Source organism: Dipteris shenzhenensis, chromosome 27 (assembly GCF_047967505.1).
Source record: "Dipteris shenzhenensis isolate YYH24624 ecotype China chromosome 27, Dip_SZ_1.0, whole genome shotgun sequence".
NCBI classification, from domain to species: domain Eukaryota; kingdom Viridiplantae; phylum Streptophyta; class Polypodiopsida; order Gleicheniales; family Dipteridaceae; genus Dipteris; species Dipteris shenzhenensis.
Window position 1 is genome coordinate 14195095 of NC_141622.1, and position 144179 is coordinate 14339273.

Here is a 144179-nt window from a genome sequence, read left to right on the forward strand (position 1 = left end):
ACCCCATCAAGTAGTCCACTATACTTTCTCCCTTCCATGTGGGAAACAAGTGAGCCCTCTGGATAACGGCTATATTTGAAGAATGTTATATATGATCAAGTAGTGTATTGCTCCCATTCCAGTAAGTTGCCCATACCCTGTCACATGTGGTGCATCCTTTTGAGTGCCTCACTATCCCAAGGTTTGTTGGGTCCATCAGTGGTACTCGGAGGGGTCCCGATCCAAAATCTAGTAGGCCCACCTGTCTGTCCCCTATATGCGGTGTTTTTGTAAAGGCGAATTTTAGAAAATGAGGCACTCATTTGGTTTAGGACAAAAAGTTCGGTGACAAAGGCATTCAATTTTTTGATGAAAAATCTATGTTGATTGCCAAAAACTGCCAACTTTGACAACCTATATTTTTCATCATTGCTGTCTGCTACTTCCTACTTCCCCTCAGATACATCATCTTATGCGAATAAAGTCACCACAAAGGGTCACAGACCATATGAGACGATATATGATGATATCATTAAAATTCTCCAAGCAGGGAGAGATCCTCCATCTAGGTGGCAATGTTTTTATTTTCAAAGACCCCCTTTCAAAAAGAAGCGCCGTCCCTTCCCCTCCTCACCCCCTCCCCATTCCTCTTAGCCCTGGTCCTAGATTCATTGTGGTGGCTGGTGTACGGGTTTCTCTTTCCCATTCGGGCAAGCCATTGGTCCTCTTGGTTGCCGCTTTCCATGTTGGTCGACCTATTTAGTCGGGCATTGCTCTTGGTCCTCTTGATCGTCGTCACTCTTTCAGCAGGTCGGCCTGCTTAATCTTCAGATCTGGACGTGGCTGAGATCATTTGTTGAAGTGTTTTGTTTTGTTTGGGCAGCAGATTCCTCTACTTGTGCTGTTCTTTGCTTCTTCCTTGCTTCCCTTTCCCGTCAACAGTCTTCGGGAAGGGCACGAAGTGTCTTCTTTCCCCTTTCCCAATTGGCCCCGGCTACGACATTGAAGGGCTTCCGCCGCTCTTGTTAACACATTGGAAAGGGATAGGTAGGTTCTTTATTTGAAGGTGTTCACGGCATGCTTCAGCCTCTTCTACAGCAGGTTGTAGGGGTTTTTGTTGTTCTTGATAGGCTTGGGATTAATTGTTTCTCCCCGCCTATTCCCGTTTTCTGGTTTCTTTGTGAAGTTTGTGGGATGAAGATTACTCCCCCACCTCTGCTGTAATCGCATTTTGGCCGTTTTGAATGAAATATATTACTGTTTTATGGTAAAAGGAGCACCTAATTGCGCTATCCTACCATCCTCACCTTGAGAAACAATAGTCTAAAATGGGCAATTGTGCTCTAAACATGGTGGAGAAAATTAGCCATAACTCATAAAATGCATTTAATAATGTAACTTTATTGAATGGTGCAACAAACATCATGAATAGAAATCAGCAATGAAAATTGGCAGTGCATCAAGTGACTGAACTCGTGTCCACATGTGCCATGTGTGTTCCTCCTTTCGCATCACAAATATGAGTGGTCTGAAATGCGATATGAAAAGAATAGTTACACTCCTAGAACCTCGTATCTCACTTTCTCTCCTCATCTCCTTCCTTTGAGCCCACTCCTAAGTGTGTCGTGTCACCATGGCGAGTCCTCTCTATGGACAGACATGTGTCTCAGTGTAGCAGATGACATCTCTATCCGTGTTGGTCTTTGAGACCCCCCCTGGGTTAGACCAAAGGGTGCCAATGGAGCTCCATACAATCATACTCAATCTGTTTGTGCCCCCATCCCCATAAGCCCGACACCATCATGTGCTGTCCACATCCCTCTCTTTCCTTTCCGCTCTCTCTCGAATAATCACTTTGCCATCTCTGTAGGCAGCCCACATCACTTCTTGTTTTGCTGGCATCAGACGTACCTTCCTTCGATGCTCTTGTTGCATGAGTGTGAGATCATCATCCAAATATGTCCTGGTTCCCTGCAACGTTGCCCTCATACTCATGAAGGTGGACCTGTAGGTTGCTGTAGAGAATCTCATGGCAATTGGCCTTGTCGGTGCATCGACCTTACCCACTCGCCAATCTGCCTCACAAGTGAGGTTGACACCCATCTTGGTGAACAATGCTTTGGCATTTACCATTGGGGTATCACCTAATGCTAGGCCTGTGACCAGGACATTTAAGGCCTTGCTGTTTTGTCTCTTATCTTCCTCCAGGGCATTGGATATGAACTCCTTGAGAGCGGATGTGCCTTTTTTGACCACCTCTTTCCTATCCGGCATCTCCACGTTCCCTTTGGTAATCTTCCGCGTGAATTCAGCACTTCATTCGTTCGTCTTGTATCCGTCCCTTTTTTTACTTCAGCCAGTGTTCGTCTACATGTGTTTTCTCATTCACTAGTGCCACATTGATTGCTTCCAGGCTGTCAATCTTCTCAATCAAAACCATACAAAGATTATTGAGGTGAGCAATAACATCAGAGGTAGCCTTGAGTGGTACTTCTGCCATGTAAGGCACCATATCAATTTCTGGGGCCTGCTTCCCGCATGTATCACCCACACATCCCCGAGTAGGTGTAATGCAAAACAATTCTGCACTTCCCTACTATCATTTTGACAGTTTGACATTTTGACAAGTTTTCCTTTACGTACCAGATTTGTAGGCTGTTTCCTTGCTCTCCTTACATATTTGTATTGTTTACATTGGCGTGGAACCTTCCTAACGAGCTGGGAGCTTGATGAAGGGCAGTACGCTGCTTGCAGTGTTACTGTGCCAGTCATTGGTGTGTGTTGTTGTGTCACGTACATGATGACTGCCTTTGCCTCAGAGTTCACTACATGGGGAAAAGGGAATCAGAGAAACGAGGAAGCAAAGGTACCAGGGTCGGAGCTCTGATACCAATGTAGCAAAGGTAGACATATTTGGGGAAAAGGGAGCCAAAGATGACAGAAAGGGGGAGAGGAAGGAGAGAGTGAGAGAGAGTGAGAGAGAGAGAAAAGATGACAGGAGAAAAGAGGGAGGAGAGGATAAGGCAGGGGAAGAGAAGGTAGGCACGTAGGCCCTAGGGAACAAGGAGCAGGGAGCAGGAAACAGAGAGGAGTAGGATTAGATGTCAAATCAAAACATACCACAATCAGTCACAGGGGTTGACTAATACAGCCTCCCTTAGATCCCACTAGTACCCCTATTTTCCCCTCATTTTCCCACCTTCATTACAGTCAAAAGTCAACGCCGACCAAATAGTCAACTGTGTGTGTACCCAATCTCTTCTCAGGGAACCGTACGTGATACTTTTCGACCTGCATTGTCTTTTTGGTGTCCAAAAAAGTGCGAATCTGCTGCTAATTGATGATGGGAAATGATGATTGTGTAGCCAGGTGTCACTGCCACTTGGGCTTGACCCTAATGCATGTGACAGTAGTCCACTGAGAATGCAATGTCAGGGATTTGCATGGCTTTATGATAGGAGGTCAATTTTTTGTGAGGAGTAAGCTTCCAGTTCAGATGTGTCTTCTATGTTGAGTTTGTTCCCAACTTCCATAGGCGTCAACCTCCTTGCATTCCTCCATCCACATATATCTCAGTCCCCAAAAATTAATGCAAAAGACCAAGGTCAGTTATGCCGACTCTTTATGCAACATAGTTTTTACCTATCTTTTTGTTGCGATCCTCGGTCCAGATGAGATAATCCACAGAGAATCATAGTCATTCTATTACCCCTCTTTGAATTGAGGTTCAAGTCTTGCATTAGACAGCCTATGAGAAAGACCAATCTCTGTAAAGTAGTCATCAAGCGTTGTTTCCAGGCTGGGGGACCTTTTCAGCTCATAGAGAGCCTCCTTGAGTCTGCACACCATAGTCCTCTTGGTCTGAAAGCCTGTGGCTTCTCCATAGACTTCCTTCTCGAAGTCACCTTTTAGAAAGACAGACTTTACATCCATTTGATAGATGGGCCACTTATAGTGGGCAGCCAATGCTATCACTGTCCAAATAGTCTCCATGCAAGCTGTCAGTGTAAGAGTCTCATCATAATTCAGATCTTCTGCTTGTGAATAACGTTTGGCCAGCAATCTTGCTTTGTATTTGTTGAGAGTATCATTTGATTTGTAATGTAAGTGCCATGCTTATGCAGAAGCATGTTTCCGAGGATTTATTTAATTAGAACGAGAAATTTATAACCATGAGCTGAAAATTAATACCACCAGATTACAGTCATAAAGATGAAAATAATTGGAACTGTGGAACACAGAAGCGGTGAGGCCACGTGGGGTGCAAACAAGGATCACGCCCTGCCTGATTTCTGTATTCCACTAATGCTGAAGCTTAATACAATAGTATTTTAGAATTTGGGACGGAACATCTAAAAATTCTAGGAGAACATAGATAAAAAAACCACTCCTTTATAAATGTAAGAGCATGAGTTTGAGGACGTGCATCAAAAGCACAAAGAGTTTTGATGAAGCCCTGAAGATTGTGGAAGAGTTAGAAAACAAAAAATGCACGAGTAAAGGGAATGGGTTTGATCTTCATGTGAAGACATGTGATTTTGAAGAGGTAAAAATTGTAATATTCACAAATGTGTGTGAGCATGATGCTAAGGGTGGCTTTGGCATCGATTGGCTAGCTGTGGAAATTGCTAGCAGGAATGGTGTTAGATGTGGCATTGGAGGGATGATATGGTCTCATCCATCACATAATATCTAGGTGGTGGCTCTATGGACATTCCGGAGGCAGTGAGCTCTCTAAAACATGCTCTGGTTGACAGCTGGTTTTTCTCGTTTTGTTTTCTGGATTGCTGATTTGTATGGTTGGTTTTTTTCAAGCATTAATAGAAAGTTATTTTCTCTGGGGAAAAAAAAGTAAGCTATTGTATTGTTTGCCGTTGCAGTCTTAGCCTCTCTCTCTCTCGCTCTCTCTCTGTGCCTGTGCAAGTGCCAGAGCCTGTGGTGGTTGTCCAAAAACTCCCCAATTCTATAGCAAATTTTTAAATTATAAAAAGCTGCAATCTTTGTGTGTTTTTGGGTTATTGAAGTTCAAGTGAAAATAGCTTATCTGAGCTTGTTTGATGTCTGAATTCTGCAGGACAATGTATTTGTTCAACTACTTTGTTCCATCCAGTATCGTATTATTCGCCAAAATGCTGATGATGCTTTCTATGAGCTTCAGAATCCAAAAGAACAAATTCAGGCATATGTGTTTGATGGTGGGGACCTACTTGGTTTTGACACGATTTTCCTCTCTGGATAGTTTTTGATGTTCCTGGTTGGAAAGCTAATGTTTAGGTCTGGCCATTACAAATGCAGTTGTCAGAGCCTGTGTACCAAAAATGAATTTAGATGATCTCTTTGAGCAAAAGGGTGAAGTTGCTAAAGCTGTCTCAGAAGAGCTTGAGAAGGTATGTCTTGCTAGTGCAGAAAAATTCTTCTTTGAAGAATCTACAAGACAATGGATGCTTTTTTTCCCCTCCCCCCCCCCTTCTGTCTCTGCTTTTCACACAATATGTTTCCTTGTCGGTAATTGCAGGTGATGGGTGCATACGGTTACAGCATAGAACAGACTTTGATAGTTGATATCATACCAGATGCTGCAGTCAGGCGGGCTATGAATGAAATCAATGCCGGTTTGTTTTTCCTGTCCTCTCTGTGCAAAGTTTGTGTACTTAGGGTATTTCATTTTGTTCCCTCAGTTGCGCTGCACTGAAATATAATGATTTTTCCCAGCTCAAAGGTTACGAGTGGCATCTGAGTATAAAGGAGACTCTGAGAAGATCCTCCAAGTAAAACGGGCAGAAGGTGAAGCAGAGTCCAAGTATCTAGCTGGTATGGGTGTCGCACGGCAGCGCCAAGCTATAACGGATGGTCTTCGAGAAAGTGTTCTTACTTTTTCTAGTGGTGTCTATGGTACAACTGCCAAAGACGTAATGGACATGGTGATGCTCACACAGTATTTTGATACCATGAAGGACATTGGAAGTAGTTCAAAGAATACGACCCTTTTTATACCCCATGGACCTGGCCACGTAAGTGACATTTCAGAGCAAGTTCGGAATGGAATGTTACAAGCAAGCAATGCAAGTATTACTTAACAAGCAGCTATTGCAAACTTATATAATGTAACCAATTTGCTGTGAGAAGTACACAATGGAAGAGCTGCTGCATAATTTTTTGGCGGTGGTGGCTCTTTTGGTACATTCCCATTCTTGGTTATCCAAGTTTGGTAGTCTCACCAAAACTAGATCTCATCAGCTTATGGATGGCAGTCCTCCGTATACCTCATCTTCTGGGTTCTATATATGGCATGGGAGTGCAATATAATATCTATCTTTTGGTAGGGCTTGAATAGTTTACATAGGTTTTCTTATTAATTTGCTTTAAACAACTAGCAAGATGAAGCAGGTAGCCAAGGATAGTTGCCAAACAATTAGGAGCTTTAAAGGAATGAGTGTAGTTGTAATACTCTTTAAAAAGAACCGTTTACCCCCCTTGAAAAGTGAATAAAAGAACTGGGTGACATTGGTTGGAAATGCAACCTAATGAATTGAATAGTTTTGAGAGGTTTTTTCATGAATTTTCTTTAAAGAGGAAGTTATGTTTTGACGCTTGATAAATGATTTTAGCTTACTTGTTATTGCCTCTTTTGTAATCAAAATTGTTTCTTTCTATTTGATTGGCTTGCCAAGTTTTTCCATGCTCCCCATTGTCCTTTTATTATTACTCCAATTTTGCACCACCTTTGGAGCTCATACATAGTCTTGGATTGTGAGGAAGGCCTTAGTTGTTTTGTGGATTTCTATCATATAGAATGTTAACTTGAATTGTAGATCACATTGAAACTCGGAGTTTATTTTAGCATGCCTATTGAAAGGAGAGGTATTGCCATTTTCAAGAAAGTATCATTATAGTGGTCAGCAATGGGATTTAGAGGAACATCCAAAAATGTGAGTGTAAGGTTGGTTGTAGATTCCACATATTTAAGGCTTAAAAATGAGTTGTCTCCCTTTAATTGATTTTCATTAAAATGTAGTGGAGGGGGTTATCTCAAAAGCATAATGCATCTCTTGATTGCTTTTGAAGCATTTGAATTGACCTTGATACTAATTAGGGTGGTATAAGTTCGAGCCATTAATGAGGTTGAGAATGCATGTTATGTTGAGGGGAACTACATGCACAAAGTGAGACAAAATTGGTGTAGATAGTAGTAGCTATGAAGAGAGCCTTAACATGCAAAAAGGTTGTTCTCTAGAGATGACTTTTCCCATGAAAGAACTAAGAGAGGCAATTGACAAATTGCCATGTGGGATTCCTCGGCTTCATGAAATGGGTGCCAGATTTCATAAGAGAGGTGAGGTTGGGGTCAAATCGTAATAGAGCTAGAATAGATGCGGATAAGAGCATCCTTGAATTATGTCATTTGTACGTTATATATGTAGCAACATGTGTTTCTGTCCTTAAGCTTGCATACGAAGGAGGATTTTAGCTTCTCAAAGGATGTCCAATACAAACAGTTGCATGTGCTAACTTTGAGCCTCATAAAGAAATTTGTCTGCATAAACAAACAAACATGAAAATATTACATGAAAAAACTATAAAGCACACACATCACAAGATCACAACATCTATATAACATACACAGTACAAGATCACAATATTTATGTAGCACACATAGCACAATAAATATATAACACATGATCACATTCCCAACAAGTATGTCGTATATATTTGACATGGGTTATTTTCTTGTATGGTAGATGGTGTGTGCAATGCACTACATTGTAATTTTGTATTCATGCTATCCAAATTGCACATGCACTATGTGCACCCTCGAGGCCATCACACAACACCCATGCATAAATTTATTTTTACACATTCATACTTAAAGTGCTTGGAATTCAGAAATGACTCTTATACATTCTCCAAAAGTCAAACTGAATGTAGAAAATTTGACCATTTTCATTTTTTGTGTTATTTTAAAATGAAGTCTCTACAATAAGATGTAAGGTATCTACAATAAAAACGTAAGCATTTGAATCCTAACTAGGTTATAACACTGAGTTGATATGAAATTGCTTATAAAGCTTTATGTGTAAGAACACACACACGCACGCACGCACGCACATTTTTTTGAATGAAATCTTATATTTCTTTGTGGGAAACCTCAAAAGAGGTGAAAACCCACCATGAAGTACAAAAGTTAAAAGATTACAAGTAGGCCCCTGGGAAAAACCAGAAGGCTAAGCAAAAATTAGAGAAAGGAAATTGATCACAAGCCACCAGGGGGAGTATTCAAAAGGATATCCTCCATAGTGAGATTGTTCACGTGCAAAAACTGTTGCAAAGGAACTACATCACCATCAATAAAGTGAAGATGTTTTCTACCCTCGTGCTTCTTCTTGAGATAAGCAGGTAGCCGAAACTTTTGAATCATAGCAACCAGGGAACTTATGAACACACACACACACACACGCACACGCACGCACGCACGCACGCACATGCACCCAGACACACATGCACGTGCACGCACACGCTTTCTAGCCCTTAAAAATTTTTTCCCTTACGTCCCCCCCCCCCCCCCTTAATTCTTTTCCCTAATTATTCCCAATTTTTTCATTTTTCCCTCATTATTCTCACTTTTTCTTCCTCTTTCTATGATTTCTAAATTCTTATTTCTTTCCTTATTTTTCTTTACTAATGTCCTAAATATTTTCTTACCTTCTTGTCTCTAATTTATTACTATTAAATCCCTTTTACTTTCCTTTCAAATTTTCCTTTTCGTTTCCTTTCAGTTTCCCTTTTAGTTCCCCTTTAGTTTGCTTTCTATTTTTTCCTAATTAACCCCCCCCCGGCCCCCCCCTCTCTCTTCTCTCTAATTTTCCCTTTTTCCATAATTTTTCATAATTTCTTCCCCATTCTTTTTTCTATTTCTCCCTACCTATTTTTTCCTTGTTTCCCCCTAATTTTTTGCATTATTTTTTCGTAATTTTACAATTTCTACTTTTAAATTATATTTTCATAATTAAACCTTTTTAAATTATAAACTACTCTCCCTAACCCACCCCTCCAAAACCCACCTAACCTACCGCCCCATCCCCCGACTACCTCTCTCCCTCATCTCTCCATCTTTCGACTAATATCGCTTACCTTACTCCCCCCATCCACGACCGTCTCTCTCCCCTGGCTGCCCATTTCCTATTTGAATGCCTTGCCTCTGACCATTCCCTCCCACCTCCAAACTTTCTACCTCATTCCACTCCTTCATTCGGTTGTGCTACCCCTGCCTTATTCGCCTCCTCAGTTCAGTTACTTGCTCATCTACTCATCCAATCTGGTTCCTCTGCCTCCCAACTCGTCTCATTGCTCGGATTGTCCCTGCCACCTTGCCAAACTATATTGCCATCCCAGTACTTCATAGCGCCTTTTCCAAGTCTCGGTCCTTGCGCCTCCCGTGCTCTCGCCCTTGATTGCTCCAGTCAGCTCTTCACCCTTCACACTTCTAGCATGTCTCCCCTCCATCCCATACTCAGTTTGTGCGAACTGTGTGCCCCCTTATTCACTCCCTTAGGGGCCCTCTCTTTGACTACCATGCTTGTGAGGATGGTTCTATTACAAACTTGCTCTTCCCAATTGTGCATTGACTACGATGCCTTACTAACTCCTAGCGTACTACCTGGTTGTTGGCATCACCACGTATCATGGACTCTCAGGTCCTTTTTTCTTTCTGTGTATGTAGTATTACCCCTTTAATTTACTTGTGGTTCCCCCTCCCCCGCCCCTTACATTTAACCCCCCTTACATTTAATTAATTGTTTCTTACATTTTATCGTTTCTATGTCCTTTTTTACATCTTACTTTTAATTTCTTATTTATTTATTAGTCAACCCCCCTTCCACACCCCCCTCTTATTTTTATTTTGAAACCCCTCTCCCCTTCCTTTTATTTCCATTGTTTTTCCCTCCCTCTATGACCCTTCTATTTGTATATATTTTTTATTTTTTCTTTATTTTTATATCTTTATTCTTTATTTGTCTTTCATTAATCTGCTCTAACATTAATGTAATCCCTCACTTAATTTATTTACATTTTCCCTCTCCTTTTCTTCTTTATTAAATCCTTTTTTTCTTTTTCTCTTTATTTCTTCTAGTTCTCACTTATGTTATCTCTCACATTATTCATTATCTTTTTCATTACTATTACTTTAATTTAAGCTCTCACTCAAGTATTTACCTTCTTTCCTTTTTATTTTAGTTCTCACTTATGTTTTTTTCACATTATTTCTTTTCTTTTTTTTTCTTTTTTTACTAGTGCTTTTATCAAAGCTCTCACTTAGGTTATTTTTTACATAGGTGGGAGAAGGAGTTGGGAGCAGACTGTTGAGAGATTTAGACTGGAGTGTAGCATCCCAAGACTACTTCTAAAGGCACAAGAAAAGGATTAGAAAAACTTTTTATGAAAAAAATAAGAGTTTAATGAAAGGAGTCAAAAAGCTAGAAAGGATTTAAGGACTTAAGTGTACTATGTGCAACCATCCAGAGTTGTAAGGGAAAGGACATGCATGTGGAAGACAAGACAAAACCCCTTTGCATAGTGAAATTAAAAAAGAGGGAGGAAAATGGAATAGAAAAGAGAAACTCGTAGAATTAAGGGAAGGTTTGAACAAGTAGGTAAACACCTACTAATATTTATAAAAAGTTAACAAGAGTTTGGCAATAATGTCAAAATAATTTTGCAAAAAGTTGAGCTTGAAAAAGTCCTCGCAAGCGTCACTTTTATTGCAAAGGAGAGTGTACATACCTACCATCATCCAACAAGAAAAACATGATGAGAACCCACTTAAACCTTAGTTGGGAAGATAGGTGTCATAAGCACTCCTCCCTTGTTATCGAGGTCACAATAAAAATTAACACTTAACCACAAACCTATCAAGCTAGATTTAAACTTTTAGTAGTGTGACTTAGAATGGAGTAACAATAAGTGAATATGAGCTTTTGAGATTATAGAGGGTGGTTTTGGGAATTTGTAAAAGGAAAAATAGATAAGAGGGTGAGTTTTACGTCATGAAAAAAGAAGGCGGAAATTAAGAAGAGATTAATAGGCATGAGATTTCAAAGTTAAATAATGAGATAAAATTTATAGAAAGGACACATACTATGAAAGTATAAGGGTTAGAATAAAGAAGGGAGAGAATAAGCATAACAAAGAGTAAAAATATAAGTTAATAAAGTACACTAGAAAAAGTAAAGAAAAAATATAGAAAAAAGCGAGAACGACGTAAAAAATAACCTAAGTGAGAGCTTTGATAAAAGCCCTAGTAAAAAAAGAAAAAAGAAAATGAAAATGAATAATGTGAAAAAGTACACTAGAAAAAGTAAAGAAAAAGAAAAGCTAGATTTAAACTTTATTAGTGTCATGTAGAATAGAGTAACAATAAGTGAATGTGAGCTTTTGAGATTATAGAGGGTGATTTTGGGAATTTGTAGAAGGAAAAATAGATAAGAGGGTGAGTTTTTCGTTATGAAAAAAGAAGGGGGAAATTAAGAAGAGATCCATGAGATTTCAAAGTTAAATAATGAGATGAAATTTATAGAAACGACACATACTACGAAAGGATAAGGGAGAGAATAAGCATAACAAAGAGTAAAAATAGAAGTCAATAAAGTACACTAGAAAAAAAAAAAATTTAAAGAAAGAAGCGGGAAGGTACTTTCTTGTTTTGGCAACTTGATTCTTTGCCTTTATTAGAATTCATGACCTCGAATCTCTTTCTAAAAACTCTTCGCTATCATCAAAACTCTCTCCCTCAATGACTGGATTATACTGCTACTAAATATCTTTTCAGAGATACACTTCTTTTACACTTTAGCATTGACTTTGACATTATCCACACTTTTGACTCTTTCTCCTTTAGTTGGAAGTACACTCCACCTCTTAGATCCATGGATTATTTTTCATTTTAGTTTTCTTAAGAGAAACTTTAAAATTGGTGTCAAAAGTTTATACGCCCTAATAAAAATAAAAGTTTGAAATATTTGCCAATATTTGAAACTTTTATACAAAAAAATTTAAAGTTTCGCCAAGATTTACATCTTTTACCTAAAAATTCGAAAGAAAATATGTAAAAGTGTTCTATGTTCTATCAATATTGTGAAACTAAACAATCTAGCTCAATAAACTCATGCACTAGTATTTTATTTTAATATATAAGTATAGACTTGATAAAAACATCCATGCTTAGATCCTTACTCTACAAGATCAAACTCACTTTCTTAGCTAATTCCTTTACCTCCACTTGTCATTGTAACTCATTTAAGAGAGTTAAACCTTTTCTCAAAGTTTTTGATGATCAATAATTTCACGTTTTCACCTCTGACTGTAATTTCTTTCATCATCCTTTTCTCCGTTCTCACATACTTTTCGGCCTCAATCACATTCCCATTACCCCCTTAGATCCTCAGGATGCACTTCAAGCTCTTACTCTTGATTTCCAAGATGTTTGTCTTACTCTATACTTGGATCACAACTATCCCATCTTTTTTGGAAAAGATTTTTCTTTCATTTCCCCAACCTTAAAATCCAATAATCCATTCTAGTAAAAAAAACTCTTCTCGATAAAGTAAAGTGGCTTTCAAACCATGTGTTTATCACAATCTTGGATAAAGTTTCCATAACTCCTTTTGTCCTTTATCGAGTACAAAAGCTCACCTTGGTGAGAATAAACTCACCCAAATTTTCACCCCTACCCCATTCGTCACACTAAAATCCATTTCGAACACGCTTGATTCCCTTAGTCATCCTTAGATTTCCAGTAACCTTCCCTATCTCATGTGTGCTTATAAGACAGACAAACATAATTTTGGCTGGCTTAACAATGCACAAAACTGTACCTTCTCCTCTCTCATTGACCTCATTGCTTCAGGACATAAAGAACTTAAAGACATTATCTCTATTTAGGGAGATAAACTCCATGCCGCCTACAAAAATTTCCTCAATATAAACACTAATATGTTATGGGGCATCGATTTAAACTTACAATTCCTTGTCAACCTACCTCAAGAGATCCACTCCCTTTATTTTACCAACATAGAAAACTGCTATGAAGCCATCCCCCAACATGGCACCTTCAGTCTCATGGAATCTCTCTCTTACTTTTGCAAACTTGATGCCAAACTACATTTTTCTAGTTTTTCCTAATTACACCCCGCCCTCTCCCTCGCCCCCTCCCATTCTCTAGTTTTTCCTTTTTTCATATGTTTTTCTTTAATTTCTTCCCCCCTCTTACCTATTTTAACCTATTTTTTCCTTAAATTTTAAATTAAAGTTTCCCAATTTCACCATTTCTAATTTTAAATTTTTGTTTCCGTAAATTTTCATAATTAAAAGTTTTTTAATTATAAACTACTCCCCCTAACCCACCCCTCCCAAACCCACCTAACCTACCCCTCCCAAAACACCCACTACTTTAGCTCACTCACACACACACACACACACATCTCCTAGGACATAGACACAAACATTGACACACACACACACATAGAAATCTTTCTTAATAAGTTGTGCTCACAGGCTCACAATGTCCTCCTCAGTTATCAAAATAACCCACCGTTTATTTTGTCGTACCTAGGTTTTCTACCATCATCTCCTTTTTTAATGTGCTGAACAAGGTTCCTTCTTCTTTCCTCTAATTTAACTCACATTCCTTTTCCCCTGTCCCTTTTTATTCACTACTAATAGTTCATTTCCCCCCTTTCTGTAATGCATATTTTTGTACTATTTCCCCCCCTTTTTTTGTGTTAAGTTCCCTATAAGTTGTTGTATTGGCCCTATAAGTATTGTTGTGTGATTGAATTTGCCTTTTTTCCCCCCTCTCATCTTCTACACTTTAAACCCTTTATATATTAATTAAAATGTTCCTAATTAATATGTATTTATGTACTTAACCATTGAAGATTTATTTTTGTGCGTTATGATTTCTCCCCCTAATCGTTATCTCATGGCATGCTTTTATACTTAGGATCAATCTTCAATACTTCCTTGAACTCTCGCTCTCTCTCTCACACACACGCACACACATATATAAGGACTATTATTCTAATCCTATAATCATAAAATGCTTGTAATAATTAAATTGTTCCTAGTTAATACGTAATTATCTACTTAATTACAATTAACCCGTCTATCTTGTCTAAACCTACCGACCCCCAAACAAACCTTAACACAACCCTTCCCTTATTCAACCTAATCTTATCCTTTCGTACCCATGGTCACATGCTTGCTCAACGCTCTCTTCTCAACTAGCCGCTCCATCCCTCTACCCTCACCCTTGGCTGCACGTCCCTCGCCCTTGAGCTCTCTGCCATCATCAGCTTGTAGACCCTCTCCTTCTAGGCGTTGGTTACCAACTTAGGTAATTCTTTACTTTGCCGCCTTCGTCTCGCAGGCTCTCCCTTCTTTTCCCTTGCTTCCCAGTCCTTGTAAGTAACGTTATTGCGTACTCCTTCCTAGCTTTTTGGTCGGCTGGCTGCCTCCGCAACAGCAGCGTGCTGGCTTTAGCTCCCCTACTTGGCAACCTACGCTCTTCTAACTTTGTCTTCCACTTTCTCTCAATCGGGCTCTCTCGCGCGCTCTTCTATTATGTGTCGCTGACGACGTATACCTCCTCGTCCAACAAAGCTTATTACTCAGGTTTCTTGCTTACCTTTACAAGACTCTACGCGCGCATGCATGTTTCTCAGCTCCCTCGTATCCGTCCCGTTACTGGCCTCCTCATCCCTCTTGCTCTAAGAAAACTTCAAGTTCTACGTGCTTGCTGGTTTGCGACTCCTTCTCAGTTTCCTCACGGCCCCTCTACACTCTTCACCTCTCCTTCTTGTGCACCTTCTCGTGAACGGGTAAGCTCCGGGCAGTGTTCACCGTAATGCTGAACCTTGCTCTTAACGACGTTGTTAAGTACAACTCTTTCACCGTAGGCCCTGCTTTTTATACCGCCTCACTCAGGTCTCATTTTTCTTTTCTGGAGTCGGAGGCCTCCTACAAACTCTTCTCCGCTCACAGTTATGACAACTTTGCCCTTGTACCTTTCTGTTTCGCTCTACAAGTCGCTTAGTGGCTTGGCCATTTAGAAAGTGCGAGCTGCCTTTTGACGTTCCTCTTCGCCCCCAAGTGTTTTCCGCCTTCCATTCAAGCTGTTGGAAACCGTCTCTCCCCGTAGTGTTGCTTTTGAAGAGGTATCTGCACAAAGCTAAAAGAGGGCTTTCTGAAGCAAAAGAAAGCTCATATATCAAAGAGGGTCCAGCACAGAGGTTGGACGAAATGGTGCGCACTTTTGCCCGGGAGAGTTGCTACAGTCTGAAACTGAGTTTTGACGATTTCTCCCTCGTTACTGAACCAAATGACCTTAAAAATGGCTCAAAATCTTTGTCTTGAGGTCGCCCATCTACTCCTAAGAGGGCTCAGGCAATGGCGGAGCAGGCAGGGAGTATTGAGCAATAGAAGAAATTCGCTGTTTGGAGAATGACAGCCACCACAGACGTTTTTTCTTCAATTGCTTGCAGCTAGCTGGCTGCTCACTTCGGTTGGTGGTGCATGGAGGCTTACCTTTGCGCACCTCCTCCATTACCTCATTGTGTTGACTTTCTCACTGTCATACGTTACTACGTGGTTGTTTACGTAGAAGTAGTCGCCTACTCCTTCTTACTCATTTACTCCTCTGTAGTTAGCTCCGGATGTCCCGCTTGCTTGCAACGCACTCACCCTTTGATTTACGGAAAGTTTGGAAAGTGGTTCGGACAACCAGAGTGATGACCTTAACTGTCAAGAACTTCGTAAACTTTACCTTGCTTATTGTCCCTCTCCTGAGACCGGTTGCTTAAAAAATCCCAGTCTTACTTGATTAGAACGCTAGCATACAATTTTTTCCGCATATATGTATTGATTATTGAATAATTATATATATATATATATAGAGAGAGAGAGAGAGAGCGCGCGCGCGCCTAATGAGCTCTATTTTCATCCTAATCTAAAATTTTCTCTAGTCTACGGGTTATATTCAACAATCAAGCCATTTTTAAGTTGCAAACACTTGGTCTGCATAGCTGCGCACATAACCGGAATCTTATAAAAGACAACACAAAGCTCTTATAAAAGACATCACACAAAGCTCCTAAGCTTATAGCAGGGGCGTTCCGGCTCCGTAGTGTGGAAAGGAACTTATTTGCAAATAATTTATTGTTTATCTTTTCGTTGCTAGGTGATTGCTTTATTCAAATTACTTTAACATTTGATTACTCAAGGTTTTTAATCAAGGACACATTTATATATTTGTTGCCTTTACGTGTGTTCTTATGAGGATATGTATTTCATTTTTCCATTTTTCACGTAGTGTGTATGGTAGTTGGCTTCACATTAGCCTAGTTACTTTTTCATCTAGTTTTAATTGTAGTCTCTACCTTTTATTCCTACTAAAGTTAGAATTCTTTTAGTTTCCGTTTTATTCATTTGCATGGAACTCTCTCTCTCCTTATTATATATATGTATGTATATATATATATATATATATATATATAATTTATTTATCATTGTAACTTAAATTGTCATTGACTTAATGGTTTTCTTGGTTATTTTTGCTTCATTTAACTACTTAAGTTTCCTTAATAGCTAGGCTTATTTAATTGCCTTACATAATTGATCCCTTATCTTTTTTTGTTCTAGTAATTCCCCTTTCTATATATCTATCCTTCTCTTTTCTATGTGCTTTAAGGAATTTTCTTAGGAATTTCTTTTTTCTTCCTATTCTAAAGGCTTTGTTGTCCTTCAGATAATGTGCTTATAGCTTTTTTTTATTCATTTAGGTTTATTTCCATTATTAAGTCAATGACTCTATTCTAAGTTATTCTTAGGATTGTTGTTAATGTATTTGCTTTAAGAATGGTATTTGCATGTGGACTACCCCCAAGAGGATTTTATAACTTATGTCATAGCTGGGTGTGGACTACACCCCATTTGTCAGTGGTCACAATTGGGTGTGGACTATCCCATGACTTGTTTCAATTTTGCTCTTTGTTCTCTACCATTTTTGAAAATTTTCCTTCAGTTGTAGGAGATATTCGTTTATTTATGAGAATTTGAAAGGTCTATCAATTATGGATATGGAATATCCCTCATGTGACATGTGAAGCTACTTTTGCATTTTGCTCTTATAATATTTGCAAAAATTTACTTGTGAATCTAGACAGTTGTCTATGTTCCTTGGTAAAGCAATAACACGTCAAGGGATACAGGCATTATTTGTCTACCCATTTGTTGTTGTTAATGTATTTGCTTTAAGAATGGTATTTGCATGTGGACTACCCCCAAGAGGATTTTATAACTTATGTCACAGCTGGGTGTGGACTACCCCTTATTTGTCAGTGGTCACAGCTCGGTGTGGACTAAACCATGACTTGCTTCAATTTTGCTCTTTTATTTCTACCATTTTTGAAAATTTTCATTTAGTTGTAGAAGATATTCATTTATTTACGAGAATTTGAAAGGTCTATCAATTATGGATATGGAATATCCCTCATGTTACATGTGATGTTACTTTTGCATTTTGCTCTTATGATATTTGCAAAAATTTACTTGTGAATCTAGATGGTTGTCTATGTTCCTTGGTAAAGCAATAACACGCCAAGGGATATAGGCATTACCTATCTACCCATTTGAAATGATGATATGTTATTCTTATGTATTTGCTTTAAGTATGATATTTGCATGTGGACACAATAAGACAAAGCACCCACAGACGTGCACACAGACGCGTTTACTGCACTAAAAAAAAACTTATAGGCGCGTCTATTTGCACGTCTATTTGTGCGTCTAGAGATCCACATCTAACATCACATCTATATAGCAGACAGACGTGCGTATAGACGTGCATCTAGACCCGTAAATAGACACTCTACTAAAAGATTTAAAAGATAGATAGAGGCATCGTTAAACGCGTGTCTAGACACATTTATAAACGGTCTTATAGACGCATTTATAGACATGCAAATAGACGCTTCTCAAACAGACAGACGTGTATATAGATGCGTTTATATACGCACTGATAGACGCGCTATATAATATTTTTTTTTAAATTTACAAAATGCTGTGTATGTTGTATGCTATATAGTTACAAGAATCCCATTTCCACATTGTGTAATTCAATTCTTATAGCCAACCACATTTTAATTACAATTCCAAATAAAACATTACAACTCCAAAATGCAATAAAATTGAAAGCTCAAAAAGTGCTTGTATGTACATATAGCACGAAGCTAAGCCACGTCATGTGGCTTCAAGTACCAAAAATAAGAGGAGTGTATATACAAGAGGCACAAAGTCAAAAGCCAGTGGCTTTAAGTACAAAAAGAGTAGCTAGCACTACTTCTACGACTAATCTATGTTCTCCATGTCCTCGCTCCCTTCCACGCTCCCTTCTGCACTCCCTTCTCTGCCTCCTTCCTCGTCTTCTTCCTTGTCTTCTTGTGTAGGGACCTGTAAACAAGGGACAACATATATCAATGTATGAAAAATCAAATCTTTACTTATAATATTGACACTATTTAATTACTTTTAAATACCTCGAGGGCCGCTCTAGTAGCCTGGATATATTGCTCCTCAGTAATCAACCCATCATGATAGGAGTGCTTCCATATATCTCCTCTGCGATGGTGGCGGTGGTAGGCTATCTCGACAGGAGTAGGGTATCTGCCCATGATATCAAGCTGCAAGATGACACAATTTGTGGACACTACAAGGCATAGGCCATTTTCCGACGGAAATACCGACGCTTTTTACATAAATTTTTTTTTTTCACAAGCGCAAAGGTCGCTAAAAGCGTCGGAAAAGGAGCGTCACTATAAAGCGTTGCTATGTAGCGACACTGAAAAACGTCGCTATATAGCGACGATGCAAACGTCGCTATATAGCGACACTATTAATCGTCGCTATATAGCGACACTGGTAAACGTCGCTATATAGTGACGATTAACAGAAGTTAAAAAAAAGGGTTAGTGGGGCTAAACAGGGCTTCCTTTTGGCCCTGTTTAGCCCCACTAATCCTTTTTTTTTTTTGTAATTACAAAAGAAAATTTTTTATAACAAAATTTCCCTTGCTTGCAGGGTGATACAAAATTGTTCTTGTGAAATGATGAGTAAAAAATGCAACAGTGTTTGTAACAAAATTACCCTGTGAAAGAGCGATACAAAATTGCTCAAACGAGCGGATATACAAAACGCTACTACCACTACTCATCCGAATCTGAATCATCTTCCTCTTGTTGGCCTGTTCCTTGGTCCTCGACACCTGCATCTTCTCCCTCGTCCTCGGCACCTGCGTCCGATCCTTGCCCCTGTTGATAGCTCGCCTCCGATGATGGGACGCTTGAGCTTTGACCCTAAGAGTGAACCATATAAATCAAAAATTAGATTGGAACTTAAATTAAAAAGTGAGATTACAAGTAGGAGTAAACTTATACCGTGCGAGTAGCCACCTCAGCCCAATCGACTGTCGCTCCCATTACCTCTTGCTCAATGAACCACGGCTTTGTTCCTATCCGAAATGCGTGCCGCGTCTCTGCATCCGTAGGAAGATGAACCATCGCAGCTTGCTGTGGATCCAATTTACGAGAGTTAGAGTTACCTAAAGTGCATGTAATATGTAAGTAAAACAAATAGAACAATACATTAAATGGGAAGAAGTAGACTTACCACGGTTGCCTCGAACGCATACCATCCGCCTGCACCAAAGTGCGAAGTACCTACAATGTCCAACCATCTCTTCGCAGCCCTCCTCTGACCCTCGAACATTTCGGGATGGTCCCTATGTTGCTTCTTGAAGTACTTCCAATCAGCTTTGTCTGCCCAGCTGGGTTTAGCCAACCCCTTGGTAATGGAAGTACGCAAGGTTGATCTACGATGCTTTAGGACCAAACCCATGCGCTCGAGCATATAATTGTCATTAAACTCCACATTTGGCGGATTAGGGTATCTTTGTTTTAACTCATCGATCACTGCCTGCTTCTTTTGGGCATCTTGATACCGCCAATCGGTATTTATGCCGCTCCTGAAGTGATGACTCATCAACCTCCTCATGGCAGCCATGACTGCTTTGCCCTTTTTATCTTCTATTATCTCTCTAGCAGATGTGATTTGATAGGAGAGATCCCCTGATGAGTAAGGGGGACTGAGGGTAGCAAAGTTTGAAGGAGTGGAAGCTGTGCGACCACTTCCGGAGCGAGGAGTAGCAGTGGGAGTAGGAGAGGGAAAGGGACCTGACTGATACTGTGTCTCCGGACCAAGTGGAGACCTAAAGGAGCGTGAGTGTGCTGACTCGTCTACATCTCCCGAGTCAGCACAACATGAGCCGCCCATCCTACTCTTCCTTCCCTTGTGGAAGGCATGCGCAGGTGATGATCCCGCAGTCGAAGGGGCGCGAGGGGATGGCTAGGCAGTACGTCCACCCATCGGTGTAGGGGAAGGAATTGCAGAGGTCCTCTGAGAGAGCAGAGAGAAGAATCTCGCTACCTCCTCATCGCTCATCTGCACTACAAACTCGTCGGGACTCCCGACAAAGCCACGCGCAGCTAGCAAAGGAGTTCCTCGAGGGGTAGTCGCAGTGCTACGTGGAAGAGGGAAATAGAGAATAAGAGAAGGAGCTTATGCGGAAAAAGAGAAGGAGCTTATGCAGAAATAGAGAATGAGAGAAGCATAAGCTTCTCTCATTCTCTATTTCTGCATAAGCTCACGCATAAGCATAAGCTTATGCATAAACTTGAGCATAAGCTCATGCTCATGCATGAGCATAAGCATGAGCTTAAGCTCATGCAAAAAAAGAGAAGGAGCTTATGCATAAAAAGAGAAGGAGCTTATGCGAAAATAGAGAATGAGAGAAGCGTAAGCTTCTCTCATTCTCTATTTCCGCACAAGCTCATGCATAAGCATAGCTTATGCGGAAACTTAAGCATAAGCTCATGCTTATGCGGAAAAAAAAGAAGGAGCTTATGCGAAAAAAGAGAAGGAGCTTATGCGGAAATAGAGAGAATGAGCTTATGCGGAAATAGAGAATGAGAGAAGCATAAGCTTCTCTCATTCTCTAATTCGGCATAAGCTCACGCATAAGATAAGCTTATGCGTAAACTTAAGAATAAGCTCATGCTCATGCATGAGCATAAGCATGAGCTTATGCTTATGCTTATGCTTAAGCATAAGCATAAGCATTAGCTCATGCTTATGCTCATGCGAAAAAAGAGAAGGAGCTTATGCATAAAAAGAGAAGGAGCTTATGCGGAAATAGAGAATGAGAGAAGCATAAGCTTCTCTCATTCTCTATTTCCGCATAAGCTCATGCATAATCATAGCTTATGCAGAAACTTAAGCATAAGCTCATGCTCATGCATGAGCATAAGCATGAGCTTATGCTTATGCTTATGCATAAGCATAAGCATAAGCATAAGCTCATGCTTATGCTCATGCGGAAAAAAAAGAAGGAGCTTATGCGGAAAAAGAGAAGGAGCTTATGCGGAAATAGAGAATGAGAGAAGCATAAGCTTCTCTCATTCTCTATTTCCGCATAAGCTCACGCATAAGCATAAGCTTATGCCTTAAGCATAAGCTTATGCATAAACTTAAGCATAAGCTCATGCTCATGCATGAGCATAAGCATGAGCTTAAGCTTATGCTTATGCATAAGCATAAGCATAAGCATAAGCTCATGCTTATGCTCATGCAGAAAAAGAGAAGGAGCTTATGCATAAAAAGAGAAGGAGCTTATGCGGAAATAGAGAATGAGAGAAGCATAAGCTTCTCTCATTCTCTATTTCCGCATAAGCTCATGCATAAGCATAGCTTATGCGGAAACTTAAGCATAAGCTCATGCTCATGCATGAGCATAAGCATGAGCTTATGCTTAAGCATAAGCATAAGCATAAGCTCATGCTTATGCTCATGCGGAAAAAGAGAAGGAGCTGATGCGGAAAAAGAGAAGGAGCTTATGCGGAAATAGAGAATGAGAGAAGCATAAGCTTCTCTCATTCTCTATTTCCGCATAAGCTCATGCATAAGCATAAGCTTATGCGAAAACTTAAGCATAAGCTCATGCTCATGCATGAGCATAAGCTTCTCTCATTCTCTATTTCCGCATAAGCTCATGCATAAACATAGCTTATGCGGAAACTTAAGCATAAGCTCATGCTCATGCATGAGCATAAGCATGAGCTTATGCTTAAGCATAAGCATAAGCATAAGCTCATGCTTATGCTCATGCGGAAAAAGAGAAGGAGCTTATGCGGAAAAAGAGAAGGAGCTTATGCGGAAATAGAGAATGAGAGAAGCATAAGCTTCTCTCATTCTCTATTTCCGCATAAGCTCATGCATAAGCATAGCTTACGTGGAAACTTAAGCATAAGCTCATGCTCATGCATGAGCATAAGCATGAGCTTATGCTTAAGCATAAGCATAAGCATAAGCTCATGCTTATGCTCATGCGGAAAAAGAGAAGGAGCTGATGCAGAAAAAGAGAAGGAGCTTATGCAGAAATAGAGAATGAGAGAAGCATAAGCTTCTCTCATTCTCTATTTCCGCATAAGCTCATCCATAAGGATAAGCTTATGCGAAAACTTAAGCATAAGCTCATGCTCATGCATGAGCATAAGCTTCTCTCATTCTCTATTTCCGCATAAGCTCATGCATAAACATAGCTTATGTGGGAACTTAAGCATAAGCTCATGCTCATGCATGAGCTTATGCTTAAGCATAAGCATAAGCATAAGCTCATGCTTATGCTCATGTGGAAAAAGAAGGAGCTTAGGCGGAAAAAGAGAAGGAGCTTATGCGGAAATAGAGAATAAGCTTCTCTCATTCTCTATTTCCGCATAAGCTCATGCATAAGCATAAGCTTATGCGAAAACTTAAGCATAAGCTCATGCTCATGCATGAGCATAAGCATGAGCTTATGCTTATGCTTATGCATAAGCATAAGCGTAAGCTCATGCTTATGCTCATGCGGAAAAAAAGAAGGAGCTTATGCGGAAAAAGAGAAGGAGCTTATGCGGAAATAGAGAATGCATGAGCATAAGCTTCTCTCATTCTCTATTTCCGCATAAGCTCACGCATAAGCATAAGCTTATGCGTAAACTTAAGCATAAGCTCATGCTCATGTATGAGCATAAGCTCATGCTTATGCTCATGCGAAAAAAGAGAAGGAGCTTATGCGGAAATAGAGAATGAGAGAAGCATAAGCTTCTCTCATTCTCTATTTCCGCATAAGCTCATGTATAAGCATAAGCTTATGCAGAACCTTAAGCATAAGTTCATGCTCATGCATGAGCATAAGCATGAGCTTATGCGAATGAGAGAAGGGGGAATGAGAGAAGCATAAGCATAAGAGAATAAGAGGGAAAGGAAATAGAGAATAAGAGGGAAAGGAAAGGGAGAAGGGAAAAGAGATGAGGGGGAAAGAGAGAATAAGAGAAGAGGGAAAAAAGAGAAGGGGGAAAAAGGAGAATAAGAGAAGGGGGAAGAAGGAAAGAGTGAGAGGGGAAGAGAGGGTTCCTATGCCCATCACTGCAGCTAGCGCTTAAGGCGCTAGCTGCAGGCCAATACAAATAACAAAAATAATAAATGGAAAAAAGAGAAAGCACTTACCTGAAAAAGTATGTCCCGCTCGGTGTAGTGGACTGGCCCTACAAAAGAGAGAGTATGTCCCGCTCGGTGTAGTGGGCTGGCCCTACAAAAGAGAGAAAACAACCCATTTTTTCAAATAAGATGTTAGTGGAAAGAGGAGATTACAAAAGCAACTTCTTGAAGGGAGGAGATTGAGGAGACAAGGAAAGGAGGAGATTAAGGAGACAAGGAGAAAGAGAAGGAAGAGAAATACAGAAAAAAGAGATGAGTTTTCTTTCTTTCTTGAAATCTCGTTTTTTGTTTCAATCCTTTCAAATAAGCATGAAAACTAGTTTACAGGTTTAGCAATACAAGAAGAAACACTCACAAAACTAAAGCTAACAAACAAACAACCTACATTGTAGAAACAAACTCACCTCTTGAAGAACTTTCTTTCAAGAAACCAAAGAGGGAAAAGGATAGAGAGGGAGTACAAGAGGTAGGAGAAGGGTGAGGAGTGGAAAATAGAGTGGGAGGTTGCTTGGAATAGATGGGAGGTCGTCAAAAATAGGTGGGAGGAGATTTTGGGTTGCTTACTTGAGAGATTAGGGAATGGATTGAGCAAAACACCGCGCGTTTCGGCGTTTCGGGTCGCTATATAGTGACGAATAAGCGTCGCTATATAGTGATGCTTACTGTCACTTTTTTTATATGGCCTCAAGAGAAGCTCAAACATGCTATTTTATAATTGTCAATATCTCCTCTTCATGCTTATGTTGTGATTTTATAAGTGTAGATGGAACGGACGAGTGGAAGCTCATCCGATGATGCGCCAACACCCGGGAGCACGAAGTGGCTTAGGGAGAGGTTATACTGTCATTGCACTCATTGCAAGCGAGAAGTACGACATCAACGTCGTATTATCATGCGCCACTTGCGGATGTATGGGGAGAAGCCGAAACCAGTACCCCTCGTTAGTGTGGCACATGTTGATGGATCATCGGTAAGTCAAAGCTATTTAAGTTCACAATCTTATTGTATACCAGGAAATAGAAGATCTTATATTTACACCAATGAGCTTATGACAGGATGAGGAGGGTGACGAGGGTACACATATACCTTCTCACTTTCAACAAGACCATAGTCTCCCGGATGACAACGAGGGTATGGTCGACATGATGGATTCCATTTTTAGGGGCACTACATCCCACGTACACGTGATGTCAGAGTCTGAGGTCAAAATGCGAGAGTTGCAATCAACACAATTGTACGAGGGTGCTAGGATGTCTAAACTACGTGCTTGTCTCTCAATCTTGAATCTACAAGTACAGTATGGGTGGTCGGATACAAGTGTCTCGGCCTTAATGAGGTTAGCCCTTGCATTAATTTGACTCATTATTTGGATATTGTTTGTTTTGAGAATCATCATTTGGATAGTGTCTTTGTCATAGGTTGCTCCAGAAGATGTTGCCTGCACCAAATACCATGCCCGCATCAAGAGATGAAGCGAAAAAGATGCTAACAATGGTGGGTATGGATTATGATACCATCCATGCTTGCCGTAATGATTGTATTCTCTTTCGTTGTGAGCATGGAGATTTGGCTAGTTGTCCAAAGTGTGGGGAACAACGATATAGAGATGACTTGTAGGGTGAGCAGATACCGGTAAAGGTCTTAAGACTCTTTCCCATCATTGCAAGAATACAACACATGTTTCGATGCAAATCCATAGCAGAGTTGATGACATGGCATGCATCTCATCGGTCCACTGATCACACATTGAGGATTCCCGTAGATTGTGCAGCTTGGAAGCACATAGATAATCAGTGGCCGGACTTTGCGAGGGAGCCATGCAACTTACATCTTGGGCTAGCCATGGATGGCGTGAATCCTTTCGGGTTACGCTCGACATCTTGGTCGACATGGCCCATAGTCATGGTGAATTACAATATCCCACCATGGCTAACAATAAAAAAGGGACACCTCATGCTTGCACTACTTGTGCCAGGAAAGTACAAGGCAAAAAACATGGACGTGTACATGGCACCTTTGATAGAGGAGTTAAAGATATTATGGAGAGGAGTGCACATCTTTGATATTTCCAGAGCTCCTAGGCATACCAATGATATTTTTGTCGGGGGTATCTTGATGTGGACCATGCATGACTACCCAGGATATGGAGAGTGCGCAGGTATGTGGTTATGTCTTTACATGTACAATGAGGGATTATGCTTTTTTTACTCTCTTTTGCACGCATGTCTTGTACTAACATATTCATGCACGCGTGCAGGACTTGTTACAAGTGGGTACCATGCTTGTCCTGTTTGTGGACCCGCTCTGAAATCGCTTGCATGCTACTCCAAACATATGAGGAAAAATGTTTATGAAGGTCATGCTCGATACCTTCCGCTCGACCATCTCGCACATGGAGGTCAGCTTGATCCACCACCATCATATTTGAAGGCAAGTGATTGGATTCAAGCTTGGAGGGCGAATGGAGAGGAACCTCCTCCTGGTATGAAGAGGCTGTCAATCTTTCACGAGCTTCCTTATTGGGGTCAGTTACAAATCAATCATCTCTTGGATCCCATGCATATCTTTAAGAATGTGGGGCCTATCATTTGGGCACACTTGGTTGGTTCCAAGGACTCGAGAGGAGTGTGAGAAGACTTGCGTGCTATGAATAAAATGTCTCGTTTGTGGCCCCAAGTGCATGCTTCGGGAAAAGTTGTCCTCCCGAAAGCAACATGGATCCTCTCTACGAGGGAGGAGGCAGCGATCAAGGCAGACATTGCCTCTTTTCAAACACCGATAGGGTACATGCGTTGCTTGAAAGGAGCATTTTCAAAGGACAATAAGCTTAGTGGCCTCAAGTCCCATGATTGGCACAAGGTCTTACAAGTATTCTAAGTAGAATTAGTGTACCGATAATAGTGATGCGTTAGCGTAATTATTATTATGTTATATTGTTGACATGACTTCATTGTTGCTTTGATAGTTCATCCTTCCAATTACAATAAAAGGGTGCTTACAAGAAGATGTTAGAAATGCTATATTCAAGATCTGTGGTATTGTGAGGTATGCTTACTATCAAATCGCATTATGTATTTTCTTAATGGACATGTGAAATAGGTGGATATCTCAAATATCTTACATATGCATGGACATGTGAAATAGGTGGATATCTCAAAAAGAGATATCTATATCGAGCATCGAGAAGGCTAGGGTGGAATCCATCGAAGCCGTATGCTTGCTTGAGAAGCACTTTCCCTCAAGCATTATGACAACTCAAGTCCACTTGCTTGTGCACATAGTTGATGAGGTGGCTATAGCAGGTACCGTTCATAATCGATGGATGTTTTTTCTCGAGCGGCTTATGAAAACTTTAAAGGGGTTTGTAAGACAAAGAGCAAGACCGGAAGCAAGCATGGCAGAGGGATGGCTTGTGCAAGAGTCATTAGTATATATCACAGAGTTTCTTGCATCCACGGATCCTGATATGCCGCAAGCTTGGCACAACAAGGATGATGATCACATCATTGGTGAGGTCCCCCAAGGAAAAGGGATTGAAAGAAAGATGAGCGAAGAGCAAATGGAGAAATTCAATAAGTTTTGTATCCTCAATAGCCCTGAGATGTAGAAGTGGATTGAGAGATATGAAGTGGCCAAAGCAGAAAGAATAAATGCAAGGACGAGATTCAGAGTAATGTACAGGCGATCACAACCATATCCACGAGATCTGGCTCTCCTCCCTACTCATGTCACTTGATTGCCTACAATTGGCTCTACGTAAAGCCGAACGTGATGGAGAGACAATAAACGAGCGCGAGTGAGAGTTATCATCTGGATGTATGGTGCATGTAAGTTTCTTATCTCTTGACGTAATTAAGTAATTATTTGTGGCAATATATGCTATAAAATAGGTGCATCTTCATTGTTTTAATGATGCTCTTTTACAGTACAAAAAGTACAGTGCATTATGGTCATATGGATGACATTTTCACGTGGAACGCATCGATTCAAAGAGAGTCACGTATGATTGTGGAGTCATGGCTAACTTCACACAAGATAGCCGAGCAAGTGCTTCGGATAGCAATCTTCTCTCCTCACAGTTGGATTATTGTGGAACCATACGCGACATCTATGAAATTGATTTCAGACGATTTATTATTTTCATTCTTGATGTAAAATGGTTTAGAACTACTTACAACGGTCCCCATGCGACAGTGAGAAAAGATAGTAGCGGTCTCTTTGCAATAGACTCCACCAAACATTGGACCGATGAAAGTGATACTTTTGTTCTTCCCGAGCACTGTGAGCAGGTGCATAATAATGATTTAATTAGTCAAAGCTTTCGTTTTTAAAGTCCATTGATATATATATAATGGATGACATTTGGCACCCATCTTCAATATAGGTGGTTTTTCATCCGGATCGTTCTGATCCAAGATGGTCGTACGTGATCCAAGTTGCACCACGAAGTAAGCAAATTTTTGAAGATCGAGATGTGGATATGGAGATGCCACTACCAATGCCAGATCCAATTGATGAATCTAGCGAAGAAGATGTAGATCACCATATGAGGCAAGAGGAAGATGCTCATAATGACATCGCACGGGAGGAGGATGGAGATCACGATATTGACGAAGAAGACAACAATCATCAAGATCAATCACCACACTTAATCTTTATTGAAGAAGATGATCAAATACTTTTAGGTGAACGTACGATACTAGAGTACGATGATGATATAGGAGATCAACTCGGTATAGAGTTGGAGATAGACTTGCTTGGCACCTTAGACTTGGCTCAAGATGAAACAGTTGATGTAAATGCTCTTATTTGAATTTTTCTCATCTCAAACTTGGACATGAATATATGAGCTTCAAAGGCTTGATGTACATGCTCTCATTTTTTTATTCTCTATGAGCTCAAACATGTATGAAAATTTAAAAAATTTTGTCATTGGAAAAAAATAACTTTTAAGGCCTTAAAAAAAAAAAAAACCTCTCTGTAAAAACGTCGCTATAATATTTTGTCTCAATGTCGCTATATAGCGACTTTTAGCAAAAGTCGCTATATAGCGACGATTTATGAAACCCGATTTTCATACTAACGATTAATGTTAAGCGGGCGCTAAACGTTGGTACATAAACGTCGCAATAGGATCCGTGTGTAGTAGTGGGAGGGGTTAGTACAAAGAAACAATCTCCTAATAAACTACATAAGCAATATAATTTGAGATCGATACTTACAAATTGGGCCTCCCATGATTCAACACCCCCTGCTCCAAAATGCATGCTTCCATATTGCTCCATCTGGATCCTTCGTGCCTCCACGTGCTGTAGCTTGGGGTCCTCCCTCGCTGATTTCATTGCTTTCTTTCACTCACGCTTGTGAGTGGTGTGGGATGGCCCCCTTGGTGGTTGACCTCCCTCGAGCCTGGCAAGCTCTGCTAGTGCCTGCCTCTTAAGCGAAGATCTTTTATTGCCAAGTATCGTAACAATCTTTGACTTGGCCCATTTATCTGTGAACTGACGATTGGGGGGGTTAGGATACCTAGAGCGAACAGCAGCGAGGGTCTCATTAGCCAACCTCTTTGGCTGGTCCTTGTAGTGGATAAAGCAATCTCTATAATTGTTAGCAATTATAGAGCGCAGGAGAAGGGCCTCGGCTGTGTAGCCGGCTGGGTTATGCTGACTCCGCTAGGGTAATCTCAGCTGGTGTGGGGTGGTTTGGAGTCTATAGTGCCGACTCCTGGGGGGTGTTTAGAGTACCTGTCATATACCTGTATAACTCTGCAGGACTAGGAGGGTGTCCTAAAAGGTTATATAAGTCCCAAAAAATAGACTCCCAGAGATCAGGTGAGCCCGAAGAGCTTCCTGGCCACATGATGAATTGGAAAAAAGAAAAAAAGACGATTACTGATGAGCTAAGAAGAAAGAGGAAGGGAAGAAAAGATTACTATTAGAGTGCCTCTATAGACGCGTTTGAGGAGCGCGTCTGTTTTCGTGTATAATAGCCCGTCTATAGATGTGGCTATCTGTGTCTGCAAACAGGCTAGACACGCGTCTAGACGCGCCTGTAGACACGATTTTAGATGCGCTCTGAGACACGCCTATAGATGCACTCTAACAGACAGACTTTTCTAAAAAGTAGAAAAGGACATGTGCCCAACACAAAAACATAACATTAATACCAAAATCATGCGTTTCTTGGATACGAGAAAGTATAAATCCAAAGAGAGCAAACTTCCAAAAAAGATCAACTGTAAAAAGACTTACCTTGGATAGAGGTATGGAAGCTTCTTCTTCTTTTTCAAAGTTGCTTCTCTTCCTTGTTCACCCTCTTCTCCTTTAAGCTTAGAAGTAATTGTGGGTGCCTTCCTCTTAAGTGTAAGCTTGGAAGTAAGTATGGGTGCCTTCTTCTTAAGTGTCGAAACTGTGGATTTGCTAATAGCAAAGCAAGCAAGCTGCATGAAGTATAAGTAATGTGAAGAAAAGCAAAGCGAGCGCGCTTAAAGCAGATTTAAAAACTGCATCTATAGGCGCATCTAATAGCGCGTCTATACATGCATCTAAATACACAGAGCAGACACGATTTTAGATGTGCTTGTAGACGCACACCACGGAATAGACAGATGCAGTTTTAGACACGCTTCTAGATGCGCACCACAGAATAGACAGACACAGTTTTAGATGTGCCTTTAGACGCGCCATAGAGTTTAAATTTAAATATTTGAAAAAAAGCAAAATTTTTTGGGTTGTTTGTTTGTAGGATGTCTTCATCTTCAATAAGTAGCTCCAGTGAGGATGAATCCCTCCGTATCCACCATCGCGAAATGTGGTTGGAGCAAAAAAACAAATGTATGTGTGATCGATGTCGAGGAAACATGTATCATGCATGCAGGATTACACTCAATCACATCTCAAAGTATGGAGAATGGGATGCGACCGTAAACATGGTAAGTGTTAAAGAGTTAAGGTTGATTGAGATACCTATGGGTGTTCATATGTTTGAGTTATGATCCCATTTTAATTTGATACAGGATGCAGTGCCACACTCGCATATGTTGCCCTATGCTCGTCGTGAGGAGACGAAGCGTCGGCGATATGAGGTGGGATCTTCAGGAGGGACCGTTACGGATGCATGGAGTGATGGTGATAGTAGCCCTCCACCATTACCTCATGAAACTATGGAGGAGGAGGTGTTTGATGATATGGTGTGGAATTTATATGTCCATCAAGGGAGGGATGATAGCATGGAGCAGGATGATCTTTTTACTGCAGCATCGACTCCACTGTTTGAGGGGTGCACATTCTCTGTTCTACGTGCCTCCCTTGAGTTACTAAACTTGCAAACCATCTATGGATGGAGCAATGCAAGTTTGAATGCATTACTTAAGTAAGCTTTAAAGTCTATTTTGCAAACATGGTGAATTATGCTAGTGGGTCAATTACTCGAATGCTTTTCCTCATTTATGGTCTTCACGTGCAGGCTATTGTGTAAAATGCTTCCAAGGGAGAATAAATTACCGACCTCAAGAGATATGGCAAGGCAACATGTGACCTCTCTTGGAGGATTAGATTACAAGTGCATCCATGCATGTGTCAATGATTGCGTTTTGTTTCGTGGACTACATAAGGATGCAAGAGAGTGCCCTACTTGTGGAGAGGCAAGATATAGAGCAGATCTCAAAACTTTGGATGTGCCTCGTAAGGTTTTGTGACATTTTCCCATGATCCCTCGCATCCAACATATGTTCAAGTGCAAATCCATTGCAGAGCTCATGTCATAGCATTCCTCCCATCGATCACGATGGCAAGTGGAGAACTCTCACAGACTCTCCTGTGTGGAAGCATATTGAAGACACATGGACAAGCTTCAAAGAAGAACCTAGGAGCTTGATACTTGGATTGGGTATGGACGGTGTGAACCCATTTGGTCTCAAAAGCACCTCTTATAGTGTATGGCCAGTGATATTGGTGAATTATAATCTTCCACCCTCTATGGCTATTAAGAAAGGACATGTTATGCTGTCCCTTCTAATTCCAGGGAAACATAAAGTCAAAAATCCTGATGTTTATTTGGAGCCTTTGATTGACGAGCTAGAGATACTTTGGAGAGGTATTGAGGTGCATGATCTGAGCAGGCCTCCCTCATCACAAGACTTCAACTACAAAGCAGTCTTGATGTGGACGATGCATGACTTCCCAGGCTATGGCGAGTGTTCAGTAAGCATTGCACTTCTAATTATGAATAGGAAAAGGATGTGGCACCCTAAACCCACCTTCAACTCTTAATTGCGTCTATTGTTTAGGTCTCAGTACATCGAGTTGCCATGCATGTCCTATTTATGGTCCTTCGCTAGTTGCCTCACAAGCAGATGCATTGAATAAGGTCATCTATGAGAATCACCATCGATTTCTCCCACCTGATCATCCTAGATATGTTGCCCCTTGAAATGAAGTCCTCCCACAATCACTCACCGCGGGAGATTGGATGAGAATTTGGGACAGTTCCACGACGACTCCACCACTTGGCATGAGCCGGTAAGGGTTTGTAACTATTGTGTGCTATATTGGCTGGAAATAAAGATTTCCCGCTAACACTTTATTTTGTTTAGATACTCCATCTTTTATCGTTTACCATATTGGTCCCACCTCAAGATCAATCACCTGCTTGATCCCATGCATATCTTCAAGAATGTGGCATTTACCATGTGGGAGCATTTGAATGGGACACGAGATTTCGTAGGCATAAGGGAGGATCTACGTACCACAGGGAGGATGCGTGAAGCTTGGCCACAAGAGAGACCCAATGGGCGTGTTTTTTTACCTCGTGCACCGTGGAGGTTATCAAAGCTAGAAATGGTGGCGGTGAAGCGCACTATTACTACAATTCGTACTCCCACTCGATGCATGAGGTGTTTGAGGGGAGCCTTTACAAAGAGCAAGAAAAGAGGTGTAGAGCAATTATATGGCTTGAAATCTCATGATTGGCACAAGATGCTCCAAGTAAGTATTTTATGTACATAATATCTTTTTCCTTTCAAATTTGTGAGTGAATAATTATAAGCAACTAATCAACCACCTCCTCATGGGTTCAGTTCATACTACCTACTAGCATTTCACGTAGTGCATCGAAGGATGTGAAAGATTGTATTTACAAGACGGGTGAGCTTGTGAGGTACTTTACATGATACAAAATATGATGCGTATCAATGCTCCATGCAAGATGTTCATATTACTAATATGGTGTACTTTTTCATTTCAAAGGAAATAGATCCCACCATGCTTGAGAATGCTCGAGTTATGTCAGTGGAGGTGGTTTGTTTAGTGGAGGAGACATTTCCACGTTCTATTCTCACAAGCCAATTACATCTTATAGTGCATTTGGTGGATGAGATTGCTATATGCGGTACTATACATGCATGATGGTTGTTCTTCCTCGAGCGCTTCATGAAGACCTTGAAGGGCTTCGTGAGACAAAATGCAAGACCCGAAGGTAGCATGGCCGAGGGTTGGTTGGTACAAGAGTCACTTGTATATATTTCTGAGTTTCTTGTTGATGTGGATAGCTCTCTCCCACGACTATGGAGAGATGATGAAGACCTAAGGATGACCTCTATTGTGCCTCAAGGGAAAGGATGCAACAAAGTAATAGACACGGAGTTGCATAATAGTATCAACCTCTATTGCGTGCTTAATAGTGATGTGATGAAAAGATGGGTGACAAGATACGAGGATGCAAAGGCAAGAAGACAAGAAGAAAGGGTCCTCTTTCGTACACACCACGGATCTCTGTGCCATACCCTCAGTATCTAAGAGCACTTCCAAAGGATATTCATGTGGATTGGCTACTTGATGAAATGGAGAAAGCAGAGAAAGATGAGGGGATGCATATCACAATGGAAGAATGGGAGTATGCTAGGGGATGCATGAGCAAGGTCGGTATATAGAATGTTATGCATAAGTTAGGAGCTTTCTATAATTTAGATTGCTTATTAAATTGATTTTTTCTTGGTGTAGTGCACTATGTTCAATGCTATATGGTGTGAGGGCAAGCATTTTCGGACACAACGGATTGATGATAAGAGAAACACACAAGATTGCGGCGTCATTGCTAGCTTTGAGGGAGCCAATGGAGCCATGGATGATTATTGTGGCATAATCCAAGATATTATTAAGCTTGACTTTCGATGATTCTTTGTGTATGTTTTGGATGTAAAGTGGTTTAAGGATATGGTGGAAAGAGGCCCTCATGCAACAATCAAACGCCATGCAAGTGGCTTTGTAACTATTGACTCCACAAAGTTTTGGCAAAGTAGGAAGGACACACTAGTACTACTGCAACAATGTGAACAGGTACTGTGCACACATATAAAAATACTCGCTTTTAAATATTTGATGCAAGGAAAATAACATGATTGTATTTGTGTTTGAATTAGGTTGTCTATCAGCCAATGGTGGATAATAATAGATAGTGGCATGTCATACCTATTATGCCATGTTCCAAAGTGATGTATAGTACATTTACTAATATGGAGCATATGGAAGATGATCATGGCCATGGACGTGATGTTGACCATGATACGAGAGAGGAGGATGATCATGAGATAGCAGATACAGATATTGAGGCCATTACCCATGAGGACGAGCCTACCATTGGTGATGCTGATTTGGATGGGCACATGAGTAGCACAAGTAGTAGTGGGTTTCTTATTTATAATTTAGATTGCTTATTTAATTGATTTTTTCTTGGTGTAGTGCACTATGTTCAATGCTATATGGTGTGAGGGCAAGCATTTTCAAACACAACGGATTAATGATAAGAGAAACACACAAGATTGCGGCGTCATTGCTAGCTTTGAGGGAGCCAATGGAGCCATGGATGATTATTGTGGCATAATCCAAGATATCATTATGCTTGACTTTCGACGCTTCTTTGTGTATGTTTTGGATGTAAAGTGGTTTAAGAACGTGGTGGAAAGAGGCCCTAATGCAACAATCAAACGCCATGCAAGTGGCTTTGTAACTATTGACTCCACAAAGTTTTGGCAAAGTAGGAAGGACACACTAGTACTACCACAACAATGTGAACAGGTACTGTGCACACACATAAAAATATTCGCTTTTAAATATTTGATGCAAGAAAAGTAACATGATTGTATTTGTGTTTGAATTAGGTTGTCTATCAACCAATGGTGGATAATAATAGATGGTGGCATGTCATACCTATTATGCCACGTTCCAAAGTGATGTATAGTACATTTACTAATATGGAGCGTATGGAGGATGATCATGGCCATGGACGTGATGATGATCGTGATACAAGAGAGGAGGATGATCATGAGAAAGGAGATATAGATATTGAGGCCAGCATTACCCGTGAGGACGAGCCTACCATTGGAGATGCTGATTTCGATGAGCACATGAGTGGCACAAGTAGTAGTGGGTTGAATGTATTTGTAGATCTAAACACTTGTTTGGATTTTGAAGTAGATAGTTTGGCAAGGGTTGATCTCATTGAGGATGAGATTGAATTGTAGCCCATCATTGATATTGGCAAAACTATTTTACATATTGTCTCATTCTCCTCACCTCACTTAATTCTTGTATATGTGGGCTTGCAAAAAAGCATTGATGTTTTTGTTAAAATTATGTGCTTTGGTAATCATTTGCAATGTTTGGAAAGCAATGATGTACACCAAAATCTCACTTTCTGTATTCTCTGTTTTGCATCTAAATACACGTCTAAATACGTGTCTAATTCCCAGTGTAAACGCGCTAATAGACACGCTAATACACATGCAAATAGACGCGCTGATAAAGGCAATGTTAGACGGGCCCGTATTTTCTCAGTGTAGAGGTGCAAATAGACGTGTTAATACACGCACAAATAGACGAGCTGTTAGATGCGCTATTAAACATGCCCGTAATTTCTCTAGTCAAGCAATGCCTATAGATGCACCCGCTATTTTGTGCATCTATCAAGCGCGTCTATAGTTGCTTTATGTTGTTGTGGGACTATCCCTAAGAGGATTTTATAGCTTATGTCACAGCTGGGTGTAAACTACTCCCCATTTGTGAGTGGTCACAGCTAGGTGTGGACTAAATCATGACTTGTTTCAATTTTGCTCTTTTATCCCTACCATTTTAAAAAATTTTCCTTTAGTTGTAGGAGATATTGATTTATTTACGAGAATTTAAAAGGTCTATCAATTATGGGTATGGAATATCCCTCATGTGACATGTGATGCTACTTTTGCATTTTGCTCTTATAATGTTTGCAAAAATTTACTTATGAATCTAGTCTATGTTTCTTGGTAAAGCAATAACATGCCAAGGGATACAGGCATTACCTGTCTACCCATTTGTAATGATGATATTCTAATATCTCATTTTTCTTAGATGGTGGCAAGTAAGTGAACACTGATCTTGGAGCCTAGACTATCAGATGGATTCTACACTTTTGTAAACCTACCTTGTTTGGTTGTAATACCTTCGAAATAAAATTATATCTCATTTGTTTTAAATGTTTAAATCTCCATAATTGAATTATTTTTAAATTTTAATTGTTTAGTTTAAGGTCAATCTATGACTGAATCGATTGTATGGTTCAATTATTAAGGGAATAATGAATTTTATTATAAAAAGAGATATGACATTATGTAGGCCCTTTTCATGGTAACTTTTCATGATACTTAGTATAAGCATTATTTTAATGGTATATATTTTACTCATACTAGCAACTTGATCATGGAATGATATTATTTATTGAAACTCCCTTATCACTTACTTGATCCTAATTAAAGGACAGTTGATAATAAAGTGGAGGAAGAGGATGCCTCCATATTTGCATACTATTTCTTCTCCTTAGAAGCATGATTTTGTAAAAAAATATCTTTACTAGCTCTAGAAGTTACACTATGGTGTTAATATTTCTAAAATCTTCGTTGTTACACTATTCCAAAATCTCTTTTTATTCTTCGTTTACGATTAAATCTTTGGGGGGTGATAGTCACTAGCTTGGATCACACATTATGTCTTTGTGGGTTGGCTTGACAAAGTTTCTGGCATCTTTGTCGACTCGCTTTGAGATTGCTACATGGAGTAGCATGACCAAGAATGTAGAGCCTTGGTGGATTTGATAGAGAGAAACATGTGACTCCTATGATGAGGATCACCACAACCTCATCATTTATGAAACACATGTCAGGATCACCTAAGACTTGTTGAAAAGAGACTTTCAGTTGAAGTGACACACAACTCCTACAAAGATGGTGGGTGCGAAGTGGTACGATGCTTACTTCGAAGATGGAAGCCCTACATCTCAGCTCTCAGATCAATGAAAATGTTGATGTGATCTCCTTATTAATTGAGCTTCTAGATTATTGGTTGATTTAGTTAGATGTGAGAGATAAATAGCAATGATTGCATAATCTTAGTCATTGATCCGCACATGATTGGAGTAATATATTGTAATAAGAAAGAGGTTAAATATGTCAACAATTTCTTCTAGGTAAAATTATGGTTTAACCATGTAGTCGGCTATGATCGGTCATTGGTTGGACAAGGGGAATGTCTTTTCTTTCTTTTTGCTTGTAGATGGACCAAGTTTAGCATCTTTTATGAGGGACCAAGTTTGGTTTCTAAGTGCCCTCCCTATTATTTGTGGACTATGGTAACAAGTGCTTTAATTTCTATTCTTAAGTGGAGCTTGATATGGATTTAAAGGAATAATTAGACATTTTGAGTGGATTTTTACATACTTGGAATTTCTTTAATCTTTCCTTATTGGAATGACCACAGTTTTCATGTTGTAGCATAGATACTTGTTAATTTTACATAGAGGGATGGAGATTGGAACCCCTTGTAATCCTTCATCTAATGGAGTATGCTTTCCAAACCGTTTATAACAAGAAATTTGATACACTTTATACTTTGAATGCCAACATTTTTTGAAAAGTTAATAATGCCAAGGTTTAGATATTGCTAGCCTAGATTGAGTGACATGGATAACAACTGTGTCCCACATTGAAGCCTAGCTTCCACAACACAAATAGAATGTTCTAACTTTATTCGGCATATCTCTCCATTGGATTGGCATTATAAAATCTTTGGCATGATTTGATGGACATGAAATACAACGTTGGAAACTTTGAGTACTTTATGGCATATTATCTCCATCTATTGTAATATGGGAATGAATTATTTGTTGGAGGTTACTTTTGACTCTTTTTGTATTTTAGACATTTTACTAATATGATTGTGAGTATTTATCATGACTTCCACTTTGACACTAGGTCTGAAGGGGTTGAATATTAATGTATTGTCTCACTTCTTGTTTGAAAAGGGCAATGGCATGTGTTTGCATTTGGTTTACTCTAACATTGAAAAGTGGTCCAGTATTATAGTAGGCTAGATTGTTTGATAGGAAACACACACACACTTACATTGTATCTAGACTTTCTGCCCCCCCCCTCTCACGTTGTTGCCTACTTCCCCTTATCCTTCCTCTCATTGACACTCATGTCTTTTATAATTATATTTGTAGTTAGTTTTATACCTCTCAGTGACACTCATTTCTTTTATACTTATATTTGTACTTAGCTTTATGTATATATTTACAATCCTTTTTTAAGTGCTTATTTAATCCTTTCTCTTTTTCCAAGTTGTAATCCCTTTTTTCAAGTAATTTATATTTTATGTTCTTAGTTATAGTTTTAGGTTCTCAAATTTTTATTTCTATTCCTTTTCTACCACACACACAATCTCTTTTTGAGCACACTATCTATTAAGAATTTTCACACACACACACACACACATGTGCAAACTACACACTTATAAGCATAAACCCTCCCTCCAAAGTTGAATTTTTGCTACTTGTAATCCTAAATGAATTCACTTGTACTTTAGTTAAACAAAAAAAAGCTCGGATAGAGAAATACAAAATTGAAGCTTTGCTAATTATAGGCTCAAGTAAATAAATGAGGATGTATTCATCTATACTTTAGGAATCTATTATGTGCTTTCTTAGTCCACAACTAAACCATCTTGTATATGGATGGATTAAAAAAAAATACCACATTAGTATAGGCAACTTGCACTCAAAGTCATCTACTTTGAATCTACTACTGGGAATATGTCAAAGAATTGGCTAGAATGAGACCAACAAATTAAAATATAATACCCCAACCCCTAACCCCCCTTAACTAATCCCCCTGCAACTAACCCTCCCTTATTAAAACGCCCCCTCGACTCACCCTACCCAAAAAAAGCCCCTCGCTACCACCTTTTTTCTTGCTGGCCTTAATGTTCATCTAGTTGCAGTGATCGTGCTAAATTGTCTATTCTTGCAAGGTGCTTAATGGAATATGGTGCTCTGCTTACTGCAATCTTATCCTCCCTCAACTCCCTCAGCTCCCTCACCTTCTCCTCTTGCTTAGGAACACTTCATTCTATCAGCTTCATCTCTCCCATAGGCCCTTCTTATAAGGAAGCTCTTCCTTCCTCATAGAAGGATGCTATTTGTGTGCTTTCTTGCTCATTGACTTGCTTCATTGATCTACTGTCTATTGTTTTGACTCCTTCTTCCTTTAACTTTGACACCCTACAAGTCATTGCTATGGCCAGCCCCATCACTCAGGTGCACGTCACTTTACAAGTGCAACTTCTAACCTCCTCTCTTGACACTTGTAACTTGCATTGCCTTCCTTGCTCATGTGTTCTCCTCTTCTCTTGATCAAGTGGGCATACAATGTGCGCACTTCTTATCACAACCTTGTATCTTGTTACATTTGTCACACCACCTTTGCTTTAGCTTCTTGACCTCTTCTTACTTAGGTGCTTCTTCTCCCACCCACAACTTAGTTGGATCTCCACACTCGATGCTTCTTACTCAAGACGTGTCTTACTCTACTCCTTGCTTTTCCCTCCTTGCAAATTCTTCTCTCATCCCTTGCAAGGATCACTGCATGGCCCCTCCTTGTAGGTCTCACCCCCCTCCTCTTTTATGTTGAGATCCCTTCTACTCCCTCCTATGCTACCATTAGGAAAAAAGGGAGCTCATTTTGGGGCCTTTCATCCTAGAAGGAAAATAGACCTCCACCAATCAAAGGAGGGCCAACGTAACGTTGAAAAAATCAAAAAAAGAGAAAAAAAAAGAAATAGAAATACCGTCAAGTTTGCATTCAATGAGGACACTTGAGCTACTTTATTTTATCTAATGTATGGTGCAAATTTTGTTATTTCTGACATCATCGATGCATTCGGAGTGGGCCAAAACCCTCGGAAAGACTTTTGAAACACCAAAAATGGGCACCCGGAGTCCCGAAAAGCAACTTGTACAAATGAAAGAAAAATGAAGAAATTGTGAACTTCTCTCAGCGCTGCAAAATGAGCTCCCTTTTTTCCTAATATATTGTTGTGACCTTCCTCACCTTTGGTTCTCTACTAGGCTCACATGGCTATCTCTTAAACATAATTTGGGTTTGAGGTGGGAGAGAGAGAGAGAGAGAGATGTGATCATGTGATCAAAAGTTTTTTCACGAAAACCTCTAAGGTTGAAAATTTCAATAACAACAATTGCTGAAAGTTTAGGCCATGAGGTCAAAATATTTATGTTGGAACACTTTGAGTGTTACAACAACATGACAATTCTATACAAGATTAAAGATAGCTAAGAATACTAGACAACACCATAAAAGTTTGTCCTTTTTATATAATTTACAAATATTCCAACATCTTTGTTATGTGTGTAGAGTATGTCTTCACTTCTTTCCCATCTTAAGGATTTGGCCAAATGGTCAAATCTTATCTAGACTTTGTGATTTTGTAGCCACAATTGTGCAAGGGATTGGGGGGAGGGGGGAAGAGAGAGAGAGAGAGAGAGAGAGAGGGATGTTTCATACCGAATTTTGTAGAAAGTTTTGGCCGTGGTTGAGTTTTATTGTAGAACTATAAAATATAACTAAGAACACAAGAAAACACAAATATTAATTTGTTGTATAGAAAGTATAGATCTTCAAACACCTTTATCCCTCTCTGGCATAATAAGCTCATCAAATGTGTCTTCGGCTTCCTTTTCATCTACTAGTGTCAAATTTGAATTTTGAGGAGGATCATCAGGACAAGCCATAGGCACAAACTTTGGACCCTGCAACTTCATGTCCATCCAACAAGTTTATACACTCCTCTTATCTCTTTCATCGCAATGTACAACTGCAATAGTTTTTCTATTATTCACCACTGCAACAATTGAAGCTTCAACATTAGTAAATATGTGAAACACAACTTCATACTTCTCCATGTATGCCTCTATTGTGTTGGTGATCACTCGTCTTTTCTTCTTTATGAAGATCCTTGCAACCCTTGATTCCTCATCTTGACCTTCATCATCCTCACCTTCCTCATCATTAGAAATATTTGGCTTGTTAGTGTGGTTCACGTAATGCTAAGGTGACTGAAACTCTTATCCTTGCTAACAAGTGTCAATGCAACTTATGAATCATATGCACTACTAGCAAAATTGTTAGAGCTCGGTATAACATTGATACTACCTCTTAACATCTTGTACTTTCTAGAGACTTCCTCAAGAGTGTCTTCAAATGCCACAATTTTCATGTGACTCACAAATGGCAAGCACATAAATTGCTTTGGATCACTTGTCCTCTCAAGCAATGACTTCAACACCATCTTAAACTTTCAAGAGTCATCCCATCCACACCATGTGTTGCATCCAACATAGCTACACCAATGGCAATAGGTTCTTTATAGACATTGTGAATCAAGTTAAATGCTTCTAGTTTTTCCCCAACCACATAAAATTGCCATTTAAAATCCAAAAAATCATCCCGATGGTTGCTCTTTCTACCAGGCACCACAAAATTCACAATATCCATGGCACCGCTAGGCAATGCACTTGCATCACTGTGGGAGAACTTCTTCCATACCCACTCACTACAAATGGCTTCAAACTTTGAATAAATCTTGCTATCAATGTCATAACCCTTTACAATTGATCCCAAGGCTTTAGTGTAGCTCTAGTCTGTGGTATTATGCTATTGAAGAGGACAACAAGCTCATCTTGAATGAGTCTTGAATTCACTGGTCTTATTTCATCACCCTGGCCTTTGTATCCATGTCAAGCTTATCCTCATTGTCCAACTTGTTTCTCAAAAGTAAGGTAGTTCCTTGTCTGATCTCATCCTACACACTAATGTTATCTCATCTTTTGCAAGGCCCATTAGACAATGAAATATTGATGGCAATGGTTGTCTCCCTTTCTTTCCTAAGTCATCATCTTGTGATGGGAGCTCAAGTCTGGCATACTTTTTCATAATATCAACCCAGCCACCATCAAATATGTCCTTAGGGCTACCATGTGGCTATCTTTTTATGCAAATCTCTCTCCCACATATTGCACAAATATCTACAAAATAAAAACTTAGTGTTAAGAAAAGCAACATACAAGAAGATTTGACCAAGCAACAAAACCTATATTTTCGATTGGGATTCAAATAAGATGGAAGAATATTACCTCCCACAGCTACCGCAATGGATTGTTGTTTAGAAGGCCTTGCTATGGTTTTGATGGAGATATGAATGCTATCCATTAATCTCTCAATTGTTGGATCTGCTCAAGGTAAGGGGCATTCTTCATCACTTAGTGTGATTCCATATTTGTCATCTGCCACGATAACTCAATGCAATTGTGTTGGAACATGAAGCCAAAGTGAGTGTTTTCTAGTGTTCTAGAGTAGTACTAGACTACTTTATATCCTAGAGTGCCATGTGTCACTATGGGACTTATCCCATATACATGTGACACCTAGAGTGTGTGTGCCTATTCTATAAAGGCATTGTACTTTCTAGTTTTGTCAAGTCAACATCAAGCTATCTACATGTGAGTATTTTGGTTCAATACTATTGTCTACTTCCATTTCATTTTTATTTCCATTGTCTTGCATTCTTTCCTTTCCATTCATAGAGATAGCTTGCCACATGTTCGTTCATGTGGTATCACAGCCACATTGCTCTTAGAGATTGAGGAGAGGGAGGCCGGAAAAGGAAGCCACGCCCTCTCTCTCTTTCTCTAAGTGCAAGAGAGGTGCTCCCCTTCCTTAACCTCATCATCGTCTTCATTCTTGCTACATCTCCCAAGTTCATGTGGAGCTGCCGGCGTTCATGAAGAAGCTACCCACGCTATGGTTCCTTGAGCAATGACGTCTTCATTCTTGCTACATCTCCTTGCTAGAAACAGGCTGCCACTTTCTGATGCCCGTATCTTTGGACAGAAGCTGAATTTTGACTGAAATCTGAAGCAAAGTTGTAGAGACTTTGAGAACTTCATTTTTTGTTTTCACATCTTTGCAATCCGAGGTTCTGGTGAAAAGTTATGGCTCCTGCAAGAAAGTGACGAAATTTTTCCTGCGTGAATTTTTCTGCTTGCCCACGAGTTCTGTTGCCCGTCATTTCTTGGAAGCTGCCTGCCACCACTCTTCCTGAAGCTGCTGCTCACTTCTCTACATTCGTGGAGATGATTCATGGAGCTGATTCGGCTTGATCTGCAGCAAGACAGTGTTGATTCGTGGAGTTGATTCGACCTGATCTACAGCAGCAAGACATTGTTGATTCTTATTTCTCCTGTTGCCTCCCTCTTCCACGTGTTCACATCTCTCATGTTGACTCCCTCTTTCCTCTTCTTCACCAAATCAACATTGATGACAAATGTGATGTTGCTCCTATTGCTCATAATGCTTCTCTCATGATGCCCTCTCCCGTGATGACTTCTTCCATGTCCTAATCAAGAATCATTTACATCCATGGAGTCTTCAAGATCGAGTACCTTTATTGAGAAGTTCACTGGTAAGAACTTTCCGACATGGCAAACAAAGTTGCGTCTTATCCTTATGAAAGACGGGGTGTGGAATGTTGTTTGTGGCAAGGATAAAAAGCCACAATCGGATGAGAAGAAAATTCTACACTGGGAGAATTTAAACGACAAAGCCCTTTCTCTCATTGGTTTGGGTTTGGGTGATGAAGTTATTCATCATCTCGACTTTGATTCCACTGCTCAAGAATTATGGGAGAAGTTTAAAGGTCTCTTCGGCAATAAGGTAATCAATTCTAAGGTCTTTCTCCGCCAAGAATTCTTCAAACTCCAGATGAAGCATGAGGACTCTCTTCTCGCCCATCTGAATCAAATGGAGTCTCTCATCACCCAACTTGCTGCGTTGAAGGCCCAGTTGGGGATGATGACCAGGTCGCGGTGCTCCTCACGAGCATTGAAGAAATTCCTAAGTATCGGGAGACCATACCAGCATTAAGAGTTGCCAGCATGAGCTACCATGACATGGTTGCTATGCTTCTTGATCATGAAAGAAGGCATATTGATACTCTTGATGCCAATGCACTATTTTCTAAAGGGAGGTTTCCTAAAGGGAAAGGTAACATCAAACCTTTCAAGTGCACTTACTGTGGAAAGCTTGGTCACACCGAAGATCGTTGCTTCCAGAAGCTGGCCAAACAACAATCTAAAGACCATGCCAACTTGGTTGGGAAGTTATATCCAATGAAGACGAAGACGATGCAGACACCTCTACTCCAATTCATGCTCTCACTGCTCACATTTAAGATCTCTCTCTTGATGAAGAGGTTTATGCACCGGATGATCTTGACTTTGTTTTTTGAGTGTGTCGAAGGTACTCTACCTTGGGAGTCCCCCTAAAATGAATGCAAAGAAATCATGTGTGTTGAGTCAATAAAGGTTCTCAGCCTTGGATAGTCCTCCTAAAATGATGTTATTCTCTTTATTTGTATGTGGCTTCCTACCACTTCATGTTATGAAGCCAGGGGGGGATGTACTATGGGAGTCCTATTATTGGCATTGATGGATTTTGTTATCAGGCCTGGCCGAGTTCCAGGATGTTGGTGCACTCCCTAGACCGTTTTGTTGGGTCAGGTAGCCATGCTTCTCTTTTGAGCCTCTGAGCTATTTGGGATGTACAGATTAGTAGATTCATCATGTCATGTCTTGTTCTTGGCTCTATTCTAGTAATCTCTCACCTTGCCTTCATGGGGGGGTGTTGGAACATGAAGCCAAAGTGAGTGTTTTCTAGTGTTCTAGAGTAGTACTAGACTACTTTATATCCTAGAGTGCCATGTGTCACTATGGGACTTATCCCATATACATGTGACACCTAGAGTGTGTGTGCCTATTCTATAAAGGCATTGTACTTTCTAGTTTTGTCATATCAGTCAACATCAAGCTGTCTACATGTGAGTATTTTGGTTCAATACTATTGTCTACTTCCATTTCATTTTTATTTCCATTGTCTTGCATTCTTTCCTTTCCATTCATAGAGATAGCTTGCCACATGTTCCTTCAAATTGTCCGTAGAGCAAATCAACCAGAATTCTTGAATTTTTTAATGCATACAGGTGCTTTGTTACAAGAAAACATGCAGATCATGTCCCCTTGCTATACAACTTTGTAGCTGTGATAGAATGCAATCCTGATATAATCCAATAGTTTTATGTATCCAACTTGTCAAATTGCACTTCTTCCTTCTTTAAGTGTCGGGTTACATTGCCTTTCTTTACAAATGGCATGACATATGCTGCAATTCTTGCTAGGCTCATTGGAATCCTATGAAAAGCCATGCCCAACTTCTTTATGTATTCCCAACAAAGTGTTCGGTATGCATATAGTGGTGGTACTTCTGAACACCAATCAATTGAGATGTGGAACTCGATGCAAGATCCAAATGGGAAGTATTGTTCATAAATATGTAGTGCACCCTCCATCATTACTACTTTCTTTAATTTTTCTAATGACTCAATCTACATATTGTCTAGACTTCTCTTTGCATGGATTGAGAATTCAGGGGGCATCGAATCAAGGGACTTTTCAAAGTGTATAACATGTTTCTTTGCAACACCACCACCACCAATGCTATCATTTCCTAACTTTTTAGATGTTTTTAATAATCTCCATTATCAACTTTTGAAGAATTGCTCTCATCTATCTTTTGCCTCTTTGCTTGTCTACCATCCTTCTATGGGACAAGAAACAAGTAACTCATTGGTTTTTACAAATTGAAATGCCAAGGAAATGGTTTTGGGACACACAGTTGTTCTACCACATTCTACCCCATCTTCATAGAGTACTCAACCTTATCATTAATATGTGTGAAATCAAAGGCCAATGGATCAAGTTTGTATATTATACTGTTGCCTTTCATCTTCACCACATTACAAGCTACCTATTTTCCTGCAATTCCATCAAAGACATCATCCATGATATGCGCTTGCTCAAAGATCATTCCAAGATCCTTGAGTACGAGCAAGTTAACATTTTCTATCATATTCCCATGATTCTCATAGACATCCAAATACCATTCATAAACAATGTCACCATTGAAACCATCAACCACCTGGCTGTCCTTATTTGATGAAACTTTGGGTGCCATGGATACAAACTTGTGAGATAGATGCAACTTTCCATGATACTAGGACAAAAAAATATGTGACTCTCTCACACTCTCTCTCTCTCTCTCTCTCTCTCTCTCTCTCTATGAACAAGGTGTGGATAAGTTTTGACCTAGTGGCAAGATCTTCATGAGCTTGTTTATCTTGAATTTTTGAACTTGCAGTGGTGAAACCTTTTGTAAGCCCCATCCTTTGATAGGATGTGACCAAGTTTTGACCCTGTGGCCAAAATTTTTGTGGGAAATATAATGATTGGGATTTCAGTTCTATCAAAATAAAGTTCTAATCTTATTGTGAAACCTTTTTCAGGTTCTTGCCTAAGTGGATGGACATCCAACAAGATTTGGCTACAAGTCCAAAACTTTGTATCCCAATCTCAACAAAATCAAGAATATTTTGGCTATAGGGCCAAATCAAGAAGATTTGGCCATATGGTCAAACCTTCTTGAGGTTCTTGCCTCTCTGAGGATGCCCACCCAATGAAGTTTTTGCCTCTCTCAGGATGCCCACCCACTTTTGAGGGAAATATACTCAATATCAAAGTAAATTCTAAACTAGTGATGAAACCTTCTTCAGGTAGTGGTCCCTTTGCCTAAGTGCTGCCTTCTTATACCAAAAGGCCCACGAAAGAAATCCTTACATACGCCACATGACGTTCATTGCGTGAGTGGACAAATTTACAAGGAACGCATAGTTTCGTCGATGCTGCTTTGATGAATGAGCACGGAAGGAAGAGGAATCTATTTTTCACTCTTTGAGGCATTATTGCTCAAGCTCTCAGTTTCTCTATGTCACTCGGCAGGAGGCAGCTGGGTGTATAAGCCTTCACAATGGACTCCATGGAGGGAACCTCGACGTCTTTGGTTGCATACACAAGAGGGGAGACAGCGAAGGACGGATAATAGATTTTTCTGCATATATAAGCGAATATTATTGTTGCAATCGGAAGTGGGATCAAAAGCGTCGAATAGGGGAATCTTTTGACGCTGGAGTAGCCCAACATTGTGATTTGCGAAAGGAGAAGAGCTGACAGAATTCGCGAGTGCATATGTGGCCACATGGAGCCACCGCTTTCAAAGCTGGGCACTATAACATTGAGAGCCTGCGCACAGATAATTCACTTGTTATGCTTTCCTCGACGAATGAAAGTTAGGGGAGATCCAGGATTTAGAAAGCATAAAGGAAGCTCTAAAATATTGAGAGATATGCATGCACCTGATTCCGCGTGATCAGCCAGCCAAGGCCGAAGTATAGGACAGCAAAAGGCAAGATCATTGGCGCGATGATAGCATAGCATAGCGTAATGGTGATAATAAGCATATCACCAGGAACGCGTCTGGCATATTTAAAGCCTCCGGGAGCCCAGGCCGCTCGCACAGCATCCTGTGTCTTGCAGAGATATCTACACTTCAGCTTATAGATAATGAGAGGGAATAAGCGGCACAACTGCAAACCGTAACCCACGAAGAACCTGGAAACAAAGCGCCGTAAGAGAATCATGAAATGAGCTGAATGTCTACGTCGGCATAAGGAAGAACAACGTGACTTTAAAGGCAGAGATTTCGCTTACTTGAGAGCCACGAAGGAGATAAAGAAAGTCGCTTGAGGAGGAAGCGATCTGCCGAGAAGAGAAACGATGGACTGTGGATTGCCTACGAGGCTGTTGAGGGAATTGAACAGCGTGCCTCCAATCGTGACTCCCAGGAACACGTTGAATACAATGAAGTAGAAATATTTTCCGGCTGCTGCTCGCACTATGTGACTTCGGGCAGGGATACCTTCCGCCTGCGAGAGTTTAAACAAAAGCTTTGGCAAGAGAAACAAAAAGACTATGAGCGCGAGCTGAGGCATGTAAGCTTGAAGGATGCTGTTGATCTCTCGCTGAGAGACAACGGGTGCGAGAAAAGGTAACCTCTTCACGAGGTTGTCGATGGAGATAATCGCAGAGATGAAGGCAATAGGGATCATATAGAAAAGCACCATAGCGAACACAATGCTGTATACAACGACTCGTCGCACCAATCTCTGCGTCAAGGGCATCGCTAAGTTCTCCCAGATCACCTCGCGAGGCTCTGGAGCAGGCGTAATCGTCCAGCGATTAGCATACTCGCCATGCATCACTTGTGCAGCACACGTAGCTGCGGAGCGGGTGTTGAAGAAAACAAAGGCTGCTCCTTTCTGGGAATGGGACGATTTGAGCGTCTGACGTTCCTTCTCCAGTTTGGGAGCCAATTTTTCAATCCGCTTGTTGTAGTAATCTATGGAGTCGACCGTCGGCCGAATGAGGCCTAGAGGACTAGTTTTATGCAGAGGTCGAGACTTAGACTCCTCCAATAGGGCTTCGGCTTGGGCAAGCTTCCCTCTGCAGGACTCAAGCTCCGTCCATACCTTCGAAACCTACATTGAGATGGATAAACGGCATCAATATACTAGGTACACACAATCAAGGCTTTCCTCTGCCATTGGAATCAACTCCCAACACGATTTTCGCACAGCTCTCCTTTACCTTCCTGATGTCGGTGACAATCAAGCACGTTTCGTATGTGGCAGGATGTAGCTTCCTGAAGAATTCGTCCACTTCTTCTGCCAGAGTCCGACCTCTTGTCGAGAGAGGGATATCCCGGACGAGAACTGTGAATTGCTGCGGCTTCGCTTTTGGAGATGAGTACTGATCTTGAGCCCTTAGAGTTGCCACATAGCGGTACTCTTTCCAGAGAACGAAGATTGTAACCATTGTTAACCAGTAGCCTCCAACCACAAAGCCCCACAAGCGCAGGCTTCCGGGCTGCATGGGCACAATTTCCACGGTTGTGAGTCTGCGCTAGATGTAGTTACATCATTCATTACGGCAAGACAAATTGGGATCATCTTACCCGGATGTTGCCGACAGAAACCTCATCGAAGCGTGTGAACACGAAAGACGGATTATGCTGCTGTTGAATTTTATAGTAATCGTCTGTCGCGCTGATGAGTAGTAGCACAGGCATGCAGAAAACAGCTACGTAGAAGCAAATGGACAAAACTAGACACAGAGAATGCATTATTAGACCTAAGCGCAAATCTCGAACAGCTGATAAATTTACAGCTAAAGCGTCTGCAGAACGATGCTCTGTATAAGCCAATGGAGAACACATGGGTTATACAGAATACTTATGAGGTATCACAGAGCGGAGAACCCACAATGACTCACAGGAAGAAAAATTTGGACAAAGGGTAGATTGGGCAAGGAAAGCCAATGCACTCGGGCTGCGACGCCAAATTTTACTTTAATTACTTTGAACTGCCTTAAATAAAGAGATTCTCACAGCGAACAGACAAGCAATGCAAGGGACGGCAACAAACCCACAAAGTGGTTGTGATGAGAATAAAGAGTGAATACCGCAGCGCAAGAAGATGGTATAAACGGTTGCATCGAGGCCGGCATGGAGGAGGATGTCGTGTTGAGAGGCAAAAAAAGCTTCGGAGATCCAAGAGAAGAGGCCGCGGGAGGAAGGGTCGACGGGGGCGTTCCTGAGGATCTTGCTGGGGTAGTAGATGACAGCATTAGACGGCTTCCGAGAGAGCCATGCATGGAGGAGCAGGAGCACTACGAAGATGAGGAAAGAAGTGCTAAGCGAGGTGACAAACGCAGACAGGTCCATGGCTCTGCTATGGCAACGATATTGAGAATGAAGAGGCCCAACAATATATATTGTGAAGCAAGAAGAAAGAGCACAAGATAAAACTTTAGATAAATACACTCAACGGCCGTTGTTCCTTGCATTGGATGGTAAAACTTTAGATAAAGTAGACTCAACGGCCGTTGTTCCTTGCATTGGATGGTCACGTGAAGTTGTTCCTTCCATTGGATGGTCACGTGCAGAAAAATCAAGATTTTATTGAAATATGAGTCATGGTGATTGTCGGGTGACTCGTGGTAGTCTTCACGGACCCTCACCGCCATTTCCATCACAAAAGTCGCATCCGGATTTCACATGCGCCAGTAGTCACAATCAGTTTTCTAGGACACACGAGTTGCCACCATTAGGCTTGGCAGATAGCCCGAGATTCACATGTTTGTGAGGTGGCAAGCGGAAGATGAGCTACAAATCTCAATCAATGTCAGCTGCCCAAGGACCTCGACATCCTGAAAATGACCACGGTTGGAAATTCTATTGGCTTGTGGCTCTCGTCGCTTGCCTTTTTTTTACAAAATTCCCTCTTGCTTTTGCTTCCCTAAGGGCGTCAATCTCTCCCCTCTGTGAGCTTCCAACCTTTTTTAATAAACAAATTGGTGCATTTAATAGTTACCAAAAATTCTACCAACAATAAGCGTAGCACCCCTTAATTAGGGAAAGAAGTCATATTCAAGTTAAGCTAAGACTATGCAAATTCACAATCTAAGAGTAAAAGAGTAATTCAATGGTTTGAGAAAGATAGAGAAATTGTGGAAGCTAAGTTAGCTCTACTTCCACAACTACTAAAATTTAATTTCACAAGTTCATAAAACAAAATAAAACTTCTACCTGCGGTTTTTGGCGTGCCCTAGGCTATAGTGACAATGATTCATTTTAATAAGGGAAAAATATGTATTTTTGAAAATTTCAATCGATTTATTTGATTGGGTCTCCCGATTTGGATAGCCCCTTTCTCTCTCTCTCTCTCTCTCTCTCTTCTTCTTCTTCTTCTTCTCCCCCTTTCTCTCTCTCTCTCTCTCTTCTTCTTATTCTTCTTCTTCTTCTTCTTCTTCTCTCTCAGCTTCAGGGCAGGCCCTTCTGAATGTATTCAACTTGTTAATGTATTAATGTGAGTTGAGTTGCAAAAGTGTAGTGTTAGATGTCGACCACTTTTACATCAACTTTGAATGTGGATCATTTCTATCAACTTATATATAAACTAAGGAATTTCATTTAAGGAAGCATTGCTTGGTGTTGTGTGGACATGTTCATTGTAATGATGATGAAGCATATTGAAGCATGTATCTTGTTTAATCGATGGTTTGTCAACTGGTTCGATCTTTAGAAGTATATCTAGTGCTTTGGAATGTCATAATTAGAAGGATCCGTGCTCAATTTGTGTATAAATATTACACAATCAACTTGTAGGCTTAGCAGCAAGAGAGACTATGAAACCCAGAGAGGTAGTTCAAGTCATCCTCAATGGACTAAGAGAGGGATACAAGAATCTAGCCTAGAGTATTGCCATTCAAAGGTAAGTTTCAACACTTGAAGAAATATAGTCAATGTTCCTTGGTCAAAAACTCAAAACATAGGCCATCCAAGCAAGAAAAGGTCATTCCAATGATCAAGCATTCACAGTCTTAGATAGAGGTAGAGGAAGAGCATCTCAGAGAAGTGGACATTAGCATCAAAATCAATGACAGCATCTGCATCACATCCAAGAGGAATTATTCTAATAGAGGGATATTTCAAGGGAGAGGGAATGCAATATCCACCAACATGCTAGGCATTCAGTGCAACTATTGTCACAAGTTGGGACGTTATGCACGAGATTGCTGCAAGAAGCAAGAAAATTTTCGTGGAAGAGGAAATCATCGTGGTGGACATCAAAGTCATAGTCATTATGCCAACGAACCCAACACAATGTATTTTGTGAGTGATGACATGTAGAAGGCTGACATAGTGTAGATTAACATTGATTATGGTTCCAAGGGGGAATGCAGTTACCAAGTTAACCTTGTAGATCAGGATCCTTGGTACATTCATCATCTCACATGACAAAGAATCAATAATGGTTTACAAAGATGAAACCATTAGAAGGACCCAAGAATGTTATCTACCCTCTGGATAACACACCAAATCTAGTTTAAGGGAAAGGCACTGTCCCTACATGAACAATTTACTGGTACAAAAGGATTGGTGAAAGATTTCCTTTATGTTTCGAAGCTCTATAAGAACCTTTTGTTAGTTGAACAAATGACGAAACATACTATAGAGTCATCTTTGATGGAGCAATGCACAATCATAGACAAATCTGGAGGATATCCAGCTAGTGGGGAAAGTAGTCAAAGAAGGATGCTTATTTAGGATGCTAGCTTCAGTACCAGACTTGCATGCCATGTCAGTTCAACATCAGATGATGCCACCTCCTACAATATGGCACAAAAGATATGGACAATGTCAATTTCAAAAGTGTAATGCAATTCAGAAATTAGGATATGACACTTGGCATTCCTAAACTTTAGTTTCTTGGAAAAAAATTCATAGCATGTTGCTTTGGAAAATAGAAAAGAGCCAATTTTGGGAGAAAAACCTCTCAAGCAAGAGTTATTCTTGATTTGATACATAAAAATGTATGGGGTTATGCACATACTTGTAGCATTAATGGTTCACTTTACTTCTTGAATTTCATCAGTGACTATAGCAATGCCTCGTACAGACGACTTACCTGCTATAAATCTACATGATCACTGAACTCTTACTGAGTATCTGCATCTGTGGCAAAAGATGGAGTCGGATCCATGCATAAGGGTGATGACTGTACATCACTAGGATTAGTCTGTGCTGATGTAGATGAGACTACTGAGGACTTACTGTCAAATATGCCTTGTGCTGAGGGCTTACTGTTGCTGAATATTCCTCGTGTTGAGGGCTTACCGAGAAGTGTGCCTCATGCTAAGGGCTTACCAAGGAATGTGCATGATCAAAAACTGTCGATTGATCCATGCTAACATCCGACGCACCTACATCTGATGTGTCAAGGCCAATGAGGCTTGAGTCGGCATCATAGCGTGGTACATACCTTGTGGCAATAAAGGGTTGAAGAAGGTTCTCTTTCCACTCACGGATCTCGTCCGGAGTCATGATTGGTGTATTATCAACTGTGTGATGCAAATAACTCCATGCTGGTGGCGGTCTGGTGCTCTATGCAAGAGGCTTACCCATGTACCGAAGAGAGTGTCTACCCATGAGAACACTATGTAAGAGCTCCCACAGTGAGGGGCTTACACCAAACGTTCAAAACCAAGTCATGTGGGAACAATTGTGTGCCAAGGATCGAGCAAGGATCAAGCCTGTAACATGATGGTGACAATTAAGTGTGGGACGTAGCCAAAAGGCTGTATAAGGCAGATGTATGTGTGCAAGAACCAATGCCAAAAATAGTCAACAAATGTGACTACACATGGGTGGCATGTGTGTGCGCAAATGTGCAACAATCCTAAATCCGAGAGAGGGATAACTCTGCCAAGTGTCACCAATTGTGAGATGAGCTCCCAAATGCCAAGAGAACTGAACTGGTGTTAATGTTTGAATGTGTATATTGATGATAGATTCGATGGGACTGACATCGATGGGAACTAATTGGGTTATGTGGCAATGGCTTGCTTGGCTTGGTGGAGTTGGATCTCCTATATGGCTGAGCTAGTTTATATCTAGACTACACGTCGAAGTGTCAAAGGCAGCAAATGAATTTTATCTTGTTCATTTTTATGTGTTGGGTGCGCTGCAATGAATCAGGAGGCGGTTCCCATGATGAGGATGCAATGGTATTGATTTGTGAAAATGTCAAAACGTATATCTAAGGTCCTCAACGCGTAGAGCACGATCTTGTGAGCATTTTTGCTTTTTGGATCACCTCCGAATTCCCCCTGGATCAAAAGTTATGGCTCTCGCAAGGATGGCCAAATTTTGATCCAAGGAGGGGGTCCAAAAGGGTGATGTAGCAGACTGGTGGTCACATACCAAATGCATTGTGTGCCTGTGAAGGGGCTGTGTGCTTGGCTAGCACTGCTGCCACAGCCTCTGTGTTCACATGCAGGCCTGTGTGGCACTATGCTTACATGGCACTGACAGAGGCTGACAGTGATGACATGGCACAAGCTATTAACTAGACTTGCCTATGTGGTAGGTGATGATGTGGACTCGCCTACTAGTAGTCCACATGGATTTTGACATGGCAAAGTTTGCCACACTGATGATGTGGCAAGATCAAATGATGTGGCACTACGTGGCATGTTGATGTGGCTTCATAGGTGGCAACTGATGTGGCATTGTGATGACGGGGCTGCGTACCTGGCAGATTGAGCTACCATGTGGCAACTTTTGGACCAAGTCCTTAAGATAATTGCACCAGTCACCGAAATCTAAAGAGATTCCGATAGAATCTCTGTGAGGTTCCGTTGATGGAGTTCACTCAAGGCGTAAACCATCAAGCAAATTAGATGGAGAAACATCTTCAAATTCAACCATTAAAACATCAAAAGAAGATTTATACTTTCTAACAACATCAAGGGAAATTTTATTATTTTTAGACGTAGCAAACAACATCCGTTCTGTCGAGATGCATAATTTGGAAATCCAAGGCATCCAATAATCCGTCGCCCTGCGAGTCGTGTAGATGGCATTGGCGCCAGGCTGAGAGTTGCGGGCATTGTGTTGCTTCTGCTGGATATGGCACTCATGTGGAGGAGGCCGGGTGTACTAAAGTTGTGGCTGTGTGAAAGTGGCTACTGCATTGAAGATATTGGAGCTGGCAATGGCGAGGTCGTTGGAGACGATGTGGAAGGAGACTTCTACGCATGGAGGAGCGTGTTTGGCTGCCCGCTGTAGGTGGAGCCACTGGAGCTGATGGATAAGCATTGCATGGGCATCGTTTTGACGTTGTGTTGATTGCTAATGAGGCGTACCTGTTGGCCGGGCGATGGAGGCCTTAGGCCGGTACTGGCCTGTGGTCATCAATGGAGTAGAGCAAGGAGGTCGCCTTTGGTGGAGGCTTCAATCGTAGGGAGGCACTGAGAGCCTGTTGAAGAAATGGCTAACGTGCTGTGAGGCAAAGAGGAGCTTGCGGGGCTGTGTGGGAGCTGATGTCCCTCCCGAAGAAGTCATTAAGGAGCTGGCGCTTTGGAGTTGGAGTCTCGTTGAAGATGGTAGACGCATGCGAAGGCGCATGGCCGTTGGAGACGTTGATGGCAGAGCTGCTAGTGAAGCATTGTGTTGTCCGCATTGTGATGAAGCTTGAAGCTCCTGCAGGTGCTATAGTTGGAGGGTATGGGATCCACTGAAGAGGCTATTTTGAGCCGCCTTGGCTGAGCTTTTCAACTGGTCGAGGAGAACTTTTGAGCTGCATGTTGCTGGCGCTTGCCATGTTGGCGGAGGAGATGCTTATTGTTGCAGCCTGTGAGTTGTAAGCTGTTGAGGAGTGCTTATGGGCTTTGTTGTAGAAGCAACCTTTGTAGACACGTCTCCTTTCGATTGGAAGCGAGTACTCATGCAACAGCAGCAGCTCTCTCTGGACGAATCTACTGAGGTTGAAGGTTGAACCTTTAGTCTCTCAGATACAAGAAATCTTGAGCTGAATTGAACCTCGCAATCACTCAAGAAAGTGTATCTCAAGCTCTGGATTCCTGAGCTTTCTGAAGCAAATCGAAGCTGGAGAAGAGCTCTACGATGAGAGCTAGAGAACCAATGAAGGTGCCTCACGGAGATGGCTTGTGCCTTGATGGAGCAAGGGCTTACGCCTTGATGACGCAAGGGCTTTCACTCTCTTTGTCGAAAATCTCTCTCTCACGGAGGATGCCTCGCAAGGAGGGCTTAACACTCATGAAGGGAGTGGGAGAACTCGGTGCTCTGATACCATGATAAAGCAAGTGAGAGAGGGGGACAGAGAGGAGTGACTACCTATACACTAAGTGTATTGACAATGAACATGAAGATATACATGTAAACCCCTTAGGGTTAGGGTTTTCCCCTATGCCCTATGTAGATAGTGCAATTTACACTATCTTTAACACCCCCCCCCCTCTCTCTCTCTCTCTCTCTCTCTCATTCAAATTTAAATTTCAATTTTGAAATTTACATTTTTAACTTTCAATTTGAATTCTAAATATCTATAAACTTATAATTTAACTTTTTAACATTTTTGAATTCTAAATTCAAATATTCCACCTAATTTTGAAAAAAAAAATTCAAAATTCTCCCCTAAAGCTTGACTTGAAATTTTCATGAGTGTGTCTTCTTGTATGTTTACATCAAAAATTTTGGCCACAATGCCAAAACTTGAAGTTTTTATTCGGATACTCTTCACAAGTTATCATCAAATGGCCAAAGTTTTGACCATATGGCATAAACTTTGGCCATATGGCCTAATATTTTGACCATATGGCCAAAACTTTAGCCATGTCCCAAAGATTTCTCTTTATGGCTTAATCTTTTGACCATATGCAAATGATTTTGACCATGTGCAAATGATTTCAACCATATGCAAATGATTTGGCCCTATGGCAAAAAATTTGGCCAGTTGGGATAATCTCTTAACCATATGCAAAATATTTGTCCAGGAAACTCTTCACAAGTTATGACCATATGGCCAAAGTTTTGACCATATAGCATTAACTAAAATCCTAATGAGTATATTTCCCTCAAAACTTCGGCACATCCTCTTTCCAAAGGATGCGGATGCAAAGTTTTTTCCTTGTGGAAAAAATTTTGTTGGATGTGCATCCACATAGTCAAGAACTTGGAGAAGTTTGGACCATATGGCGCTATGGCCAAATCTTCTCGATTTTGTCAAAATCTTCACAAAGCAACCTGAAGAAGGTTTCACCCCACGAGTCCTTTTGATAGAACCAAAATCCTAATGAGTATATTTCCCTGAAATTTTTTGGCCACAAGGTCAAAAATTTGGCACATCCTATTTCTAAAGGATTGGGATACAAAGTTTTGTCCTTGTGGCAAAAACTTTGTTGGGGCACATCTTGTTTCCAAAGGATTGGGATACAAAGTTTTGGCCTTATGGCAAGAACTTATTGGATGTGCATCCACTTAGGCAAGAACCTAAACAAGTTTTGACCAAATCTTCTTAATTTTTTCAAGATCTTGCCAAGGAACCTAAAGAAGGTTTCACCACAAAGCTCAAAGTTTTATTTTGATAGAACCAAAATCCCAATCAATATATTTTCCCTTAAAATTTTTGGCCACAAGGTCAAAACTTTTGCACATCTTGTTTCCATAATATGGGGCTACAAAGTTTTAACAAAGCAATGTAAAGAAGCATGCAAAAGGGGGGAAATGCTTATGTGTCAAGCTTTTATTAAAAGTTGATATCATTTACATGTGGCATAGTATTGGCCCACCAATGCCTTTGGTACTATGTATTTAAGTTTTTCATCAAGCTTACTTTTTTTCTCTCTTTTTTTGAAAAAGTATATTCCCCCTCTATGGTTATCCATGCAATGAGTTTAGATTTGAAAAAACTTCAAAAAATGAATAGGGGTAAGCCCTTCAACTAGCAAAACCTTAGGGGTGCATAGTACTAGCCTCTTTACCCTAGTCACTAAATCGCATGATCTAATTAGAAAGATATCCCAAAATGCAACGTAAAGAAGTAGCAAGGAAATATCCTACTTCTAAATGCTATGGCCCCGAGTTACCCCATATAACAAACTAGGGTGGGTAGATAGCCTAAAGACGAAGATAACAATAGAGCACTTGAAATGTTTTTGTATCTATTGCTAGAATAAATGTGATCAAGATTGTCCTTGAGTACTTCTTGTTCAAGAGAAATAAAAATACATTAAAGAATTACTACTCCTATTTGAATGATGGGCTCCAAGTGGGGATATGAAGGGACTGTGGAACGTGCTAAATCTTTTCTCATAAATAGGTCTGCATATGCACATTTTTATTATGCTCCTAGGGGCATCCACCTAGACACATGTGGGTCCACTAATGTTCCGATTGCATACTGACGTGGGGCATTGGCGATCAAAATGGGACCAAAATTAATAGCATCAATCTTTCTCAATTGCAACCAAATAGATTGATGCTAGGTTTGGTTGCATTTGGAGTAGCATGAGGACTTGCTTTAGGGTGGACATGCTTTTTTTTTACTATAGTCACTATGATGGGATCTTCATTAGGGCAAGGCAAAATCTGTGGCTTTGTCTTGTAATGGGACAAGATTTGATGTGTTGTTACACCATGATGGATCTAAGCACTATAAAAAATATGCATCAGTGTGCTTCCTCGAGTGTGCTTCTAGGCTATATGTGTGCCTTTGATGGGTATGACACTTTGCAAATCTTACTCACATTAAGGCCCATGCAAAGTATCATATCCATTAGATATCATTTGTAAGGGAATGTATATTTTCCTTGTTTCTTACTACAATCACGCATGAGTGTTAAAAAATATGGATCGGTGTGCTTCTAGCCTATATATGTATCTTTGATGAGTATAACACTTTCCACTAGCCTTATCTTTACTCACAGTAAGTCGCATGCAAAGTATCATACTCATCAGATATCATATTTATGGTCGAGCATGTATATTTTCTTGTTGCTTACCATGCATTATGGTGTTAAAAACTATGCATCTATATGCTTCTAACCGATGTCTGTGTCTCCAATGGATATAATGCTTTACATAAGCCTTACTCTTAATCATATTGCAGATGTGCAAAGTATCATACCTATCAGATATTGTTGGCATAGTTGGGCATGTATATTTCCTTATTTCTTACCACACATCATGTAATTGTGCAAATGATATTCAGTGGGTATTATACTTTGCACAGCCTTAATGCGAACAAGATTAAGTCCCTGTAAAGTATCATACCTATTGGAGATACACACATAGTCTAGAAGCTCATGCATCATAAGAAACAAGGAAACATGTATGCCCAACCATGAAAATGATATCCAAAGGGATGATCATTTGTGTGAGCCTACCCTTGAAATGTATCACATCCATTGAAGCTACAATGTACTCAGATAGGCTAGAAGAACACTGATGCAAAATTTTTAACACTCATGCATGATAAGAAACAATAAAATATGCAAGCCCAACCATGAAAATGATATCTGATGGCTACAATACTTTTCATGAGCCTTAATGTGAGTAAGATTAAGGCATCGATACCCATAAAAGACACACACATAGGCTAGAAGCACACCGATGCATAACATTCATGCATAATGCATGGCAAATAAGGAAATATGCATGCATGACCATGCAAATGATATCTGATGGGCATGATACTTTGTACCATCCTTATTGTGAGTAATATGAAGGCTTGTGTAAAATATCATACCCATGAGAGATACACACATATACTAGAAGCACACCGATTCTCACTTTTTAACACACGTTCATGATACGTGGTTATAAATAAGGAAATATGCATGCCCACCAATGTAAGTAATATCAAATGTGTGTGATAGTTTGCAAGGTTCTTAATGTGAGTATGGTTATAACCTATGCAAAGTATGATTCATACACATTGGAGATACACACATAGGCTAAAACACACTAATTTACATTTTTTAACACTCATGCATGACGTATGGTAAGAAACAAGAAAATATGGATGCCTTTTCATGCAAATGATGTGCGATGGGCATGATACTTTGCATGGGCTTTAAAACATACTTTTTGGTTAATACTAATGTTACTCTAAAAATAGTTAGAATTAGTAGAAATAATAGTTACATAAGTACAAACAATGTATTCTGTACTAATAGTACTCCAAATAGTATTGTATATACAGTACTACATCTTGCTAGATCTCGTGAGAGTGATGGTACATTTTATGTGCACACTGGGCCCAATACATACTATTAATTTAGTACTAATAGTACTATAAATATTGTTAGATTTGTTGGAATTAATAGTTAAATAAGTACAAACTAAGTATGTAGTAGTAATAGTCCTCTAGACAATACTACATACATAGCTAGATTGGACAAGTCCATATCTCGTCCATATTGTATGCATGACACTTTATATTTGGTATCAGTAGTGCCATGTATAGTAGTATATATACAATTAGATCTTCTAAGTGCATACTATGCAGTTGATACATATTGTGTATTCAGTACTAGTAAGACTATCATATTAAGTGCTTAATACATAGTTAGATTTGGTAGAATTGATAGTTAGATTAGTACATACTAGGTATTATGCACAATGCATACTATTCAGTACTAATATTACTCTACATTGACATTAGTTAGTACAAATGTTACTCTAAATTATACCATATAAATAATTAGAACAAGTTAGTGACCCACGCGGTGTTGCGGCATTTTTTAGGAAGGCTTAAGCATAGGTTTGGACAACCCACAAAGATTTGGCCATAAGGCCAAAACTTTCTTAGGGTTTCCAAACCGTCCTCAAGGGATGGTCTCATGGACAAGATGTGGAAAGGTTTGGACAACACACACACACACACACACATGTTGGAAATGCATGGTCACAAGGTAGAGGCAACAAGATGAACAATGAAGCTTGTTTATTCATTGAGGGAGTGTCATTATATAGACACTGGGTACATCCATAGATTACATCATATGTGAGCTCAATAGTGAGCATCTAGATCCACAATCATCTCCATGAATCTCTCAATCACACACCACACTCCTATATTCACTCAATCACACCTACTAACTGAGACATCATTAGTCACATCTGACTCAGGCACACACACACTTGTTCACACAGTCACTCATAGCCATAGACCTTGTAATCCTTGGTATTGAACCCAGTACATCACCTTGTCCCAACATAGCCCCCCACAAAGTCATGACCTCACCCTAACAGTAGTACATGGGAAGCTTCATGGCTTGTTCACACTTAGTAAATAACAACAATCATGACCCCAACTTGGGACTCGCTCTGGTTATGGATCTTGGTTTCCAACTAGGAGAATGGAGAATGACTATGTATGGGAAGCATGGCCCCCATAGGTCTGACAAGGACAAAACTCACATACCACTAACAATCATTTGAGGAGGACATCCTAGGGAAGAGAACCTTATTGAGTACACATAAAAATTCCAATATTTTGGAGATGTGGGTAAGATTCCCCCCTTGATAGCAATCCTTTTCCAGTGTCGTTTCCAAGCCACCATTGTATCAAAATCATAAACTTGCCTTTCCATTTCATTATGCTTGGTGTCAATGAAGCAAATATTCCCTTCTTTGTGTATCTTCTTGGTATACTATAGCATAATCTTTTTGTCAATGTGAAGTAAAGTATCCAATTCTAGGCTTACCACATGGGCAATGTCTAATGCCATATAAGGTTTGACAAATAGACTCAAGTAAGTGGAACTTTTGAACATATTTTTTGAGAGCACAAGCATCAAATCATGCACATAGAAAAGCAAGAGTATAATGATGAATATAAGCTTCACGAAGACTGATTTCTTTTGGTGAAACACAGTAAACATATTCAAAACTTTCAGTCAAGTATAAAAGCCCCAAATTTTGACTGCTTGGTCAATTGTCTTTGACCAAAATATGAAGAAGCCGACAGAGATAGAGATCGGATGGAGGGTGGAATTCAACCTGATAATTCAACCTGATTATAGAGGCTATGAAGGGGATTTTAGTGGCAAAATAAGACCTAATTAATAGCAAAGAAGATCCTCCAACAAGGGGCGAAATGGTCGCTCAAGTCGCCTAGGAGAACTACTGCAAGCTAAACTGACAAACCGTTGATATCTCCTCAACCGCTTTTTGGTTTGAGCTCAAATTTCATGAGCAACAAGCTCTCAACATTGCCTAAGTTATGCTAAGAGGGCATGCTAGATTTGTGACTATACTGGTGGATGAATTTTGAATAATTTTGTGCGGCAATAATGTTGGCACCATGAGCAACAAATGCAAAATTTTGTAGATCCTTCTGGTGAGGATGTGCGCCTACGTAAGGGAAAGGTCCATCTAAAAGGAGTTTGGAACTGAATGGTCGGATCTTGAGAATGGCAGCCTCTAGTGATTATGTAGAAAGGGAGCAAAAGAGGAAGAAGGTGGAGGACGAAGAAGAAGGTGGCTAGAAGTGCCTCATGGAGGCTGGAATGGCTCTGATACCACATGTTGGAAATGCATGGTGACAAGGTAGAGGCAACAAGATGAACAATGAAGCTTGTTTATTCATTGAGAGAGTGTCATTATATAGACACTAGGGACATCCATAGATTACATCATATGTGAGCTCAATAGTGAGCATCTAGATCCATAATCATCTCCATGAATCTCACTCCTAGATTCACTCAATCATACCTACTAACTAACACATCATCAGCCATACCTAACTCAGACACACTTGCATGTGTTCACACACTCATGTGATCACACTCATAACCATAGACCTTGTAATCCTTGGTATTGACCCCAATACATCAATTTGTCCCAACAAAATGAACAAACACACACACACATAGATATTTTTTATTGGGTAATTCCACAATCATAATATTACAATTTTAATATTTTACAAAGAGATTCTCGAAAGAGTAGAATCTCTTGCACATCAAAAACACAAGAAAACAATCTCTAAGCAAGAGCTATGAAGATCACTCGAAAGAGTAGAATCTCTTGCACATCAAAAACACAAGAAAACAATCTCTAAGCAAGAGCTATGAAGATCACTCTCCTGATAGGAATCATAAACAGATTGCCTCAAGGAGGCTCTGAAAATTTGATATGGCTGAGTAAACTGTACGTGCAGATATGCGATGTTATGTTCAGTCCACACACACACGCGCGCACGTGCATGCACACACACACACACATAAAGAGAGAAACTCGTGCATGCACATGCACACACATGCGCATGCATGCTTGCGCGCACACACACACACGCACACACACACAAACACAAACACAAACACTCAGAAAAGATGTGACCACCAGGTCAAAATTTCTATAGGATTTTCAATTGTGTTGGGAAAGCTCTTGTTCATGAGCTTATCATGCAAGCATAGGTTAGGACGACACACAAAGATTTGGCCACAAGGTCTAAACCATCTTGGAGGGATAACCTCATGGAAAACATCTAGAAAAGTTTGGACAACACACACACACACACACACACACACACACACATTTTGATTGGACAACACACACACACACACATTTTTGTTTTTGTGAAAACCCCACACACACACACACACACACACACACATGTGCACGTGCGTGCACACACATAAATGCAAATGCTCACGCGCACACACACACACACACACAAATATTTGACCACCTAGTCAAAATATCTATAGGCTTTCTACTTGTGTAATCAAGATCTATATTATGAAAGTAACACTCAAGCATAGGTTTGGATGAACCACAAAGATTTGGCCATAAGATCAAAACTTTCTTAGGGTTTCCAAACTGTCCTCAAGGTATGGTCTCATGGACAAGATGTGGAAAGATTTGGACAACACACACACACACACACACACACACACACACACACACGAAGATTTGACCACCTAGTCAAAATTCTATAGGTTTTCTTATTGTGTGGACAAGCTCTTCTTAGAAAGCTCAAAACTTCTTGATGCTTTGTGAATGTATAATCACGTCGGAAGGATTTTGCCACAAATTATTCTTAGGCACACGGTCAAACCTTCTTTAGGCTTCCTGTAGGTGGAGACACTTTTGCTCTACATCATCACAGAACATTTTTGGGCTTTCTATCGGGTGAGGCACTCTCCTTGATGTTTTATTTAAAGATTTTTCTCCCCTCATAAGGATTCGATCACACGATCAAATAATCTCCAGGATGCCTACTTTCGCTTAGTCATCACTTCAAGGTTTTGATTGGACACCATCGTAACCTTGTGCAGATTTGGCCACAAGGTCAAAACGTCCCCTTATTCCGAGAGAGAGAGAGAGAGAGAGAGAGAGAGAGGGGGGGGGGGGGAGGGAGGGAGAAGGGAGGGAGGGAAGGAGAGAGAGAGAGAGAGCGAGCGAGAGAGAGAGAGAGAGAGAGAGAGAGAGAGAGAGAGAGAGAGAGAGAGAGAGAGAGATTTGGATATTTGGTCAAATGTTTTTGAGAAGATAACCTGTAAAAAAAATTTAGCTAGATGGTTGAATTTGTTATTTCAAAATTGTTTGACTAACTAATAGCTGTGCTTTTACTTTTTGGGTGTCATGGGTGAAGCAATCTGTTGTGAAGATATGGTCAATTGGATGGTTAACCACAATATTGTGACCATGGGGAAGGTACATTAAATAATTACATTTAACACATGCCATGGGAAAATTTTTGGTGTAGGATGTTTAGCGGTGTCGATGGAGAAATGTCTCAATAGGAGAGCACTTTTTCCATTTCCAATTGATGGTGCATGGAAATTTTGTGATGTTGTTATTAGTTTTGTCAAGTGGAATAGGGAAAATATAACGAAGGTACTACAAAACCATGATGGTATACAACGCAATGCTTTTGACCATTAAAATGCACAACTGACATATGCAATGGTGAGGGAGAAACAATACAATGTGATGAGATGCTTGAAGATTATGATTGCATTAGTGTACATGATAGTTAGAGAGAAAGGAGAGTGGTACTATGGTCAGTGTTGAAAAAACGTTGCCTTGGCACAAGTCATCCTTCTGGCTTACCCATATGAGATTATTGATCTTGAAATATTAGGAGACCTTGATGTGGGTGTAGCGGTGGATATAACATAGAATGCCAATGCATCATCAAATCTAAGTGATGAACTAGATTGTGTCCGTCTAGTGAGGTGACCTATCAAGAGACTCACATTTGAGGATGGAAGATGATTTCTAGAGGATAAACACATGGATGGTACCACATATGAAGTAGATAGAGTTGATGAAATAGGGGGTTCTAGTGGGGATTTCATTCCGAGCAAGAATTCAATCTACGTTGTTAAATAGGAAGCCCAGGGTTGTTCCACGTTAAGGTTATGTATGGATGATATTTTGCAAGTGGCTACAACTGATTGTGCTATGACAAAAAATATTGTTAGCTCACTAGTCGAGAAGCAATTAAAGAGATTCACTAATACGTTTGGCGCTTAAACTTGGAAGCACGCACAAACTATGAGTCAAGCATGTAAGTCTTGCAAAGACTAGTGAGTTCTCCAAGCGTAACATTTGTTCAAAGATCAAAGAACAATTGGGCCGGGGCAACAAAATGTATGCAAGAACATGATAAACTCTTGAGGAGATGCCAATTTCACATGCTACAACAACAAAGTTATAGAAAATGGTATTATGCATGGTGTTTGGCATCACCATTGAATCTAGATAAAAAATTATGCATCAGACATGACAAGATGGATCAACAAAAGCATTAGGGGAAATTTGGACTCAAAAAGGGCCTCGTGCATTCGGCCCTTAACAAAATGAGATAAGGGGTTGGCCAATAGGAAGACAAGAATGGTTGTTTTTGAACGTCTTGTCATTGTTGGGAGGACTAACAACCGGTCACTTTACCTTTGTTTACTTTTATAAAGATCTTCAAAAGGAACCATGGCCATTGGATCATCATAAGACATCAATGGTGGTTGATCTACCATAGCTCAAGTTGATCCTCACCCTTGAATGTGCATGTGGCAATGATCCAATGGCTCGACATGAAAGAAGAGTCCAAAGAAGTGAAGATTTAGCCCAAAGAAATCAAGAGAACTGTCATCATTTTAAAAATGCATGGACTGACATTATATATGGTATGTGGATTTAGCCCAAACAAGTGAAGATTTAGCACAAAGAAATCAAGAGGAGAATCGTCATCACTTTAAAAAGACAAGAACCATCATTTTAAAAATTCATGGAATAACATAATATATGGTATGTGGAATAACATTATATATGGTATGTGGATAGGCGTACATTTACCAGAATGACAAGTCTCAAAGAATGGTTTGGTCAAATGAAGCCATTGGAATAGACTCAAAGCATGATATATAGCCTTACTACTATCGTAAACATTTCAATAAAAAGTTTCAATACCTAAGGATATGCATAGATGAAAGAAATTGTACACAAATGATGTTATATATTCCAAGATTGAGGAAGAATTGCGATTAGTTTCTAAAATGAGTAAAAACTATTAAACGTGGCATACCAATGGCGAGCCAATGGCAACACATATTAATATGTTGCTAGCAAAAGATACCTCAAAAGCTAATCAATTTGTTAGGAAAGGAATTAAAGAATAAAGGGACTTAAGGATAGTCAAATTGAATACAAAATATCATGATTGCGAAGAATAAGAATAAGACATTGACAAGAAGGCTAAGAGAAGAACATCCATATTGAAGAAAAGTTTATATGATTAAACCAAGCACCAAGAAGGTATTATAGCAAACTACATGAGAACTTTGTTAATATCTGATGCACAATCATATACAAATCATGCCATGCATTACCAATTGCATGGAGATGGCATTTCACCATTGTAGTAATATTAAATGTTGATCTCATTGTGACAGAAAGCAATAAAATTTTGGTATTCAAACACACAAAAGATCTATTCAAAAGAGTTGACATGAATGAAAGTCTAATAGTTGAACCACAAAATACCTATTTAGAAAATTTGGCACTTAAGGCACATGCACTATTGTTTCAACATATAATTTTAGGTCTTATATGATGATTTGTTTGTGCAAGCATGATTTTTTTCAGTATTAGATATTTCAAATATGACAACCACTAAGGTGGGTATGAAAGGGCATAAAATATTCAATGTGCAAGAAGGCTTTATCATTTTCCTCATTTTTGGAGTAAGTATGCCAAGGCAAAGAACCACTTACAATTGTTTGCAAAGGACCTCAAAGTAAACATTATAATTGAAACCCTCTTATTTTGTTGAAGAGATAAGGGAGAAATAAAAAATCATGCACTATATCCAAAAGAGGTACCAACAAGGCGAATGTCTTGAAATCCATGAAGTTGGAAGTTAAGGAGAGAATCTATAGGCTATGAAGTTTATTAATAAGTTGAAATAATTAATTCCAAGAGGGTTTGATAATGCTGAAATTTGAATCTCTTGAGAGAGCTTACCAAACACTCTTAAAGTGGCATAACAACTTTATATGAAGCAAATGACAAGGGGAAAAAAAGCATGCACGAAAAAGGAAAATAGTTGGCAAAATCAAAAGGGGAAAAAGGCAGATAGTTGGCAAAATCAATCAACAAAGAGAACGAGGTGGTAGTGTGCATGAAAAGTGTGATAGATGGAAATGGTTTCAAAGAAATTAATGCGATGAAAAGGTTACCATGGAAGAGAAAGATACGCAATCACTGAGAGATTTGTCAAGGGAGAGGCAATGACTATCATATGCTAGAAAACACGTCTATTACCTTTAAATCAACTATCTATTCACATCTCCTACCATTTTCACCTCTCCTATTCACATCTCCTACCAATTAGTTTTGGTGAGTGGAGGCTTAATTAACCTATGTTTATCTATGGATTAATTTATTTACTCTTTAATTAAACTACGTTTCTCTATGGCTTAATTTATTTATGCATAGACTATGTGCAAGGGGGGCTTCCTCAAATGTTCAAGAAAACATTCAAACCCAAAACCTTCCTTTTCCAAAGCCTGTACCCTACCATCAAGCTACAAAGTAATATAATATGCCTATCTCCTATAAAGCCTCCCTCCCCTATGCCCTTGATAAATGGTCCCCCCCTTCCCAATCTCACGGGTCCTCCCTCTTTAATGCCCCTCCCTCATTTAAATCAACTCTCCCCTCCCAACATGTGAGATTGCCCCTCCTCCTTCCCCCTCTAAGTATTGCCCCACTCCCCTTCCTCCGTTATTTAATTCAAACCCTCCCCCCTTTATCCCAATCCCCCCTCCCCCCACAAACAAATTAATTAATTGACCCCAAATTCAATCTGGGGTTACCTATTAAGGCACAATACCTTGCCTTTTCCATTTAGAAAATGCATTACTTTGTAGCAACTTAAGTTTTTATATTTTGTTACTTTCTATGATAAGAACTGTCACATGCATGAGCTCAACCTTCCAAACCATGATCTCTCATTTCACATGTGAAAATAAATGCTTTGCAAAGCCAATTGTTCCTTCAAGAAAAGGTTCCTATGTCATTCAAAATACATGATAATAAGCTCATGAATGACCAACCTCTTGAAATTAGTGTTTATTACGAGAAGGCTTTCCTTATATTGTAACAAATTTGGAATTTACCATGTTCAAATTTCACTCGAATTTGATTTCAATTCTTAGTGGACTACATTATGTAGCTATCTAAGATCAGTATTTCTGTTTTAAAATGTGATCTTACCATACCATACAAGTATAAAGAGCTAAACTTACAAGTACAATCTGAATCTTAACAATGTGCTCCTGCCAACTCAGGTCTATTATGCCATTAAAACCTCTTAATACATGTCATGACAACTGGGTCACATTTCACATGATGGTACAGACCTTTAACAACATAAATCAGGGTCAATATCACATCTCGGGTTCAACAGTAGCAGTCAAAGTCATATTTGGCCTTGAGGTCAATAAAGATTGCAATGAGTTTACCACGATACTCATGTTTGGGCGAAAGTCTGGCTCATACTGCACACAAAGAGCTGCAACAGCCGCCATCTGCAATAGAAACATAAGAACTTGAAAACAGCTTGATTAATCTTCATTACTTATTCCCTTACATTGTCGTATTTTGCCCATGTCCTTCAAAATGTTGAATATTGAGATTTCAAGACTCGCCACTTGTCAAAATGATATAACTAACATACAACAGCTAAATTTCGAAGGAAGGAGTGCGCTGGATGCTGTGGATAAAGTAAGAATTTGGTGCAGCTCTTATTAAGGCATTTTGCCTAGAAACATGCTCCTGCTCCTCTCATGACTCTTAAACAGTATTTATTAATCTTGGTATTAATGGAAACTAAGCCATCAACAAGCACTGAGAAAAGGACATAGATACATGGAAGGGTTGTGAGTTGTGTTGCAAATCAATGCTCCACCCTCTAGACATCCACCTAGAGTAGATGCTCACCTAAATCAGGATAAGCCATGAGCGATAGCATAGATGGTGGATGGATGCCCTAGGCATCATGCTTCAGTTCTCTAGTTAGTCAGATAGAGAGGCTGATGTGTGAACAGCAGTACTAGCTGTTAAACAGCTGCAGATCAGGGCTGAACGATGATGTGGCATGTATGGCTGGGGATCTGCAGTAAATGGTGTGGCAATAAGTCACATGGCAAGCAACAAGTGACATAGCAATCAACCATGTGCCAAGGACGCATATGATGTGGCAGAAGTGTCACGTGTCATTCAGCTGCTGATGTGGCACCTGGCTGCTAACGTGGTAGTTGGCCATGATGTGGCAGGTTGGTTATCTAGTCGGCTATTATTTCCTCCTGTTAGTTTGCCTTTGTTCAGGAGGGGGGGCCCATGTGCATAAGGGTCTCACCTACCAGGGCTAGGCCCTTGGTGGCCTGTATAAGGAGATTACACCCTCCTCTCCACCACACATCTTAGGGCCCTCACTCCTCCATCTAGGAGAGTCAAAGGAAAGGATCAGGTCTTGTGCACATCAATTGGAGCTCAGAGTTCTCCACATCTTGTGTCTCAAAAGTGTGCAAGAAGGCTATTGACATTCCGTAGCACCTGTGTTTGGAATTGTGGTGGAGCTTTTATTTCAGCCCAAATTTGGGCAGAATCAATAAAGATCTACATTGTCCTCTCTCTCTCTCTCTCTCTCTCTCTCTCTCTCATATGTGTTTTAAGTTTGCTTCTTCTGGGTGTAGGGGTGGGGTTCACATTGATGCTACTCTTCTAGCATGGTATAAGGGCCTAGCGGAATCACCTGAGAGGGAGAACTCCACATAAGCTTTCCATGATCAAATGAGATCAATCCAGACATTGTCAACAGCCATGACTCTTGGATGACGAACAACACCAGTAAAAGGAAGATATCCACAGCAATCACTGCCTGCTGTCTAGGCAGTAGAAAAGAAGGGGGGGGGCGGCAGCCAACCTTCACATGAAATGTAGTTTCAGTTCTCTGTTTAGGATAGCAAGTTCTCAGTTCTACTCGTGAATATCACTAACTTAAGGTCAACAATCTTCTCAATTCATAGAGACTATGGAAGGTGATAGATGGTACTCTTATGAAACGCCAGGATATGGGGTCAGGTGCCACAGCTACACCTCTAGATCCATCGTGACTTACAAGGTGGAAAGAACAGGATGCAGATGAGTCCTAATCCACAACACAAAGGACAATGTAATCCTCCTAATTCATCTAGCAGAAAGATGTGTGGGTGGGAGGGAAGGGCGGAGGGCGGGGGGGGGCAGGGTGCGCAAGGGTCTCACCTGCCAGGGCTTAGGCCCTTGATGGCCTATATAAAGGATGATTACACCCCCCTCTCCACCACACATCTTAGGCCCTCACTCTTCCATCTAGGAGAGTCGAAGGCAAGGTTCAGGTCTTGTGCACATCAATTGGAGCTCAGACTTCTCCACATCTTGTGTCTCAAAAGTGTGCAAGAAGGCTACTGACATCCCGTAAGAGAGTGTGGTTACTTGTTTGGAATTGTGGTGGAGCTTTTATTTCAGCCAGAATTCGGGCAGATATAGATCTGCATCGTCCTCTCTCTCTCTCTCTCTCTCTCTCTCTCTCTCTCATATGTGTAGAGAGATATGTGTATGAATTTAAGTAAGCTTTTTCTGGTTGTGTAGGGGTGCACATTGATACTACTCTTTCTAATTTGGTATCAGGGCCAAGCAGAATTACTTGATAGGGAGAGGAGAAGTCGACATAAGATTTCCATGACCAAGTGAGATCATCATCCACAACCATGAATCTTGGATGCTGAACTACATCACTACAAATAAGATACCCAAGGCAATCACTGGCAGGAGAAAAGATTGTGGGGGATTTGGGGGGGGGGCAGCCAACCTTTGAGATTCGCAGAAAGGTAGCTTCAATTTTCTGTTTTTAGCAACTTCTCAGTTCTACTCATGGACGTAACTATCCACTGGGTTAATGTCAACAGTCTTCTCATTTCTTGAAGGCTATGGAACGTGATGGATAGTACTTTTAAGAAACCCTAGGAAATGGGGTCAGGTGCCACAGATACACCTGTAGATCCAGCATTGCCACCTACAAGTATTGGAAAGAACAAGATGCAGATGTTTTCTGAGTCCTAATCCACAACACAAAGGACAATATAATCCAACTAGTTCATCTAGGGAGAAGTGCTCATCAACCATGGAAGATATTGAAGGATCATTATAGGTCCAATTCTACAAGGATCTCAATCCCACAAGTTGTCTAAAACTCTAGAACCAACTCTATGTATTGAAGATGGAAGGGGGGGGGGAGGCCGAATAATTCCTTAATAAGATTAAAGTAATATGGATCATTTAGGCTCACTTGGACACAGAATCGAGTAAATCTTGTACTCAAAAAGCTATACTGATGGTACCAAGGATTCGTGATGATCACAGGTCAAAGAAGCACTTTTGAGGATCTCAAGGCCATGGTCTTGAAAATGGAGCAGTAAGAATGGGTATCTTTACAAGTTACCACCCTAGTTGTCCCTCTCACTTAAAGCCAATTGGTATAAAGTATTGTAGAGATTTGAGAAGCCCAATCATTCTTTAAAGGGAAAGAGAAGAGAAAATGAAGCCTGATTTTTAAGACTCCAGAAATGGATTCATAATAAATCCAGAGTAGATTTTATCTAACCATGTATACATGTTTTTTTTTCCAAGAGGCACCAAGAAGGTACTTTACAATGGTCCTTGTAGTGGTGTGGGACATACAGATATTATCTATGGATACCTCAGAATTCTCATACAGTGAGATTCTTACTTACACCAATGAGACATGGACTAAATAGTTAGTATATGGAAGTATACTTTTCTACGAGATGAAAGTACTACGTTCTTTTTTCCCCCCAAAGAAAAGAACCTTCTATTAGAAAACTTGAGAAGATGATACAGATCAACAATCCATGGGATGCTTGACCAATCCAAAGGGGCAGCTGGCTGCTATACAACCTACTTCTCAGGCCCACACTGCCTAAAGAGTTCCAAGAATTGGTGCCAACATCCAAAGTGAGGGGCTATAAAATCAGTGGATTGTCGATCCATGAGAGTGTCAAAACTGTCTACAAGGACAACCTTGCAAAAAATCTCCTAACTTTTGGCAACCTTCCTAGCAATAGATAAAAAGTATCAAACAACCTCCAGAAAACAGAGGCAGTTTGAGAAACTTTGACGAGCAAGCCTACAAATACGAAAATCTGAAAACCAGATCCCTTTGTGCCTTGCTTCCAAGTGGCTCGCAAGGTGTAAATGATATCATGCCATATGTTAATGAGGGTGGTTGCAGGCTAAATATACTGCCCCCCCATCACCAAAACTGCAATGCACTGCCTACATATTAAGAGAACTCCAGTCTGCACACACATTTACTTATATATTTATATGTTTGTATATTGATATATTTGTATCTACATAGATAGATATATTTCCAGTCTCCACCCGAAGGAGTACAAGACCGTATGCAGCAAATAAAGAAATCTTTTCATGGCTCTTGCCTAGGCATAAGTCCCCTTACCACAATTTTACAACGCAAGGCCCTGCACTGTAAATCTGGATCTACGATATTGAGACCTCCTTTCCACAAGGGAAGCATCAAGGTATCCCAAGCCACCTTGGCTAAAGCATCTACTATACCATCCAATCCACTTCAAAGAAAATTTCATTTAGGCCTCTTAAGCTGAGTAATGCAATCCCTAGAGTGGCACCAACAAGAGCAAACAAACCATGTTATGGCCGGCAGAACTTGGTTAACAACCACCACTCTAGAAGTAATGTTAAGTTTGGATGAACTCCAACAAAGGAGCTTCATCCTAATACTCTCCAAAATACGAGCAAATTGCTATGATGGAGAGATATCCATACCCTAGCATCCCAAGTATCTAATAGTGACACATCTCTAAATCCAAGTGAAATCAGTATCAGCTTCCCAATTCGGAAAATCCTTGTGCACTAATCCCAAAGCCATTGGAATTACTCCAATTAATGTGTGTACTTGCTACAACATAAAATAGCTCTATGCTTTTGGCCAGGGGTGCCAAGTGTGGGACTTTGTATCCCTTACATGTATGAGGAGTATTTGATCATGTTGTTGCAATAATCGAGCAGCCAAGCACTTCTTTGTGGCATTGCAGGTTGGGGCACATGAGCCAGAATGGAATGAAACTCTTATGCTATTTGGGTTATGTACCACATTTGAGTTTCTTTGATTTTGAATTTTGTGAGCACTGTCTCTATGGAAAGCAGACTAAATCAGCCCATAAAAGAAGGGGAAAGAAAGAGTTTGAAAAGCTTGATTTGGTGCATTCAAATGTATGTGGTCCCATGTGGGCTATTGTCTCTGGGATTCAGAAGCAAAGAAGATCATACGCAGCCATGATGTAGTCTTCAATGAGAAGAAGATGCATAAGACACCCATGAGGGATGTGGAAATGAGGAGAATCACTTTCTAGGATGTGAATCCACTTGCATATGTTGATAGACAGCAAGCTGTCCATGCACCAAATGTGCAAGAAATGGTACCACCAAGTACTCCCATAGGTATACAATCAAGGGTACATGATGGATCATCTATTGGTGGAAATGATGAGCCAAATGTGGCTGATATGCAGGTGGGACAGCAAGCTGAAATGCCCTTGAGAAGATCATCTAAAGTGTCTAGACCACCTAATAGGTTTGTTCCAAGGGTAGACTATGTTATGCTTACTGATTGCGGGGAGCCTTCTTGCTACAAAGAGGCTATGATGCGAGAGGATCCAAGGATGCCCTAAAAGAAGTGAGAGTCTAAGAAGTGGCATCCAAGAAAACTGTAGAGCCCTTGGCCAACTTCCTATCTAAGAGCTCTTCCTCTTGTCTCAGAGGAAGTCTCAGCGAGCCCCAATATATGAGCTTGAGAGATCTAATAGAGATACTCATAGCTTCAGCCACAAACCCAAAAAAAAAGGGTCTAAAGGCTCTTCCTGACAGAATAATCTAGAAACCTAAAATCTATCTCCCCTTACTCCTTTGATAATCACCTAGCTGTGGGTTGATCTATATAAAGAGGAAACCCCTCTACTCCATGCATTTGAAAATCCAAAATGAAGAAGGGTGAAACCTCTTTCTTTACAAATTCCATGTCATCCATTTCTCACAGCTCTCTATCTCTCAGATAATCTCTCTCTCTCTCTCTCTCTCTCTCTCTCCCTCTCTCTCTCTCTCTCTCTCTCTCTCTCTCTCCACATAATAGGACCCAGGACAATTGTCAAGTTGGACCCCCCCGAAGGTCTTTATTTCTTGAGAGAATTCTGAGTACAAGAGTTCAGCGCTTAGCTGTGTTACAGAAAATTCAAACGTGAATAATATTTACAAGAGCTCTCAGCTCATTTCTTTCGGCAACATGCCAAGTGTCAAAATGACTAACTAAGGTTTAGTTACATGCCACAAAGGAAAAAATTCTAGGGTCTTCATAGCCCTCGGTCACATGGACATCTCCAAGCTACCCACTGGGCCTCCATAGCGCTTTGGTAATCCACCCCTCTTAAAGCCTGCAACCATTAATTAAAGCGCAGGTAGTAAAACCCAACTGACCGGTGAAAGACAGCTATGGCTTCACGTCAACTACAGAATTTTATTCTGCAAAGCTCTCCCTCACTCCCTCTCTCTGAACATACACTAGGGCCCAGGACAAATTGTCGGGCTGGACCCCCCCGAAGGTCTTTATTCATTGCAGAAAATCTGTTACAGAAGTTCAGCTTAGAGCTGTCTCGTAAGTCTCTCCTTTTAAAACGTGAAAAATCCTTACTTTTACAAGAGCTTCAAGCTCCATTCAAATTGGCAACATGCCACTTGTCTAAAATCTAGACTAAATCCTATTACAAGCCACTAAGGGCCATTCTGGAGTCTTCAAAGCTCTCAGTCACACGAACCGCCTCCTAAATGCTTGTCAGGCTCCCATTTCGCTTAGGAAAAATAATCCTTGCTAGTACCTGCAACAATTAATTAAAGCGCACCACCATGGTACCCATTAATTGTTAGCGCTTTGCATGCAAATAACACACTGTGGACTAATCCTAGTCACGGTGGGCGTCCCCACTGAACACATGTGCACATCTAAACAAATATATATATATAAATAAATATATATATTTTCTTTGGTTGACCGGAGTCAACACTCTTGATTATAATTAAAGAGATTTGACCAAAGGTCAAGGCGCCTTAATTATAACCAGGTCTCTCCAACCGAAGTTGACACATCTTGGTTAACTGGGGTTAACCCTCTTGGCGCATGCCAAGTCTTGTTGACCGAAGTCAACACTCTCTGACCGCAGTCAGATTTACTTGACTGAAGTCAAGTATCTTTGACCATAGTCAATACTTCGACCATTAAAATAACTCTTTGACCGTAATTAACACATATAAAACTCTTTAATTATGATCAAATAAATGGTCAACTGTACTTTAACTTAGGATATTTACATTGTTGTGACATCCCCTCGGCTTCTATTCAGTTGACCTCAACTGAAAAGCTTCCTTGTAAACACCCAAAAGCTGTGGATGATCGGATAACATGTCTTCGTCCATCCACTTGGCATCTAATGCCGTATAATTTTTGAATTTTACAAGATACCTGTAAAATTCCTTACCCTGAGGGCCTTTACGTACAGTATGGTACACAATTTGCTCTGGCTGAAGGACTTCCTCCAGCTCATCCACTTCTGGTGGATCCTCTGATACTGGTTCTGTAGGCTCTGGTCCCTGGAATTTCTTTAGAAGACTCACATGGAATGCATTGTGAATCCTCCAATGCTCTGGCAATGCTAATCTGTATGCAACCTCATTTATTCTTTCTGTAACCCTAAAAGGGCCATAATATCTGGGAGATAACTTTGCATACACTTTCTGTTTGCCTTTAAACTTGCGGAGCCTAGCTTTTTCAAACCTCAAAAGTACCCAGTCCCCTTCCTTGAGATCTAGCTGTCTCCTATGTGTTGCTGTCCGGACTTGGCTGTAAGCTGTCTGGAGGTCTCTCACAAACTGATCAGCTGCAAATATTTCATCTTTGGTCCTCAATATAGGTGGCAAAATGACTTTCCCATATATGATTTCAAAAGGGGCTTTCCCTGTAGAGCTATGTACTGTATTATTGTAAGCAAACTCTACTAACGGTAGGTACTTTTCCCAGTCTGAACTTTGGTCACCCACGTAGCATTTCAGCATATCCAAAATGGTAGAATTTGCTACTTCACTTTGACCATCTGTCTGGGGATGGAAAGAAGAAGAAAAATTCAGATTCGTCCCCATGTTATCAAATAAAGCTCTCCAGAATAGACTGGTCATTCTGGGATCTCGATCACTAACAATGGACTTAGGCATACCATGATGTTTAAAGATTTGTGCCATGAACAGCTTAGCCATATGATCTGCCTTTATGGTTTTGCCAACCGGAAGGAAATGAGCTTGCTTGCTGAATCTGTCTATGATAGTCCAGATCCCATCATTCCCTGACTTTGATCTCAGCAAATCAAAAATAAAGTCCATTGTAATACTTTCACATGGTGCCTAAGGCACGGGAAGAGGCATAAGTAGGCCAGGTGCCTTCCTTCTATCATACTTTATTTTCTGACACGTAAGGCATTCAGTAACAAACTGATGTATATCTTTCCGCATTCCTGGCCAAAAGAAATACCTCTCTAGGGCTAGAGTTGTTGCTGTAATTCCTCTATGTCCAGCATAGGGAGGTGCATGGCATTCCCCCAAAATCTTTTTCCTCATCTCCTGGGTGATGCATAGGCAATCATCTTTCATTAAATACCCATCTTTCAGGGAATAGCGACTGGTGGATTGCCCCCTCTTGCATTTGCTGTAAAATTTCACCAAAATCAGAATCATGAGCATATTGTTCCCTCATGCCTTCCAGGTCCTGATGATAAGCAATAGTTACATTATTGACCTGGGGTCTTCGGGACAAGGCATCTGCCACTCTGTTCCGAATTCCTGGGGTATGGACAATCTGAAAATGATACATTGACAGCATGTTTGCCCATTTCATATGCTTCTCTGAAAGCTTGGTCCGAGTCAAAAAGTATTTCAGACTTTGGTGATCTGTTTTGACAGTAAAATCTGCACCCAAAAGATAGTGTTTCCATGTATGGATGGCATGAATTACAGCCAATAACTCTTTCTCATAGATTCCTAAATATCTTTCCGCATCGCGAAGTCGCCTGCTTTCATAGGCTACTACATGACCATTCTGATGCAATGCAGCTCCAACACATTCTCCACAAGCATCGCAATCCACATCAAAAGACTGATACAGATCCAGAGCTACCAGAATAGGCTCTGTAGTCAACTTTTCCTTGAGTGTATTGAATGCTTTCTTCTGTGATAATCCCCATGTGAAGGCTGCATTTTTCTTAGTGAGGTCATGTAATGGAGCTGCGATATCAGCAAAATGTTTGATAAACCTTCTGTAGTAAGAACACAAGCCTAAAAAGCTTCGAACTTCATGCACAGTTTTCAGCTCTGGCCATTCCTGAATGGCACGGATCTTCGCTGGATCCATTTGTATCCCATTCTTGGATATTATATGCCCCAGATAGTGGATTTCTTCCAAGAAGAATTCACTTTTCTTGCTGTTGGCATAGAGCTGATGATTTCTCAGCTCTTGAAACACTATAGCAAGATGTTCTCTGTGGTCTTCCTCTGTCTTAGAAAAAACTAAGATATCATCAAAGAAAGTACCCGTAAAATGCCTGTACTTCCGGAAGATGCGATCCATCATTCTATTGAATGTGGCTGGAGCATTTGTCAACCCAAAAGGCATCACTAAGTATTCATACAACCCGAATGTTGTGCGGAATGCTGTCTTATGCACATCCTGAGGCTGTATCCTCACTTGGTGGTAGCCACTCTTTAAGTCTATCCTGCTGAAAACTGAAGCTCCATTTAACTGATCCAGGACATCATCAATGCGCGGAATAAGGAATCTATTCTTGATGGTCATTTTGTTCAGTGCGCGATAATCGACGCACATACGGAATGAACCATCTTTCTTCTGTACTAACAGTACAGGGGAACAAAAAGGAGACGAGCTGGGCTGAATCAACCCTTTGGACAGCAAGTCCTGTACCTGAGCCATAATCTCCTCTCTCTGTGTCGCACTGACTCTATAAGGGGGTCTGTTTGGTGGCTCACTACCAGGCATTAACTCTATCTGATGATCTTCTGGTCTCTCTGGGGGTAACTCCCCTGGCAAAACATCAGAAAAGCAATCTTTAAAGTTTACAAGAAACTGAAACTTATCTTTGTCTGCATCATTCATTTCAGCATGCATATCATTCTCTTTTTCTTTTACAAAAACCATGTACGCAGAAATGGCAGACTTTATTGCTTTACCGCATGAAACATCAGATACAATGGGAATAGTATCCCCTTTATTCCTGGCAATTAAACGCTGATTTTTCCCCCTATGCACAAACTCCAGCATTCTTTCAGGAAGAGTCAACTTCACTGCCTTGCGGTGAAACCAAGGCATCCCCAAAACTACATCATAATGTTTCAGTGGAGAAATGAAGAAGTCTTCCTGATCCACATAACTCTGAACATGAAGACGGAGCTTCCCTATCAGGGGAGTAACTGGAACAGGATTCCCACAAAACATTTGATCGGCATCCAAAGCCCTTCCTAACTCTTCCGTCTTTATTCCCAGCCTCAGGGCTAGATCCTCTGATATGAAATTATCAGTAGCCCCTGGATCAAATAAAATTAGCGCTTGCTGGTCTCTAACTTTGCCCCATGATAGCAGTAATTCTCGTTCTTCTGGGTTCAAAGCATGACCCAGTATATCAGGAATTCCCCCCGCCATTGGCTTTTGCGGTCCTCGTGGCTTCTCTGCCTCTTTTCCCTTCGATGTTGAAGGCTTTTCTGGGCACTGGGCAGCCACATGCCCCTCTTTACCACACCTGAAGCATTTCCCATCTCTACGGAATTCCGCTATCTGTTCAGGGGTGAATAGAGATTTGCCCTTATAAGTCTTTGAAAACTGAGTACCCCTCGGCTTCTGAGGCTGAAACCCTTTCTTTTCAGCCTTGGGGGACTCTTTCTTTTCTGATTTTGAAAAATCAGTTTTCTTTTTATCAGCACGTCCTGCATGCAAGGATGGCACTGTAGATGGATCTTGTAGCAGCACAAGACTCGCTACTGAAGCTGAATGCATAAGATCTTGAATATTCTTTGCCCCCAAAGCATTCACTACTGCCTGAATTCTTGGAGTGAGACCTGCTCTGTACTTCCTCATCTGGATGCCTTTGGAGATCTTTTTGAACGGTGCAACCTGCAAATAAGCATCCCAGAACTTTTGGTTGTACCCATCCACTGTATCTCCTGCATCCATGTGCAAGCTGTCCCAATCTTGAAGAACATGGTCTCTAAACTGTTTAGGCATGAACTGCTGGTAGAAGGCTTTCTTGAAGCCCTTCCACTTCCTTGGGGCTGACCCATCTATGGTCAGTGCACTCCACCATGCACTAGCCGTTGCTGTTAAGTGTAGACTGACCATTCTTAACTTGGAGGATTCTGAAAATTTCTCTGTACCGAATGCAGCATCAAACTGTCTGATAAACTGCAATGCTTTGTCTGTATGACCATACTGTCCATTGTAGGTCATAAACTTGACAGATTTTCCTCCCTCTTTAAATTCCCTGGTCGCTTTGGAAGACTCTCTCTTCCCAGACTTCTTGTGTTTCCTTCTTTTCCTGGATGGTTTATCTGATAAGGAAGAAGAAGACACAGAAGTCGAACTCGAGGTAGACGACGGTGATGGACTAGGAGATCGGTGATGATGCCTCGATCTCTTTTTACTATGGGACCGTCTCCTATGAGATCTCTCTTTCTCAGGCTGTACACGAGAGTGTGCCTCTGGCATTGGCACGTCATATACTGGATTAGGCATAGCTTCTGCTGGAAACAAATACTGAGCCCTGGGATCCCTTTTGAGATTTTCCAGCTCTTGTATACGACTGCGTACCATCTGTTCAAATTCTTGTTGAGTTTGCGGCACATTTCTCTGTCCTGGATGTACATCCCTATCGTGTGAATCCCACTGGATGGGTGATTGATCCATATTCTGAGATCTGCAGATTTCTCAGACAGTGCGGGTAACTGATGCACTCTACTTTTGCTTTTTCAACAGAAAAAGTACCTCAACAAGAGGTGTTTTGCATTTACAATCTATGCCAGTATTGGCTGTCAGTTCAAGGCATATACCCACACAATTGCCAAAGCATCAACAATTTATATTGCCCTTTTCTGGCTGCTGCAGATGGCTTCAAAAGGCATTTGTTTCCCCTTCTCTGTGCACAAAGGCATGCATCTCTTTTATTTCTGCAAAACTCTGATTTTCTCTGTTTTCTGCTGATTTTCTGATAGTAAAATGATTACCAGATAGGTGGGCATTGATGGCAAAAACTGTCTCTGCAACTCTCCTTTTTTTTTTTTTTTTTTTTTTTGGGGGGGGGTACTGCTGGTTACATTAACCAGATCAGTCCTATTCTGGTCTGGTTAGATGTCTGTAACTTGGCCACTAACTGAACCAAACTGGTTAACTGCACCAGTCTGGTCTAGTTAGGCTGTCCTCTGACCAGATCTCTAACCAGGGTCAGCTAACTGCAGTTAACTTGAACAAGGTCACACTAACCACAGGTCTGCCAGCCTGGCTGCCACGTGTCAGTGTGCCACGTCAGCTCTGGGCTGGCTGCCACATGTACTGCCACATCAGCACCTCACGTGTGTGCACCACGTCATCTGCTGACCTGCCACATCATCTGCCACCTAGCTAGGCGCCACGTCAGCAATTGCGCGGTCTGCCACGTGTACTGCCACGTCAACTGCTGAGCTGTCTGCCACGTGTCAGTGCCACGTCATCAACCCATCGCTCCATCCGCCACGTCAGCGCCTGCACGTGCGGACGCCACTTGGCTGCCACGTCACCTGTCGGTTAGGCCTGCCACTTCAGCCTAAGGTTCAAACCTTGGCTGGCTGACTGGCGTCGTGCGTCGCGCCTGCGTCGTGGTAACGTCTGCAGTACCTTCTCCATGCCTTCGCCAGCACCTCGCTTCAAACATTACGCCTACTCGTTTCCAGCCCGCACCATAGCATAGCCTCTTCGAGCGCTATCGCCTTCACGCAGTATGCAATTTTGACACAGGAAGTCAAATATCGCCTCGCACGTTCACGCGATACCCAGGCAAACTACGCCGCCATTGCATTCTGCAAGGCAACGCAAATACCCACCATTTTACTCACTGTTTCACTTCGCAAAAATACCCGGAAGATCATGACGCCGTTCTTTTTTTTTTTTTGCATATCTAACCGTCGATGATGACCTTCCCTTGAGGCTTACTTTCCGTCAGATGTTCTAGGCCAAAGCCTGCACTCTTCAGTCTTGGATCGTCACTTTCTAGGAAGAAAATAAAATCTTACGCTCTGATACCAATAAAACCCAACTGACCGGTGAAAGACAGCTATGGCTTCACGTCAACTACAGAATTTTATTCTGCAAAGCTCTCCCTCACTCCCTCTCTCTGAACATACACTAGGGCCCAGGACAAATTGTCGGGCTGGACCCCCCCGAAGGTCTTTATTCATTGCAGAAAATCTGTTACAGAAGTTCAGCTTAGAGCTGTCTCGTAAGTCTCTCCTTTTAAAACGTGAAAAATCCTTACTTTTACAAGAGCTTCAAGCTCCATTCAAATTGGCAACATGCCACTTGTCTAAAATCTAGACTAAATCCTATTACAAGCCACTAAGGGCCATTCTGGAGTCTTCAAAGCTCTCGGTCACACGAACCGCCTCCTAAATGCTTGTCAGGCTCCCATTTCGCTTAGGAAAAATAATCCTTGCTAGTACCTGCAACAATTAATTAAAGCGCACCACCATGGTATCCATTAATTGTTAGCGCTTTGCATGCAAATAACACACTGTGGACTAATCCTAGTCACGGTAGGCGTCCCCACTGAACACATGTGCACATCTAAACAAATATATATATATAAATAAATATATATATTTTCTCTGGTTGACCGAAGTCAACACTCTTGATTATAATTAAAGAGCTTTGACCAAAGGTCAAGGCGCCTTAATTATAACCAGGTCTCTTCAACCGAAGTTGGCACATCTTGGTTAACCGCCGGGGTTAACCCTCTTGGCGCATGCCAAGTCTTGTTGACCGAAGTCAACACTCTCTGACCGCAGTCAGATTTACTTGACTGAAGTCAAGTATCTTTGACCATAGTCAATACTTCGACCATTAAAATAACTCTTTGACCGTAATTAACACATATAAAACTCTTTAATTATGATCAAATAAATGGTCAACTGTACTTTGACTTAGGATATTTACATTGTGGTGACAGGTAGCCATGGCACCCATTAATCGTTAACACTTTTGCATGCGAATCAATTCTAGGCTAATTCTAGTCTCTGTCGGTGTCCCCACCAAGCAAACATGTGCACATAAAAAATAACTAACTCTGTAATTGACCAAAGCCAACCCTTTCTACCCGTAATTAAGGACTTTGACCAGGGGTCAAGGCACCTTAATTAATGCTAGAACTCTCTGACCGGAGTCGGTAATGATCTAGGTTGACCGAAGTCAGCTTGCTTTGGCCGAAGCCAAGTCTTGTTAACCGAAGTCAAACTATTTCTAACCGAAGTCGGAGGTTCTTTGGTTAACCGCAGTTAACCCTCTTGGCATACGCCAAGTCTTCCTAACCGGGGTTAGGCTTTCTTGACCGGGGTTAAGTATCTTTGACTGAAGTCAATACTTTGACCAATTAAATATAACTTTATGAACATAATTAAATAAATTAAAAACTCATTAATTATGATCAATAAATGGTCAATTGGAACTTCAACTTTGGAGTATTTACAACTTGGTGACATCCCCTCGGCTTCTATTCAGTTGACCTCAGCTGAAAAGCTTCCTTGTAAATATCCAAAAGCTGTGGATGATCAGAAAATACCGAGTGGAGCTAGTTATTTTTGTGGTCTTCATTCATCCACTTGGCATCCAATGCCAAATAGTTTTTGAATTTTAGAGGATGCCTGTAAAATTCCTTGCCCTGAAGGCCTTTGCGTACAGTATGATACACGATTTGTTCTAGCTGAAGGACCTCCTCCAACTCATCCACTTTTGGTGGATCCTTTGTTACCGGCTCTATAGGCTCCGGTTCCTGAATTTTCTTTAGAAGACTCACATGAAAGGCATTGTGAATCCTCCAATGCTCTACCAGTGCCAATCTTTATGCAAGCTCGTTAATCTCTTTTGTAATCCTAAAAGGGCCAAAGTATCTGGGAGATAACTTTGCATACACTTATTGCTTGCCCTTTAGCTTGCGGAGCCTAGCTTTCTTGAACTTCAAAAGAACCCAATCCCATTCCTTAAGATCTAATTGTCTCCTATGCTTATCTATAGCCTTCTTATGCTTTTCTTGAGACCTTTCAACTGTTGTCCGGACATGGCTAAAAGCTGTCTAGAGGTCTCTGACAACTGATCAGTTGCAAATATTTCATCTTTGGTCCTGAGGATAGTTAGCAGAATCACCTTCCCATAGATGACCTCAAAGGGGGCTTTCCTTGTGGAGCTGTGAACTATATTATTATAGGCAAACTCCACCAATGGTAGGTACTTTTAAGTTTTCCCTGTCTGAACTTTGGTCAGCCAATTCAGATTCGTCCCTATTTTATCAAATAGAGCTCTCCAAAATAGACTGTTCATTTTGGGTTCTCGATCACTGACAACAGACTCCGGCATACCATGGTGCTTAAAGATCTGTGTCATGAAAAGCTTAGCCATATGATATGCCTTTATAGTTTTGCAAACCGGAATCAAACGAGCTTGCTTGCTGAATTGGTCAATGATAGCATCATTCCCTTACTTTGATCTTGGCAAATAAAAAATAAAGTCCATTGCCATACTTTCCCATGGTGCCTGGGGCATGAGAAGAGGCATAAGTAGGCCAAGTGCCTTCCCTCTGTCATATTTGACCTTTTGACAGGTTAGGCATTCTGTAAAAAACTGATGTATATCTTTCCACATCACTGGCCAAAAGAAATACCTCTCTAATGCTTGAGTCGTCGTTGTAATTCATCTATGCCCAGCATAGGGAGATGCATGGCATCCCTCCAAAATCTTTTTCCTTATCCCTTGGGTGATGCATAGGCAGTCATCTTTCACTAAGTACCCATCTTTCAAGAAATAGTGACTGGTGGACTGCCCCTCTTGCACTCGCTGCAAAATCTCCCCAAAATCTACATCATTAGCATATTGCTCCCTCATGTCTTCCCGCAGAGTAGGCAGAGCCAGCAGACCAGAGTCCCGCGCCCCCTTAGAGAGGATCAACAAGAGTCTCAAACCCCCTCGGTGACCCCTTCAGAAGGGGATTGGACCCAGGTTAAAAAGAAAAAGAAACCAAGTAAACAGGCTCGCAAACGCGACTGGCAGAGGGCCAAATGCAAAGAGAGAGAGACAAGGTTGTCCGCAAAAAGGCACGTGAGGAGTAGCAACAGCAACAGCAGGAGCCCTTGCGTGGGGATCCACCTCCCTCAGCGGAAGGGGCTACCGACTAGCGAAATGTTCCTCACGTGGCAGACGTTCGGTGGCCGCATCCACCCTCACATTAGAAGAAAACCCTAGGAGCTCCTGATGTGGCGATGGCGGACGATAGTCAGATAGCGGTTGAGGAGGAGTGTATCCAGAGCCTCGGTGAGCCTGATAAGCAAGAGGAGCCTGTGATCGCCCCCTTCCCCCCCCCTCCAGATCCCGCCCCCCTTCCCCCCCCCTTTAGATCCTGCCCCCCTTTCCCCCCCACTCCCCCCCCCTTGGGTTTCCCCCGCCCCCTCCTCCCTCCCCCACCCCCTCCTGTTGTGATCAATCTCACCACCCGCCCCCTTCCCTCTGTCCCCCCACCTACTCCCGCCCCCGCTGCTCCCCTCTCCACCTCCTTAGCAAGTTCCTCAACCTCCCCCCCCTCCCAGGCTTCGACACCCCTGCCAACAGGCAAGGGTAAGACGACGTCCCCTTCTACTCCCTCACCGCAGCATCAGGCCCATCCAGGGAGGGAGCCAGAGGGACGAGGCTCGTCCTCTAGGTCAGCCGCCCCCCACCTTCAGCCTAGACGCCCCTTACCGCGAGACTTTTGGACGTTGGGACCCTAGAATTACCTGGAGATCATGTACTTCTATCCTTTACCGCTAGAGGTAACGCTTATTATCATGCAACCACAGAAGGGGGGTTTGATCAGCGCAGTGGGCTCTCAGACACACCTCGTTAGGAGTTTCTAGTTTGCCTCCACAGGGTTGGAGAAGTGGACCCCAGAGGTGTTTGATGCTATTATGGACGACTAGATTGCGCGCATGATGGACGAGTGGATGGGAGCACAGGGACTGGATCTTTGGTACGCCCATGGTGCGGAGATGAATTTCCAACTGAGCTTCACACGAGAGGAGCCGATGTGTGGTTTGGTGGTAGGAGTTATCAGATTGTCGCTTGAGGCAACGGTGGATCATGCATACTAGTGGCCCCTGCAAAAGTGTGCGGAGCGGTTCGGGGTGGAAGTCTCCTTCATGATGAAGTGGACACGGAAGATCGGTATTGAGCCAATATCCATCCTAGTACGTCATTGCACAAACACGGACTATTCCCCCTCCAAACCCCCTGCAAAGTCACTTAGGCAGTCTTTCTGGAACAGGCACCCACTCACAGGAGAGCCTTGTTCTCTGCACCCCCGTCCTCATGAGCTGGACCATAGTGAGTTGGAACGTGCACGAGCTCCACGGCCGTTCTCGTAGTCAGCCGCAGTACCTGATACTCCGGCAGCAGCTGCAGAGGGCCGTGGTAGGATGGACAGCGGACATTCTTTTGATCCAAGAGCATATGTTCTCAGCATCAGACATTAAATGGCATCAGCACCTCCTCCCTAGGGAGAAGTCCGGAGGAGTGGTCCTCGGCAGTAGGATGGACTGGAGGGGTCTGCATCTCGCTTTCATGGACTTTGGCTCGAGAGGTCTACGATCAGGGCCAGCTTATCCCAGGACGGGCAATTTGGATGGGAGTCAAGATGGGAGAGTCCAGGATTGGGATCCTGAACGTGTATGCCCCAGCGTGCAGACAGCACCGTTCGGCCTTTTGGAGGAGGCTAACAGAGAGTCTTCCGAATGTAATACTCCTAGATTGTTGGAGGGGACTTCAACAACCTAGAGTTTGGAGAGACAAGCAAGGCAGCGCCTCATTCTCTAAGATGCCAGTAGCACAGCGTAGCATTTGGGAGCAGTTCATTTTCATGATCAGTGGCAGAGACCCGTGGCGAGAGCCAAATTTCAGCAGGATACCTGGCAGCCTCCTATTCTCGTTCGGACAAAGACACAATGGACTGCTTGAGAGACTAGACCGTTTCTACGTTGGGGATTGGCACTACACAGAGGGGCTCTACCGAGATCTTGGCAGACACCACGATGTCAGACCACTCTCCCATAGTACTTCACTTAGAGCAGCCCCACCGAGGTCTCCCCTTCTACACGACAAGGAGATCCAGCAGGCCATGGCAAGGACTTGGGAGCAGTCAAAGATGACACCGGGTGAGGGCTAGGCTTTGTGGGTGGCCGATACGATCCAGAGGAGCAGTGAGGAGCTAGAGGCTCACACCCTTAGGCGGAGGAGGATGCTTCAGGATCATGAGCGGCCTTTGAGGAGGGACCTCGCCTCCATAGAGCGGCTCAGGGAGCAAGAATCAGATGCTCAGTGGCTTAGAGACAGGCTCGAGAGCGCTCACCTTGAGCTTCAGGACACGAAGATTCGACGGGCTGAGTTCTCTTATCACTCTTCCTGCGCCTGGTGGGTACAGCAGGGGGACAGGATGACGAAGCAGTTCTTCCAGACAACTAGGCCCTGTTCGGCAGGCGCACAGTTGCAACGTCTCCGGGATCCGTAGGGCATCATGCACACTGACCTGCAGGAGATATTAGACTTGACCACTGGTTTTTACAGCTAGCATTTTCAAACTGAGAGGATGACTCCAGCTGGTGGTCTTGCAACCTGAGAGGTATTTTGGGATCACGTTCCGGCAGTAGTCTCGTAGGACTTATGCAGCAGGCTCAAGGAGCCTTTCACGAATGATGATCTTTTGGAAGCCCTCAAGGCTCTCCCAACCCAAAAGTGTCCTGGCAAGGATGGCTCGACTCCGGCCTTCTTCTAGAACTTCTAGGAGATTATCTCCACCCCTTTCCGACTAGCATGTCAGGAGATTTTCAACACGGGCTCCTCCCTTAGTCCTTGGGTGGATTTGTTTGATCCCGAAAGGGGGAGCTAGGTCAGACATCCGATAGTGGAGACCGATCACTCTGCTTGATACCGCATACAAGATCCTTGCCAAGGTCTTGAGCTTGCGGTTACGGCCCCATCTTACTGACAGCATCCACGACACACAGACAGGATTTGTCCAAGAGCACAGCATCCTGGACAACATCTTCACTTTTTGGGAGGCAGTGGATTGGTCAAGGGAGGAGTCACAGCCGTTGGCCGTCCTCTTGGATTTTGAGGCGGCCTATGACAGGGTGGAGTGGTCCTTCTTGGAGGGCACTATGCAGAGATTGGGTTTCTCAGACAAATGGGTCACAGGAGTTTCAGTGCTCTATGCGGGGAGCTCTAGCCAGATGCTTATCGGAGGACACACGGGCGAGGCCTTTCCCCTCTCGCGCTCGGTCCGCCAGGGCTGCCCACTCCCTCCCTCTTCTTGTTCGTGGCAGAGGCTTTGGGCTACTACCTGAGATCACAGGTGGCAGGCCTCATAGGGTTGAGGCTCCCAAGGAGAAACTGCTTGACTCTGAGTTTGCAGATGACACGGCCTTGTATGTTGAGGGAACCACAGAGAACTTGGAGAGACTTGTCCATACTGGACATTAAAAATTGCAAACCTGACAGACTTCCCTTCTTTAAACTCTTTGGTCTTTGCTTTCTTGCCTGACTTCTTCTTATGCCTTGGCTTCAATGATCCAGAAAAAGAAGATGAGGATGAGGATGAGGAGGTAGAGCTGAAGGACTTAAAGAGCTATGATGATGCTTAGCCTTTTTCTTGGAAGGCGTACTCCCTTCCTGACTACCTGCTTTTCTCTTTTTGCTGTCTTCCTGTCGAGGTTTCTTGCTCTTCCTAGAAACATCATCTACATGAAGAACATGAACTATGTCTAGGGATCTCTTTTTGGCTGTCACCTTCTAGGTTGCCCCAAAAGAAACTCTCTGCTGCTCTTCCTCTGCATGAGGATTTACGAGCCTGCGAAACAATGGATCCTTCTGGCTTCGATGAGCTGTGCCAATAAAGTGTCTGTAACTTGCCTTAGTCTTTGACTGCACACTCTGCTCTTGCATAGCTTGATCATTCCTGGCACTCTCCTCGTAGGAGCGTATGGCATTCTGTTGTGAAGCCATTTCTCTGCAACTTTCCCTGAGATTTGCAAACTCACACACGGAGTATAAGCAACCAATGCACTCAGCCTGTCTTTTCCAGAAAAAAAGATACCTCAACAAGAGGTGTAATGCACTCTCAACTCAGCCCAGATTCTTGCCAAAGACTGGTGGTTAAGATCCAGGCATAACCTCAAGCTATGTGCCATTTTCTGGTTACTGCAAATGACTTTGATAATGTATCTAACCCCTCTTTTCTTTGCTCCAAAGCATGTATATCTCCTCATTTCTGTAAAACTCTGTTTTTCTGAGTTTTCTGGACAGTCAAACTGTGGTAAAATCCCCTTTTTCCCCCCCTTTTTTTTTCCACCAAGTAATTGAACTGGCTAACTGGAGTAACTGAACCAGACTAAGATCTGGTTAACTGAACCAGATTGGTCTGGTTTGCCATGGTCTAGTTAGGCTGACCAGACTAGTTAACTATAATCTGGTTAGGTTGACCATACTAGTTAAGTGTAACCACACCCCTAACTAGAGTCAGCTAGCCAGAGTTAACTGACCAAGGTTAACTAACCACAGGTCTTGCTAGATCAGGTGACTGCCATGCCAGTTGACACGTGTCAAGGCCATGTCACCTTCCCTGCTGGCTGCCAAGTAGCAACTGCCACGTCAGCCTCTTGTCTGTCAGAATGACACATCAGCTCCACGTGTGCATTTCTGGAGTCCACTGTCACGTCAGCACCTTCGTGAAGCTTCAGAACGGAGGTCGTCGCCAAGCATCACACACGCACAGATCAACAGCCGTACGCGTACGCGGCTCCTTCCTCAAGATCTCAGGATCACCGCGTTGCCTCACGGTCTGCACTTGCGTGAAAAATTGCTTCACTTTTCAAGCATGCGCTGCATGAAAGCATCTCGCCGCGTGAAGGTGTCACGTTGCGTGGTCTCTGCAACAGAGCCGGACTGTGTGGGAGGAGATGTGGCTGGCCATCACACCGCTTGAAAATCTTACCAGCGTATCTACTTCTCTGCAACTTCACAACGATTCACTTCTCTGCAACTTCACAACGATTCAAATGTCTAGATGTCGGGATCTCGTCAGATGGGTCTGCTCCCCGAATGTTCATCGTTCAGATTGGATTCGCTTACACCATTATCTGCGAAACTTAAACATATATGCTTGCCCTCAAAGGCTTCGTGCACATCTGTTGGCATAGAGTCGCGGGTCCCGCTTGGCTTTCAAACCGCACGACCTTGCAGGCGTGTGATACGGTATCACGAGCTACTCCTTGAGTAGTTTGCAGGCGTGAACGCTCACTTAACATTCATTCTCTATGCCAATTGCATGCCTCAATTCTCCTCTTAAGACTCGGACCGTCATCCCTTGAGAAAGGGTTGAGACTTTATGATACCAATGAAACCTCTTTCTTTACAAATTCTGCTTTCTCACAGCTCTCTCTCTCTCAGATAATCTCTCTCTCTCTCTGTGCACATAATAAGGCATAGGGGGCTGGATCCCCCCGAAGGTCTTTATTTCTTGAGAGAATTCTGAGTTAGAGAAAATTCAAACGTGAATAATATTTATAAGAGCTCTCAGCTCATTTCTTTCGGCAACATGCTAAGTGTCAAAATGACTAACAAAGGTTTAGTTACATGCCACAAAGGGCAATGGGCAAAATTCTAGGGTCTTCGTAGCCCTCGGTCACATGGACATCTCCTGGCTACCCAATCTGCAAAGCTACCTTTGTAAGATTCTCCTCTTCATAAAAGGCATTTGGAATCCTAATATTGGTTATTGGTTAAGCGTTCTCTCAAGTGCAGCTCAAAAGCCTTTAAAAGCACCGGAAAATGATATGAGGTGGAAACCCCTGAAGCAATGCATACCAAGCCACCTCTATTCAATGCCCAAATCATCAACATAAAATCTATCAATGCGTGCATGAATGGGCATCTATAGTCTCCAGTTCGACCGCAAATACAAAAGTGATTGTGACTAAGTGTGAAGGGCATCATCAAACCAAATCTCAGCCACTGAATCGAAAGAGGAAGGCATCACAAGTTGCTCTCTCTAGAGAGTGAATGCCAACCTCTCTACCTCCCTTGTTATCAGAAGGTAACTTCACCATATTGAAGTCCCCTCGAATGATCCATGAATCTGTAATGGGGGCCCAAGAGAAAAGCTCCTTCTGCAAAAGAACACGATCCCCTCTATTCTTGGGAGCATAAAGGTTGAGGAAGCCAACGTTACATCGCCCAATCAAAAGAATGATCCACTATGCTCTAGAGGGTATGATGATACATGTCCGAGTACTAGAGGAAGAAAAGAATCTGAAACTGAAATACAAGCTCCTCACCCCGATGCCCAAAACAGGCGACCTAAAAGTATGACCAGAAAGTAGTTTACCTGACTTTGCACAATCTCTAGCATCCAATTTTTGTTCTTGAATTAAAAAAATGTAATTACCTCCCCCAATGATACATGATGGAGCTGATTACAAATCACCTACTTACGGTAGCGATGAGGCACACCACAAGGGCCTTGTATGTTCTAGCTGACAAATCCTCATCAGTGGGAGGAGGCAAGGTGAAACATCTTACTTGACCTAGTGGCAAAAACCCTCTCCTAGGAAAGAGACCTCCTATCATAAGATTTAGAAAGAGGAAAATCCATGGGGGACAGAGCCCTGAGCCTGAAGGAGACACCCTATCAAAAGGAATCTCACCAAAAGTCGAGGATACAAACTCCTCATCACCAAAATCCTCCAAGGCATAAAAACAGTTCCTATGAAACGAGCCTCGTGTCGGGGTGTGTAGAATCCCCAGACTCGAAAGGGTAAAGAGGTGAAAGCAACTCCCTTCCCTCTATCAATGAATGGAGACCGAAGAGTAGCCGAGGGAGGGGCTGCTCAGATGAGGGACCAAGACCATGAGGAAGATCTGCAAGGACACCAACACTGACCCTAGCCAAGATTGGATATGGAGAAACTTTGGCCGTAACCTTAGAAGGGGCGGGTGCATCAATAGTCATGACCAGAACCGGAACTTTAGAAGCCCCGTTAGGGGCAAGGTTTGGCACAAAAGAGGGCCCCTCCCAATTTGTAGGTGGTGGAGGAGCCGGAGCTATAACCAAAATCTAACGTGTGTCAGTAGGTCAGCCTACACCAACCATAGTTACCTTAGTAATCTCGATTAGACTCAGTGAGGGGCAACCAGTGCGGGACATATATTTGGAGTCGAATGATGAGGAGTGCTGAAGAAACACTCTGACGAGTACGAAGAGGGGCTACCCTAGAAGCTTTCTTATGTCTTTTCTTCCTCTTTGGGCAATCTCTAGCAAAATGCCCAAAGACTTCGCATATCCAACAATGGTCTTGCCTGCCCGCGATCTCAACTCTCTGCTGAAAAAGAGAGTCATCCGTGCGCTTAAGTATGATATGATCATTAGAAATATTAGGGGTAGACACAATGACCCTAACTCTAGTAATCCCATCCAATCTGATCGCCTGTTGTTGAAGAGGGTAATCCAAGCGGGGTGGTATCTCAAAGACCACTCCAAAAGTAGCTCCGATCATGACAGAGTCAATGATACACTTGGGGCTATCCTGAAAATTTGATACAGAGAGACATTGTCTGCCGGTCCTCTTCTATTGGGTTGAATCCAAGAGAGAGGGGCTTGAGGAAAATCTTCCTAGAACCAAGCGCTAAAGGGCTGGCATTGAGCACAATGCTCACAGTTCTAGGAGTGTAAAAAGCCACCTGAAAGAATCCTCGTCCAAAAAATTGAATGTCAGTGAGGTGCTAGGAGAGGTCTAAGGGCAAGGACGCAAGCATCCAGCCCCTAGCTTATGATCTGGAAGGGTGGGACCCATTAATGTGAGCAAAGAGTGTGGTGGAGCTCTCAAGCTCCACATCCTTTTGTAACTGTAGCAGCTCTTCTTTTGAAAAAATACGAAGTAGATGAGGATTGTGATTGAATGATCGTTCAATCAAGGATGAAAGGCCGATTCAAACCAATGAAGATCCATCCGTCATTCAGAGAGGGTTCAGAGGGAGGCGAGAAGCAAGAAAGGAAGGGGAGGGAAAAGAGGAAGGAGAGGCTGGGTACCTAAGGGAATTCTCAGGGGGAAGAGTAGGGGGAAAGGCCGCAAGGAGAGGCAGGGAACCTAAAGGAATTCTAAGGGGGTAGAGCTAGAAGAGACATGGAACCTAAGGGAGTTCTAAGAAGAGGGACTAAGAGGAGAGGAGGAAGGGGTGAGAGGGGAGAGGGAAGGGATGAAGGGAAGGGGTAGAGAGTAAGAGGGGAGGGGTCCAGAAAGGGGAGAGGCTAAGAGGCTAAATTCGTTTTTGGAGCAGCCAAAGCCTAGAGCTGAATTTCATTTTGGAGCAGCAAACTTCCTGGATCGAAATCGTTTTCTGGTGCAACCAAAGCCTGGAGCTGAAATTTGTTTTTCGGAGCAGCCAAAGCCTAGCACTGAATTTCGTTTTGGAGCAGCAACCTGAATCGAAACTGTTTTTTGAGAAGCCAAGGTTGGAGCTGAATAATGTTTGGAGCAGCAGCACTTCCTAGATCAAAATCATTTTTTGTGGCAGCCAAAACTTGGAGCTGAAATTCGTTTTTCAAAACAGCCAAAGCCTAGAGCTGAATTTCATTTTTGAAGAGCATCCTAACTAGAGAGGGTGAAGGAGGGAGCAAAGGGGGAGAGAGGGGGAGGAAGAGAGAGGATGAGGGGAGGGGGAGGTAGGGATATGGAGAGAGAGGCTGAGAGAGCGGGAGGCAGAGGCTGAGGGGAGCAAGGAGCCATGGGAAGCTAGCTGTTTGTTCTGTTGGACTCCTAAATACATATTTTTCACATACACATACATTACATTCTTCAATAAGGAAGGCATATGAATATCATACATGTCTTGACCAAATACACACATGCACATAATAACCATATACACATGTCATTCACACACACAAGGAAAAAGACTCTTCTCCAAAGAAAGGGTGACCAAAACATGAAAATTTGAACAATGAGTTATGCTTATAAAATCTATTTTGGTGAGACCTAAGAGCAAATCAAATACACATCTTCACCATGCCTACAATCTTATGTCTAGCATGTCAAAAATATCATTTTTACCATCCCTCAACATCCTACTTTAATTATGTACTATAAAACCATCCTATGACCCAAATGTGATAACTTCATATTAAAAATTCCAGTTAACTTGTTATGGCATGCTCACCCTTATGTATTGGTTTCTCGATCCTTCCTCTTCCCATAGAAAACAATGCATAGTGTGATACACAAGCATAAATCTTCATAAAACCATTTGAAGTTACCTTTGCAACTGCCTTTGGGAGATAGGCTGACTTAATCCTAGGATCAACACATTGCTTCACCTTGTCTTCGCTGAGTCGAGGAATGGCCTATAAGAAGCATAACACTCAAGTAATCTATAGTATTCTTTAAAATAAATCCCCATAGTAACATCACGTATATAGATTCATATCATTAATACCATCAAGATTCAAGCTTTACCCAGTTGACCAAGCTTTGCTGCCCACGAGGCATGGTGTGGTCCACAGGTTTCCTTCCAGTTAAAAGTTCTAGCAACACCACTCCAAAACTATAAACATCACTCTTTTGAGTAAGCTGCCCCGTCATTGCATACCTAAAATTCACATTGCATCAATGACACTCAGTCAAATACAACTTAACTAAATAATTGCTGCCCAATTGAATGGTTTGCTATGGTCACTTGAATTTCCAATACACATCCAACCTTTGGAGCTTATTAGTACATAGATTACCACATATATGCAATCGTTAGAACAACAATATCTTAAAATGGAGAATCATTACAAGATTCAAGTACACAAGTGAAGAGTGGACAACAAGCAAAAAAGGGAGAGACATGGGAAAACAAGAGTGGGGCAATGGGAAACGAGAGAGAGAGAGAGAGAGAGAGAGAGAGAGAGAGAGAGAGAGAGTTTATTAATGAATTTGAAAGACCGAAGGGTCTATGAGAATGAAGAAAAACGAGATTCCATAAAAGATAAGTGTGGGCCACTAAAGTGGGCATCCACGCCCACACTAATGTCTAAGATGTGAACAACAATAGAGGGATAAACTGTGTTGTCTCTACTAGAAATTACACAAATGTCCTTAGAAGAGCAAAAAACACTTAAAAGAAAAGAAAGGGGAGGGAGATCCCCGTCAATGACCAGCCAATCCAGATGACCATGTGAGTGATAGAACCTATGTATGTTCTGTGTGGGACCCACTCTGTCGGCTGGCTAAGGACAGAAGGGACGATCTCAGACAACAATGGCTTTAAATCTGGTGAGGGCTAGCGCCATCTAAGAAGGAAATCAATAATAGCGCGTTGATGGTGCTCATCCTAATCAACTTGTCTCCAAGAGGTAGCTCGTTGTCTAACGAGTGGTACCATCACTATAGTGGTCTGTCTCCCCAAGTCAAATAGTAAAGAGGAAGTATGTGGTCCTCATGTGAGGGTCAACTCGAGGGGAAGTGTGCTGTGTCATGCTCTTTGGATTCCCTGTTGCCTCTTGCTCAAGTCACTAGAGAAGAAGCATGCGATTGTCCTTTGGTTGGCCTTTGATGGTCCCTCCTAGTCTCACCTCTACACTCAAAGGAGTTTGACTCTATGTTGTTGGATCTCAAGCAGATAATTCAACATGCATCATTGGGATACGAAATCTTTGAGCAGTTGAAATGTGCTTCTAAATAGACAATGATGCTCCACGGATCTTATACTATACAGGGCATCTAAATGCAAAGTGCTCCTCTATCTCAACCTATTGCATGTAGAATGTAGATCCGTCTCTTGCCTGGGGTGCCCTCTACTTGTCCTATCTCAATATGTAGCTAGTGAGAGGATACTTGGAATTTCCCAATTGAGGTCCTGAATGCATATGGGATATGGATCCAAGTTTAGCCAGAGGGATACGTAAAATCCTCCTCAAAGATCTGCAGGTAGTGATTTGTGTAGAAGCTGAGTTTTATCAAAAGCTTATGGGGTGCTAGCCAAATCCTATATGTGTGAGCTATAGGAGGTCATCTCTAACGACATGATCCACATTGTGATAGATGAGAGTAGTGGATGGGCCACGAGGCTCTATCAAAAGTAATAGTCTGTCCATATTGTTGGATCATGGCTAAGCAGCAAGATGGGAGTGGAACAACCAAAATAACTCTTGTTCTTTATTCATGAGAGAAGGCCAACATATAGGCACTTGATACATACATGAGACCCATACTGAAAACTTTTAGTCAAGGTCAAAAACCCCAATTTTTAGTTGACCATAAGACCAAATTGTCAAAATCCAAAGACATGAAGGAAATGAAATTCAACCAGCAGCAAGTAGGTTTGAGAGGGCTTTCTAGGGAAAATGAAAGCCTATTTTGTAGGCAAGATCCAATAGCAAAGAAAGGCGAAATAGATGCGTAGGTCGGTAGAGAGAACAACAGAAGATCTAGCCAATAATTCGTCAAATGTGCCTTGAATACTGAAGCATATGAGCTTAGATTTGAACTAGAGGTAGCTCTAGGCGTTGCCCAGCTTCCCCTGAGAGGAATTAGAGAGACTTGTCTCTAGCAGGTCGCATTTGGCGAAATGGCGCAGACTGAGTATTGTGTCGGCACGGACAGATGAAGTGAGCACTTGTCAATTCCTCCTAGCCAGAGATTCACCCTAGCATGGAGATTCTTGAGCTCAAAGGGCGTCGACAATGTTTCATAGACTGAAGAGAACAAGCTTAAGGGGTGAAAACGTGGGAAGAGAGGGAAGAAATCCTTCATTTGGGAAGAAGATGATGACATGGCACTGAAAATAAGGCTCAAGGAGGGTGAAGTGGCCCTGATACCACATGTTGGATCATGGCTAAGTAGTAAGATGGGAGTGGAACAACCAAAATAACTCTTGTTCATTCATGAGAGAAGGCCAATATATAGGCACTTGATACATACATGAGAGCCAAGCTTCACTAATTTCTCCATTGATTTCTCAATCAAAATCTCTCAATCACACCACACTCCCAGATTCACTCAATCACAACCTCCTGACTGACACATCATTAGTCACACCTACGCACACACGTGTTCACACACTCACAAGCATAGACCTTGTAATCCTTGGTATTGACCCAGTACATCAATTTGTCCCATCACATATGGAGTCCTAGGCTTGCAAACCATATTCATGTCCCATTGTACAGACTCCTATGCCATAGATGAGGTCAAGGCCAGCCACAGTAGCTTGCGCCTTTCGGATGTATATCGGGACTTTGGACTCCGAGGAAAGATAGGAACCACCAAGTCTTTCGAGAGCCTACTTCTTCCATGTTCTACTACTTCCGGATGTCACTCAAACTATCCTTTTATGATTTCCTATTTGTTTGTCAACAAATAGATGACACTGTCTACTTATCTTTTTTATCTTGTATTTATTGATCTCCACTTTGGGACAACCTCTTGTAATATAAAAATACATGGATTTGACCAAGAACAAAAAATGTGTGTGTGTGTGTGTGTGTGTGTGCGCGTGTGTATACACATACATACATATATATGTTATGTATATAGATGTGTATTTATGTATGTGCACACGCGCATGCACACACACACACACATTTAAAAAAAAGGGTGAAATCCATGTACGTTACTATGACAAGAGGCAATTCCCAAAGAGGAGACATGCAAAACCTAGATTGATGAGGGGCACCGAGAGAAGAGCTTTCCCTTCTTTCAATATACAGCTAGAAATGCCTGGAGATTTCAGCTCAGCAGTAGAGGTTGGAGGCCCTCCAGAGCACCACACTGGGATAGTTTTCAGATTTCTACAGCTGTGCGGAAGAACTTTTAGCGTAGGCTCTAGAAATCCCTCAAGAATAGAAAGGTCACTCTTTTCTTTTGGCTTTCTATTCATGGAGGGATTGCAGTGAACCTGTGGAGATCCAGGTTCAGGGCTGACCCTACTTGTCCTCGTTGTCACATGGCAGTTGAGTCAGTACAGCATTGCCTTTGGGAGTGCAAACAGGCGAGGACAATCTGGAAAGGTGTTGCTAGGATTTTCAGCATCTTTCATACAACATCTTTCTATATGACCTGGGGTTCAATGGCTTGGTTATCTCTTACTGGCCCACAGGTGTTCTTCGAGGGACATGATCCAGATCCAGCTTTCATTGTACAACGACATTCAATGGAGTCTTGTTCCCTCTAGGATGTTCCCCACAGTCCTTTTAGAGCTGCTCATGCCTCAGTAGACACGTCTTGGGAGATCTTGGCTAGCATTGCAGCTTGGCATATTTGGAGAGCCAGGGGTACAAAGGCGATGGAGGTTATCCAAGTTCACCCTTCCAAGACTATGGCTAGTATTTGGACCGACACAGTACACACTCTGATGGCCATTTGGGCGAGCATGCAGGGATCCTCGAGAGCAGCGACTGCTAGGAGAGTTACTTTTTTCAGAGTTTGGAGGGGATCTCCTTTCTTCTCTGAGTTGCCTTCAAGGTTGAGATGGCATTTTCAGCCTCTACCTTGGTTCTTTATTAGCTCACTTTGAGCTGTTTTTTTTCATGCACTGCATGATGTACTCCCGCATTTGAGCTTGCTCTCGCGGTTTTCATTCATACTTAATGAAGTAATTTTCTTGAAAAAAAAAAAAACTTTAATGACACCTCTAGAGAGCTCCTCGGTGAGCTCCTGGCTGCTCGGTGAGCTCTCCCCTCCACCCGTGGCAGCTTGAGGGCCTGCTGCCCAATGCTTCTAGCTGCTCCGCCCACTGCCCCCTCCTCACCGCCCTTCCGCCTTGCCTTGCCCTCGCTCCCGCTCCGCCCAACCTCCTCCTCCGCCTCCACTCTACCCGGCCTTCTCCGCCCCGCCCTATGCCTTCTCCCCGCTCCGCCCTGCTCCTCTACTCCCACCCCTTGATGCTCCTAGGCCCCTTTCTTCTCCCGCCTCTCCCTTCCGCGTCGCACCTCCTCTCAACCTCCTGACTCTGCCACCAGCGTGCCCCCCCCCCCCCGCCACTCCGCCTCCCCCCTCCTTTCTCCTCCATTTCTCCTGCCTCTCCCGCCCTCCTTCCAACCCTCCACTCCTTCCTCCTTCTCCTCTCCTTTCTACCTCCTTCCTCTCTTCCCCTCTATCTTCCCTGTTGCCCTCTCCACCTCTCTCCTCCGCCTCTTTGTCTTTCATCGCCTCGACGCCCTTCTTCCTCTTTCCCCTTTTTTCATTTGCCTCCCAGTAGGAGCATTCATGCTTGTTAAGGTGAAAGAACATCTTGGTGGTAACCCTTGGTCTGGCCAGAGGGGCTCTATGGCAGCACCCTCGACTCCCACAGCCGTTAAGGTTCTTCTTTCCCTAGCTGACAAGCAACAGGTACAGCACGCAGTTCAATCCCTCCAGGACAAAATGATTGTGGGAAAAATTGTGGGCCTCACGCATACACGAAGACAGGTGCAAGAGCGAGCTTAACATTAGAGGGCAACCACATCTAGGAGGTCACCATCTAAGGAAGAGGCATTTTCCTCATCCAATTGAGCTCCCCTGACACTGCCTCGACACTCATGGAGCAGAGCCCCATCCTCCTTGGCCCGCATCTAGTTTACCTCTTTCCTTGGTATCATGGGTTTACAGTGGAGGACATGGATACGACACATCATGTTCCACGTTTTCCGGTTCCGCTCCGCTTCACAGGGCTCCCCAAGGAGTATTGAGCCATCCTCCCCTCCATTGGTCAGGCATTTGGCACTGTGCTCGAGTCCCCGCCAGAGTAGGCCGCCTCAATTCTAGCAGATGATGGAGTCCCTAGGATCAGACTGCTGGTTGAGAGCCTAGAGTCCCTCCCAAAGTTAATCCTCCTCTAGACCCTTGAAGGAGGCACACTTCGCCAACGTGTGGAGATTTCCAGGCTTCCAGGCCAGTGTCTTCAGTGCAGACAGATGGGTCACCTCACCAGAGATTGCCCCCATGGCCTCCCCCTCCTCCCCCACCGCAGAGAGTAGGCAGAGCCAGCAAACCAGCATCACGTGCCCCCTCAGACAGGAGCAGAAGGAGTCTCAGACCCCCTGGGTGACCCCTTCAGAAGGGGATTGGACCCAGGTTAAAAAGAAAAAGAAACCAAGCCAACAGGCTCGCAAGCACTGCAAGCGGATGGCCAAATGCAAAGAGAGAGAGAGACAAGGTTGTCCGCAAGGCACCTAAGGAGGAGGAGGAGCAGCAGCAGCAGGAGCCCTTGCGTGGGGATCCACCTCCCTCAACGAAAGGGGCCACCGCCGAGCCAGATGTTCGTCACATGGAAGATGTTCAACGTTCGCATCCACCCTCGCATCAGAACCAAACCCCAAGAGCACCTGATGTGGCGATGGTGGACAATAGTCAGACAACCGTTGAGGAGGAGCGGATCCAGAGCCCCTGCGAGCCTGATCAGCACGAGGAGCCTGTGATCGCCCACTTTCCCTCCCCTCACCCCCTCCTCCAGATCCCTCCCCCCTTTCCCCTCTTCCCCCCCCTCGGGTTGCCCCTGCCCCCTCATCCCCCCCTGGGCCCCCTGCTATGATCACTCTCACCACCCGCCCCCTTCCCTCAGTCCCTCCATCTCCTTCTGGCCCCGCTGCCCCCCTCTCCACCTCCATAGCAGGTTCCTCAACCTCCCCCCCCCTCCCAGGCTTCGACACCCCTACCAGCAGACAAGGGTAAGACGACGTCCCCTTCTGTTCCCTCACCGCAGCACCAGGCTCACCCAGGGAGGGAGCCAGAGGGCCGGGGCTCGTCGACCCACCCCCCACGTCCATCCTAGGCGTCCCTTACCGCGGGACTTCTAGAGGTTGGGACCCTGGAACTACCTGGAGATCCGAGACTCCTATCCTTTACCACTGGAGGTAACACTTATGATCCTGCAGCCACGAAAGGGGGGTTTGATCATTGCAGCCACGGTCCACCTGGAGATCCGAGACTCCTATCCTTTACCACTGGAGGTAACACTTATGATCCTGCAGCCACGAAAGGGGGGTTTGATCATTGCAGTAGGCTCTCAGACACATCCTTTTTGGATTTTCCAATTCGCCTCCACAGGGCTGGAGAAGTGGACCCCAAAGGTGTTTGATGCTATTATGGGAGACCAGATTGCACGCATGATGGACGAGAGGATGGGAGCATAGGGACTGGATCTTTGGTACGTCCATGGTGCGGAGGTGAATTCCCAACTGAGCTTCATGCGAGAGGAGCCGATGTGTGGTTTGGTAGCATGAGTTATCAAATTGCCACTTGAGGCAACTGTGGATCATGCATAGTACTGGCCCCTCTAGAAGTGTGCGGAGCGGTTTGGGGTGGAAGTCTCCTTCATGACGAAGTGGGCACGGAAAATCAACATTGAGCCGGTATCCACCCTAGTGCATTGTTGCACAAACACGGACTATTCTCCCTCCAAACCCTCGACAAAGTCACTTAAGACAGTCTTTCTGGAACACGCACCCACTCACACGAGAGCCTTGTTCTCTGCACCCCCGCCCTCATGAGCTGAACCATAGTGAGTTGGAACATGCATGGGCTCCACGATCGTGCTTGTAGTTAGCCGCAGCACCTAATACTCCGGCAGGAGGTCCAGAGGGCCGTGGTAGGGCGGACAGTGGACATTCTTTTGATCCAGGAGCATATGTTCTCATCATCAGACATCAGACGGTGCCACCACCTCCTGTCAGGGAGAGATCCGGAGGAGTGGTCCCCAACAGTAGGATGGAGCGGAGAAGTATGCATCTTGGTCTCACAGACTTTGGCTCCAGAGGTCTACGATCAAGGCAAGCTTAGCCCAAGATGGGCAGTTTGGATGGGAGTCACGACGGGAGAGTCCTGGATTGGGATCTTGAATGTATATACCCGAGCGTGCAGACTGAAAGATCATAGTAGTAGAGAGAGAAGCAAGCTAACACTAGGAATGAAAAGGAAAGATAACAAGCATAATGGAAATGAAATGGAAAGAAAATGAAAGCAATGGACAAGTACTCACATGATACCAAAGAGCTTGATGTTGACTGATATGTTAGACCATAGACAAGTACAACACTAAATAGTGTGCCACTACACTCCAGAAAGTCACAATGTCTATGGGATATCTCCCAATATGACACGTGGCATGTCTAAACTCACTAGACTATAAAACCACGCCTAGACCACCTAGAACACTCATTTTAGACTCACTTTGGCTTCATATTCCAACACCCCCCCATGAAGGCAAGGTGAGAGACGACTGGAATGGAACCAAGAGCAGAACATGACAATGACAGTCTAAGGTGAGGGACTATTGGAATGGAACAAAAAACAGAACATGACAATGACGATCATTAAACTGTGCACCCTATGTAACTCAGAGGCTAAACTCTGAGCATGTTCAAAGGTTGATCCAAGCACTCTCATGGCTTGAGACTCAACATGCTCAGAGACTCACGTTATAGCATGGCTACATGACCAGCTCATAGGTCTAGGAATACACCAACATCGTGGAACTCGGCCAGGCTTGATAACGAGACTTATCAAAGCCAATACATGGCTCCCACAATACATCCCCCTCTAAACCTATCAAAGCCAATACATGGCTCCCACGGTACATCCCCCCTTGGCTTCATAACACGACATGTTAGGAAGCCATACACCAAAATAGGAAAACCAATACATCTTTTTAGGAGGACTATCCAAGGAGAGGACCTTTAGACTCATTGAAAATCAACCACTCAATACATATCATTTAAGGGGGACTACCCAGGGCAGAGGACCCCAAAATAACATCAAGTATGTAGTAATAAAAAATAGATCTCTTATGATAATACATGTCCTCCACGTAGCCAGTGCACATGTGTTCACATCCTTGCGAGTCGATGATGATGTCGATGAAGCACTAGGTAGTAATGCCCCAAAATATGTGTCAGTGAAGTCCATGGATTAGCTACATGGAGCACTCACATGATGACTCTCAAAATGCCGGAAGGAGAGTCACCAATGTCGAAGTAGAAGCCTCAGGTACCACAACCAATCGGGAAGTCAATCAATGCGAAGTACCTCAGGCATCGATCGAATAAGCAATGTTGAAGAAGTCACTTGTTGATGTAGAGCGGTCTACATCAAGCTCGATGTAATGCACTAATCAGAGAGATCACTGTAGTGGAGTGTGTCGGAGTAGTATCAAAGAGCTCACACTCTCCCTATGTCGGTTCAGTTGAAAGACTATATCTATTGACTGAACGACAAGATTAAAATGGAAGTTCGGGCTAAATATGTGATACATTAGATGAATCTATTGCAGTAGCCCTAAACTATGAGGATGCCAGAGGCAGACCTAGTGGGTTTGTGCAGGCAGGGACTCAGCATGAGTATTCGAGAAAAGGGGGATTTCAGAGGAAATGGACTTCAAAGACAAGTGTCTCGCAGCCAAGTGGCCAAACCAAGCAGGTGAAGCCAGCTGAGGGACAAGCAAAGACAAGTATCACCGTTGGGGTGAAAAGAAAAGTAACTCCAATGGCAGCCCGGGCTTGGTCAAAGTCCTCGTTGACCCCTGAGCAAAAAGAAAAACATAGAAAAGAAGGATTGTGCTTCGGCTGCCTTCAGCGACATCAGTGGAAAGATTGTCCACTAAACAAAGACCATCGCACGGCCAATATGATAATATTTTAATGCGACGCGAAAATGCAAGAGAGTCCCAATGCGGAACATATGCAGATGCAATTGGCGGGACCTTCTCAGAGGTTAGTACCTGTGTTGTTAAGTGTGTCTGTTACTAAGTTAGTAAGCGGTGCACCTGATAACATCCTTTCCAAGCCCGCAGCAACAAGGTATACGGTTTTCGATGAGCCCGAGTTGATTAAAATGAAAGGGTAAGTAGCCAATCATGATGTGATTGTGTTGTTTAACTCAGCGTCAACGCACAATGTAATTAACTCGAAGCTTATTAAGAGGCTCAAGTTGAGAACTAGTCCGTCTAACTATGCGTATACGATCACGATGGCGGACGGAAGTTCAACTTAAGTATGGGACCAAAGGGTTACCCAGTTGGAACTTCGAATACAGGACTATGTTGAGAAGCTGGACTTTGAGTTGACCAGACTTGCTCACGCAGATATAGCCCTAGGCATGGCTTGGCATTTTTGGAAAAATCCAGCCATTGATTGGAAAAAGCATATTTACCAGTTCAAGATGAACGGGGTAGAATATGTTTTGCGAGGTGTAAAGGATTTACCTCGAGGACCATTGATTTCAGCCATGGAAATTCGGAAGACTCCAAAAGAGTTTCTGTGTCTGTGTATAGCATCGGTAGAGTCGATTGATGATGCGTCGACTAGCACTGAGGCTACCCAAGATGGAAAAATGGCCGAGTTGGCTAAAGAGATATCGGAGAAGTTCTCTGATTGTTTTAGGGATGAGTTACCTTATGGGTTACCTCCAGAGCGGAATGTTCAGCATATAATTGAGCTTATCCCGGGGACAGAACCTGTAAATAGACCTCCCTATAGATTAAGTTTTACAGAAGAAGCTGAGGTGCGAAGACAACTGGAAGAGTACCTCAAGCTGGGGCAGATTCAACCAAGTTTTTCACCTTTTGCTTCCCCAATGATATTAAAGAGGAAGAAAGATGATACTTTTCGCCTCTGTATAGATTACAGAGCATTGAATAATATCACTACTAAGCACAGGTATTCGATGGCTCGGATCGATGATTTGCTAGATGCATTACACGGAGCCGTAATTTTCAGTAAGATAGATTTTAAGTGTAGCTACCATCAGATCCGTATTAGAGCCGAGGATGTGCATAAAACCGCTTTTAGAAGCAGGTTTGGTCATTATGAGTTTTTGGTAATGCCCTTTGGACTTACCAATGCTCCAGCTACATTCATCATGCTTATAAACGATTTACTACGTCCGTATATCGGAAAGTTTGTAGTACATTTTATCGATGATATTCTGGTATTCAGTAAAAGTATTACTGAGCATCATGAACACTTAAGAATAGTGTTCAGTATTTTGAGGAAAGCCAGTCTTTATGTAAATAAGATGAAAACTATACTGTGTATGGTTAGACTTGAATATTTAGGATTCATAATTACTCCAGAGGGGGTAGAAATGGATCCAAAGAAAGTGGCTACGATACTGACTTGGCCAATCCCTCAGAGTCTGACCGCTTTGCGATCATTCTTAAGATTTGTACAATTTTATCGAAGGCATATCAAAGGATATTCCGAAATAGTATCGCCATTGACTGATCTGACCTCAGATAAAGTACCTTTTATATGGGGACAGAATCAACAGGAAAGTTTTAACGCCATAAAACAAGCTGTGGTCACAGGACCGGTGTTAAAAATAGTTGATCCTCAAAAACCGTTGTTCCTTGAAACCGATGCAAGTGGCATTGCGGTAGGAGCAGTTCTCCTCCAAGAGGGAAGGCCAGTAGCCTTTGAAAGCAAGAAGCTTTCTCCCTCTCAACGAAATTGGCCAACTCATGAATTAGAGTTGTTTGTCACCCGGATACATTTTCCAACATAATGCCCTTTCTTCTTATCAGGCACATCTGGATTGATGGTATAGTGTAGCTCCGCAACAAAATGGTGATGTTACATGCAAAATGATATGCCAGATGATAGATTGCCACAAAGGCGACATCTGATCGTGAACAATAGCTATTTGCAGCATGCTGCTTTCAAGGCCATGGTTACTGAAGCATCTCATTCTTTGTCTTCTCATAGCCATATTGATATTGATAATGCATGGGATTCTTTTGTTTCCAAAATGCAAGTTGTGATTAGAGGTTATGGCAAGTCTTACATGAAGACTCTGAGGGAAACTATTGCTTAGGCCAAATTCACTTGTCACGACCTCACCGAACTCAGTTATCTTCGTTCATTGTCCCTGCATGAGCAAACAACACTATGCCAAGCTAGACATTGTCTTCAACTCAATGATCACAGGAAACTGGTTAAATGGGAGACTAGAGCAAGACAAAGGGCCTTTACAGATAAAGGCTGCTTTTCCAAACAATTTTTCAAAAGATTGCATTAGAGGAGATTAAAAACAGTAATTTGCATGGTGCTTCTGCCTGATGGTTCATGGACTACCTCACGGTCACAGCTTGATTCTGTTTGTGTGCATCATTTCTCTCAGCAGTTTGGTTCTGCAGTTCCTCCCTCGCAGCAGGTTCTGTCTGCAAGAAGTTTACTGTTACAGCATGTTTCTCCTATTATTTCCACTACTCAAGCTTTGGAATTGGAGGAATCTTTTACTGAGAGGGAATTGTCAGATGTAATCAAATCCTGTGGTAGAAGGAAATCTCCAGGATGGGATGGTCTTACAGTTGAGTTTTTTCTAGAATATTGGCCTCTTTTGAAGCATACATTGCTGCATATGGTGAACGCTGCTTGGCAAAATCAGAAAATGCTAGACACATGGAAAAGAGGTCTTGTTAAACTCCTTCCAAAAAAGCAAAATTGTGAATCTTTGGCTGATTGGAGACCTATCACTTATGCTAGTCATTTACAAAGTTACTACCAAAATGATTGTCGATCGGGTAAAGGGGTTTTTACATGATGGGTTGCATCCTGCGCAATATGGTTTTGTTCCGCGTAGGCATATCACAGATAACATTTCTAATGCCTATGTTGGAATTGAATATGCCAAATACATGCAGCAGGATGTTTTGCTATTGCAAGTTGATATTGCCAAAGCTTTTGATACTGTTCAGTGGGATTTTATTTCATCGACTATGCAGCATTGGCTGCAATTCATTCCAAAGATCAACCAAATCAAGATGCATCAGTAATTGAGACCATGCATGCCTTTCAGGGGTTAACATATGAGTATGTCCGGAGGTATTGTCACCCTGTTGCAGAGCATTATTGAGATCCCCACATATAAAGGCATGATATCTCCATGGATATTGTTGCACGGCATCCCAAATTGCAGTTCTTTCTCGAGAGGATTGAGGTGCATAGACAGAAGCAAATTCAAACACCTCTCCTTGAATGATGCATTGAAGAATAAGCCATCTGCCTTGATTGTCATTTAAAGCAATAACTGGCTGAAGCTCATGTTTGATCAGGAAGACTACCCCTGAGAAAGAGTGCTCCCCAGCATAGAAAATATCATAGCCACAGTAGTGACCTGTCTTTCCTGCATAGACATGTTGGTTGTGTTCTTGTAATGCCACTATGTCAGGCTGAAATCTATTGATATATAGCCACACAGATTTCCATTTCCTACTGTCACACATCCCCTGGACATTAAGTGTAAAACATTTGATATGAGCAGTCATATTTACAGATATTTATAGTAAAATAACAGCTATGTACAACAGCAACTTTCACGATGTCAGCCCTGCATTTCTATCTCAGGGTCAAGGCCTCTTCCCTGAGGAGTAGACAGCAAAGTAGCAACCTCTTCTTTAGGGAAGAGTGTTCTGCTAGCTGTCACTGCAGCCCATGTGATCCCAATTCCTGTATTGACCTCTGGGGAGTTTCCACTAGAAGACGCACCATTCCAAGTGCGAGGGGGTGGAAGTCTTCGAGCAGAAATAACTTTTCTTGGACTTTGTCATCCATCAATTGGAGGTTTTGGTCCTTTTGTTAAGGGTTGAATAGCAAGAGGTGAATGTGAAGAAACATTTCCATTTGAAACCACTGGAGCTTTGCCTTTATCCTGAGTTCCAAAACGTTGTCTACTACCTTTGTTTTTGTTTCCAATAGAGGTAGGAGCATCCTTAGTAGGCATTTGAACAGGCAAAGTAGCAGGAGGCATTTTATGCTGATTCATTGGACACTACGAAGCCATGTGTCCAAATTTTTTGCAGTCAAAGCAAGCCCCTGCAAATAATCCCCATTTTATAAAAAGTGCTTCCCATGTTGACATTGTTCACCGTGACTGAATAAGAGTGTGGTGTGGGATTATCAGTATCCCAGAGAATGTAAAATCGATTCGAGTTGCCATTAGGCCGTAGTGGGCAAACCACTTTGCCTAAAGTCGCTGTAATTTTAGGCAAGAGTGAATCCATGCATTGCAGGAAGTCTACAACTTCATACCGGACATCAGTGTCGGATCAAAGCCTGAAAATCCCTTGTGGGAGACATGGCAATACGTGCACTATTTGCTGCCCAAAAAAGAGGGGCGAATGTTTCAAAATCATTTGCTTGTGAATCTCATCTACCATAATGGCCTCAAAAAAACCCCTGGCTGCATAGTGTACCTTGCGAACAAACGAGCCAGCCAGTGTGCGGGTCAACTAGTTGCCTACGTCTGCAGCAGGTGGCATCCGACCTGGGAAAAATAAAATGACTGCATTTTTGGCATATTCTCTAACTGGATCCACAATTCATCCACTTCAATCATGAGGCCAACCGATGAAACCGAGTCTTTCCACTCTTTCCTTGTGTCTGCAAATCCTTCATGCATGACATCATAAACCAGTTGTGCCTCAATAGAATCATGTACCGGGGCATGCTGACCCTCAGTCTGCTTTTGCTTTTTGCAATGAACTGAACGATCCTTTTGAAAAGTTTTTTCACAGGAATATTCAGCCATATCTTTGGAAGAAGGTGGAACCCAGAAAGGAGGTACCTGTAAAGTGATAGTAGAGAAAAAAACAGTCCCAAAAAAAAGCCCACAGAGAAAAGAAAAGAGTGTATTTGTAAGGAGAAAAAGGAGAAAGAGAGATGTAGAGGTCGAGAGAAGATAAAAAACAGTTTTATAGAGGAAAAGGAGAGAAAAAACCAGTAAAAATTCCCATATGAACTATATTTCAGAGAAAGAGGGAAGATTTTGGCGATGGAAAAGGTGCGCCGGACCCAGAGACCCAAGAGAAGAGAAGCGGGAGAAAAGAGACTTCAAAATCAGTGTATAGATGCAGTCCGCAAGCAAAACCCTGTATAAAATCGATCCAGGAGCCGGAGATGAACTGGCAGCAGCAACTTATATCAGGCAAAACAGTCCGTACAGGCTACACCTGTACGGAATCTGTACGAGGCTGTGGCGGGCTGTACAGTAGATAGTAGATGCTCCAAATCACCGTGTTTTGAGCTCTGATACAGCGCAACAGGAAGCTGAGGCTCACGGGCTGGTTGGGGAGGGTCTAGAGCTGTTGGGGAAGGCTAGAGCTCTCTCCTCTCTCACACACCATCACACACACACACACACACTGTGTACATTGGGCTCGTTTTTGGGTACTATGGACTATTTGGACATAGAGATGGCATTTTAGGATGGGACAACAGTTCCCTCAGGCATATGCTTTCTTCATAATGTCCCTCAAGCAATCTTTATATGATAGTTATGCTATGAGGGATTTGGATGCTACTAGCCTTGAAGTGTTTTCTCACTGCTTTTGAGTGCTTCCATTAGGCTCTCTTTTGGAGTCTAATGTCATCATGTACATTGATTTTATGTTAATTTTATAGTCACTGGTTTCACCAAAAAAAAAAAAAAAGTGTACACACACACACTCACACACACACACACACAGAGTACACACCCAAGTAGGGATATGAAGCATTCTCTCTCTCTCTCTCTCTCTCTCTCTCTCTCTCACACACACACACACACACACACATACACTTTTTTTTTTAGTGAAATCTTATATTTTTGTGTGGGAAACCTCAAAACGAGGTAAAAACCCACCAGTAAAGCCTCACACACACACACACTTGGCAAGGACTAGTATCAAAGTATTGGGTCATGTAGTATCTGAAAATGGTATTGAGCCAAACCCAACCAAAGTCAAAGCATTGGTTGTGCTATCTTCTCCATCAAATACCAAGCAATTGCATACTTTTTTGCAGAAAGTGAAGTATTTGTCTCGGTTTATTCACATGTTGTTTCAAGTGTTGTTTCCTCCTCAACAAGTTGCAAAGCATGATCCTTTGAATTGGACCAGTGAGTGTGAGAAGGTGTTTGAGGCTGTGAAGGAGTTGCTTGGCAATATCACAAGTGTGAAGACTCCTAATTTTACCAAGGCTTTTTATGTTAATCCTTCAGTGGGTCTTGATGCTATTGGAGCCATCCTCTTATAGCAGGGTGAGAGTTTGAGATATATGAGGCCGGTCTTCTATGCCACTAGTGTGAAGAATGAAGCTGAAAGGAAATACACAGCTGCTGAATTGACACTTGCAAGTTTGATGTATGCTTGCAAAAGATTTCGGTCTTACTTGATATCTCAGTCTTTTGTGGTGCTTACTAGTTGTTGCCTACCATGTCTGTGGGCTTGTTTGTGGAATGGTTGAATGAGAGCAAACTTTTTGAGTGAAGAAGATTGGTCAAACTAGAGCTATGCTATGATTGCTTGAGGGAAGTCCAGTCATTCCCCTCTTTTCTGTTATCACTGGTACATGTATTTTGAGGGCACAATTTTATGGGAAGGGGTGATCATTTAGTGGCCCTTTAGGTGGGAAATGTGGAGGGACTATATAATTCTTTATCCACCACTCATTGTACACTTTTGATGTGACATCTAATCCATCTACTCTGCCTCCTCCTTCCTCCTCTTGCAGCCTCCTCTCTCTCTCCCCAATCCCTCCCTCTCTCTCTCTCTCCTTCCCACCTCTCATTCATGTCTTACCTCAACAAAGTTGAGAACACATATGAAAGTAAGATACCACACGAGGCGATGAAAGCTACGAATATCAAAGGGTGGTACAAACAGGGAATGAACTGGATGAAATCATGGGGTATAACAGCTGATGATATACCAGAAGATGCATGTGAAATCAGGGAAATAGTGATGCAAAAAATCATACGGAAGCTATGGCAAGACCCGGGAACAAAAATGCAGTTCTACACATAGGACATCAACTCAATGGACATCCATGGAATGCAGAAATACCTCAGAGAAGACGTATCAATATTTAAAAGACATTTAATCTGCAAAATCAGAACTAGTTTACATGATCTCGAGGTGGAGAGGGGTAGGTGGGCAAGACCCAAGATCCCCAGAGAGGAAAGGACCTGTAAAATCTGCCCCATAGGAGAGGTAGAAAATGAGCAGCATGTACTCCTAAGATGTAGAGCCTACACTCACATACAGAGAAAGATATGAGGGCAGCAGAGACAGAAAAATCTGTTGGTACAGCCAGCCAAAAAGCCCCTATCCCTTCACCTTCCCTCTCTCCCTTCCTCTCTCTCCATTCCTCTCCTCAATCCCCCTTTCTCCAATCTGTTCCCTACCCCTTTTCTATAGGCAATCATAAAGGGATTTCCTGAGTGACATCCGGAAATAGTGAAACATGGAAGAAATAGACTCTCCAAAGACTCTATGGTTTCTGTCTTTCCACAGCGTCCAGAGTCCCCAATATCGAACCCATGTGAAAAAAAAGATGAAACTCATGCCTTTGTGAGTGAATGGCAAAAATCCAAAAAAGCTTTGCCAAAGCAAGCAGTAGGAGACTGGGCTCGGAGATGCTGTTGAAGAAAAAGCAGAAAGTCACGAGTGACAAGGCAATGCCAGAAAAGATGGACAGACAGAAGAAGCGATATGCCTACGTGCCAACCACACATGCGGGTGTGTTCACGTGCATATACACACACATACCAATATGTATGTAATGTGTTTATGTATCTGTGTATGTGTGTGTGTGTGTGTGTGACAATCTATCCAATGTAAATACATGATGTATGTATGTGCGTGTGTGTGTGTGTGCGCTCGTGTGTGTGTGTGCGAGAGAGAGAGAGAGAGAGAGATCTATCCAATGTAAATACATTGGATTAAATCTTAGCCATAACATGTCCGATCATGATGGTCTTGTAGTTTCCCAGACTCATGAGAGAAAGCAAAGGCATAGATTGAAAACCTATGCAAGAAATGCCTCGCTTTATGGCTAAAAAGGGCGACCCTAGTCCTCTAAAATGACATGACTATATATGCATCTTTCTCGCTCGGACTCACGGAGGTTGGGCCACTTAATTCTTTATATTACTAATGCACAGGATTTGCTTGAACTTATTGAGGTTTTGGGCAATGTCATGGTTATTTGGTTCATCCACTTAAGCTTGAGCCTAAATACATCACTGGATCCCATGATCATGTGACTAGGCACTTACTGAGTCTTTCCAATTGCAAAGCACTCATTGCCTGCCTAGATGGCAAAACATTTGAGAGAATCATAAAGGCACAAGTATCACACAATGAAGAGCTCAATGATGAAAAATCAACTGAGAGATGTGTCTAGAGCTCAGACTATGCTTACATGAATTTTTGGAGATGGAGTCTACGAACGTCTAGAATGTACATGTCACTGATTGTGAAAACTAATGGGGCCAACCATATACAGCTAGTATATGTTGAAAAGCTCTGAAGATGTGCAATCTAATTGCGCATAATAGTAAACCAGAATTCCGACACATATGAAGATATTATAAGAATAAAGTGCCAAATACATATTTAAATGAGAAAATCGCCATTAATATTCAAACTACTATGTTAAATGGAAAATCACAGGTTGAACATTTGAAATATGAGACACAAAGAAACAAGACAAAGAACATATATACAAGCACACATAAGTAACTATGCATGAGCACATACCTATATAAACTGAGATACATATATACAAATACATGCAAACATACATACATGGATATGTGTGTGTCCCTGCTTGGTTTGTGTGTTTGCACTTAATACATACACACGTATGCACATTTTGTTGGAGGTGCACATCATGGTCCGAGGCCTTAGGCCACGCTTTCTATTATATAGCAGTGATGTACAAAGGACATTAGTTGGCCAGGTAACGCACAATCTGGAGGAACATACAGCTTTTCACTTTCATCTATCTTCAGTGATGTCCTCAACTCTAACAATCTTGCATACAATCTTTCATCTCTATTTTGGTTTTTTATTTCTTGCTTTGAGCTGCAGGATGTAGTCTGGCCAATGCAGCGTGAATTAGGAGTGGGTTAGATTTCACTGTTTGACATTAGGTCCGCATCCTAAAAGACCACTTGCTTGAGAATTGAGCATTGTGAATGAAACCTATGAGACTTCTTAATGTTGCAGGCTCATAGTAGATCTATGAGTAAAGTGAATGTCTATGACTTACAGCATGGAGTACCTGCAGATTTCAGGAAGTATCCAACAAAAACAGCGTTGGCAGATGTGTTTTGTATCCTCCACATGTGGCTCATAACCACACCAGCAACCACGTTAGGAACTTCAGGTATGAAACCCTAAGATAGGTATCTGTTGGTACATAGGTTTTTGTTTCAAAATATTGCCTATTACACTGTGCATTGTATGCTATTTAGAATTTCATCAATGCTCTTGCATTATAGTTTGTAAAGAGTAGTGTATAGTGTGTATCTAACATCCCTAGTGTTTAAATCTAGATGCTTATGTATACGTATTCGTATATGTATATGTATACATATATGTTTATAAGTGAGTTTCTATTTAAAAAAGAACACTTAAATTTTAGGACCTTTAGGTACTCGAACCTAACAACCATATCAGCAACAACTATCGGCTTGAAAGCATGTTGATTCATCCTCTATTCGCTGGCAAGTTGGAACTACAGAATTTGAAAGAGATTAGTGTGTGGTCAGTTGCAAACAACGCAATAGGTAACATCTGGTGGTTGGCCTAGGTTCATCAGTGTCTCACACTCTGCGATTGCTCCACCTAACAGTTGAGAGAGTATTGAGAAGTCACATTTCGGATCTTCCGTTTCAATGTATTACTCAACAAAGAATACCAACAATGGCAAAAAAGCAGCACACAGCACAAAGCTCTTTTTCTCAGGTGGTAATTTGCGTTATTATTCTAAATAAAAGCTGTTGCACAAACATCATCTGCACAACAAATAAACTTGAAGTGAAAACAACCATCCAAGTCTTGTGCTTCAGTCTTCTCAACGTCAGAGCCAAGCTATGATATTGAAAATTGGGTCTTGGGGGTCTACGTTTCAACATGCAACCTAAATGACCTGGTTTTGGCTCAGCTTTAATTCAGCCCCAAAGTCTGTTTTCAAAACTGATTTTGGATTTGCTAGCGATGCAAGACTATGCAGCATTTGTTTAGCTTGACATGACAATTCTTTCATGTCCCAACTTTTTTTGAGATTGATTATGCAATTAGGACAATTTCTGTAATAAAGCACATAAGGTTGCGCAAAGTCATGTTTGTCTATCTGTATGTGATGATCAAGCTAGCAATGAATTTTATTTTTTTGGTCTCCTTGGACTTGTGTATCATATCATGGAGAAGTTTTGTGAGCTTGGAAACTGCTCATGTCTTGGAGGTTTCCCAGTTGTTGATAAGCTGCTCATTTGATGAGGGCTCTTGTGGGGCTTCATATGTCAAAACCATGGGGTGGCTCTTGTGGAAAGAGTCTTGGAGCTTGTTTTTGGATGGATGCTCTTGTCTATGAGCTCTTTATGATCATCTCGGTTGAAATGGGGCAATATTTTCTTGGTGTTTTGGCCTCTTCCTCCTCAGGTCTTTGTGAGGGGGACTGTTGAGGTGGCTGGACATGGAGGGAAACAGGTGGTGTTGGCTGAGATGCCTCTTGAAATGTACTTAAAACTGTGTGTTCTGCGGTACAAATACTACAGCTTGCATTTCCAAACAATGTCTTCCATACAATTCCTTCATCCACCTTTTGGTCATTATTTCCGCTTTTGAGCTGCAATATGTAGCCTTCCCAAGACCTTGTGCTTGTAGAAGTAGGTTAGACTTCAAGCTTTCACATGCACACGCATATGTAGACTTTAACCTGTTAAAGTAGTAACATAAGAAGCAGAAATACAGACACAGAGAGAGTAAGGTGTGGAGGAGAGAGAGAGAGAGAGAGAGAGAGAGAGAGAGAGAGAGAGGAAGCAAAGGCAATTAATGATGTCAGGGGATCAAGAAATATTGGACTTGAAAAGAGGATCTGTAAGGAATGTAGGAAGCTTACTCGGGTGCATGATAACCAAATGTACCCAGAACACGGGTTGAGTGAAGGCGAGCTGCCATATCCGGTGCTTGATTTGAAAGATTGAAATCCGCAATTTTCGCCATGAAATTGTCAAAGAGAAGAATGTTACTGGATCTGATGTCCCGGTGAATGATTGTAGGGTGCACCTTTTCATGAAGATACTCCAGACCCCTTGCAGCCCCCACAGCAATCGTTACCCGCTGCATCCAGTCAAGAACAGGCCCTGGTTGAGCACCTTGCACACCTTTCCGACCTGCACAATGCCCATTGCCATATACCTTGGAGTTGTAGTGCAAAAATAGTACAATCTAGGTTCACCTGTGCATAACAGACTTTGACAGGCAAGAGTGCCATCTCTTGGAAAATATAAGAACCAAACATCCACAAGCTATCCTTGAAAATGTCTGTGCACAAGTGAAATTATTATGGAAATATATATAAGTTTAGAGTGTCCACCGTGAAGAATATCATGCAATGAGCCCATCACCGCAAATTCGTAGGCAAGAATTCGAAGATTGCCATCAAGACAGTACCCAACAAGCTCAACCACATTCTTGTGCTTCAGGCTTGAAACCATGGAAACCTGCAAGCCGAAAGTTCTGCAGGAAATCAAATTTCCAGGGTCAAAACTATGGACAAGAACGATAAGTGTATTCGTTGACTTTAAATATATTATCCCCATTATTAGCAGCTTAAAGGGCTCGCTACATGTGCCAAGAAGTCGCTGTCAGCTTCTCGCTTATTGTTGACATCAAGCTTTTTGATCGCTGCAGCTTTTCCATCGCTAAGAGTTGCATAGTAAACTCGGGCATATGACCCTTCACCGATTAAAGTCTTTGCTCCAAAATCTTCAGTTGCCTTTCTAAGCTCATCCAATGGTATGAAAGGTGCTGCTATAGACTGCACATTCTGAGTAGATTTCTTCACAGCTGGATCACCCCTGTGCGTTCCTGTGACACCTGCACGAATGGACATGACGCTGGCATACGTCAACTATGTGAAAACTGTGTTCGCCGACCGCTGATATCATTGCATTTGTGCTGCAAGTGGCCTGTCTATATATACATGACGACGACAGCAAGAGAAAATTTCTTTTCAGAGCTTGAATATGGCATTAATAACCCAAGTTACCATTTCTCTCTGGATTGGTGAGAGGAATTGGAGGTTTCTCCTCTTGCCGCTGACAGCAACAGAAATTTCCCATGTCGGGAGCACCTTAAGCACACACAAAAACCTGTCTAAACTAAGATTGTAGTTTCCGATGGAAGGACAAACGATACGATAGGATTGGAAAGCAGACAATTGATGGACAGGAGAAATGCATGGTAACCAAGTAACGAAGCAGAGAAGAAGAGGGCGATACGAGGCGATGATGGTAAGCTGTTAGTTTTGTTTGTTGCATGAAGAAGGCCGGCACCATTGATGCATTGATGCTTCGATCACCACGCTGAAATTCAAAGCTCGCCTCTCGTTGAGCCACTTGTTCCCATGTGCTTTTGCCACATGGCATCCGTAAATCACCGAGCCGGGCACCGGTTGCTCGGGCAATTTGGGCGTTCGTCCACCTGAGCAGCTTCCCGTGTTTCATTCCCCTGGCAGAGGCCACAGGTGGCATGGCTGGCCGTGTGTGTGTCGGTGGATGTGTGTGTGTTTTGGGGGGGAGGGGGGGACGTCCCAGCGGAAACCCAATTGATGGTTGAAATCCCATCCCTAGCAAGGAGAAGCAATGATACTTCTTCTCATTTTCTGGTTAAGGCTACCAAAGCTGACAACGTAACGTTCAAAAATCAAACACGATGGCTTATTTTTCTCCCTTTTTTTGCTTTTAAAGAAAACTGTAATCCTACTCACCCACATTTCTACGAGTGTAGGCCTTAGATTTGTTGATATACAATTTAAAGCTTCAAAAAGCCACACTTCAACATCTCGACTTGTTCACAAATACACTATGGTGTCGCTCTCCCAAAGACTTACACTATACTATCGGGTACTACTAACCATTATACTTACAAGTCCTATATTATTATATATCCCTAAAGTTATGAAGGCTTCATGTTTGATGCACACCCTAAATAAGTGCTTAAAAATTCCATTGAAGCTCAATCTTTAGAGTACTTTTAAGCTTTGCCCACAAGCTTACAAGCATAGCCTTGTTAAGGGCACCTCATGTGGTTTCATGGTCATGTTTGACAGATTTTGCATGTTCTTCTTGAAAGTCAAGGGTGAATCACCCAAACACTATAAATTGGAAAAGATTATTGTACTTTCAAGTGACAGATGAGTACCTATGATCTATAGTTAGTCTCAACCTGTTAAAGAAAACTTACTTAAAGTAGCATTTATATTTCCCATTTTTTAGTTCAACACCTTTTTTCTATATTTGAAGCTATTTCTCTTCACAAAAGGTCTTTAAAGTACCTATTTCAAAGGGGTTAAGTCCTCAAGCAATTTTAGCATGAAGTTGAGCAATTTAATATAACCAAGTCCCCTTCAATCACAAATGGATGCAAACATTCCAAACCTTAACTCGTCCTCCTAAGATTATGGTCTAACTAAAGGTAAGATTGGTGATTACAAATTGAGTACAAATTGAATCATCTTACTTTTGTAGACAAAATGCAAGTTTGGGCCACAACTACGTTTGGTAAATTGAAGTGCTTTAATCAATTAATTATGGCAATTGGACCACATCTATAATTTATCAAATCAAACCTCTTTAATCACTTAGTTACATCCATTTGAATGATATCAATGTTTAGACGACCCCAATAGCAATGTCCCAAACATTAAGGACGAATATTTGGTTAGATAGCCTAAATAGCAATGTCCCAAACATTGCTAAGTTTAGACATCAACTTGCTTAGATGGCCTAGCTAGCAATGTCCTAGACATGTTCAATTGGAATGTAATATGACACTCCATAATATCTAAAGCTTCAACACCTAATGCCAGTAGGTAGGTAGAAATTGAAAACTACATCGGCCATCATCCATGTTCTATTATTTCTTAACACAACGTTTGCAATTCTCTCTCTCTCTCTCTCTCTCTCTCTCTCTCTCTCTCTCTCACCCATGCATGCATGCGTGTCACAAGCACGAGTGCATGTGCATGCATTCATGCACACACATGCATGCATGCATGCAAACACACAAACACATGTGAGCGTGCACATACACACACACGCACGTGCATGCACACACACACACGTGCGTGCGCACATACACACACGCACGTGCATGCGCGCACACACACACACACTTTTTTTTGGGTGAAACCATTGTATTTAAATAAAGAAAAAGTTTTTACAATTAGAATATTCTAAAGAAAAGACTATTTTGAAAAATCAAAAGCAGTGGGAAAACACCTCCAAAGATGATACATGCAAGTCATCATGATGACAAGCATCATACGGAGATTACCGTAACAATGCTCTAAAAAACTCACACACACACACACAAAAGGAAGAAGAAGATTAGTAAATGTATCTCACACACAGACACTTATTTCTTTACACACAAACACACACACATGAATACTTGCCCAACTATGAATTATTCTTTTATGTACCCCCATAAAATCTTTCCTTTACACTTTCTTTTTAACCACCCCACATACCAAGCCCACTAATCATCCCATACCTCCTCTAATCGCTTCTCAACCCATGCACTCATTCCCTCCTTACTCCACTTGTGACTTAAACTTCACTTGTGGCTAATTTTTTTTAATAATCTAAGAATCCATATGGTTGTCTATATTCCTAGGTAAAGCGATAATAAGCCGGGGAAAATAGGTGTTACTTGTCTACCCAAACATAACTATGATCTTCTAACACCTAGTTTGTTTGGATGGTGGCAGATACGTGGACCCTGACCTCGGAACCTGGAATGCTTGAGGATTCGACATCTTTTTTCAATATTATGTTTGTCAGACTCAATATTATTGAAAATTCTTAATTTTGATCGAAATTTTTGCAAACTCTAGCTACATATTTCAACTTAGATGTCTCAAACATTTTCTCCTTATATGTTTCCTTTTTGAACTTTTTATCCAATCGATGGAATTAATTGTATGGCTCAATTATTGATGGGACTTTTTAATCTAAACACACACACACACACACACACACTTGCCAGGGTATGTAATGAGTGCATGAGCATACCTTTGGACATACCCATATGTACATTGATGGTTGAAAACCAATAACTTGACATTGAAGCCATTAGACCACCATTGATGTTTACATGTGGTAATAATGGAATAATGTATATATTTATTTGTATATACAAGAATAGGGAGAATGTAGTCCGTGATCGAATCGCTCCCTTCTTTCTCATCTTCTTCCTCCTAATCAGCCCTAGGGCCCTGTAAATGAGGGACAACATGTATCAATGTATGAAAAAACAAATCTTTATTTACAATATTGACATTATTTAATTACTTTTAAATACCTAGGGGGTTCCCCAGTAGCCCGGATATACTGCTCCTCAATAATCAACCCGTCATCATAGAAGTGCCTCCATGTATCTCCTCTGTGATGGTGGCGGTGGTAGGCTGTCTCGACAGGAGTAGGGTACCTGCCCATGATATCAAGTTGCAAGATGACACAATTTGCGGAGGGGTTATTACAAAGAAACAACCTCCTAATAAACCACATAAACACAATATAATTTGAGATCGATACTTACAAATTGGGCCTCCCATGACTCAACACCCCTCGCTCCAAAATGCACATTGCTCCATTTGGATCTTTCATGCCTCCACGTGCTGCAGACTAGGGTCCACCTTCGCTGCCTTCATTGTTTTCTTCCACTCACGCTTGTGAGTGGTGTGGGGCTAGCCCCTTGGTGGTTGACCTCCCTCTCTCTTGGAAATCTCGGCCAGTGCCTGCCTCTTAAGTGAATATCTTTTATTGGCAAGTATCATAACAATCTTTGACTTGGCCCATTTATCTGTGAACTGAACATTAGGGGGATTGGGATACCTAGAGCGAACAGCAGCGAGGGTCTCATTAGCCAACTTTTCTGGTTGGTCTTTGTAGTGAATAAAGCAATCTCTGTAGTTGTTAGTAATTACAGAGCGCATGAAGGCCATGATGTCCTTCCCCCGTGCATCCATCAAGATGCCTCTTGTCTGAGTGATGTCATAGAAGATCGTACCATCACCCTCTGGCACGTCTACATCATCTGAATCATCCCCGCCCCCACCATTACCCCCCCCAAAGCACTGTGCCATGCATCCCCCACCACTCTCCAAGCTACTACGCCTGCTGCCCTGTCGTGTCGAGCTAGTATGCTGGCCACTCGTAGCTGGAGAAGCGACTTCTCGATTGCACGAGAGTACGTTGGTTAGTCGTAGCTGGAGAAGCGACTCTCGACTGCATGAGAGTACGCCGGTGGCTCTGTGAGGCAAAAGTGCCTCTTGACTGCAGGGGGGGAGAAGGGGCTTGGCTCTGTAGCCGGCTGGGCTGTCTGGACTCCACCAGGGTAATCTCAGCTGGTGTGGGGTTGGGGTGGTTTGGAGTCTATACTGTCGACTCTTGGGGGGTGTTTAGAGTACCCATCATGTATGTGTATAACTCCCCAGGAGTGGGAGGGTGCCCCAAAATGTTATATAACTCCCGAAAGATGGCATCCTGAAGATCAGGCGAGACTGAAGAGCTTCGTGGCCACATGATGAACTAAAGAAAAGAAAAGAAGAAGATTACCATCGAGCATGCCCTCTTTCCATCATGCAAAATAAAAAATAGAGTGACAGCCTGACATTGAGCAAGCATTTATAGACTCCTGCATTCTTTGAATTAGAGTGATAGAAGTTTGTATTTGCTTGCTCAATGTCAGGCTATTGAAGCTTCATGTGGGGAAAAAGAGAGAAGGAAAGAGAGGAGAAAAGAGAGGAAAAGAGAGGAGAAAAAAGAGAGGAGAAAAAGAAGAAAAGAGAGGAGATAAGAGAGAAAAAGAGAGGAGAAAAGAGAGGAAAAAGACGAAAAGAGAGGATAAAAGAGAGACGGAAAAAGAGAGAAAAAGTGAGGATAAAAGAGAGAAAAAGAGAGAAGGAAAGAGAGGAGAAAAGAGAGGAGGAAAAAGAGAGAGAAAGAGAGGAGATAAGAGAGAAAAAGAGAGGAAAAGAGACAAAAAGAGAGGATAAAAGAGAGAAGGCAAAAGAGAGAAAAAGTGAGGATAAACGAGAGAAAAAGAGAGAAGGAAAGAGAGGAGAAAAGAGAGGAGAAAAAAGAGAGAAAAAGAGAGGAGATAAGACAGAAAAAGAGATGAGAAAAGAGACGAAAAGAGAGGATAAAAGAGAGAAGGAAAAAGAGAGAAAAAGTGAGGACAAAAGAGATAAAAAGAGAGAAGGAAAGAGATGAGAAAAGAGAGAAAAAGAGAGGAAAAGAGAGGAGAAAAAAGAGAGGAGATAAGAGAGAAAAAGAGAGGAGAAAAGAGAAGGAAAGAGAGGAGAAAAGAGAGGAAAAAAGAGAAAAGAAGAATGCTCCATCATGCATGCCCTCTTTCTTTATCCCGCCCTCATGCTTTAGTCCAATTTTCCTCTTTCTTGGACCCGCCCTCATGCATTCACTTATTTCCATCATTCATGCAATCCCTTATTTCTTCATTCATGCAATCCCTTTCTTCATTCATGCAATCCCTTTCTTTATTCATGCAATCCCTTTCCATCATTCATGCAATCACTTATTTCCATCATTCATGCAATCCCTTTCTTGGAAGGGGAAGCGGAAGGGGAGAGGGAAGAACACAAGAAAAACTGTCGTAGCATGTTTGTAGATGCGTCTAACAGTGCGTCTATAGGCGCGGCTATCTGTTTTTTCAAAAATTAGATGCGCTGTTAGATGCATCTATAGACGTGCTCTGACAGACGCCTTTTTGAAAGAAACTAAAAAGGGCATGCGCCCGACCCCAAAAAGATCAACACTAGTACCTAAAAGGACGAATCCAAAGAACGAATCCAAAGATAGCAACTTCCAAAGAAGACCAACCGCCAAGAGACTTACCTTGGATAGAGGTATGGAAGCTTCTTGTCCTTCTTCAAAGTTGCTTCTCTTTCTTCTCTTCCTTGTTCACCCTCTTCTCTTGTATGCTTGGGGATGACTGTGTAAGCTTAGAGATGAGTGTGGGTACTTGGAGATAAGAGTGGATGCCTGGAGTTATGTCTGTTAATAGGAAAGCAAGCGGCGCAACACCAAAAGTATGTGAAGGAAAGCAAGCGCGCTAAAAGTAGATTCAAAAATCAGCTCGCAGTCTGCGCATCTAAACACGCATTTAAAAGCGCATCGGATGGCAAAAGTAGTAGAGCCCAATCTGCCTTCATAGCCACCCTCATCCACGTTTAAAACAACCGAACAACACAATCAGAAGGCAAAAGGCATTCATTCAACATCATTGTCTCTACACATCCAATTCATACACTGGCTACATTTTCCCTGGAAGCCAGACAACCTCAAAAAAACCCAGTGGACCACACAGCCCAACACAAGCTCCTACCAATTGAGCTCAAGCTTAGGAACATAGATGACTCATGAACCATAAAACTCCAGAAAATGACAACTTTAGGATTGCATGACAACCATGCTCACATTTCCCCTGACAAAGTCCATGAAGAACAACCCCGGATCTCTTTGATCTCAAGTAGCTAACTGCCTTGTATGCTCAAACTTCCACCTTGTAAGAGAACCCACATTGATAGACACACAAGCACTGCACCTTTGGACTGCAACTACAAGCCTTTTACTACCCATAATCTCTTTTTTGAAAATCCGCCATCCACAAGCTCCCATTGAGTCGTGAGTGTATTGAGATGAGTTAGGGTTCTTTGAAGGAGCTCGCCATCCCTGTTTTCTCTCACAGCCAAGTCTCTGAGGCAAGCACTCGACACCCACCTGGCCAAGGCCTCTCTGCTCTCAACCCATGCAGCCTATGAGCATGCTGCAGCACCTCTGACCCAAAGCTCATGACCAATGCAACCACTAACTGCATAGTCGCCTCCCTCAGCCGCTCTTACGCATCCCAGAGCTCACGGAGATCACAACCTCCTCCGCCTGAGAAGGTTCCATCTGCACAGTAGCCACGCCAACAAAATTCAAGCACTCTCTGCAGAGAGTCATCGTCCCTCAAGCTCTAATATGGACAGTCGTCCTCCTACGTAACCCATCTCTCCTCCATGCTATCAAACCCAGTACTGCGGCTTCTTCCTTCCTCATGGAGCACTCATGGACCTCTGGCCTTCTCGGTTCTCCTCCCCTCCACTACAACATCCCTCCTATACCAGCAGCCACTCCTTGACCCTTTTTTGTGCCCTCCACCGAGCAACAATGGACCTCCCTCGCTCACAGTTCTCCTCTTCAATCAAGTGGCCCTTTGATCTCTGCCCCTCTAATGGACCTCTAGGCCTCCACAGTTGTGACCTCTGAACCCGAGAGCTCTCCACAGCAATAGTCCACTAGAGAGAAGCGCCAGCAAGGGAAGCCCATGTCCAAGGCTTTAGTCTCCCAGCAAGAGCCCGTCGAATACTGCCTCCTCTCTTGGTCCTGAAACTCCCTTCTGCCATCGCCTAGCTCATGATTCTCCACCAAGCCACAGTCGTGATCCCCCCATCACCAAGCTCTCCCTGCTTCACATCCCTCTTCTCACCACATTCAAGCTCTCCACCCCCCGTTGTCTGAGCTTCCCCTCCCTTTGTTCTTCACCAGCTCAAGTACCCTCCCACTATCTTCTTCTCCCACACAAGCCTCTCTCTTCGTTCATGGAGTTCCCGCAATCGAGTCGCCTCATTGCACACACAGTCATCACGACCCGTGCTCCTCCTTAGTACAGATCCCTAGCCAAAAGCCTCTCCTCTCAGCTTTCTTGCCCACCGCCCCACAGCTCCTTTGCGAGCTCACCGAACCACCCAGCTCTCCCCCTCATCCCCAAACCTCTTCCAGTAGTCCTTCACGTAGCATGCCAGCTCATCGTCGAGAAGCATCCTCCTCTTCTACATAGCACGTTGCATGGCATCCTCCTTTCCAAATCAATTTGGCCACCTCAGCTTCATTTAGCCACCTCAACAATGGTATTTTACCACTCTCAAAGATATTCCCTTAAATTCATACACCAATCTTAAATGCTGATTTCCCAAATCTTAGACATTGATGCACATATGGTTCTAGTTAGGCATTCAATCACTTGCATGCCACCAACACTTAGCATTTAGTTCATGCCCTCATACAGAAAGGACTCGGGACAACCATGAAAGCACATGTCATCCCTCAACAAAACACCATCACACTTTGGATGCCATGCTCTGGATTAGCCTGCTGCAACCACACTACTTTCCATCAAAGCCTAAAGATTGATTGCCACATATATCCACACATCCATGACGCCCACACTGAGTCAATGAGTGCTCCCATGACTTTACCACAATACGGAACATCACTCATGTACACATGTACAAGTTGAATTTAGTTTTTTCAAAAATCTTCACACCCCTTTAGCAACCCCACTCTTCTACTATGACATTCATGTCCAGCAACTAAAGAAAAACATTAGCAAACCACCTAGATAAAAAACAAAGTAAGCTTGTAGTCTATGCCTCTGCTTTTCTTTTCTTGGATCAAAAGGAAAACTTTGAACCCTCCACTACCAGATATGCATAATCCACCATCCCCCTGGATCAAAAGGAATCAACAACACACCAAATAGATGTAGCCACCAGCTCCTTCCATATATCCACATCCTCACTAAGCCTCCAGGATCCCATAGCTTATCCTGCCAAGACATTACACAACTCCACTGGCTATTAGCCATCACACTTGTATCATGAGTCTTTCTCATCTTCACATGAGCCACATTTTTTGAGGTCACTACCTCACACACAGATCTCACAGGCACAACCTACTCATAATCTGTGATTAGGGACTTCTCAGCATCCTATTGCCTCAACCTTAAAAGCTACAAAACTTAATCCATCACATGAATTATCAAGATCACCCAGGAGCAAACAAACATCCTTCCCACTTGTAGAATGCTCAAACATATCAGCACACTCTTTCTTGTCATTGCCAACCACACATGCAAAATCCACAAGGGTATCATCAAGTTAAGCATCTAGCTGATGATCAACCACACTATCACTGCCATCCTGCTCAACATGCATACTGGTGTTTACATTCTTGTTCGAAGAGATCAATGCTAACATATCATTCAGTGCATCATCAAGAATGCAATCCAGCTCATCATCTGAATCACCATCATCTTGTAAACACTGAATCTTAACCTCATCATACACATCAAAGTCTGCATGCACACAATCAACACTTGCTAACTGTAGGTCTTTTACTTTATCAGTAATAGCCACATCAGCTTCATCTCTGTCAGACATGATTGAGCTCTCATCCTCATTGCTAGTTTCACCTCTTTCTTCCTCACTTGTTGAATCTGAAATCTCAGCCCTTTGGGTATGCACAATCATAGTGTCAAACACGAACTGATTACATTCAACCATGTACTCCTTCCAAGCCTTTTCTTCAAGTGGCTACATATCTGCTACAACGTGACCAGTCAGCATATGCACATCATCACACAACACTAGAGCATGATCATCGTCCACCACCACACACACAGACTTATCCTTAGCTGCCATTAATGGGCTCTCAACCTTTCTGCCATCCATGGCAGCAACCCCTTCTCTTGGGCTCTCCTCTGCCACCTCATATAGATTTGGTTGAGCAACACCCTTCTCCATAGCAACTGACAAACCTCCATTCATAAGTGTAATGATTTCCAGCTCCCTTACATCATCAACATCCGGTTTCTTCAATAATGAAGATAACTGACTCTCTTCCTCTGATGAGATGCTCTCTTCCTCTGTCTCACTCAAAAAATCTATCTCTTCATCTGTGACTGACTCCTCAAGTTCCTCTTCCAATTCCAGCCTACTGCTCATATTGCACTGCATGGGTACAGACATAATCTCTGGTGTGGTCTCCATTTTGATCAGGCTAATTGCCTTTCCTTTCCCTTTATCCTCCCATTTCATACCACTGGTATAGAGTTGATTCAAATCTTTCACCTTCATATTGTAATCACATCATCTGTTCTCTACTGCATAGGATAGGCACTCGATAGGCATCTCCCTCTGCTCTGACTGGCTTATCACAGTGAGGGCTGATATATCCCCACTCCCCACAATTCTAGCATTGCACATTACTCGGATACCCTCTCCCTCTTCCTGCAGAATCTATCCAATTCAAGCTTAAAGACTTCATGAGCTCCACTGCTTCATGAATATCTTTCTTCAATGAATCCTCCTGTTTAGGAATTGCTATAGCTTCTTTCTCAGGATGTACATTCACCATCTTTGGAACATTCACATACTTCTTCGGTTCTTCTTGTATTCCCAACTGCCTCAGATGCTGCACCTTCCACTCCTCATGAGCAACTCTGACAGCCTCTTCAAAACTATTCGGATTCTTTAGCTCCACTTTCAATCTGAGTGTAGACTTTAGGCTAGCTATGAAACGATCACGCTTGATCATTTGAGGTGGTACTTCCGGAACAAGAGCTTCTCACCACAAACTCCATAATCTACCAAACTCTATCAGCGTGTAAGAAAAGCTGCTCTCACCACTGTATACTTCGGATTTTGCTATTGAGGATGAGTAGTTCTGAAGGTAGAAACTTGAGTCTGTAGCCATGCTTTTGCATCTCCCTGCAAGTGCCCTCCACCGAGCAACAATAGACCTCCCTTGCTCACAGTTCTCCTCTTCAATCAAGTGGCCATTCGATCTCTGCCCCTCTAACAGACCTCCAGGCCTTCAAAGTTGTGACCTCTGAACCTGAGAGCTCTCCACAGCAACAGTCCACTAGAGAGAAGTGCCAGCAAGGGAAGCCCACGTCCAAGGCTTTAGTCTCCCAGCAAGAGCCCATCGGATACTGCCTCGTCTCTTGGTCCTAAAACTCCCTTCTTCCATCACCTAGCTCATGATTCTCCACCAAGCCACAGTCGTGATCCCCCTATCACCAAGCTCTCCCTGCTTCACATCCCTCTTCTCACCACATTCAAGCTCTCCACCCCCCATCGTCTGAGCTTCCCCTCCCTTCGTTCATCACCAGCTCAAGTACCCTCCCGCTATCTTTTTCTCCCACATAGGCTAATGGATTTCCCGGAATCGAGTTGCCTCATTGCACACATAGTCATCATAACCCATACTCCTCCTTAATACAGATCCCTAAGCAAAAGCCTCTCTCAGCTTTCTTGCCCATCGCCCCGGAGCTCCTTTGCGAGCTCACCGAACCACCCAACTCTCCCCCTTATCCTTGAACCTCTTCCAGCAGTCCTTCACATAGCATGCCAACTCATTGTTGAGAAGCATCCTCCTCTTCTACGTAGCACATTGCATGGCATGCTCCTTTCCAAATCAATTTGGCCACCTCAACAATGGTATTTTATCACTCTCAAAGATATTCCCTTAAATTCATACACCAAGCTTAAATGCTCATTTCCCAAATCTTAGACATTGATGCACATATGGTTCTAGTTAGGCATTCAATGACTTGCATGCCACCAACACTTAGCATTTAGTTCATGCCCTCATACAGAAAGGACTCGGGACAACCATGAAAGCACATGTCATCCCTCAACAAAACACCATCACACTTTGAATGCCATGCTCAATCCCTCTATATCCACCATCGTGAAATGTGGTTGGAGCAAAAAATCAAAATGTATGTGTGATCGATGTCGAGGAAACATGTATCGTGCATGCAGAATTACACTCAATCACATCTCAAAGTATGGAGAATGGGATGCGACCGTGAACATGGTAAGTGTTAAATAGTTAAGGGTGATTGAGATACCTATGGGTGTTCATGTGTTTGATATATGATCCTTTTTTAATTTGATATGGGATGCAGTGCCACACCTGCATATGTTGCCCTATGCTCGTCGTGAGGAGGCGAAGTGTCGGTGATATGAAATGAGATCCTCGATAGGGACCATTGCGGATGCATGGAGTGATGGTGATAGTAGCCCTCTACCATTACCTCATGAGGCCGTGGACGAGGAGGTGTTTGATGATATGGTGCGGGATTTATATGTCCATCAATCCTCAGGTAGGGATGATAGCATGGAGCAGGATGATCTTTTTATTGCAGCATCGACTCCATTGTTTGAGGGGTGCACATTCTCTATTTTACGTGCCTCCCTTGAGTTCCTAAACTTGTAGACCATCTATGGATGGAGCAATGCAAGTTTGAATGCATTACTCAAGTAAGCTTTAAAGTCTATTTTGCTAACATGGTAAATTATGCTAGTGGGTCAATTACTCGAATGCTTTTTCTCATTTATGGTCTTCATGTGCAAGCTATTGTGTAAAATGCCTCCAAGGGAGAATAAATTACCGACCTCAAGAGATATGGCAAGGCAACATGTGACCTCTCTTGGAGGATTAGATTACAAGCACATCCATGCATGCGTCAATGATTGCGTTGTGTTTTGTGGACCACATAAGGATGCAAGAGAGTGTCCTACTTGTGGAGAGGCAAGATATAGAGTAGATCTCAAAACTTTGGATGTGCCTTGTAAGGTTCTGACATTTTCTCATAATCCCTCGCATCCAACATATGTTCAAGTGCAAATACATTGTAGAGCTCATGTCATGGCATTCCTCCCATCGATCAATTGATGGCAAGTGGAGAACTCTCGTAGACACTCCTGCGTGGAAGCATATTGAAGACACATGGCCAAGCTTCAAGGAAGAACCTAGAAACTTGAGACTTGGATTGGGTATGGATGGTGTGAACCCATTTGGTCTCAAAAGCACCTCTTAAAATGTATGGCAAGTGATATTGGTGAATTATAATCTTCCACCCTCTATGGTGATTAAGAAAGGACATGTTATGTTATTCCTTCTAATTCTAGGGAAACATAAAGTAAAAAATCCTGATGTTTATTTGGATCCTTTGATTGATGAGCTAGAGATACTTTGGAGAGGTATCGAGGTGCATGATGCCTCCGTCATCACGAGACTTCAACTGCAAAGCAGTCTTGATGTGGACGATGCATGACTTCCTAGGCTATGGCGAGTGTTCAGGTAAGCATTGAACTTTTAATTATGAGTAGGCAATCGATGTGGCACCCTGATCCCACCTTGAACTCTTAATTGCATCTATTGTTCAGGTCTCACTACATCGGGTTACCATGCATGTCCTGTTTATGGTCCTTCGCTCTAGTTGCCTCATGGGCAGATGCATTGAATAAGGTCATCTATGAGAATCACCATCGATTTCTTCCACCTGATCATCCTAGATATGTTGCCCCTTGGAATGAAGTCCCCCCACAGTCACTCACTGCATGAGATTGGATGAGAATTCGGGATGGTTCCATGATGACTCCACCACTTGGCATGAGTCGGTAATGGTTTGTAACTATTATATGCTATATTGAATGGAAATAAATATTGCATACTAATACCAGCTTTTGTTTAGATACTCCATCTTTTATCGACTACCATATTGGTCCCACCTCAAGATCAATCACCTGCTTGATCCCATGCATATATTCAAGAATGTGGCATCTACCATTTGGGAACATTTGAATGGGACACGAGATTCTGGCATAAGGGAGGATCTATGCATCACAGGGAGGATGCATGAAGCTTGGCCACAAGAGAGGCCAAATGGGCGTGTCTTTTTACCTCATGCACCATGGAGGTTATCAAAGCTAGAGATGGTGGCGGTGAAATGAGCTATCACTACAATTTGTACTCCCACTAGATGCATGAGGTGTTTGAAGGGGGCCTTCACAAAGAGCAAGTAAAAGTGAATTAGAAGCAACTAATCAACCATTCCTCATGTGTTTAGTTCATAATACCTACTAGCATTTCTCATAGTGCATCGAAGGACGTGAAGGATTGTATTTACAAGATGGGCAAGCTTGTGAGGTACTTTATAGAATACAAAATATGAAGCGTATCAATGCTCCACGCAAGGTTTTCATATTGCTAATATGGGGTGTACTTTTTCCTTTCTGAGTATGTGAGCTCAAAGGAAATAGATCCCACCACACTTGAGAATGCTCGAGTTATGTTAGTGGAGGTGGTTTGTTTAGTGGAGGAGACATTTCCAGGTTCTATTCTCACAAGCCAACTACATCTCATAGTGCATTTGGTGGATGAGATTGCTATATGCAGTACTGTACATGCATGATGGTTGTTCTTCCTCGAGCGCTTCATGAAGACCTTGAAGGGTTTTGTGAGACAAAATGCAAGGCCCAAAGGTAGCATGGTCGAGGGTTGGTTGGTACAAGAGTGACTTGTATATATTTTTGAGTTTCTTGTTGATGTGGATAGCTCTCTCCCACGACTATGGAGAAATGATGAAGACCTAAGGATGACCTCTATTGTGCCTCAAGGGAAAGGATGGAGCAAAATAATAGACACAGAGTTGCTTAATAATATCAACCTTTATTGCATGCTTAATAGTGATGTGATGAAAAGATGGGTGACAAGATACGAGGATGCAAAAGCAAGAAGACAAGGAGAAAGGGCCCTCTTTCATACACACCATGAATCTCGTGTGCCATACCCTCAGCATCTAAGAGCACTTCCAAAGGATATTCATGTGGATTGGCTACTTGACAAAATGGAGAGAGTAGAGAGAGATGAGGGGATGCATATCACAATGGAACAATGGGAGTATGCTAGGGGATGCATGAGCAAGGTCGATACATAGAATGTTATGCAGAAGTTAGGAGCTTTCAAATTTTAGCCATATGATAGTTACCTAGCACAATTAATAATAATTTTCTACCAGCCATGAGGTTGGGTCCAAACCCTACCAAGTTGGAAAAAAAAAGCATTGGGAGAGCATTGGTACCCAAAGTGGTATAACCAGTAGCAGTTCTTGATTTTTTAAAACCCTCTATTTTACTATTTTATAAAATTTTGACTAGATTAATTACCCGAGCCTTTGTGAAAATGCATGAGATGTATGTTGGCTTGACTTGTGAGGGTGACATGGATGACAAATATGATCTTGTCACGAATCCTATCTTCCCTTAATGGACTGACAATTTGTGGTCTGTGTTGGATGATGACAGGTGAGTGGGAGTGCTTATTTCTCTTGCATGTTTATGAACTAAAGTTTTGGGCTTTGCTATACTTTTTTGTTGTTTACGATGAGGGGATCTACATATGGACTATTTTTTTGACTAGTTCTTGGAACTTTGGTCCTTACATGGGTATTTTTTCTACTGATTTCCTTAGCCTATTATTGGGCTTTACCTATCACTTAGAGGAATTATATTGGAGAAGATACACTTTCAAAAAAGTTTAACCATGTCACTACACATAGGAACTTAATAGTTTTACTTGGGAAATGCATAGGGACTTAAGAGCTAGGGATAAAATTTGGGTTTCTTTCATAAATATATGAATTTAATTTAAAAAAGTGAAATGTACGATTGGTGATTTGTTCACCTTTATTACCTGCTAGTAATATGTTGGACACCCCATGCAGAGATATATTCATAGTTAATTTAGCTTTACTAGTCCTTATATGTATACTTATATGAGAAAAGTTAGAGAGTTACCTTTTTGGAGGATGAAATTTATAAACAAGCTTTGAGTTTTTTGGGCTACACTTTGTTTACTAGTGTTGATACTCTAGATTATGTGAAATATTATATGAATTTGATAGTACTTAGAACTATATCTATTTAATATGAGCTTGCCTTGATGATAGTTTTCTGCTAGCAAGGTAACTTACTTGGATACTCTTTTGAACAGTGAATAAATTTTCCTTGAAGCATTTGGTATTGAAATTGACATGGTTGAGTAGTTGATAGGACTAGTCCTATCAACATTGAATACATTTTCCTTGAAGCATTTGGTATTGAAATTGACATGGTTGAGTAGTTGATAAGACTACTTAGAGGATAGGCAATAACACACTTGCACCACCATTGTAAGATAAGAAAAATATTACAAGTAATGGTCTTGCATGCTTTACTTGTGTACCTAAGACACACTTTGGGACCAAGGTTTGAGGGTACTGGGCTATATAGATCTGAGATAGATCTATTACCAGCACTATCCTTTCACTGCATGGTAGCTATGACCATTCTAAATAAGAAGGCCCTTCTTTGGCTGTCAGGCAGTTATGACCATTCTAAATAAGAAGGAAGATCCATGTGACCATGCTTGCCTTGGATTTGCAGGAAATTAAAGATCACCAAGAGTCAAACCGATTTACCAGTCATGCAACTCTCCTATAATGCTAGTGTAGAATATTGGTCATTGGAAAAGGCAATTTAGAGGAAACTTTGGAAATTATCAACCAACTGTCTCTCTCATTGAATCAACTAATGGAAGATGACAACTCAGCTTTGATGGAGTTTTCTATGAAGTCACCTAACATAATTAACAATCTTTACCTCTATTATGATATGACCCCTCCGACAGACCCTATCTCATTTGAAAATCTGGGATTGAAGTGCTTTTTTATCTCGGAGTGCACACCCTGTAATGTACCACAACATATCTTTTACGACATGGAAGGGCAACAGGCTAGTACAGTCACCCCAAAAGAGAGCAACTCCGAGACTTACACAAACCCCTTTTCCCCCCCTTGAGTACTCAAAGAAGAATTACTGGCATACGATATCAAAAGTGTGGGAAATGCATGACATGACCCTACTAGCACCTTTTTCTCCAGATACTTGGATCTTTCTTGCTTACCTTGTTGCAACAACAAAAGAAGTGAAAGTAGAAGCTAAACGAAAAGCGTAGAATTTTAACATCAGCATAGTACACATATGCTTTGAGCAATTTCTTTGCTATGTCTACTTTTGCCACGGGAAATGTCCACCTCCCATTGGAGTGCAAAAGCCATCTTTTTGAAATAGACAGGAAGACTCCCAAATACCTCAATGATATCTTCAATGTTGGGCACCCATATGTCAAATGTTGATGCTTAAAAGAGAAGCTAAGTTGTATGGTTTAACCACATAGTCTGGTACATTGCTAATGCCCTTCTTACCCAAGCACCCTCTTAAAGATGGGATTTAACTCATCTCTCTTGTTCATGAAGAATCAAGATATGGTGTAGTTTTGTAAGGCATCTCTTATCTTTCACTACATGAGGGGTTAGTTCTGACAACAGTCAAAAATTTGTAGAAGAACCCCCATGGTCTCTTACTACCATAGCCATTCTTGAGAGTAACATATTATGGAGAACTTATGCTACGTTCCCCTAAAATACAACCAGCTAGACCTTTGGGATAGGCCAAGAGATTGCACTCTACAGGCTGCATTGGAAATGCATGGGGGAGAGGACATATGTACTAAGGAACCAAAGCTCCAACATGATGATTGAGTGGCAACCCTCCTTAAAGAGCTCTACTCACTTGGACAGCTAGGATTCCTAGGTACATCCCTCCAAAATCTTAGGGGGTGGGAAGTGTAAGAAAATAATACGTCTGTGCTCAACAGATAACAGGATCTCGTACGCAAGAGAGAAAACAAGATAGTATGGAGAATAAAAAATTTGATTACTGTAGAACTGATACAATAGATAGCGCTGCCTCCCAACCGTGTGCTCCTATGAAAGAAGCTTCGATGGTGTGCTGGAAACAGTAGAAGACGGAGGCTAGATGCTAAGGAATTAGGGTTGCTATAGCCAGTGATGAAATGGGCTTCACAAGCTGGCTCTTATATAGCCACTAGTCGTAGTCGGTTAGGCTCAATTGGGCGACCAACCTAGTCTGCCCAAAATGGGCGACTAGGGGTCGGTCTCAAAATAGGCCACCGACCATATGATAGAACCGGTGTGCAAAACAGAGCAACTAACCTATGGTCTCTGTTCGGGCCCAAAGCCATTCGGGATCATTTGAGGCTCCAAACAGGCCCCACAACCCGAGAGTGGACTGCCTCGAGAAATGCTCCGTCTATTCTCAATGCGGTCAATCAAGGGATGCCTTCCCGCACTTAAATGTAGCCTAGTTGGCAGTGTGCCAACTCTATCTGAAGCCGTCCATCCATCAGGCTACACATGGCCCCCATTTGGTGTCCAAACCAGGACCTACCAGATAACCGAGCTACTCAAATGCCTTCTCCTCATATGGGGGGCTTACAAGTAGAGTTAGCTAGTTCCTAGGTAGTTACACGAGAGTGGAGCATTGATATCTAACACCCCCCCTCAATGTCCACCCGCAAGTGAACTTACTTTTTCGGCCCAATGCCAAGTCGATGAAGATGCCTCTCCTGCAAGTCTCTTCCAAGAGCCTTCGTGAAGATGTCCGCAACATTCTCTGTAGTCGGACAGTACACCAAGTTGACCTCTCCATCCATGATGAGCTCACGTACAAAGTGATATTGAATCTCAATGTGTTTTGTGCGAGCGTGGAACACCGGGTTCTTTGCAATCACCATGCAACTCTGATTGTCACATTATAACTGTGTAGGCTTGTTCTACACTGCACCCATGTCCCCCAAAATCCTCCTCAGCCACACTGCCTCGCAAGAAGCAAAGCATGCAGATTTGTACTCGGCCTCGGTAGAAGAAAGAGCAATTGTGGGTTGCTTCTTGCTGACCCATGACACAACTCCAGATCTAAGTGAGAAACAGTACCCTATCACTGATCTCCTTCTGTCCACGTCTCCTACCCAATCCGAGTCACAGAATCCAATCAAGATGTTGCCCTTGGTATAGGTGATGCCATAATCAAGTGTGCCTTTGATGTATTTCAGCACCTGCATCCCTGCCCTCCAATGCTTCTCCCGGGGCTTATTGGAAAACTTGCTTAGTACACTAGTCGCAAAACTGATGTCCGGCCGTGTATTGCATAGGTAAATCAAGCTACCCACAAGCCTTCTCTACTTCACTTCATCCACCAGTGGTGATGAATCCTCGTTTGAGAGCTTCGCGTCAACCTCCATAGGGGTACCAACTGTCTTACACTTAGCCATGCCAAATGCCTTCAGTATCTCTCCAGCATACTTCAGCTATGAAATGAAGATCTGTTTCGACTCCTGCCAAAGTTCAATCCCCAAACAGAAATGCATCAGTTCGAGGTCTATCATTTCAAACTCTCTTCCTAGCAAATGCTTCATCTACGAGATCTTCTCTTCATGGTTCCCTGTTATGACAAGGTCGTCCACATAAAGGACCACGATCATACACCTGCCTCCATTGAAGATATATAAATTTGCATCAGATGGGCTCCTCCTGAACTTGTTTTGCAGAAAGTAGGCATCAATTTGTTGGTACCACACTCATGGGGCCTGTTTCAGCCCGTAAAGTGCCTTCTTCAGTTTGCAGACTTTACCTTCTGAACTGGGGATCTCAAAACTTGGTGGTTGTTCCATGTATACCTCCTCCTTTAGATCTCCATTCAGAAAGGCAGATTTTACATCCATCTGAAACACGGGCCAACTTCCCTGGGCAGCTAAAGACAAAACACTGCAAATTGTGGTTAGTCGAGCTGTGGGAGCAAAAGTATAATGACAATCAAAACCATGTACCTGTGCAAATCCTTTTGCCACGAGTCGAGCCTTGTACTTATTCAACATGCCGTTGGACTTGTACTTGGTCTTATAGCCCAAGAAAATACACTTCTGGCTCTTCGGTTCCCATTTGGTCCTGGTAGCATCAGGAACATGCACAAAACAGTCACATCCAAAAACTCTGAAATGTGCAACTGAAGGTTTCTTACCAGAAAAGGCTTGTAGTGAAGTCATCCCATTCACAGCCTTTATGTAGCTATGATTCAAGATGTAAAATGCAGTGTTACATGCTTCAGCCCAAAAAGTCTTTGGCAAATCTTTCCCTTTCATCATACTCCATCCCATTTCATAGATGATGCGCATCTTGCATTTTGCTACTCCATTTTGCTGTGATGTATGTGGCAGGGGTTTTTGCCTTTGGATTCCATGACTTTTGTAGTAACTTTCAAATTCAGTTGATGTGAACTCTCCACCTCTGTTTGATCTCAACTTCTTCACCTTCCTCCCCGTTTCTTTCTCGACCATTACATGCCATTCCTTGAACCTTCTAAAAGCCTCGTCTTTAGTCTTCAGGAAGTATATCCACATCCTTCTACTGTAGTCGTCGATCAGCATCATGAAGTAGTAGGAACCACCCAAAGCTTCCATCTCCATCTTTTTGTAGAGGTCCGAGTGAACGAGTTCTAGAGGAGCCTTTGCCCTGCTGGCCTCTTTAGGAAAGGGATGCTGATGCCGCTTGCCCATCATGTAAGCTTCACATACATCGAGTAGATCTGAAATTTCTAGTAGGTCTGCAATCATTTCACTTTTATGAATCTCCTTCAAAGAACTAAGGTTTAGATGACCAAACCTCTCATGCCATAGTTTAGTGTTCTTCACATCCGCTTGAGCACTGAAAGCTCAGAGTTCATAAATGTTGTTGCGCCGTGTACCTTTACCAATGACCTTTCCTTGAAGATCCAGGATCTATGTACCATTCTTATCGAATTGAACTTTGAGGTCCTGATCTGTGATCGCGGAAACGGACAACAAGTTCCTCTTGATATTTGGCACATAAAGAACATCGGACAACTGTTTTACAACTCCATCTGACTTGAGAGCAATCATACCTTTTCCTTTTGCTAGACATTTTACATCATTGCCGACTGCTACCAGGATGTCATTCCCTACCGGCTGTAGAGAGGTATACCGATCCTTTCGATTAGTCATGTGGCACGATGCACCACTGTCAATGATCCCATAGTTCATCCGTAGGTACATGAACTGCCTCCATGCAAATGTCCTCAATTGCAACGAACAGCTCTACTGGTACTGCCTACGCACTGTTGCTGGACTCTTTCTTTGCTCCGTTCTTCTCATCTGCAATCTTCTTTTGGCACTCATTCTGCTTGTGCCCTGCCTTGTTGCAATAGAAGCACTTGATCTTCTTCTTTCTCTTTTTATCATAAGAAGAAGATGGGTTACTAGAGTCCTTATCCTTACCTTTCTTTGTTCCAGTCCAAAAAGCTGAATCTTCTCCAGTCCTCATCTTTTGATGCATCTCCTCCTCCAGAAGCATCACACTGAAATCCTCAAAGTTGAGGGGCGGATTTCTATTTTGTGTATTCAGCGCCGTAACAAGACCATCGCACTTTGGTGGGAGAATCTGTATGCACCTTCATGCTAGATTCTCGCTGGTGATGGTGATGCCAATCACAGTCATCTGATCGTGCAAACTCTTCACCCTAGTGATAAACTTCTCTGCCGCTTCAAACTCAGACACCTTCTTGTTCATGAGTTGAGTCTCTAAATTTTGGTCTCGTACTGATTTTTCAAGGCCGTCCATGCCTCCTCCGCTATGGTGACATGCTGAATTAACGCCATGATGGAATCACTAACACTACAGACAATAGAACACAATGCATCTGCATTTCTTCTTGTCCACATGAGAATCTCATCCGCAGTTGGTACTATCTGTTGTCCTACCAACCTCACGTCCACCCCAATAGCAATGTCCCAAAGCTCATATGTGCTTAGGATGGTCTTCATCTTGAACTTCTAGAGTGGATAGTTAGAGCCGTCCAACTTTCCGCTTTCGCCAAACGGTGGGATTCGCAGTCTTGCAGGCTGGGCCATCTCTCACAATCAGCTCGCAAATAGAAACACACTACCAAATCTTCTTGCTAGAGTCCAGGCTCTGATACCGTGTAAGAAAATAATACAACGTATGTGCTCAACAGATAAATAGGATATCGTACGTAAGAGAGAAAACAAGATAGTATGGAGAATCAAAAATTTAAATACTGTAGAACTGATACAATAGATGGCGCTGCCTCCCAACCATGCGCTCCTGTGAAAGAAGCTTCGATGGCATGCTAGAAGCCGTAGAAGACGGAGGCTGGATGCTAAGGAATCAGGGTTGCTGTAGCGAGTGATAAAATGGGCTTCACGGGCTTGCTCTTATATAGCCACCAGTTGTAGTCGGTTAGGCTCAATTGGGTGACCGACCCAATCCGCCCAAAATGGTCGACTGGCGGTCAATCCCAAAATAGGCCACTGACCATACGATAGAATCGGTGCACAAAACAGAGCAACTGACCTATGATTTCCATTCGGCCCAGAGCCATCTAGGATTATTTGAGGCTCCAAACAGGCCCCGCAACCTGAGAGTGGGCTACCCCGGGAAATGCTCCGTCTACCCTCAGTGCAGTCAGTCAAGGGATGCCTTCCCGCACTTGCATGTAGCCTAGTTGGTGGTGTGCCAACTCTATCTGAAGCCGTCCAGCCATCAGGCCACACATGGCCCCCATCTGGTGTCCAAACCAGGACCTACCAGATAACCGAGCTACTCAAATGCCTTCTCCTCATATGGGGGGCTTACAAGTAGAGTTAGCTGGTTCCCACATAGTTACACGAGAGTGGAGCATTGATATCTAACAAGAAGACTATGTCGGTTATGAGTAATAAATCCACCACCTATCCAGTGCGGCACCTTTTATATGATGACAAGGACTGACATGTTGTAGGTATGTGAACGTTTAAGGAGAGAGATGATTACTTTACCCCATGGTAGACTTTCTCTACATTGCAAAAATGAAAATTCAAAGATCTTCATCCATGTGTTATTTGATAATCCATTAATGGAATGCTTTTATATCAAAGACTTGTTTATGAAGTTTTCATACCTATATGGATTACATGAAGCACAAAACTTTGTTAAAGGGTTTACCTTTGGTTGGTCTTGTGTGGGTAGTGTAGCTGCCCTACTTTCAAAACTTGCTAGACATTTAGAGGAGATGCTGATAATATTTGCATGTCTCACCCTGAACAAGAATGAGTTTATTAATGAGAAATGGGGACATGTGATCATTTTGGATTGCAATATCATTAGAAATTAATTTCTTAGGTAGGGATGTAAGAAGGGACATGGAGATATCCCAAGAAGAGGATCATGTTTAGTAGGTACCCTAGCCTCATTAATGTTGACTCAACATCATTTTCATACTCTAGTGACCCTTGCTTGTGCATGTTTCGGCATCTTTGGACTATGAATTTGAATTCTTTTGCAGGTTGTCCCTACAACAAATGATGGGGAGAAATGGTTTCCAGTGGATTGAAGATACATGGGAGGGGATGTCTGAACAAGTTATCCAAGAAATCACAAGGGTTACGTCCTTATATCTGGCTACCTCCACAAACAAATTGGCTAATATCCCAGCTTTTGTTTGTAGAAATTTTGTATTTGATTTAACACATCAAAGGATGATGAGCACAGACCTTGAGGAGATTAAAGACCAAGACCCCTAGACTGCCGACTGGCCAGGGATTGCTCACTTTTCTCTCAACTTTACTATTGAGTCACTTTCATTGCCATACATAACGGTGACTTATAAAGCCCATAAGAGCACATTTTGGTGGATCACCAATGCCTACTCTTGCATTTTCTCTGAGCTTGCATCAATTATTACTCTAGCCTTACAGGCTTGTACGAGTCCCATATGGAGGCAGCTAGGGAATTACAGGAGATGATATTAGCAGATTTGTGTATTGAGGTTGATGCTTTCTGGGTGGTCAACTCAATCTGTGAGGTGAAATTGAATTTACCCCAACACATATACTCAGTCTTTATTGCGAATATTGGGAAGTGTTATGAGAATATACCTTTGCAAGGTGACCTTGGTTTAAGAACAATACTATCCAAGGTCATTGATATGGCTTTTGATAGGAGAATTGATATGTTTCTCCACATCAACTTAAATAGGGGATTGTTTGAATGGGCCGTGAGACCCCAAAAAAGGGGGGTTTCTAACCCTGTCTAGAGAAGCATGCAAGAACATTAATAGTTGGCTACTAGAAAATATGCATGTGGTACTTAGAAGGAAAGTATTCTGGTAGATATCAAGAATCCCTATGGAGTTATCATGCTCACCCCTATGGTGCAACTTGTACTTATTCTAGTCAAAATACAAAATGATCTCTAGAATATGGGCAGAAAAGGAGAAGTAGCTCTTATCCAAATTCAAACATACCTTTAGGTATATGAATGCCATCCTCTTGCTTAATATGGACAAACCCCATGACTTCTTTCAAAGTAGACCAAGGGGTGAAGTAGATCCCTTGTGGATTTACCCCCTTCAATTTCTAGATATTAAGGATACTACAATCTACTCAATTGACAATAGAGATGGAAAGGATTTTGGATCAAAAGCAAACTTCCTCAATGTGACAATTACGGTTACCCATAGAGAAAGTGGGGTGGTAGTGACAAACAAATTTGACAAAGCGGAGACACTAGACTATTTGATGTGCAAATACATATGGCCGTTGAGCAATGGACCCAAATCATGCATCGGGAAGGTGATCTTATCCCAAATAATGCCAATATTGTATACCAAAAAAGAGTATTTTAATGCATTTTGGCAAATCAAAAAGGTGATTGACAACTTTGCACATAATGGTTTTGAGTCTACCCATAGGCGGAGGATTATAAGAGAAACCTTGGAGAAAAAAGCATTTCCAGGTTGGTCTGAAGGAATACTGGACCTAGTGGTCTGCCATAAGGGCATTGGGGTTCATCATTGTCTGGCTCTTTCCTTCCCAAGAACTTCACTCAGTCCATGTACCCTACCAGGGGACTACTTCTTGAGCCCCACACTTTGTACATGCCTAGTCCTTTGATTCTCATGCTAATGAATCTATAGTGACCTTTCCTCCTTGGATTTGGCATTTAGAGGAAGTCTAGAGCATGAGGGTGGGAAAGAAGCCTCAATATGGGAGAGATATGGGATCTCTAGGTACTTATATGTTGGTAAATTTGAGGGTGGAAGGGTGCTAAGGGATCTCTTGCATGGTATGCCTCTATACTTGGGGTTTTAATGCTCCATTTTTCCAAGCATACCTCCATAACATTTGTTTCTCTCTATGCTAAAATACTATTCAACGTCTACCAAGGGATTCTCACACACTGAGAGCCTAGAGGGGTGCTAGTGTCTCATTATCTGAACTCATACACATAGCTCATACGGAGGTGCTATACTTGTAGTTTGTACCACTCGTACGTATGCTCCATACCATCAGCCATACTAGACTTGGAGAAGGGGGGATTTTTAGAGATTGACATCGAGTTTGCTGGTGCTGGTATGGAGAGTAGTACGGACTTGATACGGAGGGCAATGTCTCGTAGTACAAATCCCGTACGGTGAATAAATGCCCAGCATTAGATTGAAAGAGGATATTACGGGACACAACTAATGAGTCATGAGTAGAGGCATAAGCACATCAGTACAATAGCAACCAGCCATCGAGCCTCCCATATGCCACAGCCATAACTAGAGCCATGTACTAGAGGTTGGGCATTATGGGGTGACGTAGATTAATGCTGCTTCCTTAATCGTTTGATCTACGACCATGGCAAACCGCAAAATTGTAGTTTTTCGACCATGTAAAGGGAGTGCTAAGTCCGTGACTATGCCTAGCTTGCAAGAGGAGAAAGTAAACAAGGTAGACACAATTGGGAACACTAAGACGGAACACTAAGACAACATAGTGGAGACATAGAAGGAAAACTATCTATTAGTACCTCTCCTAAGAAAAACATCATGATGCAATTGAAGTAAAACATTATGAAGCAAGCAACATGTCACTCCTCCTATTCAACCTTGCTAGAAGGATTTCTGATAGGTTTGTCGACTGCTTGAAAGAGGTAAGCCAAGCATGTAGTTGCTATGCTATTCCTAGTGAGGCACAATGATAGTGTCGAGAAAGTGGTAGGCTGGTGCAACTCATTAATGACCTCCTCTCTAGTTGTTGCATTTTTCAACTTAGGTGTCTCAAACATTTTTTCTTTATTTGTTGCCCTTTTTTAAATTTTTATCTAGTTGACGGAATTGTGGCTCAATTATTGAATGGAATTTTTAATCTACACACACACACACACACACACACACACACACACACACACACACACACACACGTGCACGCACGCACACCTTGTGACATAGGAGGTGAAGGACCCAGGAGGATTTGTGCTCCTTCCCTTACTAGTATAAGGACAACATTAGGAGATTGTGGAGCATACAGAGGATACTATAATTTAGAATATATAGCATTATAGATTGAGTATTAGAGATATACATATCCTTTCCTTGTCCTAATTTTATATACCATAATACCTTGTCCACATTATAGGAAAATGGACTTCATTATGTGGATATACACTACATGTACTCTAGCATACTAGATGTCTTGGTTAGTATCCTTGTAAGCTACCTTTTTGATATGATAACAAAAATGCTAGAAAACAAAGGACCAAAATTTCATATATTTATGTTTACACTATGGAAATTTCAAAACATTGTCTTTTGTTTAGGATTATCCATTTTGTGTCCAGAGATCCTTCAATTAGCTGGAATAGTTAGACACCTTTGGGAGTTTGGCATGCCAAAGTTTAATTGATGTGAATCTAGCTAGATGGACATGGATATCAATTGTGCATTGGTATTGAAGCCTGCAATCCCACAATTAAAGATGTTGTTCTAACATACCTTTTTTGTGTATGGATGCAGGTGAGTTGATGTGCCTTTCCACTTGATTTGTCAGCTGAGGACTTTGGTATGAGATTGAAGGTAGAGGAAGGGAAGTATCTGATCTAGAAAGTATTTCATGTTCTTTTACAAATATAATATTGAAAGCCTTTGTATACTTCAAGGCATTCACTACAAGATAGGGCCACTTTCCGATGCCGATACTGATGCTAAATACAATTTAAAAAAAAAAAACAAGTGAAAAGTGTGAGAATGTTTGTCAGCGTGTACAAAACAAAGAAAGAATCAGTATCATTGCCGATACGAGTGTCAGTAAGTGAATGTTCTCAATGTCGATATGGGCATTGGTATGTGCATCGATATATACCGACACTGTAGTGTTGGTATATACTGAGATTTTAACATAATAATAATTAAAATCTATGGGGCAAGATGGAGCTTGTTTCAATCCCATCCTGCCCCACAATTTGTTTTTTCATTAGAATCATGATAAAATGTTATAAAAGAGGGCTACAAAATCATGTTACAATGTTACAAAAAAGGTACAATCTACAAAATGACAAAAGTGCCAAAGTTGAAAGGGGAAAATCTGCCAAAGTAATATGCTACAAAATGGCAAAAGTGCCAAACTTGAAATGACAAATCTACCGAAGTAATGTGCTACAAAATGGAAAAAGTTCCAAAATGCAAAATGACAAAATGTCCTATCCTACTACTTCTCCTCCTCCTTTGAACTCTCCTCGTCCTCCTTGCCCTCCTCATCCTCCTTGCACTCCTTGTCTATGGCCTCTTTGCATAGGCCTAATCCCTCACCCTCCTCTTCTATGAGCGTCTCCTCTTCTTGAGATCCAGTCTCCAAGTCTAGATCTTCGGATGGGTCAAAGTTGCCTCCCTAAGAACAAAACAAGTTAGAAAATAAGATAAGAGCGTTGATTGTAAGACAATGATGATACTCAAATGACAACGATGAGGATTAGGCTATACTCACATGACGCTCCATCACCTTTTGCCAATTGATTCTATATTCTTCTTTCTCCTTCTCATTAAACCAAGGCTTGGATTTAATCTTGAATGCTCACCGTTTGGAGGCCTGCTGAACATAGTATTTAGCTAGACTTATGACACTTTGATTATCACATCTGAGAGGAGTATTGGATGATGGAGGATGACCAATATCTGCAAGCAATCGTCACAGCCAAACCAATTCTCGAGCTACTAGAGAAGCCACTACATACTCAGATTTTGTGGTAGAAACAGCAACACAAGGTTGCTTCTTACTTGCCCAAGAGACCAAGCAACCATTGATAAAGAAATAATTACCACTTGTAGACCACATAGAGAAGTGAGAACTTGCCCAATCTGCATCTGTATATCCCAAAAGAACAAGAGACATCACAGAAAGATGATTCTGTATGACATCGATAAACTAATCCAAAATTAGAAGTGCCTTTCAAATACTTTAGAACACGTTTTGCTGCAGACCAATGTTGCATTGAGGGAGCAGCTAGATGGCAGTAAAAAGAATATCTGGTCGAGTGTTCAAACTGACAAACTGTAGGCAACCAATAAGATTGGCATAGGGTTGATGTGAAACCTCAACATCATGAGTCAATTGAGTATTTTTGACAGAGCTCACAAGACAAGGAGTGGTCACAAAGTGAGCATTCGTCAAGCCAAACTTTTGAATTGCATCTTGAATGAAAGTCCAAGCATATTGCTATTCATTACCATTATGTCAGACATGAAGTAAGGAAAGGGATGTTAATGATTGAACATTGTCCCACTTCTTAGATGATTGCAGATATTCTCACTAAAGGACTTAGTGAGGCACGCTTCACAGTGCTATGATAAGAACTTGGATTTCTTGCAGCTTTTCTCTTCCAAGATTAACACATCTATGGGTGACCTTTTGTATATAAATGCACATTTGCATTACATGCTTGTAAATAATTGTACAAATGATTAACTTGTATACTTGTATATAGGAGCTCGGGTTTTTTCCTTGTGCTCCCCAAGGGTTTTTTCATTCATAGCTAGAGACCTTTGTTTGAGTGTGGGTGTTAGAGCTATATAGATAGCTTGCCCTAACTTGAACTAGGTCTCACCTATATATGTGCAACTAGTGATCAATATGAATCAGTCTTTGGGAGTCTATTTGGTGTGTCTATCGTCTCTTCTTCTTCTCTCTCAACAACAACAAAGTCCTCCATTCTATGCTGCTTATTTGTGGCCCCTTCGAAAGAAAGGGGATCAAGCACAAGGATTAAACAATTTTATTTTGTGGTTGTACATTGACATGTAGCTCAATAATACTCTTTAAAAACCATCCCCTCTAAGGAGTCTTTTGACATATCCACATGCTTTCTTAAAATGGTGTTCAATTTATTTGCCAATTATTTTAAAAGTTA

General features: G+C 42.0%; 3 protein-coding genes across 4 annotated transcripts in view; 1 reads left to right on the forward strand and 2 right to left on the reverse strand.

The window, feature by feature from the left end:
* LOC147883903 (SPFH/Band 7/PHB domain-containing membrane-associated protein family) overlaps positions 1-6356 on the forward strand; it is a 9100-nt gene extending 2744 nt beyond the window's left edge. For both annotated transcript variants that reach the window (XM_087398475.1, XM_087398476.1), the window contains exons 3-6: positions 5054-5174; positions 5275-5366; positions 5495-5591; positions 5692-6356. In XM_087398475.1, the coding sequence (XP_087254601.1) occupies positions 5054-5174; positions 5275-5366; positions 5495-5591; positions 5692-6056 (675 nt within the window). In that variant the 3' untranslated portion in view covers positions 6057-6356. The remainder of the gene's footprint in view (positions 1-5053; positions 5175-5274; positions 5367-5494; positions 5592-5691) is intronic.
* Positions 6357-46717: 40361 nt separating this feature from the next.
* On the reverse strand, positions 46718-49723 carry LOC147883904 (CSC1-like protein ERD4). Its single transcript, XM_087398999.1, has 6 exons — positions 49462-49723; positions 48956-49104; positions 48589-48867; positions 47653-48479; positions 47298-47553; positions 46718-47184 (listed from the first exon to the last, which is right to left on the reverse strand). Exons 1-6 carry the CDS (start codon positions 49721-49723, stop codon positions 46852-46854), a joined length of 2106 nt encoding a protein of 701 aa, XP_087255125.1. The 3' UTR covers positions 46718-46851.
* Positions 49724-67983: 18260 nt separating this feature from the next.
* Positions 67984-115992, reverse strand: LOC147883905 (protein CYTOSOLIC ABA RECEPTOR KINASE 5-like). The gene is made up of 8 exons (XM_087398667.1): positions 115619-115992; positions 115387-115470; positions 114964-115214; positions 114712-114838; positions 114235-114508; positions 93845-93977; positions 93646-93732; positions 67984-68409 (listed from the first exon to the last, which is right to left on the reverse strand). Exons 2-8 carry the CDS (start codon positions 115457-115459, stop codon positions 68269-68271), a joined length of 1086 nt encoding a protein of 361 aa, XP_087254793.1. The 5' UTR covers positions 115460-115470; positions 115619-115992; the 3' UTR covers positions 67984-68268.
* Positions 115993-144179: the final 28187 nt, after the last annotated feature.

What these genes read in the sequence shown, in the direction of transcription:
- LOC147883904 (XM_087398999.1), bottom strand. Translation starts at nt 49,723, where the DNA reads ATGGACCTGTCTGCGTTTGTCACCTCGCTTAGCACTTCTTTCCTCATC. An exon ending in TTTCTGTCGGCAACATCCGG is followed by an intron (nt 48,868 to 48,955) that starts GTAAGATGATCC and finishes GTGCCCATGCAG; the next exon opens with CCCGGAAGCCTGCGCTTGTG. An exon ending in ATCTCCTTCGTGGCTCTCAA is followed by an intron (nt 47,554 to 47,652) that starts GTAAGCGAAATC and finishes CTTTGTTTCCAG; the next exon opens with GTTCTTCGTGGGTTACGGTT.
- LOC147883905 (XM_087398667.1), bottom strand. Translation starts at nt 115,459, where the DNA reads ATGGGAAATTTCTGTTGCTGTCAGCGGCAAGAGGAGAAACCTCCAATT. An exon ending in ATTGCATGATATTCTTCACG is followed by an intron (nt 114,509 to 114,711) that starts GTGGACACTCTA and finishes GGCATTGTGCAG; the next exon opens with GTCGGAAAGGTGTGCAAGGT. An exon ending in AGCAAAGCTTGGTCAACTGG is followed by an intron (nt 93,733 to 93,844) that starts GTAAAGCTTGAA and finishes TGCTTCTTATAG; the next exon opens with GCCATTCCTCGACTCAGCGA.